The 144,179-nt window shown below is 33.0% G+C and overlaps 1 protein-coding gene across 1 annotated transcript; it reads left to right on the top strand.

Moving 5' to 3' along the window:
* The first annotated feature begins 38,086 nt into the window (after positions 1–38,086).
* LOC137388341 (sushi, von Willebrand factor type A, EGF and pentraxin domain-containing protein 1-like) lies at positions 38,087–137,393 on the top strand. The gene is made up of 34 exons (XM_068074828.1): positions 38,087–38,196; positions 38,304–38,377; positions 40,955–41,137; positions 42,020–42,199; positions 43,544–43,714; positions 44,429–44,620; positions 46,210–46,380; positions 47,097–47,288; positions 49,485–49,565; positions 73,734–73,915; positions 74,711–74,846; positions 76,774–76,902; positions 80,386–80,568; positions 80,845–81,027; positions 81,894–82,073; positions 83,317–83,487; positions 84,819–85,010; positions 85,209–85,403; positions 86,744–86,938; positions 87,495–87,665; positions 88,373–88,564; positions 88,767–88,961; positions 118,538–118,719; positions 119,836–119,971; positions 125,789–125,971; positions 127,535–127,714; positions 129,508–129,678; positions 130,360–130,551; positions 133,043–133,123; positions 133,689–133,859; positions 135,513–135,704; positions 135,902–136,096; positions 136,812–136,986; positions 137,297–137,393. Exons 1-34 carry the CDS (start codon positions 38,087–38,089, stop codon positions 137,391–137,393), a joined length of 5,613 nt encoding a protein of 1,870 aa, XP_067930929.1.
* Positions 137,394–144,179: the final 6,786 nt, after the last annotated feature.

The following is a 144,179-nucleotide window of genomic DNA, read 5'->3' as shown; positions in this document are numbered from 1 at the left end:
GTTTCAGCATGCACTGGCAAAGTGAGGCATTAGGCCTCCGGGTGCGCTTTCTATTGTGACATACTTGTGATGGTGTTATATATTGTATTTTGTTGTAGCTTTAAACTACATAGCTAAGAAACAGACTTGCTTGAGTTTTTATGCATAGGGATACTTTAAAATGTTTTTTTTGTGTTTGTAATCAATAGAATTTGGTTACCCTATTAATTACTCAAACAAAATTGTGAAGAGTACTCAAGTTTAACTATCTAGTACAGGAGAGATCCTTAATTTCAGCTGCAAATGCTATTAGCTTTTAGAAAAGGTCTAATCCTGAATAATACGTGTTATAATCAATATATCTTGATGATCGATGTCAGCAGAATATAATGTTTAACTTTTACTTAACTAAGCAATGGCTTCTCAAGTTGTCCAAGAGAATTGCTAAAGATTGTTTTGAGAAATCTCCCAACATCTTATGTTTATTTTTTGGACAAAAAAATAGATGTAGCGGTTACAACTCTAGACTCCAAAACATAAAAATAGAAGAGTAACTGACTGATACCTAATACATAGTACCTGATACATAATTACCCCTTTTGTGATCTGGGAATATGATCCTTTTGCTTGTTCAGTTGACACGTCTGTCTGCCATGATGAAACTGCAATCAATGAGTGAGAAATATGAGTAAATCTTCCTTCTACTTTTACTGAATAAGTATTAGCTTTAGTGTCCAGGACTGAAATTATATGTCTCAGGCCTTCAACTGCGAATCTTGTAGTTTTAGGGATTCCTGGCTACCTTCTTGCGTCTAACGCCAGCAAAGATTCCAATGTATGGAATCTTTAATAATAAATAATTGACCTGCAGTACCAAATGTAGATCTCATACTTTGGTCAAACAACATGATGCAAGTTGTTATCATCTGGGTTCTGTTGTTGATAGGGAGGCCAGTTGAGCGTGCATCTGAAATCAAACTTTCAAGGATGTTTTTTGCTAATCCATTATTTTGTTTGGAGATATAATTGCAGGCTCTGACGGTCATCTAAGGCTAAGTACCTCATGCTGATTCAATACTGTGAGTGGGTTAAAGCCTTGGAGCTGGCTTTTAATAATTCATTCTCCCTTCTCCTTAGTTTTGTGGGTGCTGTTAGCGTGGGAATGTTCTCCCATTAAATCAGTTATGACAGTTGAAATGGGGTGTAACTTGTAGATGTGTCATCTTATTCTTTTCTTTATGTCTAGCTGTAGATTATTGATATATGATATAACAATGTCATTTTAAATCAGAATTTGATTTTTTTTTAAATTAAAATTTTACCTATCCTTACTTGATTGCGCAGAGTTAATTTTTAGGCAGTCTCAGCCCAATCAGCTACAACAAGGTGATTATGTATTTAGAAGTAATACTAATGTAAAGTGTAAAACAGTGATCGACAAAAGTACATATTTATCTACTTGCTAGCTCAACAGTTACAACTAAAGTAAACCATACAGATATATGTATTTGTTACAGAGCATCCTCAGGATATGATTTTAATCTATTCCAGGTTTGGCATCATTTGGGGAGAAAATTGTATGAAGGAGTATAGAAAAAATAGTAATTGTATAATGCAAAATTCCCTTGGTAAAAATCATCAAATTTTTATATGAATACTGTACAGATTCAAAATTAATAACAAAATAATATGTTTACCTTAGTAACTGTAATTAACTATGTGCAGTAAATTTAGTATATTTGGTGTATTTATTGGTTATGGTCTGCATTGAAATATAATGCTGCAACCTGCTATGTGCAGTACGTATTATAGAGAGTTCTTACCTTCAAGACAGACGTACGTTTAACATGAATTTTGAATTTACTTTAAACAAGTTTAGCTTACTAAACACACTACTAATTTAACTAAATTACTGAGTTTCAATTTTTATTTCCAAAATTGCATCACTTATCGATAGTAGTTATCCCTATTACCTGTAGTTTCTGGCCCTGTTTTGAATATAATTTTAGCCAATCTCATTAAAACCTTTTTTAACTTAATTTGGCAATAAAGCCTAAACGATGCTGTTTTTGTAATGATGGCAGTTTTTGTTAGCGGGTTAAAGAAAGTTGTCTGACTATTGCCCTTCTATTTGAAGGGATTGCAACTTAAAATTTGGTTTTCAATGGAAAATGTTGCCGCTCTACACACAAGCATTGTTGGACTGAGAGAAATCAGTCATCATGTCTTTTTCAGGCAATGTGAAAATGATTTTGGCTAACAGCTTTTTGGCAACTTTGTCAGTTTGTTGTACATTATAAGCACACTGACTGCCAAATTTGAACTTGAACTAAAACAATTTTTGAATTCATATGGGAAATAAAACTTGTACGTTGAGATGAAAAAGTCATCATGTTCCAGTTTGTAAGGCGAAACAATTGTATAACAGGGTAATCACATCCTGAAGGTTCACTGTATTTTAAATTTTCACTTCTCAATATGTTCTAGCCCACTTTCTCAACAATTACAATTACTGTAGCTAATAAATTAATTCAAAACTCTTTAGCTCCTAGTTACTGGTAAATCTTTGTTAAATATGCTTTTGATGTATATTCATAATTACATGTACCTTCAGTATAACTTGAACACAAATTCTAAGATGAAAATATCAAACACTTTTTATGTTATAACTATTATTATGGAATCAGAAATAATTTTGTTTATTAAACACATTAACAGCAATTTTCAAAAGAAACAAAAATTAAAATGCTAAAAATGAAGCTCAATTGCCAAAAAACAATTTTGAATTAAAAAATTGTCCAGCCGTTTAAAGTATAGATTTCAGTTGTTAATTTAATATGGAATTAATAAACCAAACAATTTTTTTAAAGAAGATAATCTTAAAACCAATTGCAAAATAGTTCCTTTTTAAAGGTTCCAAAACTGACATCATTAATTTTTTTGTGAGTGTTCTTTGCCTTAATATAAATAGTGTTTGCGTGTGACGCAAGGCAAACATCTTATTTACAAATTATTGTCAGCTTGTTTGTTAGCTTGCTACAATAAATCGATAAAAAAAAATTCAGCTCATCCACACATTCGGTTTTATAGCAGAAACTTACTGTTTCTGTATAGTTAATAAACAAAGTAAAGCCATTTATTATTTGCAATGTTATGATTCAGGTATAAGAACACATATTATATTTGTATATAAATATGTATCAGGTGATAAATGCTTAATTTTTATCTAAAAAAAGTACAAATTACTTCTAGTAGATACTACTATAGGATGGTAAATTTTGCATATATTAAATAATAATCAATGTTCTGTGCAAAAAAACCTTTTGTTCACTCGTGAAATGATGCGTATTCTGCACTCTTTCGTTTTTCAGCTATTTCCATTAGGCGTCGCCGCTGCAGACATTCTTTCTATTTTTATAGTATTTGATTATATAGTAATCCCAGCGCAAGCGACCCAACCACTGAAACACAGCTGCTCCCCAAGATGGACATTCAACTAGCAAACAAATATCAGTTGCAAGAACATGTATTGCTACAACAACTGAAGCTTTAAAAAATTCAAACATTCTATAAAATGTTGAGTATGCTACAGACAGGAAGTGATTGCATGGTGCAAATATTTTGCTATAAAGGAACAATTACACTATCAGGTACATTAGAAACTGTTCTACTTCAAGTAGATTAGAAACTGCTACAAACACTACTATAGTGCAGCAACATCTTTATCATTCAAGCTAAAAGCTAGTAAAAAGTTTTATCCTATGCTAGTGCAACCAAAAGCAAATTTTTAGTTGGGTTCCATTATTTGTGTCTACGTATTAAATAACTTATTGTAAAGGTTTTGTGTGACCTTCACTTTCCTTCACTGATACAAGACTTGGGGCATGAGTTTATACATATACTTTCTGCTTAGTTCATAAGTTGTCCAAGAATGCTGAAGTAACAGGCAATGAACATGCCCACAACAGCTTTGTTCCTCTACACAAATGTTTGAGCTTATATAGCTAGTAAGCTCCGCCTCCGTTCTACTCAGCTGGACTCAGTACGGCTTGCCAGCTCGGCTTGGCCCGGTTTGGCCTTGACCCGGTACAGCTCTGACTTAGCTTACCTTGGCTTTAGGCTTGGCTTGGCTAATTGTAAAGGGACGCCATCCATCACACACTCCCCTCCAATGGTGACTAAGGTCTCTAATTTATGTACTGAGGGAGCACTAGTTGGGCCGGGGCCTAATGTTGGCGGGCTCCATAGCCGAGGCACTCCACCTCCTCCAGCAGTAGCTGGCGCTTCTGACCCTCCAATTGTCCCTGCTGTAAGACCGTCTGCATTGTCTCGGCAGCCATCGTCTACTCCTGGGCGTCTTGTGCCAATAACCGGGTCCGGCTGCGCTGCGTCTGCAGGATGGTCTGGCTAGCTGGAGTCCGTCCCACTATCTCGACCAGCGTGCGTGACCAGGCGGAATCCAAGGCCATCCAGCTCCTTTTGGTTGAGGCTGGGTGGGCCCAGACAGGGGGCACAGCTAAGTCCTAGCCTGCTGGACTCCTTTTTGCGAGCTACTGTGCTTCTTTCCTGCAGTAGTGGGAGTGCATCGTCAGAAATCCCCGCTTGTTCTCCTGACAGAACTGCTCCCTTAGCCCCTGGTCGACCAGATACACCACTGGCTTTACTCCTCCCTGTTGGTGAGTAGCGTGGTGTAATAGCATTTGGTCTCTCAACCTGTGCTGCCAGTCACAGTGGCACACAAACACGGTGTGGTGTTGCAGAATATGAAAGTGGACCCACCAGGTGCTGGTTGTAAACTGGCATATCCGGCAACTACCGTCATTCACCTGCTCTTCTGCTCATGAGACAGTCCAGGAAGACAGTCATTTAATAGTCCTTACTATCATCTTCTTTTGCAGCTGGTTTCCTCTTGCTCCGGATCTCTTACGGGCATGCTTTCCCTAACGGTAACAGCCAGCGGAGAAGAGGATAACTCCAGTGAGGAAAGGCTGACTCGTCTCCTCTTAGTGCGCACACCAGCCACCCAGCACTCTTCTTCTACCTCTTCTCGCATAGCCTCGTTGAGCAGATCATCCACTCTCTCCTCGGTTAGGGTTCCATCTAACAATGCTCTGCTCCTTTTTTGATAACTTTTAATACGACAGAGTCTGGTTGTCGTGTCATATCCAGCTTTATGTCGTCCCCCTGTAGGGCACCACATTTGCCAGTGTTGGCATCTCCATTCCTTTTCCAGCTTATTTCAAGGTAATTGTGACCGAAGTCAGTAAGTCCTGTAGTGATGTGTTGCCTTCGCTATCCATCTTTTCCAGCGCTTCGATGTCGTCCAGAGAAAATGAATGCTTTAAAAGGAAAACCTTGGTTGCGTACGTGAGAAGCGTTTTACATATAGGTTAATAAAAGTTATTTTTTCCTCTGCCTTCCTGATTATTACCGAGAATTTTTTTGCTTTGTCTTTTAGTTCTCCTTTTTTATCATCGACTGATCTCTAACTTTACCTGTTTATTGTTCCGTGTCCTGTCTTCATTCTCTCACCAGATATTTCTACGCTTCGAATATCTATACACCTCATCTCCCTTTTATATTTTTTTGGTTCCATTTTATTTATATTGCCTAACCATTTCACAGTTCTATCATTGAGCTGTTGGTGCTCATTCTGCATGTTTCAAGACTTATACAGCAAATTTGTGACTTTATCCTGTCACATGATATTCATGGTGTCTCCTAGTTGTCCCGTTATCACAGTATGTAATTTCTTCACTTGAGTTTGATATACCTTGGTCTGTACCCCTTATAAGAGCATTGACAGAACCACTGCTTGTTACACTTTACACTGCCCTGCACGTTTGGTTTTTTCTATTCTCTGTTAGAGCTTGCCAAAAGCAACACTGAGTATGCCAATTATAGCTAAGAGCTCGGATGTTATTCCAGAACTGCTAGAAACAGCGCTTTCTAGCTAGATAAACTTTGTTGCTTTAACCAGTAGTTTTGGATTGATGAACAGAGCAGCGGGGGCAAAAATTTGTATAATTGATTGATATACCAATTTTAAAATTTTGATTTTATTATTTAAGCTAAACAGATATGCAGTCATGTCAGAGTGCATCAGTATTGACCGTATGGCAGAAGCAGCTTGAGCAACTATTGCCCTTTTATCAGTCAATAGCATCTCTTGAACCAGATGTTTGATGGGATGGGAGCTGACTTTAAAATGGGGGAGTTTGAAGATATCTGCACCATGTTTTTTTCTGCGTGTACACACCCTGAGGTAATTTCTTAAAGGCTGTATGAAACATAGCAGTCACGTAGAGGAATAGCAATGTAGTAGTTAGAAAATATCTATGCTAAACGCTAGTCCTTATCACAAAATCAGTTTTTGTTGTAAAGAATCCGCTACAACCTATTACTGCTTCACAATAAACCATACATTTGGGAATAAAAAGCAGTATACATATATTTGTATATATATATATATATAATTAAATACAGTAAATGTGCGTTCAACAAGTAACTGCATATAACAAGGTTTTCTTGTGATCTGCCAACCTCTACTTGAAGGGCTCGATATATTTTTTGCAAGAGCAGGCTGTGTCTCTTTTCTAGGAAGACTCACTCAACTGTGAGTCGGTCATTTTTTCTATTGATTCGATAAGTCAGTAATTTATTTGCAGTTCTGTAGCAGGTCGATCATCTATCTGTTGACTCATTAGCAAATCAGTCCTTTATCTGCAGCCTTGATAGCAGGTCAGTTATTCATTTCCCGACATGGCGGTCAGCCTGGCTGCCTTCCTCTGCCAACGGCTGGTCAGAAATACATGTACTTTCAGCATGGCTCCGTGCCAGCTCAGTCTTCTCTTGTCTAAAAAAAAAACTAAGTTTTGTTGGTCCTTTGCTTACTTTTGAATCTACCTTGTGTCACTACATAGTAGGACTTGGTAAAAAATACTATCTATTTGATTAAAAATGATATCAGCTAAACCTTTTCTTGCAATGAACAATGCAATAATTTCCCTCTGTATTGCCGCATTTCTTTCTGTTGCTTGTTTCCTCAAGATAGGAACCGTTGAAAAGGATTTTGCCACTGGATTACCTTTTGAAGTTTTTTCTAAACTTGATATATTGTCTAGCTCTTTATCTGCAGTGATCACGGAGAGTTGTTCTACTAAATTTTATCTATAGTTCTATGCACAGTTAACAGTTTGTTTGTTTTATTTCATTGAAAAAAGTACATAGTCGAAAGCAGGTGCAATGAGAACCCGCATAGGCAGTAGCGTAGCTTGTCGTGGCGCTGGGCAGCTGTTTAGCAATTACTTTATTTAGATGAAATAAATACACAGAGACTATTTTAGTGAATCAAAGAGATGTAGCTTTAGACTTGCTTTGAAAGCATTAAAATTGCTCATTTGATGTTTGTTGACAAAGAGTTCCATACTGTCGGCGCTTGAAATGTGGCGCCCTTTGTCCCAAGGCAAAAGAGGAAAGTGGAAGCGATAGAGCCATCAAGGAATGATGTGTGTTATAGGTAATCAATGGAACAGTGTTTTCACAAATGTGAAAGATTAAAAGAGAAATATGAAACATTCAAAGTGTACAAATGGGTAGAATTTTTTATATTTTACATAGTGTAAGACAGTTTGTCAAAGTGTTGAGCAAGGCGCGCCAATGGCTTTTTTATGTCTTTCAGCACTGTAGTTCCTTCATAAGGAAGGAGTTGACGTAATCCTTTTAAATCCGGGTCTGCATAATTATATCAGCAGGTTGTGAAATGACTTCATGTCATGTGTCTACAGCTTATTAAAGTGCTTCAATTTTTCCTCCAACCATTGAAATTTTGAATTTTAGGTGTATGCGGCATGCAATTTTTAGATTTTTTTAAAAGAGTGTAAGGATGGGTCTTTTATTATAGTTTACTGGTTTAAACCTTGTATAATTCATCACTCAACTTGCACTAGCGTTGTTCTGTCTTATAAACACACTATAAACTGACTATTCTTGGATGAGTATAGTGAGGCTCTCATACTAAGCTTTATTATGTTTAAACAGGCACAACGCTCTGAGCTTTGCTCGACTGGTAAATTGGTGAACCATTTACTGGTCAATTTATCCATGACTACATAGATAACTTGTTAAACAAGCTGTTCATACTTCTATAATGGTTACACAGCAGGAGCTCCTTGTGATTTTTGAAAGGAGGTCTAAGTTTGAAGTATTTAATTGGCCACATAATTCACTTAGTTGAGCTGTTGTTTAGTTGTCATGAAAGTGTCTGTTAATTGTTATTTGTGGCAGTAATAGAACTAACCGTATAGTAAGACAGAATGATTATGTTATAATATAGCAACATCAAACAAGCTTCAATCACCAATAAAAGCTTCAAATTAAGAACAAAACATTCAGTTTCGAGTCTGAATTACAACAGGAAAGTAATTATAAAAACACAAGAATTTGCTGATGTCAAGGTCAGTTGTGTGAGTTGATATTGTTTTAATAAGATGAATGATTACAAACACACTGTGGATAGACTTGAGTGAAATTTCTCTAAATAATAGCAGTTGACATTTTATGCCTTTATAGTATTCTAAAGCTAGTAATTGTCATGGTTAGAAGGATAGTATTATTAGCTGTAAAAAAAACAAAAACTGTAACAGCTTTCATGTAACACATTAACTTTTACTGCTTGGTAAACATTTTTCATTTTTAATGGCAAGTTTGTTCAAAAATAATATAGTAGACATACAGCTTGTGGGTTTTTATAAACTTGGTTTAACATTATCTGTATTTTGTTATGTTATGCTGGTAGTCTTTAATTGAAGTGTTTTATTACTAACTATAAAATTGTAAACTTCTGATGCGAAACGCTTTTGTTCAAAAATAATATAGTAGGCATACAGCTTGTGTGTGTTTTTAACTGAGTACAATATTATCAGAAGTTTTTTATGTTACGTTTGTAATCTTTAGTTGAAATGCTTTTAACACAATTTATAAAAATGTAAACTTTGGATGCTAAATGGTTTTTGATTAGTATGATGGGTAAAATATTTTAAATATCTATTTAAAATATAAATCATAAGTTTTAATGATACTAAGCTTATTGTAGATAAAATGCTTCTAAAAATATAAACATAGAGTAAATTTATGAAATAAGCAGTTGTGTGTTCAATAAAAAGGGCCATCTTTAATAAATCTGCTAATGGTTTTGATATAGAGATTTGTGTCAAGTTGTTATGAAATATCATATTTGTCATTGGGTAATGTAAAAACATAGAAGAGTGAAGCCAAACAAATAAAGAGTTATGTGTTTAATGAAAATTTGTTTATAACATATTATCAAACCTTTATGATGAAAAGCATGTGCTTGGTTTACTCTTACTTATAATTTAATCCAGTAAAACTCCAGTATAGTTCATATGTTTAACTGACCTATAATTTTTATACACTACTAGCAATCATAATTTCTGCTATTTTCTGTTCTCGTTTGGTGTCAAACAAAACCTATTAGATTAAACTACTAGCTAAGTGCCCCACATTGCCCAGATAACAAACATGTTTTTGCACAAAAAGTTTGTTTTTAATCCTTATACATAACATTTTTATCATTCAAACTTTTTAATAAATTTCTTTGATTATTTTTATGTGTGCTATATGTTCAATTAGGTTATGTGCTATTTATGAATATATTTATAGTGTTTTGAAGAAATCTGAGCACATATAGTTTTTCTAGCAGTTCAAACTCGTTTGTTAAAGCGCGAAAACTGCATATTTTAGAGACTCGCCATTAAAGATTGGCAGGAGTAATAAGTATGTGTCAAATTAATCTGCAATATGGCAAGTAGGTTGTGTGGTGTAGTTGATAGCATGCCTATCTCCAGAACTAGGGTTTTGTAAGTTCAATTCTATTGCAAAATTGTTTTTTGTTCCCAAAACTTTTTTGCTGTAACCATATGTATAGATGGATACATCCATGCGTATGGATAGATACATCCATACATATGGATGTATGTATGAAACTCATATACAAAAGACAAGATGGCAGTAATATTGCAGATAAACACCAGTATCTCAACTGGTAGCTTCTCACTTCACATATGAGCCTTAGGTATTGGAACCTGTAGCAGCCTATATATAACACATACTAGATCCTGCGAGACACATCCAGTCCATCATCATATAATCAAGCTATTGAGTGCCTGGACTCTTGCATTAAAAGTTCTTGAATAATAAAGCATGATATAATACTTTAAGCTAAATCTCTGTTGGCTTGATTTGGTGTTATTCAGTGATTACTACTGGCTATAAAATATTTACATGTTATAGCTAGTAGTCTATAGTTTAGTAGTTATAGCTAGAACATATCTAAATGTTCCAGGGGTGCTAAACACCCCTCCGGAACATTTAACTTTTCTGCTAAAACTTTGTTAAAGATATGCATCATTTGAAAAAAAATTCACATTAGGCAATTCTTACTAGAACTGTACTTGTTAAGCATTAGCCTATAGGCTTTGTGTAAATCCAGCATTAGTGGTTCTACAGGAAAGTGTCACAGAAATGGCAGCCTTTGAAACTCGATGCAAGTTAAAGATCCTAACTCTCTGATGTTGGTGAAATTGTTAAATTGTGATAAAATTAGGTTAAAATGACTGAATACTACATATATGATAACTCTAACTGGTCTAGTTTTTTTATGCTGAAGTTTTATTTATCTTTGTAAATAATGTAATTGAACGGTTAAATAATATAATAAATCTCTACACAGTTTGATTTTTATTGTAGGTTGAAATATGTAAACTTGTTATATCAAGTTAAGCCTCTGGTTATACCAACATTTAAAATCATGTAGTGAGTTATTATACATATTTCTCTTTTGTAAATGCCTAAAGTCATTTAGTAACTGGTTAATTCTGTCAACGATATTCAGAACTTTACCTAATTTTTAATTAGTTGTAAACCTGTGTTCAAACCTGTCGGTGCTTTATGGCAAAGCTTGACCAGAGTACTACTTATCAATAATATTAGGCTGCTAAAATAAATTGCTGCTTGTTCCTATATATTATTCTAAATTAAACACTAAGTTGTGTTTTGATTTTTAAAAGCATTGTGAGCTACATTTTTAAATAAAGGTAAACTACAGTATTATAGTTTATCTGTACTTAAAAAATGTGGCTCAAAATTTGTAAGTTACTAAGTAAAAATAGCGCAGTACCAGACTTCCAGCCGTGACACTCCAAAACCTCCCCTTATGTCACCCTTACTCCACCTGCACGTTTTACCAGAAAATACCGTAGTACCAGACTACACCAGTAGGGTTACTCACGAGTCACCAAGACTCAGAAAGACTCTTAACAATCCTTTCTCAAATATGACAAGCACAGAGTCACAAGCTACGCGAACGGAGCTTAAATTCCCAATGACAACATGGCCGTTTTTGTTCGTTCGGTGGCGCATGCCCACGAACCCTTCCGAGCTATCGGCGGGCACCGCACACCGTGTGACTCTTGACAAACGCGTTCAGCTCACGGTAGTCCATGACTGGTCGCACTTTGTCCTTCGTTGGTTGGAACACAGCCAAAAGAGGGGTAATACCCTCAATGGGCCGACTCCACCTTTTCAACCAACCTTTTGAGATCCAGCTCTCAATTTCAGCACAGTACCGCTCATGCAGGTTAGGTGCCCGAGTACACTTGTACTCCGCGACCCGGGTCTGCAATCCTGTCGGAGATTCTCCGGACCACCGCCAGCTAACGGTCCATTGGCCTTGGGCAAAAATGGCAACAAAATCGGGGTCGTCGACTCGCAGTGACACCAGATCACCACCCAACCCCGACAACGGTGCCACCCTTGCCACCCCGCATGCGCAGCCAGCCCCAGTATCCTGCCCAGCAGGTACTCCACAGCATCCATTCTGATAGGGTTTCCCCCACCTGACCGAATATTTTGCATCACTTCCTCTACGGACAGTGACGCCTCCCATGGGGTCAATGACGTCGCCACCCAGCAAGCAGTCAACCCCAAGATTGCACAGCTTGCCCATAACGAGTGCCGTAACGCCGAAACAGTGTCCCTGTACACCGACGACCACCCGACACTGACCCTTCACATGAGACGCCTTACCATTTGCTGTCAACAGCGGGTGGCTCGGCCTAAGTCGGGTTGAGCCTGTCAACACCTGCGGACTTACCAGAGTCCTCTCGCTTCCAGTGTCAACCAGTCACTGAAAACCGCAACCATTCAGAATTGCTCGAACGACCGGCATACGACTGCTCGTCGTAGGCTCGCCAGTCGCCCCGGACAGCCAAGGACTGTCCCGCAGTACACTCTTACTGCTTGCATGTGACCTCCAGCCTTCCCCTGTCACGCCAACGCCACCTCGGGTCCCCCTGATGTTATTGGACCACTCGTAAGCCTGGCTTACACGGTGTCCATATGAGAGGATGTGGCGCCCCGAGTTGCATCTTCCTGATGAAAACCCGGCTCATCCTCCGTGAGCCCTGCCGCCGCCCTGGGCGGTGGCCGTACAGGACAATCCTGTACAAATTGCTCTGTGCTGCCGCATCGGAAACACCCGACCCTCTTGCCATAAGAGGTCTTTTTCGCCCTCGTACCAGATGAAGGCCGCTTAATACGTGGGCAGTCCTTCACCCGGTGTGGACCCCCACATCGAAAGCAACTGTCTTTGCTTCCCAGCTGCTTGCTAGAAGCAGCCCCCAACTGCTTGCCAGAAGCAGTCGCCGGCCGGTTACCAGAGCTGGCCGCTGAGCTAATTGTTGAGGGGCGACCCTCAACAGCTTTCCGGGAAACCAACTTTCCCCTCACTCGGTTCAGCACTGAACCAAAGTCAGCAGTATACGCCTGATCGTGCGTAACTGCCAACTCGTAGACTGACTCGAGCAGCCCTTCATAGAACTTGGTCCTAAAAACCATGTTCTCCAGCGTCACCCCCAGTCTACCGCCGAGCCGCTCCAAGCAGTCCAGGTACACGTCAACTGTCTCCCCGGATTCGAGTCGACAGCTGACAAAGCATCACCATGCCTCCTGTCGAGGCATGGCATACTCGGCAGTCAAAACTGCCTTCATGACATCCCACTGGGATGCGTCGCCCACCCCCCTGCGTTCATGCACTCTGGCAGCCGTGCCATCGAGCATGTACGCAATCATCGTGCACGGAGCAATGTGTTCCAACTCACACAGTTGCTCGTACTGCGAGAGCCATGCGGTTACCTCAACCGCACCATCACCGGCAAATGGCTGCATCTGCCGGCTCAGCCTTTCTAAAATAGGCCCTCGTGCCTGGTTCATCAGATTCGCTAAAAAAGCGGCATCTAAAACCAGCGGCACTGTTACAGCGCTCGCGGCGCCCTCGGGTGGCTGACCACCTCCGCCGTCGGTAGATGGCTCAGCCTTTTGGCTGCTCCTGGGCTCGCTCATTGCCCGCTCGTGCTCACCTCAGCCCAGCTGAGTGGCACCACCTAACAACAAGGCAAAGTAAATACAAATATATAAGCCGAAATAGCTTGTAAGTTACTAAGTAAAAAAAACGCAGTACCAGACTGCCAGCCGTGACACTCCAAAACCTCCCCTTATGTCACCCTTACTCCACCTGCACGTTTTACCAGAAAACACCATAGTGCCAGACTACACCAGTAGGGTTACTCACGAGTCACCAAGACTCAGAAAGACTCTTAACAATCCTTTCTCAAATACGACAAGCACAGAGTCACAAGCTACGCGAACGGAGCTTGGATTCCCAATGACAACATGGCCGTTTTTGCTCGTCCGGTGGCGCATGCCCTCGAACCCTTCCGAGCTATCGGCGGCCCCACATGACTACTAACTCACAAAATTTTTAGTGCTTCATTTTTAAAATTAAGTTCAGTTTAGTTCTGATATATGATATATGGAACTATACCTGATTTTAATAACATGTAAACCTAATAGTATAGCGACAATGAGACCACCCAAAAGAAAGCAATGGCAAACCACAGTTGAAACCTTTTAGCAAAAGTAATGCTCATAGAAGGTGAGGAGAACCATGATTGCCTGGTTCATAACAGGACATAATATTTAGAAAGAGATAGTATTTTAATGATGTCAGTTTTCGTATCAATAGTTTTGTTGCAATTAATAAGGATAGCAATCGATTCAGCTAAACTTCAAGGTATCAAATTATTTTACAATCGCTGGTGTTTTGTTGGCATCATTAAAATTCATGTCAAGAAACAAGCAAGTGTCAGTCACTTTTGCCATCTCTATTATAAAGTCATCAAGTTGGCTAAACTTGGCTTAAACAGAGTAGGTGATTATATGAGTCACAAATTTTATAATCTTCTACAAAAATGAACAAGATAAAATGTGTAAGATAAAAAAGATAAAAAATGCTCTCTGTTAGTAGCTAATACATATGAAACTGCTTCTAAATATTAGAAGCTTGGAATTTTTTGGTTTGTTTTCTTTTTTAACTATCTAATCCGATCTTAATCCGATAAATAAATTTGATGGATTTGAAAAATTTAGAAAAAAGATTTGTAAGTTCTGAAAGTTCAAACCTTTCATAACCAAAGTTTCAGTTATGAAAGTTGTGAGGAAGTGTTAAACAAAAACTTTCGTACTAAAATCGATTGGCAAAGCGCAGAAAATTTGAAGATTTTGTTGTGAATAGAAGCACAACACGGCAATAAGCTTAATTTTTATGCAAAAGACATAATAATAATCTACCTACACTCCCTATGTCTATTTAACTTCTAATTTACCTAGATTATAAACATTACTTGAAGGATGAGAGTTAGACTTATTCCATGTTATACTTAAGACTAGTAAAACACCTGGTGTTTTAAATAATACATGTATATTGCAAAAAAGTAACTTTTTTAAGTTTGTAAAAAGCAACAACTTTTATAAATGATTCTTCACCATATAAGTTATATAATTTTAACACATTTTAACAGTTGATTGACATAATTATAGAAGTTCCAGCCTTCTACCATAGTTTCATGAAGTGTGCAAAGTATGTTACTTGAATTTTGTTGTAAGATAAATATACATATTTTATGATAAACAATGACAGTAAGAGAGCAGTGCAGGAACCTGTTGCTACTTTATGAATGCTGTACTTTAACACTGTGTATTGCATTGCTGATTTGTTCTTGGAAGTTTGATCCTGCCCATGTTTCTAAGTCGTCACACCCTTGATATTTTATAGCTGGTTTGACTCTGCGTTGTTACCTGTTTTGTTATTAAACATGCTTTATATAATTTCCTAGACATTGTAGCCATATATTATAATCTATCATAAAAAGTTTGTATATGTTATACTTTGCAGACTAAAAGGTAGTATTTGTACATGACAGGCTTTTGATACTTGCGTAATAAACTTTTAATTGTTATTTTAATAATAAATCAAACATCCTTGTAGTATCACTGGTATAATAAAGCTTTGTTATTGTATAACTGAGTTTCAAAATTATGGACACATTAACAATATTATAATTAGTTGTTATCACATCAAGTGCTAAAAAGTAAGTTAAATATTGAAGACTCATCAAATTATGTCTTACTGAAACAGGAACAAAGCTAGACTCAAAAATGACTAATTAGTTTGCTGTGAAAAGTGCATGACTATAAATGAAGTACATAACTTACCACTTAATTTAGTTAGTTAGCAATTTTGTACGATTTACCAACGTACTAGAGATGTTCAGAACTGCTGGTAAAAGTATCATAATTCTAAAATAAATTTGTTAGTTCATTAATTCTTAGACTTTCATATCTCACTTATTGTCTACCGGGTGAATGCCTGGCGTTGCAGGAGTAATAAAAAGGTTTTTGTACAAATAGTTTACTTTTAATCTGCAAATACAACTTTTAACATTCTAAATTTCAAATTAAGGGATTTGTTTATCTCTGTATACTCTGCTCATTTCTATGTATTATTTCTTTGTAATTCTTATTGTACCGGCTGCAGTGCCTACCGCATCTATATACTGATTGCAATAGTCTTGGAATAGTTTAGGCTTTTTTCTTGACTAATGGGCACATGTTTTTCGTTTGGTGTGCCTTCATGCATCCCGCAAGCTAAATAGTAAACATGAAACCATGAAAGATTGACAGGTGTAATACGGGTGTGCTCAAGTTATTCCATAGTGTAACCAGTTGAGCAGGGTAGTTTAATGGATAAATGTTTTTAAAGAGAACTGGATATGGTGAATTTAAACTTTGCACTGTTCAGCGGCTGTTTCATTCCTAACCCTTTGTTGCTATAACTGGACAGACAAATAGATGAATGAACAGACTGATAAATGCTAAGATTTATACCTATAAATAACATTTGACTTTTCAATGTTTTAGCTATATGAATAAGAATATTACACATATTACCATTTGTATTGTTAGTATCAAAATACTCATTTCAATTGAAGTATGACTATCATTGCATATTTTAGCCAGTAGTTAGTGTTGACACTTATGTAGACATCGTCGTAAAAGTCATGCTTTTACAAAACACAAAAAGTGTGCTTTTACATGTACATTTTGCAACATGTACACATCCATGCAGCATGTTTTTTGGTTAGATCTTGACTACTTGGTTTTTATGCGGCACATGAACATACCGATGCATAAACTTTAGACACCCCATTGCATTTATTTATGCATAATAATGTTTATGACAAATACACACAGACACCTACAAAAGCACATGTATACACACATAAACACACATACATATGCAAACATGCGCTCTCGCACTCACACACACACACACGCACACACACGCACGCACACGCACACACCCGCACACACATGCACACACACATACACGCACGCACACACACGCACACACACGCACAAACACACACACTCACACCCCAACCCACATGCGTGTGCAAATGCATCTGAATCTGCATATGCAAAAGTATACTAATGCATATTATCATACAAACACAACCACACCTGAAAACACACATGCATAGACACACATACACTCACATGAGCACTAGCTCTTGCACACACATGTGTGCACCGACACACAGACATACAAAACACATGCTTGTACACACTTGCTCGCAGGCACATGCAAGTAAACAAGCATGCATAAAATTACTTACACATGCCCATTCCTTCACACACGCACACACGCACGCACACACACACACACAGACACACACACAAACACACACACACAAACACACACACACACCAACACACACAAACACACACACAAAATACATACACAAACACACACAAAAATGCATACACAAACACACACAAAAATGCTTATACACATATACCGACGCAAGTTTGCAAACGCGCACACACGCACGGGCATGCACACACACACGCGCACACACGCACACACGCACACACGCACACACGCACACACGCACACACGCACACACGCATTCACGCATTCACGCATTCACACATTCACTAACACACTACTGAGTGAAAATCTGTTCACCTTTTCGAATTGTAAATAATTAATATTTCTGTGGTACTAAGCTCGTGATCATTAGTTGCAACTGAATATGATATCTATGATGCTTTGTTTGTGTTGACATGTCTGTATGTGGCTTAGCATTTGTTGAATAAAGTTAAGTAGACATTTGACTGGTTGCAGAAACAGTCTACATGTTCATTTTTGCTATTTCTCCATATAAGATGCTTAGCGGGGGTGTTTGATCGACTTTTCCAGAATGTAAGATACTAATTAGAAAAAGTGACACTCATGGCCTGCTCTCTGATGAGACCAAGTTGCTCATTTGCGGAATAATCCGGCTCCATGTAAGGCTCTGCAAAGTGAAGACCAAAGATATTTTTGTAGTCAGCCAGATTAGTAAAGATCCTATTCTTGGCATGCCCTTTTTTATTGCACACCAATGCTCGGTGGAGTTCAAATGACCCATGGTGAAGGTGGATGGTAAGCCATTGGCTGGTACCGACCAAACAGAAAAGGTCCTGCAGAACAAAGTCGCGGTAATTAGGGACCTAGCGGTGCCAGCTAAAACAGATGTTGCGGTTCGGTGTACATTGAGTACACAAACTTTCTGTCTGTTAGGGCTAATAAAAAGATACCCCGAAGACCCAGCACTAGCCACAAGCCTGAATGAGCCTGGAACAGATGGGAATGTGCTGGTTAGGTGTCTCAACCCAAACCCTCAGCCCCTGACTTTTTTTTTAGGAACCACTGTAGGCACATACTCTAGTGTGGAAGCTTCTCCTCCCATAACCGGCCTCCCTCCTTTCAAGGGAAGCGCTGCCATGGTAATCACGTGAGTCGTGCCCAACCGCAGATTTTCCAACATCTTCGGAAACTGTATCATTCTGCAAGACCATTGTGCTAGAACGCAGAGCAGGCTGGGTAGCTGTTTACCTTAGTGACCAAGTATGTGGAAAGGTTTAGCACTGGAGACGATGATATAGGCATAATGTTGCCCATTGAGCGTTTCATACCTGTGAAAGACGGGACCCGATTGATCTGTCACTTTCCTCAATGTGTAGGCCTTAAAAAGTAGGTGAAGACCAAAAGACTGGTACAGGACCTGTTGGTTAAAGGGTTGATTTAGACGTTGGAGAAGTGTGGAGCTCACCTATTGTGGTAGTAAAGAAGAAGAAAAAGTGCAGTTTTGAGTGAATTACTCTAGGCTCAATACGGTAACAGAACAAGACACATATTCCCTTCCCAGAATAGACGAAATTCTGGACATTCTAGCTTGTAGCTGATATGTCAGTACCTTGATATTGTCAGCATCTTGATACTGGCCAGTTCTGCTGGACAAAGAAGCCAGGAAAAAATTGGCCTTCATCAATCGCTCTAGATTATAGAAATAGAGAGTATTTCCTTTCAGACGGACCTCCGCCCCCACAACCCTTTAGCAATTGATGGAGAGAGTGTTGCACGGGCTCCACTGGCAGACCTTAATGTTGTGCCCGAATGACGTGATCATTTTTGCACATGATTTTGAGACCAACTTCCAGCGGCTAGAGGAAGTGTTCTAGCGGCTACAGCAAACTGGACTTAAGCTCAAGCTGACAAAATGCAAACTACCACAGTCCCAAGTGTAGTCCTTGGGCAAGGTGATAAATAGCAAAGGGGTCCTCACAGATGTAGCTTAAATAGAGATTGTCAAGCAGTTGCATACCCGCTTAGAGTCCGGGAACTAAAACGCTTCTTGGGTACTGACGGGTACTACCGGCAATACATCCTGCAATTTGCTACCATTGCAAAGTCCATCTACCGGCTGCTGAAGAAGAGGGAGCCTTGGCGGTGGACAGGCGAAGAGAAACAGCGTTTGACACCCTACACCACAGCCGCACCACAGCACCTATACTGGGTCCCCGGATCTAGGAAATACCTATATCCTGAACACGGATGCCAGCGGATGCGGCATGGGAGCTGTGCTGTCAAAGCAGAAGAGCAACCAAAAAGGAGCAAGTGCTTACTAGAGCAAAACACTTACCCCCTAGAGCGAAATTACTGCGTGACATGCAGAATGCTGTAAGCAGTGGTCAAATCAGTAGAACACGTCTGCTCGTACTTATACAGCAAGAGTTTTTGCTTTGCACAGATCATACTTTTCCGTGATTGCTCTTCTGCAGGATAGAGCTCTCCTACTCGATAGCACATTTGCTATAAGTGCTAGCCAAGTTTGAATACGTTCTAGAACAACGTTCAGGTGTGAAGCACGGCAACCCAGATGGCTTAAGCCGACAAGCTTGCAAAAATTGTCGCCAGTGCACGCAAATAGAGCACTAGGATAGGAGCTTAACCTGGCTGGAGTTGAACTGAGAATACCAGGAGAACGCTAGAGTGATTTTGGGAACCACCTCTTTCAGGGATCGCAAGGCCTATGCGATGCGACAGTTAAACAGGTGCGACCTCATGTATCCACTGACACAGCCAAGGTCAACCCGGCACCGATCGAGGCTATCCTGGAATTACCTGACATCAGGCAGGTGATGACCAAAACACTACTAGTTGCCACCAGGAGCCACGTAAGAGCTGGGCTGATGTCGCCAAAATCGCACGCAAGATGACCGCACACAAGAGCCGGCACCCTGCCTCTGTTGGGACAAGGTGCCAGCTTGGCTGGCTGGTTCTGAGGCTTTGTTCTGAGGCACAGGTCAGCCAGGGGTTGGTTGATGCCACCATGGGATTGAAGGCATTGACTCAGCTAACCAAAGAGTTGGCTCCTCTGCAGAGTGAGGGCAAAAGTGACATGACCGTAATGTACCGAGCTATTCAAGGCCACACCGAAGTGCCTTCAAAACAACTGGGTTTGAGGAGCCAGGAGATCAGGATTCTATAAGGCAGGAGGGAATCTTTGAGAAACACTCAGGATGGCATGATAGAAGCCAAAGTGGCTCCTCATGGTCAAACCTGGTGGAGTGTCATATGCCCAACAGCTAGGAAGAAACCAGTTACCTGGCAGACAAACGTTATGACTCGCTAGGCGGTGGGAAGGACGATAGGTTGCTTCCAGCCTGAATGGTACTGGCTTGGACTGACAGCTGCTGTCTGCAGGTTGGTACAGTGTAGTATTCTGTTACAGTTAGTAGGCCGTCAGGTGTGCCAGGCCGCCACGAACGGAAGGGCTAAATCTGCAGGAAGCCGGCAGGAGTTATACACTCGCCGGCCCTGGCAGAAAATTGTCATTGACTTGGTGGGAACCTAATTCACCATTCCGAAGGGCAATAAGTGGATCTTAGGGCTCTTTGCCCATTTTGCCCGATGGCAAGATGCTATTGTCATACAAGAAGCCATGGCCCCAGTGATTGCTAGTACTTTGATGAAAAAGTGTTTTGCTACCTGAGGCTTCCAGAGTAAATCTATACAGACCAAAGCGTTCAATTTGAGAGCCAACTGATGAAGGAGTTCTGCCAGCTCTGGAATGTGAGCGAGACCCAAACTACTATCTACCATCTCCAGGCAAATGGAATCATAGAGAGTAGCAATTGAGGCAACTCTCTGAGAGCCATGTTGTTGGCACTGGTACAGGAAGAATGGAATGAGTTTTTCCCCAAATAATTCAGGCGTACCAAGGCACCCTTACACCGTGACAGGCGAGATGCCAAAATCCATGATGTTTGGCAGGGAATTACATCTGTCTGAGCTGATGGCATATCCCACATCTCACGGAAATGCAATTACTAGTAAATATGTGCTGCAGAGACAGCAGAGGCTGGAACAAGCACGCAAAGCTCCCAGAGAGGCGCAGGTGGATACCAGACAGGAAGACCCAAAAAATGCAGCACTGTTTGCATTTGGGGATTAGGTGTGATCGATGAAGAAGACACACCAAGGACACACCACTAGTTATTCACTAAAGATTAAAGATTGGTTAGTCAAGAAATCACCCGCCTCAAAAATTTGGGTGGTTACTCGAACCGGCTAGTTACTCCACCCTCGTTGTTTAATTATATAACATCTCCAATGGAGGGGAGTGTGTGGTGGACGCTAGGCCATGAGTTCCAAATTCTGTTAAATATTTCTATATGTACATGTATATATCTTGCATGTTGTATGGCTCTTTTTATTATGTCATTAATAACTTGTTTGTAATACTTTATCGTTATCATGTTCTGCCTTCGTTAAAGTTGTATCGCTGTTGTGATGTATTATAACCATGCCAACGCATTAGTGATTCTATTCATTTTCGTATTTAGTCAAGTTTTTTACTTGGTTTCACTATCCGAAGCGTGTAAATAATTGTATGTAAAGGTAGCATGCTCAATATCAAAGAAAAGCTGTAGCCGCAAGCTCCTTGACTAATGGCTTTTCTTTCCCAAATAAAATCGAATGAGAACTATATTTATTCTTTCTTCTTCATGCAACATTTTACATTGTGCCGAAGTATAGGCCGGCAAACTCCTGTGCACTAGCTTATTTTACTCAAATTAACAAATTTGCTGCTACTACTTTTTCACTTGAAAAAAGTTTAAGTTAATCCCAGTAAAAATATGTTTCTTTAATAATAGTTTGCTGTCCAAAATACTAATCTCCTCAACTTTAACAAATAAGAAACTGTACAGCGGTGGGCCGTACTATTGTACCGTGTATGTATATACTAGCATTAGATTATTTCTTGTTCGGCCTATAAACATTCTGACTCTAACAATATTGATAGTCAACTAAAATAAATTTAGATGATTTACAGCCTCTGGTATAAGTTAATAGGACGCCTGATTAAAAATACTTCTTACACAAAGGCGCCCCACGGCCATTACAAAACAATCTAGTGAAAATGTCAATTATTGCTGTTTTTTTGCAACTTACATATCGTTTGTGCTGAAAAAAAATTCTCAATTGTTTCAAATAAAAAATTCAAAAATCCCCATTTCGATAAATTTCCTAGTTTGTTTTGCAATTAATTTCAACAGTATTTTTAGCTTTTTTTTTCATCGTCTAAAATTATGTTAGTTATTTCTGTTAAAACTTGGTTTCGACAGTTTCTAAACATAAAAAATTTTAACACACAGAATGAATTCTGTCATAAAGTACAAGTTTAGTTCTTATTAAAGTTTTGTTTAAATTGTTATATTATTTTTAACTTGGCTCTTTTAGAAATAAGTTTCTTCAGTAAGAAAATCAGAAACAAATTTTGCAAGAGGCTCTATAAAGAAATATTATTTGCAAAAACACAGATCACAGCGGAAACTCAAACTGAAAAAAGTTCAAAGCATTCTAAAAATTTTGAAAATGCTACAGACAGAAACTGGGTGCATTGTAAAAATATTTTATTGTAAATGATCTTTAACATTTTAATAGATTAAAAACTGGTCCACCTCAGTTAGATAATGCGTTATTACAAAAGCAAGTATGGGCAGTATAAAACCTTCAACATCCAAGCAGGAAGCTAACGAAAAAAGTAACCTATAGCAATGTAGCAAAAAAAACTTTTGTTTCACTTTATATTTTGTGTTTATGTACACCACCAAATCATGTATTAATTTTTTACAATAATGGCAAAAGAACAACAATAAATTAATACAGATATATAACATCCAAAAGTTTTGATTATCAGTATTGAGTACTAAAAAAATGTAAATTGATTAAAAATTATTGTTATCAGAATTTCACGTGAATGTTACAATTATTTATAGATAAACACACTTTATGACTATTTTTAAAAAACTTTTATCATCAAGAACATGTGAACTCATGTCATTTTGATTGTTTAAAAGTGTGAAAAGAGAATCATGATTGTTAACAGTAGAATTTGCTTCATTCATTACTCTCATAGTGCAATTATGAATGATAACAGGTAGTTTTATTTTTTTGTTATTAGGTAATTATAGTTCCTGCAGACATGAAACAGATGACTGTGACGAAAATGCAATTTGCACTGACCCATATGACTCTAACAAATGTATATGCAACAATGCGTATAAAATGGAAAAGAGAAACTGCACAGGTATGTAATATCTTACATTTTTACCTACCTGTTGGTGTTATTTTATTCCGACTTTAGGGCTGTCATTTGTGCTCTAGTTTTACATTACCAAAAAGATGCAAAGAGAGTGATTCTGTTATTATCTTACTTTTAGTAGTGTTAGCTAGATTAGCTGTGAACTATACTAGATAAAAAATTTAGAGAACATGAAAGTATAGATCTATATTTGTCTTTCAAATTCCAAGTGGTTGTGACAATAACATACTACAAGAAGTTCACAATAGAAAAGTTGTTGGAAAGACAAAGTTATTTTATTCTTTGTTAATTTTCTTATGAAAAAGTTCATGTTCATTGTGCACATTTGCATGCAAGCAGCACCACAGGTCAGTAGTAGCACAATTTCGCCGTTATAATACTGTAGTCGACTATAATAAAATTTTGTTTAAACCATTTGTACCTACATAATTTACCTGCATAATATTTTTTATTCTTACATAGGTACAGTATGTATATGACGCAGCCATGCATCCCCAAACCATTACGGAAGTCGGATGTTTTATTGTTGGTACGATGCATTGTGGTTTCCATTCTTCACTTACCCTTCTCCGAACAAAGTTGTTCCCAGCATGATTTTGTATAGTAAAGGTTGATTCATCACTGAACATCACTCTTTGCCACTGAGCACGGGTCCAGTATTTGTGTTCTTTAGCCCATTCGAGTCTCTTCTTTCGGTGATTTTCCGCGAGCAGGGGTTTGCGTCTGGCCTTGCAGCCTCTCAGCCCATACTTGATCAATATCCATCTCAAAGTAGATGGATGAACCTGAACACCAGCAGAATTTTTCCATTCCTTAGTCAATTGTTGGCTGGTGAGGTGACGGTCGTGTAAGGACACGCGGACAAGGGTTCTCTCACTTCTCTCAGTAAACTTTCTTGGTCTCCCTGATCTTGGCTTCTCAGCAAGACTTCCGTTTTCCTTCCAGTTAGCAATGGGTGTCCTGACACTTTTCCTGGAGTGTCCTGTCTCTTTAACAATCTCTCTTTGTGATTTGTGACTTTTGTGGAGGTGAACAATGACAGCTTTTTCCTCAGTAGTCAGATGCTTGGTCATGATGCTTAGTCAATGACAAAATTGCGAATGCCTGAAGTCCCGTTTTCGCTGCTTTATATACACAAATTCTAAATTTTGCAGAGTGCTAAAATTTTAATATCATCTCAAAAATGAGTTGAGTGAAAAAGTGAGTGAACATCTCACTTCAATCAGAAGCTAGAGCCAATTAAAAATTGGCCATTGTTTGACGGGATTAGCAAAAATAGAGTAGGAGCAAAGGAGGCTAATTAGTACTTGCTCATTCATTGCTAATCTATTAACACTAAAATTACTTACATCAAAAGAAAGCTGAGTAAATGCTGAGTCTATTGATATATAGTTTAGGTAGATTTCAACAAGTTGGCACAATTTTATGAGCATTTGAAATTTGGTATCCATGTACGTACATATATTTGCAATGAGAATCAGAGGTGGGCTCTTTTTTTGCACATGATTGTATATGTATTTGTAATGAGTAAAATGGCAAAGAATTAATCCAAAATGTTCCTCATGAGATATGTACTATTTGCTAACATAATGATATTAGATATTTTTTCCATTAAATAATTAAAATGGTGAAATATGTTTTAGAGGTATCATGTGGCCTTCCACCACTAATTGAGAAATCATATGCTCAGGCTATAGTTATAACAGGGACTAAGTATATGGACACAGCAAACTATACTTGTCTTCCTGGGTATGAGATTAAAAGTGAATGGACCACTATCTCCTGTCAAAGCAATAGTTTATGGACAATTCCACCAACATGTGATGGTAAGACAACTTCATTTCTTCTATAAAATAAGTAGAACTTGTTTTTTTCATCAATGAGTGAAACATGAGGTGTTTTGTAGTTAGTAGTAACTATAATTTGTTTCAATATGGCAACCTATTAACTAGGACAGCAGTTAGGCACCATCTAAAATGATACTCCATCTCTGCAACTAAATGCAATGATTACTCTTATGTAAAAGACTAGACCAGATTATATTTAAATAATCTGTGCATATAGCTTCATAATTAATTGATGGATATAAAAATTCAGAATATCTACTTACAAATACATTGTACATGTGTGTTATGTGCTGCAGTACTCTTAGTTGCAACATGTTACACAAATAGTTTATTCACCAATAGTTAGTCATTTCAAGCTGGCCTGTGGTTAGCAATAAAATAATACAGTGCCAACAATTTTTAAAGTTTGACTTTGAAATTAATAATTTAGGACATACATGTAGATTGCCTATCATTGACATTTAATCAACATGTACATTTGACCTGTTACTTATGACCTGTATTTTATGATCTGCTGGGTATGACTTTTTTCTTATAGCCTTCGTTGGTCTTCTACATGTAGTCAGCTACATAAGGCTTGCTGCTCATAACCTGTCGCCTGCAACCTGTTTTTTATGACTAACTAAATTTTACTTGCTGCTTGTAATTTACTACTGATGACCTATCAGTTGCAACGAGCCATTTATGATTTTTCACCTGTTAGCCGCTACTTTTAATGCTTTAATTGAAACAAACACACATGCACATCAACACACATCAACATGTGTGCGCACAAGCGTGTACACACTCATGTACATTTGCATGCGCACACGGTTTTGGCTATCAATTCAAAATGATTTGTTTTAATAATAAACAAGTTGATTATAAGTACTTGATTTTATTTAAGCCATAGACTGCGGGAAGCCACCAGAAGTAGCAAATGGACAGCTCCTTAATTTCTATGGCAACACCACTTTTGAGTCGATTGTTACCTATATGTGCATTGGTCTAAAGTACCGAATGCTTGGCTCTGAGCTTGTACGATGTACTGAGGATGGATCATGGTCAGCCCTACCAATTTGCTACAGTAAGACTTGCCTCTATGTTTTGTTTACAATAATATTTTACTTTGATATGTTTTTTTTAATTAACATACTAAAAAATCTGGAATACATGTTCACCTGGTGCATAAGTTGAGACCTAAAGTATGGTTAAAAAATTCTGGTTCACACATGTACTTGCAATATAAGATGGCTTCCTTTGCTGGTTCAAATCATTCAAAAGCTAATAGTTTGGTTGACATTAAATGCGGCGATGCGTAGTTGAAAAAATTATATTCTCTGACAACACAGCGCCGTACTAGGGCGGGCAAAGCCGATTGCGCAACAGATGTCACAGCCTGGCTGAGTCTCATTATCACAGTAGGCGACTTGAGCATTAGTGAGCTTGCATGACACGCTGAGCCACACAAAAGAATATTGCGGAAAAAATTAGGAAAGAAACGGAGCAGAGGCGGAACAGAGGCGGTGCAGAGGCGGAGGAGAGGTGAAGCAGAAGCGGAGTGGAGGAGGAGCAGAGGCGGAGCGGAAACAGAGCGGAGGTAGAGCGAAGGCGGAGTGGAGGGAAAGCGGAGGCGGAGCAGAGACTCCCACTGTGATATGCTCCTACTGTGGTAGTAGCCTATCGCACACAGTAGATATAAAAGGTGCTCATTAACATCGACTCAGCAGAGCTAGCACAGTCTTTTTGCATGATTGTTTTCTGTTGCATACATCGAGTTCATGTGTGCCGGGAATACATGTGTATCGGGAATATATATTATTGTTTTTAACAGATTTGATGTATTTACTTTTGCATTTTTGTTGAGAATGAACATATTTGGCAGTTTTCTTTCCGATTCAAAAATGCTAGCAGCAAATTTGCCCATGAACTTTTCTGCCATTGGCAAAATGTAAAACCATTGATAAAAAGCAAGAGACGACAGTTCTATAAATTACAACAAATCATGACAAACAAAACATCATCGTTGTATTGGTCTGCCTAACCAATAGCACGAAACTGTAACCTGTGATAATTTGTAAGTTTTTAACAAAAGATCTATGTTGCGACACAGATTTTAGTCAGAATTTGATTCATGTACAAGAAAAAAACCAGAGGGACAATAGTAGAAATGGATTGCCAGAATATTGTATTGTGGGCAGGCACTACTTTATTTTGATAATTAAAAAAAATTACATTATTCCAGGAGAAAATCCTTGTGATGACAATTTGAATGGTTAAGAAGGAGACTTTGTGTTTTTCCATTTCTTGTTGTGTAGGATTACTGGTATTTTACTACTTATAAATATAATAATAATAAATCTTATAAATCGTTATATCCATGTATTATACCATGTAATTTCGATTTGCAATGAATGTTTGAAATGGAAATTTACTACAATTTGGATCATAAAAATGTGATTGCCGTACAAGCCAAGGATAGGTTTTTAAGCTTGAAATTTGAGGTCAAATCTTTAACCTGTTTATTGGAATCTAAAGTATCCCGTTATCAATAAACTGATTCCGCAATGATAACACTCGATACCCTACAGGAAGAATTTTATTCGCGGAGATATATTTCGCGAAAATTGAGATTTCATGCATATTCGCGGATTAATTTATTCGCGGCTGAACAGTGTCACTTTCTAGGAAGAGTTAACTCTATTGCAATAGAGTTAACCCTACGCATGCGCACATTGCGTGTTTCGGTTTCTATTTAGCTTACAACTACGGGTCGATCGTGCTAAGCTATAAATTTTTTTGCTGCGTTCAGAAGTTTTCACGAATATTCATCGATTTTGAGGCCTTTGATGAACCGACAAATTGTGGTAAGTGATGAGTTTTTTCAAAACCTTTTACTAAATTAGTGGAATTTTACTTTGGTTCTTCCGTAAAACGCCATATTTATTTTTTTCCATCTCTACTGCTTCGTTATTTGTTTTAGTGTGAGAGAGAGAGAGATCTTTCATCATACACAGAACCACAATGACTGCAAGGGTGGTAGATGTCATTCTTACAAGACCACCAATCATTTAGGGAGATCTTGAAAATGAGGTAGAAGTGACTGCAGCTGCTAACGAGGAGAATATATCTGTTTTAAAAAATGAACAAAAACGCTTTTACAAGCACAAATCTTTGGCCAACCGGCAGAACTTTGCAATAGTAAGCATCGAGGAGAGTTCTGATGATAACTTCCTTACCAGTCATGTATTAGCGAGAGAATCGCCTTTAACATCTACCCAAGACAGCCACAGAGCTGTTATTACCAAAACAATTAGTCAGAAAGCACCATTGCACGCTAGTATTCACTTATCAAAACTACCAGTTTAATTTTATTGCTAGACAACCGCCATTTGGACTAAACTGTTTATATTTAATCCATTCATTGTTAGTAAACTTTTATTTGTATTTTAAGTATTTTATTTGTACACTCAAGTTTGTAATAAGTTATAATATATCTATACATGGAATAAAATATATGATTTAATCATGTTTGCTGCAGCGATATCAAGGAGTTGTTGTCGATGAAGGTGTTTAGGTTGACTGGTTGCTTCTCTGCCAATATTCCTGCCTTGAAGAATATTACTACTAGTCTCTAGTTTTAGTAATTGGAGTAGGTTGTTTTATTCTCAATCTGCAGTAAAAAATGAAAAATATTAATAGGTGTTAAGGAAGTACAAAAACAATAGCTGAAGTATTTGATGAAAGCGATCAGTTTTTAAACAAAAGAATTAACTAATGCAGTCAAATATGGAATAAGCGTATCTTCACTGCAAATCAAATACATACCATGATGTCCAGATCAGAATCATGATCCTCCTCAATTTTGGTATTAGAGATTGTAGGAGTTGATTTTAATGTAAAAAGACTAGGAGAGATTTTTTTGTGATGACGAAGCCATGCCGAATAACTTATGAAAGCCTTGAACAATTTTGTAAAATTTGATGCAATGGCAATACAACTCAATGCCCGGCGGTGATTTTAAAGAAGTTTTGGAATTCGGCTACGTTTAGTACTTCTATCTAGCGGCTATTTTTGCAATGACGCCATTCTGCATATCTTGTGACAACCTTGAATAATTTTGTAAAAACATGTGATGCATTGCCAATGGTGTTAGCTCAAAGCCCAGGCAATGATTTTAAAAATGCTTTGGAACTCAACTACGTTTAGTATTTATATTAAAAACTAGTCTGGCGGCTAGTTTTTAATTTGATGCAGTAGTTATTCTCCCTTGTGATTAAAAATAGAACTAATTATTTCACGGAATTTAATAATTAGCAGAATTGACCGCTCGCGAAATCGTGAATTTTCATAACCAACAAATATTTTTATCCTGCAGGGTATGTTGATGAAATAGGTACGAAATGTTGTTGTCAGATACAAACTGATGATTTGTTGATTGTTAGGCAAAACAAAAAATCTAAATAATAATTCTAGTAATTTAATGTTATAAAATTTAGTCATTTTAGTAAGGTGCAGTTGATTCATCAATGTTTTGTACTGTGAACTGAAGAACTGAAAATTTCAATAAATAATGCCACGCGGCAACTAGGTTGTTATTAAAGTTAATGCTACGGCAAAAATTGCCATGAAATTATTAATTATTTGGTAGTTTAAATGTGCATTAATAAATACTTTAATTAATTTTTTGTGTGTGAAATTGCACCAACATTTGAATTACCAAATTATTTTTTTAAATAAACTCAATTAGGCATTAGATTTAAAAATTAGTTTGAAGTTTATATACATTTCTCAGTGCAACTTATTGTCTTTTTTTTTTATTTTTGTTGTTCTTTGAAGTTATCTGCTTGCAAGCATGATTCAAGATTGAAATGGAATATGTCAGTTAAAGTTATCGGAAAAAAAATACATGCCAAAATGACATCACTAGTAGCTATCATTGAGATAGAAGATATCAGCTGTTGTGTTTAAGTCGCAGCGTTACACATCTCTATTCTGTTGGTCGCATTGCAACTACACATCATAACTTCACTTTCACTTAATCTGAGCACTTTAACCATGATCGCGTCATGAATGATCATATTTGAAAAGGTTTTAAAAGGTTAGGCTAGAGGTGAATGGTTAGGTCAGCAAAAAACAATTCGAAAACAGCCAAGCCAAAAGAAAAAAGTAACCAAACTGAAAATGATTAGCGAGTTTAAATTAAGTTTAGTGTAACTTGAAAATTAAAAGTAAAACCTATTTCAAGTGTCTATAGTACCCTAAGTTTATTTAAGTTAAATCTAAAGTCTATGTTATGTTACATGGTGGCACAAAAATGTAGGAAACCAAATGAGTTTTGGTGGACCTTCTCTGACTCCGTTTTAAGCCAATATCATTTGCTTCAAAGTTAAGAGCTTCATAGATTATAGTACATAGTAGTGTTACATTTCATTGAAAATGATATCTACTAGTTAGAAAGATTTTAAACTGTGGGCATAGGTTGTTAATTGGAACATATAAAAATCCACTTTTCCCCTGTAATATCACGTTTTTTATGAATTTTAGGAATGAGGAATGAGGATAGGAATGAATTAATATTTATTTAGTAATTTTATAAAAAAATTGGTTTGAGATAACAAATAATTCGCATAGAATCTCAGTCCCAAAACGAATTTAGCTTGTATGTCGAATATGACTGTACTCAACATAATTAAGAAACTGCCATGAACTTTTTTACGTTTGCATTATAATAGTTAAAATTTATATTACTATCTCTTTTAGCATCAGCCTACACGTGTGGTCAGTCAATAGCGGGCTTATCAGGAAATTTGACATCCCCTAATTATCCAGCTGAATACAGAAACAATGAAAACTGTGAGACAGATATTGCTATGCCTGGGGCCATCAGTATTACGCTTACAGTAGATGATATTTATTTAGAGTCCTGCTGTGACTATCTACGTGTAAGTCCTTTAATATTCTATTTAAACACTACTTTTTAGTTTTTGTATAATTTACATGTGTGTAAGTTATTTATTAAGCATAAAATTTTGATGAAAATATTTTCCTGTCATATGTTATCTGCAGCTTTAAAATCTCTTTTGACTGAAAGTTTGTTGCCGGAGATTCTTTATTTGTTAATTTCTATAAAAATCTTTACTATGAGAAGAGCTGCATATATTCATTTGTCTGCCTGTCTGTTCAAACTCATATTATTGGCGTTAGAAAAAACTTGCATAGCATAAGATTTGAATTTGGGTGTTTTCTTTTTGACCTACCCACTGCACCACTTAGCAAAATTGCTACAACATAAAATAATTTCGCCCGCACTCATTACTCATAATGATCTCTGACTGTGTACATAATTGCAAACCATTTTAGCTTACTATAATATCAAAGTTTCATGAAATGTCAAAAGTTTAAGCAAATGTGCCACAATTATACTAAATGGATTTTAAATCACATTCAGTAAAACTTCCCTACCGTATTTGAAGATGTTTACGGGTATATTTCTTTAAAAAAAAAGCAAATACATTGTATGTGATGTAAAAACATTTACTATATCAGATAAATATAAAAACCATTGATACCTAAATAATTAATAAAAAAAGTATGATCAGAAATCACAAAACTCAAAAACATTTTTCTCAATTGAAAAATTTGATTCCATATAATATTATCACGAAAGTTTTATTCTAGAGAGTTCTTATTACTTCGGCGTTTTTAGCAGTTTTCCTCTACTCAGAAAAACAAAAAAGTGGTTATAAAGAAGCTTACACTGCTTTAGTTTTAACAGGAACTAGTTCTATTAGTTCTATTTAGTTTCAGAATTTAGTTCTATTCATAACTAAAATATATTTACTGTGCGAAAAGTGATCAATAGTTTAAAAAGAGTTTCTACTATAAATTTTTTAACAATATAAGATATGGTTTTTTCCATATTTGATTAACAAAAAAGTTGATAATTTATACTTTTTTGCTAAGTATATTAAATATATTATATTTAACAATTCATAATGATTAGATGTAACAGAAGGAACTAGTTGAAATTCAAAGTCAGTATTTCCTTTAGGTTTACACAAGAAATGACACGCTTTTGCAACAGTTTATAACCCAAGAAACTATAGAGATACCGGGAGACTTTGTCAAGGTTGCTTTTACTACAAATGGTTCAACAGTATGGAAAGGTTTCAGCATGCGCTGGCAAGGTGAGTCATTAGGTTTCCAAGTGTTTTGTTATATTGTGACATTCCGGTGATTGTGTTATATAATGCATTTAGTTTGTAGCTTTAGGCTTCAATTTAGCTCGGAAGCAGACTTGCTTGAGTTACTGTGCATATGAATTTTTTGACATGTTGTGTTTGTAATCAATATAATTGGGTTACCCTATCAATTACTCAAACATAATAGGCAGTGCGCAAGTTTTATTATCTAATGCAGAAGAAATCCTTTACTTTCAGTTGCTAACGCTAATAGTTTTTGAACAGGGTTTATTTTTGAGTAATAAATTTTTAAAAAACTAGTCTACAAAATAAAAAAATAAAAATGTAATTATCTGATATTTAAAATATACCGGTAGTCACTCTCTTGTTCTCTCGGAAATTGACTACTTGGTGTGTTTGGTTGATACATCTATTCGCCATGATGAAACTGTAATCAAGCAGTAAAGAATATGAGTAAATCTTCCTTCTACCTTTACTGAATAACCATTCGCTTTAGTGCCCAAGAGGGAAACTATGTCTCAAGTCTTCAATGGTGAATCTTGTAGTTTTAGGGGTCTTTAGTTCTTACGTTTTAGGTTAGGGCAGATTTCATCGTATGGATTCTCTAATAATAAATAACGGTCTTGCATTATCAAATGCAGGTCTTATACCTTGATCAAACAGGATCATCCAAGTGTTTTGTTTTCCTGGTGCTCTTGTTAATATAGTGGTTTGTGAGGGGTAGATCTTCAACTGCTTACTTTTGGCGTTATTTCATTGTTTCGTTCTGTGATTTATTTGCAAGCTCAGACGATTCTCTAATATTTCTATAGCAAAAGATTCAATGCTGCTACTCTAACATGAGTGTGTAAAAGTTTGGGAGTTGACCTGCAATGACTATTCTCTCTTCTCTAAAATTTGAGGGTATTGTAAGCTCAATCAAATAAGGGATACATGTATCATCTTATTATTTTTATGTTGAACTGTAGATGGTTGATATCGAATATAACAATGGGATTATTAGTCAGGTTCTGATTTTTTTTTAATTTAATTATTACATGGCACCCTTTGATTATAGAAAGTTAACTTTTACTATCAAAAATTAAAAACATTAAAACATTATACGTTAATGTACTTCAAGTGCCTTGATGGTATTTAAAAAAACTTTATATGCTGCATGGGCTACTTTACATGTGATGTTTCTTGTATAATGCCGAAGATAAACCGGAAATTTATTAGTAAGTGAAGCATGCCTCAGCCAAATCAATTATAAAAAGACAAATACATTTTCAGAGGTAAAAAATTGGTTATCATGCGGTTTTGCTTTTCAGTGAGTTGTAGGCTAGTTCTAAACAATAACAAGTAGCTAATAAAATAATTAAGAAGTCATTAGTTCTCAGTTACTGTGAAAATATTTTTAAATGTATTTAGATAAGCGTGTTCATAATAAGCTTTATTATGGCTTGAACAAAAACTATAAATTTATACGTTTATTTATAATAAACTTTAGTATACATGTAGTTAGAACAAAATTTATAAATTGAACTTATTAGACAGTTTTTATGTCATACACTGTTATTATGTATTCAGAGTTGAGTCTGGCTAATAAACAAATTGGAAACAATTTTCATGAAAAACTAAAACCTCAAATGCTAAAAATGAAGCTCAACTTTCAGAAAAACAGTTTGGAAAAATTTTATGTGACCATAAGATAACTTCTGTTTAGCTTCATGAAGGGTATTTGCTCATCAATACATATAGCTTCATTATCAATTTTGTTTGTAAGAGTTTGTAAAACAATGTAAGACCAGTTCTTGTTGGTAGCAGTGCTATGGTTCAGGAATAGCAAGAATGCCTATATTTGTACATGTATATAGTTAACAGGCATTTTATCGATTCCACTTTTTTACTTGGACAAAACTGGAAGATACTTATAGCAGATGGTAAAGTGTAGAATGGTAATTTTTTGTAAGTTAAATAAAAATAAAAGTTTTGTTCAAAAACTTGTTTATTACTCATGAAACTATGTGCTAATTTATTCAGCTACCTTCTGTTACTTTTGGTTTTTCCCATTAGAGGTTGCTACTGCAAATGGATTTTCTCTTTATATAGGAGTTGATTACTTGTTGATCCATAAAGAGTGTCAGCGCCCTAACCACTGAGCCAAGGCTGCTCCCTAATTTAAATATAGTAAATAAATAAATCCCAGTAGCAAGAACAAGCATTGCTAGAGAAACTAATGCTTCAGATTAGCGCTTTATAAACGGTGAAAATGTTACAGGCGGAAACTGGCTGCACTGCACAAATATTTTACTATTAAAGATCTTTTACACTTTTGAGTATGTTAGAAATTGTTTTACTTCAAGTAGATTAAAAGCTGCTGCAACCACTACTATAGTACAACACATTTATCATTCAAGCTAGAAAATATGAAAACGTTTTATATTATACCATTACCTCTGAAAGCAATTTTTTGATTGGTTTATAGCATATGTGTACAAATCAATTAAAATATTCTCTGTTACCAAAAAGTGGAGAAAAAACAAAAATAAGTTAATAAAGCTATTTACGAGCATGCCTAAATTATAATTATCCTATTAAAAACAAAAGCTTGTAATATGATGAAAAAGTGAACGTATTTAAAATATCACTTATTTGTGAAAGATATTAATGCTTAAATATTCTGGTGGACCCCGGGCCATGACATTACATTTCTTATTCTATTGTATGTGTTGTCCTTTTTATTTTATTGTGGTTTTATTCTTTGTGCTGTCACTTGTCATCGCTCATGTTGTTGTCTTATTTTATTGTATGTGATTTTTATTTTTATTGTATGTGCTTTTTATTATATCGTTGTTTTACTTGTTATGCTATCATTTACCGTCACTTAAAGTGTTGTCAAACCAACACACTAGCGATCCTTTTTATTCACCTTGTTAGTCGGTATTCTTACCATTTGCCATTAGCCGGAACGAGTGATGTTATTATATATAAAGGAGCGCGCTCACTTAGGTGAGCAGAGCAAACGGTCATACTCTCCTTGGCCTGTGGAACTCTTTCTCTAATAAAAAGTTGAACAAAACCATGCGCAACTTATTTCTGTATGAAATAGTCTAAATTGTGCTAAGTAAAGGTTGGCAAATTCCTTTACACTGGTGGCAACAGTGGAATTGCACCGAACCCGGCAGGCACCATCTACAAATTTGGAAATCAAACTCCAGAAGAGCTCCTGTCCTGCTTGCAAAAGCAGCCTCAGTAGAGCAAACCGGAATAATACAGCAAACACTGGGGATTCCGAATCTGGGCAAGATAGCTGTATGGCTATCCCCTACATTTTTAGAAAAACCTGGTGTTTTAGAATAAGCAAGTTATCCAGCACTCCAGAAACGGATTGATGACTGGCACTACGCCAACCACGCCCACTCTGTAAGGCGCTCAATACTTCTAGAAAAAGGCTTAAGCACTCCAAGTCAAGCCACAATCGTCTATAACGATCCCCCTCACTAAGAGCAAATCTCAAGCCATGTCTCAAAGGAGGGCAAGGAGTGTAGACCGGGACACGGACCAATTAGCTGACACCATTGGGCAACTTGTTAGATTAAGTTGGAACCCAGAACTGGCCTCCCAGTTCAAAACGCCCGAGTATAATGTCGTCGGAAACCCAGATTATTTCATTAACAGATTTAGAGAAATTGCAGCTGCAAACAGGTGGGCTGAGGAGGCCAACACACTGCACCTCAGAGAGGCTTTAAAGGAAGAGGCAGAGTCCTGTAGAAGGGCGGTCAGCATGGCAGCCATCTTTGAAGCCATCCGAGCCAAATTTGACTATCTCTCCGACAAGCCAGAGCAGAGTTGAGCAGTTTGAAAAAAAGAAACCCAAACTTCTTTGCAGGAACACGCAAGGGAAGTTGAACTGCTAGTCCAAATAGCCTACGATGAACTGTTCAAACCATTCAGAAGTAACATGGCAAAGGAGTACTTTCAAACTCCCTAAACCATCCCACCCTACGGAGGCACCTTCTAGCGGTACCCATGGAGACTCTCGCAAAGGCAGTATGAGCTGGAGGAGAATTTCTCCAGATGATATCTAGAGAATCGAATCTGGACAGAGCCCTCCGGGCTGTAGAAAACTTGAAGGCCAATACAGGACCTAGTGCGGTATGCAGTGTCAACCAAGACACTTTGAATATACTGCTATCCACAAATGGTCGAGGCCATCCTGGGATCCTCTGACACTGAGCAGGTGATGACCCAAGGCACTACTAGTGGCCACCAGGAACCACGTAAGAGCTTGGCAGAGGTCGCCCGGACCTAGCGCGAGACGATCGGCCATACGGGCTGGCACCCTGCCCACACAGGGGCACAGGCCAGCTCAAGGTCGGTCGAGGCCACCCTGGGACCCGAGACATTGGCTCAGCTAACTAACCAGTTAGCTCGGCTCTAGAGCGAGAGCAAGAGTGATGTAGCCATAGTGTACTGAGCACTTCGGAGTCACACCGAAGTGTGTTCAGAACAGTTGGAGTTGGGGAGCCAGGAGCTCAGGGTTCTGAATAGCAGAAAGGAATCCTTGAGAATCAGGCAGGATAGCGTGCTGGAAGCTCAAGTGGCCCCTCATAGTCAAATCCGGTGGTGTGCTGTGTGCCCCCGGCTATGAGTGAGCCAGTTATCTGGCAGATGCATAGCATGACCCACTCCAAAGTGGGGAGGACAGTAAGCCGCCTCCAGCTTACATGGTACTGGCTCGGACTGACAGCCACTTTCCGCAGGTTAATACAAGTCTGGGAGGTGTGCCAGGCCGCCAAGCATAGAGTGACCAAGTCTGCAGGAAGCTGGCAGCAATTACACGCTGGCCGACCCTGGCAGAAGGTCGTCGTTGATCTGGTAGGCTCCTTCCCGACCACCCCAAGAAACAATAAGTGGATCTTAGTGCCTTCATACTACTTTACCCAATGGCAGAAAGCCATTGCCATTCCGGAAGCCACAGCTCATGTGGTGGTCAGTGCCTCGATAAAAGAGTGTTCTGCTACCTGGGGCTTCCAGAACAAATCCATACAGACCAAGGCGCTCAATTTGAAAGCCAACTGATGGAAGCACCCCCACACTGTGACAGGCGAGACAGCCAACTTCATGATGTTCGGCAGGGAGTGGCGTCTGCCTGACCAGTTAGAATGTCACCCCCCTTCCATGGAGATGCAATCAGCCAGCGACTACGTGCTGCGAAGGCAGCAGAGGCTTGAAGAATCGCATGAAGGCCTCAGAGAGGCGCATATGGAGACTGGGCAGGCAGATCAAGAAGAGCCACCGCTCTTCCCATGTGGCGATTGGATGTGTTTGGTAAACAGGCGGGGGCGAAGAGGGGCAAGCGCTAAGCCACAAGCTAAATTTGTGGGCCCTTACCAAGCCATAACGGCCTGTTCCAACCACACATATGTTGTGAAAAGACAGGGCCAAACCTCGACTCAACACGAGTTCAGGTTGAAACCCTATAATGCCTGCCCAGGGAGCTCTTGCCGCGCTCCAGCAACGCTTGAGCTTCGAAGGGGCCAAATATGAAAGAAGCCAGCAGGGTTCGACCCTCACGAAGAAGCTGGCCGCAACCTGATAAAGGATTAATGGAGTTTCCTTCCTAAATGATTTCAGCTGATAAACGTTGATGAAACGGGAAACGCGACTCTAAAGACCAATGCCGGAAAAAAGAAAACTTGCACGAGGATTTGAACCCCGGACCTCCTGCAGCACTTCCCCAAAGCGAAGTTGGAGAGGAAATAAACTCTTTTCCTCTAGAAAGCCCCGGTGAGTTAGCTGCGGACCTAGACTCCGTACACCTAGCAATGTCTCCCAGGCTGCGGTAAACCCCAATACCGCTTCAACAGATCTAAATCATATTTCGTCCATACTAGAAAAAAGCCGGAACGGTACGGTGATTGGGCCTATCAGACAACAAAAGGATATGACAACCCTGAAACAGACCACAGTAATTATCCTATTAAAATGAAAGCTTGTATTATGATGAAAAATTTAACATATTTAAAATATCACTTATATGTGAAAGATGGTAATGCTTCAATATTGTGGTGAACTCCAGGCCAAGACGTTACATTTCTTATTCTATTGTATGTATTGTCCTTTTTATTTTATTGTTGTTTTATTTGTTGTGCTGTCACTTATCGCCACTCATGTTGTTGTCTTATTTTATTGTATGTCCATTTTATTATATCGTTGTTTTACTCGTTATGTTATCATTTATCATCACTTAAATTGTTGTCATAACAACGCGCTAGCGATCCTGTTTATTCACCTTGTTAGCCGATGTTCTTACCGTTTGCCGTTAGCCAGCACGGGTGATGTTATTATATATAAAGGAGCGTGCTCACTTAGTTCAGCAGAGAAAATGGCCGTACGCTCTTCGTGTAGTGGATTTCTTTCTCTAATAAAAAGTTGAACGAAACCACGCGCAATTTATTTCTGTATGAAATAGTCTAGATCGTGCCAAGTAAAGGCTGGCAAATTCCTTTACAATATTGAACAAAGGTATGAACTGAAAATAGTAAACTGTAGTGTCTCCTAGTAATCCCACATATGCAACCCTTACTGTAGCTCATTACATTCAATCATTAATTATGAGTTACAAGTATTTTATTGCTAGTAATTAGTGTTTATAGGCTTCATAATTGCTACGAAAATATTAGTCATTCAGAAGTTCAAACATATTTATTGCTAATAATAGTTAAACTTTAACTTCATGGCTATTTTAAAACGTGGGTATCATCAAGAATATGTGAACTCATGTTATTTTGTGTGTTATAGAATTGTGAGAAGAGAATCATGAATATTAACAGTAGAATTTGATTTTCTCATTTTGCTCAGACTGCGTTTATAAATGATGCCAGGTTGTTTTATTTCTTTTCCATAGGCAACTATAATTCCTGCAGACATGAAACAGATGATTGTGATGAAAATTCAATTTGTGCTGACCCATATGACTCCAATAAATGTATATGCAACAGTGGTTATGAAATGGATGAGAAAAACTGCACATGTATGTAAAATCATACACTTCTAGCTACCTGTTGGTGTTATCTTATTTTGACTTTAGCATTTCAGAATGTCCTAAAGTTTTACAATACCAAAGAAGTAGCAAAGTGAGCTTATTATTTGCTTCATTACGATGCTGTTATCTATGTTAAGAACTACACAAAATATAACTTATTAACTAGATGGAAATATTAATCTATATTTGTCTATCAAAATAAAAGTCGATGCGACATTTACAGACTACAATGATTTCACAAAAGAAAAATAGTAAAGAAAACTAATTTAGTTCCTTAATCTGATTATATTACTATACTGTGTACTGTGTACTTTCAATATACGTTTTCCCCGATATACAATTTTTCACCCTACAATGTTGACCATGATGACTTTTTTCTCTTCACCATATAAATCTTTTCTTACCATTCGAATTCAACAAATTTTTTGCCTGCGCTTAACTTTGACAGTTGGTATGCAGTACGTATATAAAAATAACAAAGATGCAGAAATGTTGTTGGCCGAAAACATTTTCAGAATGCCTGACAAAGACATGATAACCAATTTTTTTGATTTCAGCAATCCTCATGTGTAAAACAATAATACTTTCCTTTTTGAAACTACCAACAAAATTGGAGTGGCAGCCTCTTCAAATAGAAGGCCAGGCAACTTCTCTTTACCTGCCACAAAAACTTCTTTGTCACGAAAACAGCATCGGTCGGGCTTTCTTGCCGTATTGGGCTGAAAAAAAGTTTTAAACAGTTCCGCTAAAAGTTGCAGTGAAAGCAAAGACTAAAACTGATAATAGTCATTTAGAAAAACTAAATTGAGTCCTGCTAAAGTAGGATTTGCCTCTGCATGCTCTTCTCATTCAATCAGACAAATTACATCCGTGCTCTTCACTGATGCATTTAAGTTCAATATCTTACCTTTACAAGTATTCCTGTATTGAGAAGAATCAGTATCGTCTTATTCAAACTTTTGATGGATAAATTTTGCTAAACAGCAACTTTTTTATACACACACTTCTATGTAATAATTATATTTGGTATTATTAATTTGGTATTCATAATTTTTATTTTATTTATCTTAGTTTGTATCCATTGTATCAGTACCAAATCATTTTTTCTTGCAGTAATTATAGCAATACATTATCTAGAAATAAATTTTTTAATCACTTCACATTTGAACCCCTTTACCGTTGTTTTATTTTTTAATTCATTTATTCTTTTAATTTGATTTAATTTAACAAAACGCTTTACTCATGATATGAAAGTTAAAAATTAAAATGGTAAACGCTGCATATGCTAAATAAAAATAAACATGCTGTGAAAATACTTTTTCTTACTCGAGCAATGTCGGACTATGATATATAGTATATAGACTTTGATATTATATATATATATATATATATATATACATATATATATATATATATATATATATATATATATGTATATATATATGTATATATATATATATATATAAAAGTCAATAACTAAACTGATGAAACCTCTTTTAGTGGTATCTTGTGGCCCTCCACCACTTATTGAGAAATCAGATGCTCAGGCTACAGTTATAACAGGAACTAAGTATTTGGATACAGCGAACTATACTTGTCTTCCTGGTTATGAGTTTAGAGATCGAAGGGACACTATCACCTGTCAAAGCAATCGGTCATGGTCAAATCTTTTAGCGTGTGATGGTAAGACAACTTTTGTTCTTTGATACAATAATTAGAAGGTTTGTAATCGAGGTGGTAGAACACGAGGTTTTCTACAGTTAGTATCAATTTTAGCATAGATTAACCGATTAATCTATTAACCAAAACAGCAGTAGCACAATCTTTGTAACTCATTGCAATAAATTGTATCATGTAAGTGACCTGCTAACTTTGCGTGTAAATAATCTGTGCATTTAGTTTCAGAATTAATTGATTCATATAAACATTCAGAAAACCTATTTGCAAATACATGTGCGTTATGTGCTGCAGTGCACTCAGCTACAATTTATTTCACAAGTAGTTTATTTACCAGTAGTCATTTTAAGCTGGTCTGTAGTTAGCAATAAATTAAAACAGGACCAACCATTTTTAAAGTTTTATAACAAAACTGACAACTTAGGAATTAGCATTCCTTTCATTTGTATTTGACATTTGGCTTGTTCCTTGGGACCTGCTTTTTATGGCCTGATAGTTATGACTTTGTATTAATAGCCTACTATGATCATAGTACACACTACGCATAGTCTGTTACTTTAGACCTATTGCTTATAACCTGCATCATGCAACCTGTTACCTTTGACTAACTACATTTGATTCACTGCTTATAACCTACTGCCTATGACTTACTAGTTATGGTATACAACTAGTGACCTTCTACCTTTGAACTGCTACTTCTGATGCGCTATTTATGACAAACAGACAGAAGCATTCACAAACCAACACATGTGCACACATGCATGAAAACACACATGCACACACACACATGCACGCACTCACTCGCTCGCATACATTTTTCACCATCAATTCACAATGATCTGGTTTGGTGATAAACAAGTGGTTTATAAATACTTTATTTATTGGAAGCCGTAGATTGTGGGCTGCCACCAGAATTAGAAAATGGACACCCACTCAACCACTATGGTGACACGACATTTGGGTCTACTGTTACCTACATGTGCATTGGTCTAGAGTACCGAATGCTTGGCTCTGAGCTTGTACAATGTACTGAGGATGGATCATGGTCAGCCCTACCACTTTGTTACAGTAAGACATGCTTCTTTGTTTTGTCTAACAAGATCTTATTTCGTAGATATTTTTGTTTATTTCATTAAAAAATACTTATCAGGGAGAAATAGAAAAATTAGCATAGCTAGTCATGGCACTGAGCAGCGGTTTAGCAATTAATTAATTTAGATGAAATAAATACATATAGACTATTAGAGTGGATCAAAAAGGTGTTGGTTGATACTTGATATGAATTGATTAAAAATGATTATTTGTTGGAGGAGATTTGACAAAGAGTTTCATACTGCTGAAACTAGTACTTCATACTACTGTAGTTTAGGAAGCAAGTGCAAGTAGTAGAGGCATCAAGGAATGATAGGTGTTATACAATGTATGTAATCAGCTGTCTAGGGAATTTAAATGTAGTTAATTTGTTATTTAATTTAACATACCCTATAATTCAGAAACTTCTCAAATAAAGGTAATAATTCAAAAATCTTGTTACATGTAAATACTGTCTCATCATGCAATGAAGATATAAAATATTCCGATGAGTCGCTTGGTAAAATACTAATAAAGTTTTATTCTATATGCAACAGTAAAATACCAACATGAATTTAGACCAAACTTGGTCTTTCAAAGAGGTTTTTAAGTAAAAAATAAGCAAAATGAATTATTAATATTTTTAAAAATTTATGTTATTGTTTCAATGACAACCTCAAACTGAAATTGAATAGACTACACTCAGGATTATTTTCTAGACAATCATCTCTGTGTAGTGTGATTTTTAGATCTATTTACTGACTGAAGCTATATAGTTTGATTTTACTGTTGTGTCACAGCTCAACACTACTGAATAAGAGCAATATTTATTTAAATACTGAGTATTTATTAGATACTATAATAAAACTGGTTTAGCCGTATAGATTTGAGATGTTTAATTCAACATTAAAACCTGATCGATGCTACATTTTTCGCTATTAATTCTAGCATATAGTTTTGCATGTACTTTTATGAGATGGATATCCATATTAATATATACTTAGGTAAAATTAAAATTGGAATAAGTCTTGGTATTAATTAAATCAATGCCTTTTGATTTGTATGTGCAGTTTTTGACTTTGATTTTTATTTTTAAGTTCAATTACCAACTTTGTTCAAATCAGAAAACAGACTAAATGCACTAAATGCGTCATCATGTAATAAATTAGGGTACAATTTTCATTTAATTTTGATTTAGTTGTTGCCAGGGTAATAATAGTGATTTTATTGTCTGTTTGGTCATACAATGATCTCATTAACAATCAGATTCAAAAATTTAGAACTCAAGTTCTTCAATTTATGAGTAATTTTTAAAACCCAATTGTCTTTCGTTAATTACAGAGGTAAATTGTGGACCTCCACCAGTGGTGCTAAACTCGAAGAGACATGTATCAGGACATGAACACAATGATACAGTTGATTATGTTTGCCATGATGGATATACGATAGAAGGAGATAACTCTGTGAGCTGCCAAATCACAGGGCACTGGACAGTACCACCAGAGTGCAAAGGTAAAAGTCTATAAAAAAATGTTTGCCAGAACTTTCTTTCAGAACAAATTATATGATCGCGATTTTGTTTTTATTCTCCAGTTTCTATATAGTCCATCTGATATTCCTTTATAAACCATGTTCAATGAATTTCCAACAAGGTGTTACAGGTATTTAGTTTTAACTGAGTAAAAACATTCTTTAGCGATTTATAATAAAATTTTATAATAAAGATTTTTATTATTTTGCATTTTTTCTAACATTCAGCATACAAAGAGTTGTCTATTTTTTCGATATCTATACTCAAACAGAATTTATCCCTTTATGATAGTTTGAGCCAGCTGAAAATCTTGTTTTACTTGAAATTTTAGTGAATATTTGTTTACTATAAAAATTCATTTTTAATGGTTTGTGTGATTGAGCATTTATAGAAATTTCGATTGTTTATGTTGTACTGTCTCCAGGTATCAAGTCTCTGTTAGCTGTATTCAGATGATCTCACTTTTAATTATGACCTTTTTCTTATGATTTAAAGTCGTTGTAAAGTTGTGAAACCTCTGGCAAGAAATGTTTTGCTAAAATCTCTATTCAATCATTAAACACGGCTAAATTAATTTAAAGTAAGAAAGACTCTTAACTCATGTGCCAACAAATAATAATTTCGAGTTATCTTATAAATATTACAGATGCCGGTAATTATATGTTTTACTAATGCTGTATGTTCCATTATTGTAGCAATATCTTGTGATTGGCCTGAAATCCCAGAAAAAGCAGAATTAGAATTCATTGCTGGGACAAAGTTTGGTCAAATAGCCTCGTTTGAATGTTTACCTGGTTACATCACATATGACTCTAAATACATAACCTGTCAGCTGAATGGAGAATGGAGTCCTGCTCCAAACTGCACAACAGACGGAATAGCTGAAAGTAGGTAGTATGTTGAAGTGTATGACTCACATGATAACTGGTAATAACAAAACATTCTTCCAAATGTATGTGAATTTTTTAGCCTCATCTGGAAATTCTGTTGCTGAGGTAGATAATGGAACATTAACATTAATCCACTTTCACTTATTTGATGAATAGCAGATGTTAAAGAGTTATATTAATGCTACAATTTTAGCAGAAACTTTCTGTCAGCCTCCTTCAACACCAGAACATGCTAGACTGCTTTTAATTACTGGAACAAGAGTTGAACAGACAGCTCTTTATGAATGTCTGCCTGGTTACACAACTGATGATCCTAAATACATAATATGTCAACTAAATGGGGAATGGAGTTCTGCTCTTAACTGTACTTTAGATCAAAAAATTAAGGGTAATGAAACTTTTAATTATTTACATTTACCATATTTACCATGTATACTGAAATACCGAGTAGCTCTATGGAGACTATAGTAAAACTGACTGCTCTGTCTAAATTTTAAATGTTTAATTTAACATTAAAATGCAATTGATTCAACATTAGCTTTTGCCAGTAACTCATGCATATAGATTTTTTTATTTAATTTTATAGAATAAATATTAAACATGCCAGCTAAATAGATAGTAAAGTTCTGTTACTAACTGCACTTCAGATCCAATATTTGAGAGTAAGTGATATGCTGATATATTCAGCTAGCATGATAAATAGGGTTAAATAAGCCTTCATTCAAGTTTGTTTATCTTTAGGTAGCGAAACGAAGAGTGTTGGTTCACAATCAATCTTTTTTAAACTATTTGTTAGATAGCAGATGTTAACGAGTCATATCAATGCTACAATTTTAGCAGCAACTTTCTGTCAGCCTCCTTCAACACCAGAACATACTAGACTGATTTCAATCACTGGAACAAGAGTTGGTGAGACAGCTGTTTATGAATGTCTACAAGGTTACACCACTGATGATCCTAAATACACAATATGTCAGCTGAATGGAGAGTGGAGTCCTGTCCTCAACTGTACTTTAAACCAAGAAGTGAAAAGTATTGAAACTTTTTTATTATCATCATTTACCATATTTACCAAGTTTATTAAAATGCTGAGTAGCTAATACAGAATACAATAAAACTTACTGCTCTGTTTAGATTGAAAAATTTAAATCAAACATTAAAGCGTAGTTGGTACTAAATTTTCATTTGCTATCAACTCATGCATATAGTTTTTTATGTAGTTTTATATAATAGCTGTTTATATTATTATATTTTTGCTTCAAAATAATATTGGATGACTACTGGTAGCATTTGAATTAAGACCTTATGGGCTATATTTAAATTTTTATTTCAGTGTTTTGACACTTCACTAAGACTCTTGGTTCAAATCACATTTTAGACTAAATGTGTCTCCTTGTAAAAGTTTGAGGCATATTTTTTATTTAATTTCACTTCAGTTATACTTGCCCGGGTAACAATATGTTTTTTTATTGCCTACATTTGATCAGGGAATAGCCTCCTCACAAATCAGATTTAATGCTTGAGCATTTATCTTATACAATGTCTGGGTTAGTATTGGAAATTTAATTGCCTATCTTTATTTACAGAAGTAAATTGTGGACCTCCACCTGTGGTGCTAAACTCGGAGAAACGTGCATCAGAACATGAACACAACAATACAATCGATTATGTTTGCCATGATGGATATATGATGGAAGGAGATAACTCCGTGAGCTGCCAAAACACAGGGCACTGGACAGTACCACCCAAATGCAAAGGTAACAGTCTGAACAAAATAAAACTCATGCCATAATATTTTTTAGAAGAAATCATAATGTTTTAGATTTATCTTTTTTTTGCACTTTGCGCATGAACTATCTGATTTTTTTAAACCCTTATCGAAAAATTCCAAAAATGTTGCAGATTATTATTTTTGAATGGTTGAAAGCATTTTTTAGCATTCTGGCAGGAAAGGATTACAATAAAAATTTTGATTATTCTACAATTTTTTAAATATTCAGCATACACATAGTTTTTTAGCTTTCGTTTCGACTCTTTGCGAAAATTATTCACGTCATGATGGTTTGAGCAAACCGAAAACAGTTTTCACTTGAAAATTCAGTAGATATTTTTTGGCTGTAAAACTGCAGTTTTATTGGTATGTATGTATCAACGCTCATGTAGATTTAAATTGTTTATTTTGCACATTGTAATATTTCCAGATATCAAGTTTTTCTTAGCAGTATTTAACTTTTCATCATTTTAATAGTTTTTTGTCTTATGATTTAAATTTGTTGTAAAGTTGTGAAACCTGCTGTGATTTAATGTTCTGTTGAACTCTCTACTTTAGCAGTAAACACTGCTAAATTAGTCCAAAGTAAGAAAGATTCTTGACTTGTGTAAACACAATTAATGATTTAAACCTTTTAAATATTACAGATTCGGATAACTGTATTTTTCACTGATGTTGTACATATATGTTTTACTGTTGTAGCAATATCTTGTGATTGGCCTACAGTTCCAGAAAAAGCTGAATTAGTTTTCATTGCTGAGACAAGGTTTGGTCAGATAGCCTCTTTTGAATGTCTACCTGGTTACACTACTAACGATTCTAAATACATAACATGTCAGTCGAACCAAGAATGGAGTCCTACTCCTAACTGTACTTTGGATCAAGAAATTCAAGGTAATGAAACTTTTTATTAGTGAAGTGATTTCCTTATTCTACATTGAAAAAAGCTGAATATCCTGTAAATGTGTTGTATTGTAAATCGTTGAGGACTTTCTCATCTCTGTAGGTCCAATTTCCAGTGAGCAAAAGGTTAACCAATAATTTTAATTAGTGTGCTACACTTTTTTAAGGCTTTTCAACGAATTTTTGTTCATTTGATATGAGATTCATTTTGATTGGTTTTGCCAGAGTTATTTTGCGACTTCAAGCTGTATCAACTTGCACAACTTTGTGTTTAGTATAATCCATCTCTCCAATAACATTTGGTATGTGGTCTTCTTCTATTGGTCTATATTAATCTGATATCTATGGTTGCTTAGTTAACATTTATGGCTATTACTCAACTGATCATACAATATATTTGTGGTGAGGATTTTGACTCACAAGTGTTGGTTTGATTTAGTGTGCACAGATACTGTTCAGGAAATGCTGCTAAAGCCTCTGGTTTACTCATCAATTGACAACTTTTAGTTCTGCTCGCATTAAAAGCGTCATGTTTATGAAAATGTTAAAATTGACGAAAGCTTATAATTATTTTCGATTAACTGGACTTACTAGGTCTATATCAAACATTTTTTTGTATTGTTTATGTACTCATAGTTGAACTAAACGGTATTCCAAGAAAATTTGTGAGCAAACATGTCTATTGTAGCGAAATTGGCTTCCATTTTTTTAGTTTATCAATGAATTGCAAGTAATTAGCTAAAGCTTTCAAAACAATAAGTATTTTCAGCAGCCAGATATAAAACATAAATTTTGAACGTTTTTGTCATAAATTACAGTAATTAATGAGTGCTCAGTAGTTGTTGCTGTATATCAGCATACTGTACATTAATGCTAGTAAAACTAACAAATGTAACAAAATATGTTTAATTTGCTCAATTTGCTTGTAGTTGTGAACCAACTGAGCATGCCAACATCAGAAACTAATGTTTTTAAAAAAGTAAGATCAGAGAGTCAATCAACTCAACCTACTAACCTGATGGTTCTGATAATCTGCATATCTGGTGTGTTGTTGGTTTGCATCATCATCATCATGGCCTTACTGTACTTAATCTTTAGAAAGAGGTAAATACTTTCTATAGTATATTAAGTTTTTTTGGCAATACAACATTGTCTAGAGACTATTGACCTTTATTACTGCAAATAATGCCAAACCCAATTTAAGAATACAAACACAAGTTGGCTGTGATCTAATTATTATTATATGATTGCACAAAAGCAGCATAGTAGGTGTTGCATAAATTTACTCAGTTGGTTTTAGTCATAAAATGTCTAATTGTACTTTATTTGTACTAAATTTTTAATATATTTAGACTGATAAATAAATTATTATCTAGCATTACCACGTAATGTAGTATTTTTCTTGAAAAATTACTGAAAATTTTCAGGTTCCTTGAAATGCATTATTTATGCTTCAGGACAAGAATGGAACCTAACACAACTACAGTACACAATGCCCTTTATGATCCAGTTGTACAGGAGGAAACCACTCCTTCTCTTCAAAACATCTGTGAATAGTTTATGTTGCGTGAATAAGTAGCAGGTAGAGAAGAAATAGAGAGACAATATGAACAGCTCACTTCATCTTAGTTTTATTAGAGATTGCTATAGTTTATTATCCTTATCGTTGCTTATTTGAACCAAAAAAATATTAATTTGAGTTGTACAAAAGTTTGTTATAACTTTCAGGGTAATAGAGAAATTATTCTAGACCAGGGAGTAATAAATCACATTTATATTTTAGCAGGAAGGACATGTTCATACATGATAATTAGATCATTCTTTGTTCTATGTCTGCTTACTCTTATAATATCCACATACTGTTGGTTCTTAGTTGTGATTATGTATTATTACAGAGTCATTTTTACATATCATTGTACAATGACAACAAATATTCCAGCTTTGTATGAGTTTGTTTGTTTCATATACATTAAACCATAACATAACAAGATGAAAGCAGTAAGGTGCAATGAAGGCCAATAAGAGTAGTAGCATGGCTATGCGAGGCGGAGAGCCCGAGTTAACAAATGTGATTGTTAATGAAGAAAACATTGTTGTCTAAGCAAAAAAATCAGAACAAATCTACTCAAGGGAGTTCAGCAATTACTTATTCTAAGCAGCTCTAAAACCACCAAAGATTTTCTTTAGCCAAATTAACAAAGAATTCCATGCTGATGACACACGATAGGCAACCTGTCTATGGCCCCGTACAGGAGGAGGATGGAAGAGGTAATGAAAATAAGGAATGAACAGTGTTGTAATGAGTTGACAAGTTAGTTTGAGATTTAAATCGCATACAAACTAAAAGACATATTCTTAGTAATCATATTCTCAGTTCTCTGTTGGTGTGGTTGTTGTATAAGCAAAACATGAAATCCTTTAAACAAATAAGTTGATGGAAAATAAGAGTTTTTATGATATATTATTCTAAGCAATTGTTTCTAAATGACCAAAAATTTGTTTAAGTAGCTCATTAGACAATTCCTCCATTATTCTATGCAATAAAATATTTTACTGTTCATTAGAGTATTTTATGAAAGCAAAAAAGGCTTTTATGGTAAGATCAATGAGGCCTGGTAAATAAGGCCCAAGCATTGTCGCAGTTGTTTTTTTCAATAGTCCTATGTGTCTGGACAAGTTTAGTATACTATCATTGGTATGTTTTTTCCATTCATGGAAATGTTTTTTGTTAATCGAAATTTGTTTTGAGGTTTTTAAATAACTATTAAATTATTTTTTAACTAATTAGATAACTAAAATCCAAGTTTAGTTTGTTTTGGTCACACCAATTGGTTATCAGTCTAACTCTTTGTTTATTATAGTTATATATTTATTGCAAGTTTTAGCGGTATAAAATAAGTTAGTATCATCAGCAAACAAAATAGTTTTCAATTTGTCAGCAGTTTGAGGAAACATATTTATATCAGCAAGTGTATTTTGATTGTTCAATGCCCCTTTTACAACACTCAGTAAAATACTATAGAGTCAGCTGTGAACCAGCTAAGTTTAAAAAAGTAATGAAGTAATATATGTACAATAAGGAAATGGAAAACAATTCCCAAAAATTGTGTAATTGTCTTAGTTAAGTTTTGTCTGTTCAAAATTAAATTGTGAGTACATCTCAAGGATATACTGTAGATATACAAATACACTTTTTCATATGGTTAATAGCTATAGGCATATATATACAAGATGATGGAAAAGAGTCACCATTTTAAACTTTAGTAGCAGCCAGACAGTCATGACAAGCACAGTAGCAGCAAAGGTGAGTGTAACTATTTTCCATAACTATTACTGTTAGCTCTAAGTTTTTGTAAAACCCAATTTTTTTTGTAAAAAAATTTTAGTATAACTTTACTGTATTAGCTTATAATACGGTAGTACTCTAGTTGTAATTAATCATATATATTTAATAAGTGTAATATTTAGTTTTACAAACTACAGTATATATTGTATATTATATAGTATGTATAATTAATATTATACATGTAGTATGTACAATATCATAAATATACATAGAGTATATTTTATATTGTATTTATCATAGTTTAATATATACAATGCATTATACTATAATTCACTCTACGCTATGTGTAGCGCGAATTATAGTATAATGTACAAGATGTACAATGTATAAGAATTTAGTTGTTAGTAATTATAACCAATCTGTTTTGAACAGTCATCTTTTAAAGTATATTTGTAGACTAAAAAATTAAATGGCAGCACATACTGCTAAATTACAAAAAAGTTAAGCTATGTAAAGCCTATTCAAACACGAGCAAAAAATTTAACTTTTGCGTTTTCTAAAAGTTTATGATTGTCTGTAAACAAGACTCATGCACGTTAAATAAAAAAAATGAATTTGCAACATTATGAAGGCTTTCTAAGAGTTATCTGCTTAGTCATTTGAACGAGGGAACAACTTGGGCATTTTCGTCGGTTGATGGCGATTACCCATTATCCAATGAGATTCGATTGATTAGTCACTTCTACATTTACTAGTAGCCATTTCGCGGTGCAGATTTTAACTTACCATCTAATGAGAGCAAAACCATGTCTGCTTAAAACAGATCAGTCATGATTACTAACAGCTAAGTACTCTTCATATTGTAAATTATACTATAGTTCACTCTACACAGAGTGTATTGAGTACTGTTTCTTCATAATGTTTTTAAAACTAGCGCTTTTATCTATCATAATTACATATATATATATACATGTATATATATCTATATATATATATATATATATATATATATATGTATATATATATATATATATATATATATATATGTATATATATATATATTTATATATATATACATATATATATATATTGATATATCTATATATATATATATATTTATATATATATAGACATATATAGATATATATATGTAATTATGTATATACATGTATATGTAATGTATATATGTTTGCATTTATATATACATACATGTACATGTATATAAATAGAAAAAATAGAAAAATATTTAGCAATAGTTTATGACTCGGTTATGACTAGTTTATACAGGCTCGGTGAACAACTTTGAGCACTATATCAGTAAAGTCTCAACTAGTAATTGTATATACATATTTATAGTAATATACATGTATTACTCTATGTATTACATGTGTACACCCAAACCCACATTCACATGTATTAAATGTGGGTGTGGGTGTTATAGAAAATAGGGTTATGGACCGATGGCTGGCTGTCACTTCTCTTGTCTACTTCATGTTTATACCTATAGTAAAACTCTGCTATATGCCTATTAGTTGAGTGACCAGAGCGGACAACTTCTGTTACATTTGTGGTAAAGTTACTTTTTTGCGCAGAAGATGAACATGGCAGTGTTAAAATATATGCAATATAAATTTTTTAATGTAGTGTAAGGGAACAAGACATGAACTAGGTTTTTCGCATATGTTGGGTACATGGGCTACCAATCTTTGCCAGAGGCTGTGCAAGAACGTTTCAACAGACGAACTTTCTTGAAGCAAATGAGTCAAGGTCTAGTCTCTACACCAGGCAAGAAGATATTCATTCATTTGTTAATAAGATAGGGAACATAGTATTTTACTACCGTATGTCTGATTTGATATAAGCTTTTGACCTTGCCTATAATCATAAGGAGTGGCGTCTGTTGATCAAATCAAACACAGTGAGTTTTGAAACCGTTTGGCTCACCATATGCAATATTTTATTTTCTGGTCCTGTTGGTCATTGTCTAAGTCCACTTTGGCTATATTTTTTTGTATTTTCTGTTTGTTAAGTTATGCCTTGCCTCTCTGGATAAAAATCAAGTATAAAAACATTTTCCCGAGCATTATGAACAAAAGTTGTGTAGACAAATCCAAAATTGCTTTGTCATCCCAGTCTACAGAAATGCACCTGGAAATCAATGCAATTTATTTACAATTACATTGAACAGTGTAAAGGTTGACAATTAAATATATGTATTTAGCAAAATGATGCTATATGAATATATTTTAAGATTGAATTATATGATAAAGTAATATAACTTATATTCTCACAAGGTGACATTTACTCAGAACAGTTTTACACCAAATAATGACCATGGGTCAGTTGTGTTAATAATACATTGAGTCTTACTACAAGCTGTCTTGGTGTTTACTGTAAATAACTAATCATTTGGATTTAGAGAGTTAAATGATGTGATAAATAATTTACAATCAAGTGAATTTTAGTCAGCTTAAAAATTATACAATAGTATTAGATGCCAATGCGTTAGGAAAATTGCTGTTACGGAATGTGTAAGGACTGCTTTGTTAATATTTGCTATTTTCTAAAAACTAATAGCACAAATAATGATGGTGAAGCAAATGCCTGGTTTACACACAATTCTAAAGAAGTTATAATGTCATCTAATTGCATCAGAAAGTTATTATGGCCGTGTACAACATGTCCAATATGATTTTAGTAGTTTTAGGTAATTAAAGAAAGATAAAAACTAAATTTTATTATTAAACTATTATACATTGTCAGTAAAAATACATTGCAATATCAAATGTTAATCAAACCTCAGTCTCCACATAAGTTATGTTCGTGTCATCGGCAAGCTGTCTAAAAGGTGTTTGCATTAAAGTAGATCAGAATTCTGAATATCTTTACCTAAATATTGGCTTCACTCAGTAATGATGTCACAGATACACAGAGCATACATAACTTTGTTACACAGGTTTTAAGAAATACTGAGAAATCTTCTTACCTTGTAAAAAGAAAGCAACTGCTAAAAGCCTATTAATCATGGCTTTTATAGTATAAACACTACTTGGTTAGAAATTGTTGGCAACAGTAAGTGACCTTAAGGCTCCAAAATGCTGTACGTAATTATTGCCTCTCTATGCAAATGTAATAGCTTTGATTTGCCACCCTTGTTAATGATGAAGTACATATATTATATATTACTCAGTTACAAGGATTTGTTACTATCAGAGCTAGAGTTATCTACTACATTTACAATTGAATATACCTTAAAGCTTGTGCTCAGGGTATTTGTGTAGCCTTACTGGTGGCTGATACACCGAGTTGTACTATATTGCTCATAAGCTTGGGCTCAGGCTATATCAAGTTGTAATATATTGCTCACAAGTTATGAGTTGTGTAGGAATACCAGTGAAATACTAGTTGTAAAGTTTGTAAACCTGTGTTTATAGGTATACTAGAGTGTATTCCTAACACTGATGGTATAAATAATATTATTAGGAGCTGACACTGCGCTGCAGCTGCTTTTACTTGCTGATGCTCTATATTGTAGTGAAAGGAGATGAAAATGAGCATACAGCAGTGCTTTGTTTACCAAAGTGTAATAGTGAACTGTCGCTATATTAGTGTGGCAATAGATTTTCACTCAGGTGTGCTTCAAGCGGTCATTTGCTACGAGTTTGTATTGACCTGACTGTAATTTAAGTCAATCTGAGGTACACCTTTATAATGTATTCAGGCTTTTCATGATTTTATGTATCTTCACATAGTTGCGAGTATACGTTAGTTTCTGTAAGTTACTTCTTTTTCTATTTTTTCCTGATTATCATCAAATATTTTCACCCTCTCTCTTGGTCATTGTTTCTCATCATTGATTGATCACTCATTGAGCCTTTGTTTGTGCTGAGTCCTGGCGTCTTTATCTACCCTCTATTTCTACACCCCTTATCTCCATACACCTCATCTCTTTGTTTACTTTTTCCACTTTTTGTATATTGTCTAACTATCTCCGACTTCTTTCAAAAACTGATGTCAGCCATTAATGTTTGCTTTGCCTGCTTCAAGACTTGTACAGAGCAGCTGTGATTTTGTCATTTGTCATTTGATGCTCATGATGTATTTCATGTGTCTCAATACACAACATGCAGTTTTTTTACTTGAACTTAATGTATTGTCTAAGTTTCTATAGCATATAAGAGCATTGACAGAACCACTGCTCATTGCACTTCACACTTCACTTTGACTAATACCCGCTTGTTTTCTTTTAAACTTTTGTTGGAGCTTGCCAAAAGCAGAGCTGACTCTGCCAATCTTTGCTTAGAGCTCTCGTTTTATTACATTCTTATTTTTACTACTGCTCTTGAACAACTGGTGGAGTATTCCAGCATTTCTGGAATACTCCACTGAGTATTCCAGAAACCTGGAGTTCTGTATTGACAAAGAAGGCTGTTGGAAGACAAAAAGATGTATAGCTGATTGATAAATTCACTTTAGTTTCTTGATATTATTCTTTAAGATAAACAGGTATGCAGTCATGTCAAAGTGGTACAGTATAGACTGTATGTCCGAAGAAGTGCGAGCAACCAATGCTCTGTCATCAGCAACTATCATCTCTCAAACCAGATAATGGGTGGGATGGGAGCTGGCTTTTAAATGGGAGAGCTTAAATATATATGCGCTATATTTGCCTGTGTGTACACACCTTGATGTATATTCTCAAAAGCTGCATCAAGTACAGCAACCAGGGAGATGAAAAAAGTGTAAGAGTTAGGATACAACCCTGCTTGACACTTGTCATTACTACAAACTCAGTTGATCTTGTAAAGCATTCGCCGCAACATGTTACCGCTTCACAATAAACCAAACCACATTGAGTATATAAAGAGTTTATAAACTGCATGTAAAAAGACTTTTTCGTTTGCCACCAACTTCTGCTTGAAGAGCTCTGTATATATCGTTTACGTTATCAGTCTATGCATCTTTTTGCTGGAAGTTCTAGTCGATGGCAGTAAGGTATTTTTTTACTGGCTCAGTAACGGGACGGTATATAATCTGCCGGCTTAGTAGCAAGTCAGTTCTTTATCTGCCAGCCTAATAGCAGGTCAACTTTTTACCTGCTGGCTTGGTAGTCGGCTCGGCTGCCCTTAGCAACCAACGACCAGCCGACCGTGCTCCTGGCCAAGTTTTGGGCTGGCTCAGTGTTTTCTTGTCTTGGTCTGGATGGTCCTGTCTAAGTGCGTAGTAACTCAGAGAGGTCGATCATCTTTTTGGCTTAAGCACAGCTAACCGATTGTGATGGTTTTCTTTCGCCTAGGGCCCAGCTACCTTCTGTCATCACAATGTATCTATCATAAACCACATGTGTGTGCATCCCATTGTATGGTGCTCTGATCAACCTACATAGTTACTTTTACCAGGTATCTTGACTTTTGCAGTACATTTCAGAGAGTTTCTGATGATCCAGTATAAAAGGCTTTTATAAAAGCAGTACTATGTAGAGCTCCATGCTATGCCCAATACAAATCTCTTGAATTTTATAAAAAATGAAAATCATGTCTATAGAACTTCAATTTCTTCGGAATTCATTTTAGCTCTCTCGTAGAACCTAATGAAATTTATTACCTAGTTGTTTCAGAAGGGTACGAGCTAAGCTCATTCTTGCAATGAACAGAAGAGAGAACCCTCTGCAATTGCCACATTTCTTCATGGTGCCTTTTTAAGGATGGGGACTGTTGACAAATCATGTTGCCAATGGGTTTCCTTTTTGAGTTCCACTAAATTTGAGATAATATCTAGCTCCTTGTATGCAGTGATCACTGGAAGTGGTTTTAATGAATTTTGATCTATAGTTTTAGGCACTTGAACAACAGTTTGTTTGTTTGTTTTTTATTTTGAAAACAATACATAACAATGTGAAATAGACCAAAATAGGTGCAATGAGGACTCTGATGAGCAGTATCATAGCTAGCCAGGGTGCTGGGCCCTGGTTAGTAGATAGTTCATTCATTTAGATAAAAACAAAGTGCTGTTTTGAGGGAATCAATAAAGTTTTTATTGAGACTGTGTTTACAAAGATTAAAATCGCTTTCTTGTAGAAGATTAGTTAACAAAGAGTTTTATACTGCTGACATCTAAAACGTGAACCCTTTTTGACCCGATGCAGAGTAGGGAAGTAGAAGTAGTAGAGCCATCAAGGAATGGTGTGTTATACACAATTATTGAAGTAGTCCTTTTAAAAGTATGAACGGCTAAGAGAGCAATGCGAAGTTATGCAAGTATATAAGTGTGTGGAATTCCAGACACATTAAATAATGAAAGACACTTGGTCAAATTGTTGTGCAAAGCATGCCAATATCTCATTTTTGTCTTTTAGCATGGTAGTTTGTTCATAAGGAAAAAGTTGACCTGTTTTTCTTATCCAACGTCTGCATACCACCTTCCGCAAGTTGTAAAATACTTTCACATAATTTGGCTTACTGGAGGGCCTTTAATTTTTCCTTCCATGGTAGAAGTTTTTCTTTTAGGTGTATGTTACATGTAGTATTTAGCTTTTACTAGGAGAGTGTAAGCATTAGTCTTGTATTATAGTTTACTGGTTTTAGCCTTGTATCCTTCGTCCGTCAGGGAGTTTTGCACTAGGGTGATTCTGTGCTATAAACACAGTAGACTGACAGTTCATATAAGTTAGTATGGTGGAGCGCTCACAACCTTGAATGTAAGTATAAAGTTGTTTTAATGATGATGTCTGCTTAGCTAAAACATATCGAGCATGCAACATACTCAGCTTTATACTGGTGAAACAAGCTCAACGCTTTGAGCTTTGCTTTACCAGTAGGTTGGTGCACCGCCATGTTTGCATAGATGAACCGCTAAACACGGCTTTCATATTTCCATAGTAATGATGCAGCAGGCACTCTTTTGTGACTTTAGAAAGGAAGCGTAAATTTGGTGTATTTTATCAGCCACATCATTCACCTTGTTCAGCTGTTGTTTAATGCTCATGAAGCTGTTTAATGATTTGTGGTGCCATGTTGATGTCAAGGTCAGTTGTAAGAGTTGGAACTGTTGTAATAAGATCAATTACTACAGATACAACGTTATTAGACTTGAGTGAAATTTTATATTATTTTATGGCTAGTATTTGTCATGACCGGCAGGATAGCTTTGTTGACTACTTGAACAAAAAAAATTCTGAAAAGCTAATGTAACACATTAACTTTTATTAGTTAATAAACATATTCCTTTTTTTAAACTATTATATTAGACATAGAGATTGTGTATTCTTTGTAAACGTAGTACAATATCATCTCAGTAGCTTGTTATGTTAAGCTGGTAATTTTTAGGTGATGTGTTTCGACAACTAAATTTCTGCAGTGAAATTGGTACAAAATTCTTATATATTTATGTAGAATACAAATCATAACTTTCAATTATAACAGGCTTTTTGTAAATAAAAACACTTCCAAAATATAAAAAATAGACCAATCAAACTTATGGGATAAGGAATTTTGTTTTCAAGAAAAAGAGTCATAATCAACAAATCTGCTAAAATTTGTGATATTTAGGTTGTTAAAGTTGTTAAAGTATGTGATAGTAAGCGAATCAGTAGTCATCATGAGAGTCAGATCACCTCAATCATCAAACAATTTTGCCTATGGTAGAATAACGCCGATACTTTCTGATAGCATTTACTAAGATTTTGTGCAAATTCACTTTAAGAGGTATAGCTCAAGTTCGTTAAATATAGGTGTGATGTCTTTCAAGGCAGCAAACATAGATCAGATATTTCCACTAATAATAAAATAATAGAAATAATAGTTTATAGTATCATAGTCTAGCTAGAAATTAACCATAAAAACCCAGCTGAATGTTTAGTTACAGTTTTACACAGGCATTTAAAGTTCAGGCAACCGCTTAGAAGTGCTGTTTATGCTCCAATTACCATAAAATTAATAGCAGATTATCTCATATTTTCCACTAATTTTTTTACATTTGTTTCCTACTGTAGGAGCAATACCAAACCATAGTACTTCTAATCATACACATACACACATACACACATATACACATACACACATACACTCATACACAATCACACAATCACACACTCACACACTCCCTCAAACACAAGCATTTGTGAAAGCTTTGACATGAGCATGTTCAAACGCAGAATTGTATTCATACACATTAGCATTAGTGCACATGCACACACTCACACACACACACACATTCAAATGCATGTACACAAGTATACACACACACACATGCACATGCACATGCACACACACACACGCACACACACACACACACACACACGCACACGCACACCTAAACACACACATACACACACACCTAAACACACCTAAACACGCATGCATACACTTACAGATATGCATGCATGCACACACTCACACCCTGGAATAAACGTGCACAATCATACACACACAAAAGCACTCGTACACGCAAGCTTGCACCTACCCACACACAGGTACACACATGCTCACAGGCCCATTCGTACACATACACACAAACACGCATGCACAAACACGCATACAAACATTCTTAAACGCACGCATACATACATGCATGCACAAACAAGCATAGACAAAAAATGCCTGTGTACAAATATGAATGTGTGCATGCATGTACGCACAAGGAAAAACTAACACGCACGGACACACTACTGTGCAAACATCTGTTTACTTTTTAAATTTGTAGACAGCTAATATTTCTGTGGTACTGAGCTAGTAGTCATATGTTGCAAGTGAATACAATATCTATGATGCTTTGTTTGTGTTAACATCTCTGTATCTGCCTTAGCTTTTGTTGACTAAAGTTAAGTTAACATTTAATTGGTTGTAGAAAGAGTCTACAGGTTTATTTTGAATATTTTATATAGCAGCTTCTCGGAAGAATTTTTTAATTGTGCCATTTGAGCAGAACATATTGGTGTCGGTATCCAGAGTGCAAAACACTTGAGTGCAACGCAGCAAATGCACATGGAGTTCTTTGGAAATTGTTTGTGCTTGTTGAGAGGTTAGCAAATATGTAGCAACGTTGGCAGGCTAAGAACCGTTGGTTTACAATTATTCTTGTATCATTGCATTATCCAGTAACAAATTTACCTGACTTAGTCCAAACAGTGAGGACACTTGTATATTCAATCTAAACAATGTTATTTTTTACGTCACGTTTTTTGAGTTATGCGTAGACCTAGCCATCTGATCAGATGACCTTGTGACACATTCACTTCTAACTCTACTGAAGTTAAAGGTAAAGGCAGCAAATCATATATACACGACTAGAGTCTCCCTTTAGACTCATATTCACTGCCTAGATTAGTAAGTATACTAATTAAAAGTTTATTCAAAATTTAAGACTACATGTACATTATGTTTTGTGAAAGTTCAACGGTTAATTCCCTTATGCTTTTATTATTTTACTTTACTTATATTTTAGTAAAATTTACCACCAGTTTTTTTTGTATCAGCTTTTAGGACTTTCACAAAATATTTTTGATTGCTTATACTCATTTTAGATAGCATAGATCATGTGTAATTAGTAGTTTAATATAGTCATACTTCATGTGCAATTAGTAGTTTAATATAGTCATACTTCATGTGTAATTAGTAGTTTAATATAGTCATACTTCATGTGTAATTAGTAGTTTAATATAGTCATACTTCATGTGTAATTAGTAGTTTAATATAGTCATGCTTCATGTGTAATTAGTAGTTTAATATAGCCATACTTTATGTGTATTCAGTAGTTTAATATAGTTTTACTTCATGTGTAATTAGTAGTTTAATATATACATACTTCATGTGTAATTATTAGTTTAATATAGTCATACTTCACGTGTAATTAGTAGTTTAATATAGTCATACTTCATGTGTAGTTAGTAGTTTAATATAGTCATACTTCATGTGTAATTATTAGTTTAATATAGTCATATTTCATGTGTAATTAGTAGTTTAACATAGTCATACTTCATGTGTAATTAGTAGTTTAATATAGACATACTTCATGTGTAATTAGTAGTTTAATATAGCCATATTTTATGTGTAATTGGTAGTTTAATATAGTCATACATCAAGTGTAGTTAGTAGTTTAATATAGTCATACTTCATGTGTAATTATTAGTTTAATATAGTCATATTTCATGTGTAATTAGTAGTTTAACATAGTCATACTTCATTGTAATTAGTAGTTTAATATAGCCATACTTTATGTGTAATTAGTAGTTTAATATAGCCATATTTTATGTGTAATTAGTAGTTTAATATAGTCATACATCATGTGTAGTTAGTAGTTTAATATAGTCATACTTCATGTGTAATTATTAGTTTAATATAGTCATATTTCATGTGTAATTAGTAGTTTAACATAGTCATACTTCATTGTAATTAGTAGTTTAATATAGCCGTACTTTATGTGTAATTAGTAGTTTAATATAGTCATACTTCATGTGTAATTAGTAGTTTAATATAACCGTACTTTATGTGTAATTAGTAGTTTAATATGGTCATACATCATGTGTAGTTAGTAGTTTAATATAGTCATACTTCATGTGTAATTATTAGTTTAATATAGTCATATTTCATGTGTAATTAGTAGTTTAACATAGTCATACTTCATTGTAATTAGTAGTTTAATATAGCCATACTTTATGTGTAATTAGTAGTTTAATATAGCCATATTTTATGTGTAATTAGTAGTTTAATATAGTCATACATCATGTGTAGTTAGTAGTTTAATATAGTCATACTTCATGTGTAATTATTAGTTTAATATAGTCATATTTCATGTGTAATTAGTAGTTTAACATAGTCATACTTCATTGTAATTAGTAGTTTAATATAGCCATACTTTATGTGTAATTAGTAGTTTAATATAGCCATATTTTATGTGTAATTAGTAGTTTAATATAGTCATACATCATGTGTAGTTAGTAGTTTAATATAGTCATACTTCATGTGTAATTATTAGTTTAATATAGTCATATTTCATGTGTAATTAGTAGTTTAACATAGTCATACTTCATTGTAATTAGTAGTTTAATATAGCCGTACTTTATGTGTAATTAGTAGTTTAATATAGTCATACTTCATGTGTAATTAGTAGTTTAATATAACCGTACTTTATGTGTAATTAGTAGTTTAATATAGTCATACATCATGTGTAGTTAGTAGTTTAATATAGTCATACTTCATGTGTAATTATTAGTTTAATATAGTCATATTTCATGTGTAATTAGTAGTTTAACATAGTCATACTTCATTGTAATTAGTAGTTTAATATAGCCATACTTTATGTGTAATTAGTAGTTTAATATAGCCATATTTTATGTGTAATTAGTAGTTTAATATAGTCATACATCATGTGTAGTTAGTAGTTTAATATAGTCATACTTCATGTGTAATTATTAGTTTAATATAGTCATATTTCATGTGTAATTAGTAGTTTAACATAGTCATACTTCATTGTAATTAGTAGTTTAATATAGCCGTACTTTATGTGTAATTAGTAGTTTAATATAGTCATACTTCATGTGTAATTAGTAGTTTAATATAACCGTACTTTATGTGTAATTAGTAGTTTAATATAGTCATACTTCATGTGTAATTAGTAGTTTAATATAACCATACTTTATGTGTAATTAGTAGTTTAATATAGTCATACTTCATGTGTAATTAGTAGTTTAATATAACCATACTTCATGTGTAATTAGTAGTTTAATAAAGTCATACTTCATGTGTAATTATTAGTTTAATATAGCCATACTTCATGTGTAATTAGTAGTTTAATATAGTCATACTTCATGTGTAACTAGTAATTTAATATAGCCATACTTCATGTGTAATTAATAGTTTAATATAGTCATACTTCATGTGTAATTAGCAGTTTAATATAACCATACTTTATGTGTATTTAGTAGTTTAATATAGTCATACTTCATGTGTAATTAGTAGTTTAATATAGTCATACTTCATGTGTAATTAGTAGTTTAATATAGTCATACTTCATGTGTAATTAGTAGTTTAATATAACCATACTTTATGTGTAATTTGTATTTTAATATAGTCATACTTCATGTGTAATTAGTAGTTTAATATAGACATACTTTATGTGTAATTTGTAGTTTAATATAGTCCTACTTCATGTGTAATTAGTAGTTTAATATAGTCATACTTCATGTGCGATTAGTAGTTTAATATAGACATACTTCATGTGTAATTAGTAGCTTAATATAGATATACTTCATGTGTAATTATTAGTTTAATATAGTCATACTTCATGTGTAATTAGTAGTTTAATATAGTCATACTTCATGTGTAATTAGTAGTTTAATATAGTCATACTTCATGTGTAATTAGTAGTTTAATATAACCATACTTTATGTGTAATTAGTAGTTTAATATAACCATACTTTATGTGTAATTTGTAATTTAATATAGTCATACTTCATGTGTAATTAGTAGTTTAATATAGTCATACTTCATGTGTGATTAGTAGTTTAATATAGTCATACTTCATGTGTAATTAGTAGTTTAATATAGCCATACTAAATGTGTAATTAGTAGTTTAATATAGTCATACTTCATGTGTAACTAGTAATTTAATATAGCCATACTTCATGTGTAATTAATAGTTTAATATAGTCATACTTCATGTGTAATTAGCAGTTTAATATAACCATACTTTATGTGTATTTAGTAGTTTAATATAGTCATACTTCATGTGTAATTAGTAGTTTAATATAGTCATACTTCATGTGTAATTAGTAGTTTAATATAGTCATACTTCATGTGTAATTAGTAGTTTAATATAACCATACTTTATGTGTAATTTGTATTTTAATATAGTCATACTTCATGTGTAATTAGTAGTTTAATATAGACATACTTTATGTGTAATTTGTAGTTTAATATAGTCCTACTTCATGTGTAATTAGTAGTTTAATAGAGTCATACTTCATGTGCGATTAGTAGTTTAATATAGCCATACTTCATGTGTAATTAGTAGCTTAATATAGATATACTTCATGTGTAATTATTAGTTTAATATAGTCATACTTCATGTGTAATTAGTAGTTTAATATAGTCATACTTCATGTGTAATTAGTAGTTTAATATAGTCATACTTCATGTGTAATTAGTAGTTTAATATAACCATACTTTATGTGTAATTAGTAGTTTAATATAACCATACTTTATGTGTAATTTGTAGTTTAATATAGTCATACTTCATGTGTAATTAGTAGTTTAATATAGTCATACTTCATGTGTGATTAGTAGTTTAATATAGTCATACTTCATGTGTAATTAGTAGTTTAATATAGCCATACTAAATGTGTAATTAGTAGTTTAATATAGCCATAGTTCATGTGTAATTAGTAGTTTAATATAGCCATACTTCATGTGTAATTAATAGTTTAATATAGTCATACTTCATGTGTAATTAGTAGTTTAATATAACCATACTTTATGTGTATTTAGTAGTTTAATATAGTCATACTTCATGTGTAATTAGTAGTTTAATATAACCATACTTTATGTGTAATTAGTAGTTTAATATAGTCATACTTCATTTGTAATTAGTAGTTTAATATAACCATACTTTATGTGTAATTAGTAGTTTAATATAGTCATACTTCATGTGTAATTAGTAGTTTAATATAGTCATACATCATGTGTAATTAGTCGTTTAATATAACCATACTTTATGTGTAATCTGTAGTTTAATATAGTCATACTTCATGTGTAATTAGTAGTTTAATATAGACATACTTCATGTGTAATTATTAGGTTAATATAGTCATACTTCATGTGTAATTAGTAGTTTAATATAGTCATACTTCATGTGTAATTAGTAGTTTAATATAGTCATACTTCATGTGTAATTAGTAGTTTAATATAACCATACTTTATGTGTAATTTGTAGTTTAATATAGTCATACTTCATGTGTAATTAGTAGTTTAATATAGACATACTTCATGTGTAATTATTAGTTTAATATAGTCATACTTCATGTGTAATTAGTAGTTTAATATAGTCGTACCTCATGTGTAATTAGTAATTTAATATAGCCATACTTTATGTGTAATTTGTAGTTTAATATAGTCATACTTCATGTGTAATTAGTAGTTTAATATAGTCATACTTCATGTGTAATTAGTAGTTTAATATAGACACACTTTATGTGTTATTTGTAGTTTAATATAGTCATACTTCATGTGTAATTAGTAGTTTAATATAGTCATACTTCATGTGCGATTAGTAGTTTAATATAGCCATACTTCATGTGTAATTAGTAGTTTAATATAGCCATACTTAATGTGTAATTAGTAGTTTAATATAGCCATACTTCATGTGTAATTAGTAGTTTAATATAGATATACTTCATGTGTAATTTGTAGTTTAATATAGTCATACTTCATGTGTAATTAGTAGTTTAATATAGTCATACTTCATGTGTGATTAGTAATTTAATATAGTCATACTTCATGTGTAATTAGTAGTTTAATATAACCATACTTTATGCGTAATTAGTAGTTTAATATAACCATACTTTATGTGTAATTTGTAGTTTAATATAGTCATACTTCATGTGTAATTAGTAGTTTAATATAGTCATACTTCATGTGTGATTAGTAGTTTAATATAGCCATACTTCATGTGTATTTAGTAGTTTAATATAGCCATACTTCATGTGTAATTATTAGTTTAATATAGTCATACTTCATGTGTAATTAGTAGTTTAATATAGACATACTTCATGTGTAATTATTAGTTTAATATAGTCATACTTCATGTGTAATTAGTAGTTTAATATAGTCATACTTCATGTGTAATTAGTAGTTTAATATAGTCATACTTCATGTGTAATTAGTAGTTTAATATAGTCATACTTCATGTGTAATTAGTAGTTTAATATAGTCATACTTTATGTGTAATTTGTAGTTTAATATAGTCATACTTAATGTGTAATTAGTAGTTTAATATAGACATACTTCATGTGTAATTAGTACTTTAATATAGCCATACTTCATGTGTAATTAGTAGTTTAATATAGTCATACTTCATGTGCAATTAGTAGTTTAATATAGCCATATTTCATGTGTATTTAGTAGTTTAATATAGACATACTTCATGTGTAATTATTAGTTTAATATAGTCATACTTCATGTGTAATTAGTAGTTTAATATAGTCATACTTCATGTGTAATTAGTAGTTTAATATAGTCATACTTCATGTGTAATTAGTAGTTTAATATAACCATACTTTATGTGTAATTTGTAGTTTAATATAGTCATACTTCATGTGTAATTAGTAGTTTAATATAGACATACTTTATGTGTAATGTGTAGTTTAATATAGTCATACTTCATGTGTAATTAGTAGTTTAATATAGACATACTTCATGTGTAATTAGTAGTTTAATATAGTCATACTTCATGTGTAATTAGTAGTTTAATATAACCATACTTTATGTGTAATTAGTAGTTTAATATAACCATACTTTATGTGTAATTTGTAGTTTAATATAGTCAAACTTCATGTGTAATTAGTAGTTTAATATAGTCATACTTCATGTGTGATTAGTAGTTTAATATAGCCATACTTCATGTGTAATTAGTAGTTTAATATAGCCATACTTAATGTGTAATTAGTAGTTTAATATAGCCATACTTCATGTGTAATTAGTAGTTTAATATAGACATACTTCATGTGTAATTATTAGTTTAATATAGTCATACTTCATGTGTAATTAGTAGTTTAATATAGTCATACTTCATGTGTAATTAGTAGTTTAATATAGTCATACTTCATGTTTAATTAGTAGTTTAATATAACCATACTTTATGTGTAATTTGTAGTTTAATATAGTCATACTTCATGTGTAATTATTAGTTTAATATAGACATACTTCATGTGTAATTATTAGTTTAATATAGTCATACTTCATGTGTAATTAGTAGTTTAATATAGTCATACTTCATGTGTAATTAGTAGTTTAATATAGTCATACTTCATGTGTAATTAGTAGTTTAATATAGACATACTTCATGTGTAATTATTAGTTTAATATAGTCATACTTCATGTGTAATTAGTAGTTTAATATAGTCATACTTCATGTGTAATTAGTAGTTTAATATAGCCATACTTCATGTTTAATTAGTAGTTTAATATAGACATACTTCATGTGTAATTAGTAGTTTAATATAGCCATACTTCATGTGTAATTAGTAGTTTAATATAACCATACTTTATGTGTATTTAGTAGTTTAATATAGTCATACTTCATGTGTAATTAGTAGTTTAATATAACCATACTTTATGTGTAATTAGTAGTTTAATATAGTCATACTTCATTTGTAATTAGTAGTTTAATATAACCATACTTTCTGTGTAATTAGTAGTTTAATATAGTCATACTTCATGTGTAATTAGTAGTTTAATATAGTCATACATCATGTGTAATTAGTCGTTTAATATAACCATACTTTATGTGTAATCTGTAGTTTAATATAGTCATACTTCATGTGTAATTAGTAGTTTAATATAGACATACTTCATGTGTAATTATTAGGTTAATATAGTCATACTTCATGTGTAATTAGTAGTTTAATATAGTCATACTTCATGTGTAATTAGTAGTTTAATATAGTCATACTTCATGTGTAATTAGTAGTTTAATATAACCATACTTTATGTGTAATTTGTAGTTTAATATAGTCATACTTCATGTGTAATTAGTAGTTTAATATAGACATACTTCATGTGTAATTATTAGTTTAATATAGTCATACTTCATGTGTAATTAGTAGTTTAATATAGTCGTACCTCATGTGTAATTAGTAATTTAATATAGCCATACTTTATGTGTAATTTGTAGTTTAATATAGTCATACTTCATGTGTAATTAGTAGTTTAATATAGTCATACTTCATGTGTAATTAGTAGTTTAATATAGACACACTTTATGTGTTATTTGTAGTTTAATATAGTCATACTTCATGTGTAATTAGTAGTTTAATATAGTCATACTTCATGTGCGATTAGTAGTTTAATATAGCCATACTTCATGTGTAATTAGTAGTTTAATATAGCCATACTTAATGTGTAATTAGTAGTTTAATATAGCCATACTTCATGTGTAATTAGTAGTTTAATATAGATATACTTCATGTGTAATTTGTAGTTTAATATAGTCATACTTCATGTGTAATTAGTAGTTTAATATAGTCATACTTCATGTGCGATTAGTAAGTTAATATAGTCATACTTCATGTGTAATTAGTAGTTTAATATAACCATACTTTATGTGTAATTAGTAGTTTAATATAACCATACTTTATGTGTAATTTGTAGTTTAATATAGTCATACTTCATGTGTAATTAGTAGTTTAATATAGTCATACTTCATGTGTGATTAGTAGTTTAATATAGCCATACTTCATGTGTAATTAGTAGTTTAATATAGCCATACTTAATGTGTAATTAGTAGTTTAATATAGCCATACTCCATGTGTAATTAGTAGTTTAATATAGACATACTTCATGTGTAATTATTAGTTTAATATAGTCATACTTCATGTGTAATTAGTAGTTTAATATAGCCATACTTCATGTGTAATTAGTAGTTTAATATAGTCATACTTCATGTGCAATTAGTAGTTTAATATAGCCATATTTCATGTGTAATTAGTAGTTTAATATAGACATACTTCATGTGTAATTATTAGTTTAATATAGTCATACTTCATGTGTAATTAGTAGTTTAATATAGTCATACTTCATGTGTAATTAGTAGTTTAATATAGTCATACTTCATGTGTAATTAGTAGTTTCATATAACCATACTTTACGTGTAATTTGTAGTGTAATATAGTCATACTTCATGTGTAATTAGTAGTTTAATATAGACTTACTTTATGTGTAATTTGTAGTTTAATGTAGTCATACTTCATGTGTAATTAGTAGTTTAATATAGTCATACTTCATGTGCGATTAGTAGTTTAGTATAGCCATACTTCATGTGTAATTAGAAGTTTAATATAGCCATACTTAATGTGTAATTAGTAGTTTAATATAGCCATACTTCATGTGTAATTATTAGTTTAATATAGTCATACTTCATGTGTAATTAGTAGTTTAATATAGACATACTTCATGTGTAATTATTAGTTTAATATAGTCATACTTCATGTGTAATTAGTAGTTTAATATAGTCATACTTCATGTGTAATTAGTAGTTTAATATAGTCATACTTCATGTGTAATTAGTAGTTTAATATAGTCATACTTCATGTGTAATTAGTAGTTTAATATAGTCATACTTTATGTGTAATTTGTAGTTTAATATAGTCATACTTAATGTGTAATTAGTAGTTTAATATAGACATACTTCATGTGTAATTAGTACTTTAATATAGCCATACTTCATGTGTAATTAGTAGTTTAATATAGTCATACTTCATGTGCAATTAGTAGTTTAATATAGCCATATTTCATGTGTATTTAGTAGTTTAATATAGACATACTTCATGTGTAATTATTAGTTTAATATAGTCATACTTCATGTGTAATTAGTAGTTTAATATAGTCATACTTCATGTGTAATTAGTAGTTTAATATAGTCATACTTCATGTGTAATTAGTAGTTTAATATAACCATACTTTATGTGTAATTTGTAGTTTAATATAGTCATACTTCATGTGTAATTAGTAGTTTAATATAGACATACTTTATGTGTAATTTGTAGTTTAATATAGTCATACTTCATGTGTAATTAGTAGTTTAATATAGTCATCATTCATGTGCGATTAGTAGTTTGATATAGCCATATTTCATGTGTAATTAGTAGTTTAATATAGCCATACTTAATGTGTAATTAGTAGTTTAATATAGCCATACTTCATGTGTAATTAGTAGCTTAATATAGATATACTTCATGTGTAATTAGTAGTTTAATATAGACATACTTCATGTGTAATTATTAGTTTAATATAGTCATACTTCATGTGTAATTAGTAGTTTAATATAGTCATACTTCATGTGTAATTATTAGTTTAATATAGTCATACTTCATGTGTAATTAGTAGTTTAATATAGTCATACTTCGTGTGTAATTAGTAGTTTAATATAGTCATACTTCATGTGTAATTAGTAGTTTAATATAACCATACTTTATGTGTAATGTGTAGTTTAATATAGTCATACTTCATGTGTAATTAGTAGTTTAATATAGACATACTTCATGTGTAATTAGTAGTTTAATATAGTCATACTTCATGTGTAATTAGTAGTTTAATATAACCATACTTTATGTGTAATTAGTAGTTTAATATAACCATACTTTATGTGTAATTTGTAGTTTAATATAGTCAAACTTCATGTGTAATTAGTAGTTTAATATAGTCATACTTCATGTGTAATTAGTAGTTTAATATAACCATACTTTATGTGTAATTTGTAGTTTAATATAGTCATACTTCATGTGTAATTAGTAGTTTAATATAGACATACTTCATGTGTAATAAGTAGTTTAATATAGCCATACTTCATGTGTAATTAGTAGTTTAATATAGTCATACTTCATGTGCAATTAGTCGTTTAATATAGCCATATTTCATGTGTAATTAGTAGTTTAACATAGCCATACTTCTTGTGTAATTAGTAGTTTAATATAGTCAAACTTCATGTGTAATTAGGAGTTTAATATAATCATACTTCATGTGTAATTAGTAGTTTAATATAGTTATACTTCATGTGTAATTAGGAGTTTAATATAATCATACTTCATGTGTAATTAATAGTTTATTATAGTTATACTTCATGTGTAATTAGTAGTTTAATATAGTCATACTTGATGTGTACAGATACGTACTGTATCTGTACATATCAGTTTGTATGTCACATGCAGTGGTGTTAATGCAGCTCTATTCCTATGTTTTTGAAAATGAAACACTTTCATTAAAGGGCAGCTGCCCTCTTGTTTACCATATATGTTATACTTGAAATTGAACTTCATCAAACCTCCTGTTTATCATATGTGTTATTTACTTAGAACTGAACCTCATCGAACCTCTGTTTATGATCAAACTCTCTAACTATGTTTCATGTGTTCTTGGAAGTTTTTAATATCTAAACTGGATTAGAGTTACTCTTGTTTCATGTCTAATCTTTCCAAAAGCGTTCAGTAATCAGTTTTACTTTGAGTCAATGAAGTGGTTTATTTTAGTGTTCTACACTTACATGTATGGCAAAAGCCAGTTACATCATACCAACAGTTTCTCATGTACATCAGAACCAAAGGTTACATTTTCTCACAAACCGATGAACTTATTTTTGTCAGCCATTTTACATACAACTTCATGTGTAGAACTTTATGTAACATGCGGAAGTCTTCTGATATGAAAGGTGAATGGACAAAACACATACCCCTTTCTGGATGCATACAAATGTTGCGCCGTATGTGTTGGCCTCTTGAAATCTGTCTACTCTTTTTGTAACCTTTTCTCACACTGTTTTATATCCATAGTTTTTTTTATCTGCTGCTTTTTGCTTTCTGTTTCTTTTCCTTAAAATTTCACTCAATTTTACTTTTATTTGTAATATTTCTCCAATACACCACCTCCTTTCTTCTTACTTAAGCTGTATTTTGTTTATCCTCCCGCTTATTACTTTCTTGCTTGCTCTCCATTACTCTCTTTCACTTCCTCCTTTTTCTGTTTGAATCTCTCCCTCTCTTTTCCTTTTTCTTTCCTTCTTTCTCTTTTTTTCTCTCTCTCTCTTTCTCTCTTTCTCTCTCTCTTTCCCTCTCATTTCTCTTTCTCCCTTTTTTTCTCCCTCTCTCCCTCTCTCTTCCTTTCTCTCCATCTCTTTCCCTCTCCCTTTCCCTTCCTCTCTCTCTTTCCTCTCTCTCTCTCTCTCTCTCTCTCTCTCTCTCTTTCTCTCTCCTCTTTTTCCCTCTCTCTCTTTACTTTTCTCTTCCTCTCCCACTTCTTCTCTTTCTCCTTCTCTCTCTGTCTCTCGCTTCTTCCTACTTTCCTCTTTTGCTCTCTTTTTTGCTCTCGATCGGTCATACATTTGTCAGTCTATTGAACAATGTTCCTTTGAACAATTGTTGTACAGAATTACCCTTTAGAATGGTTACACTCAGTATGAAAAAGACCTTTTAAAGCATGATTTAGCTGCAACAACAATGTAACCTAATGCTTAGTATTCATCATAGCACATTGTTACAGTTTATATAACTTTCATAACTACTACCGTAACAGAAAGAAGTTGAGTTCCTTGAAGATGCTGACACAGCTGCTGCTGATATTTCTCATAATTTTGAGCAAAATTTGCTTTGGTGAGTATTTTTCTACCAAACTGAGTATTGTTATACTCATTGTTACTATATGCAGGCTTGTGATTGAAGCATTTTTAGCTGCTGCTCTTAGAAATACTTAAAAGTAGCTATTGAATAGCAGTAATTTAATTTCTAGTTTCTTTCTTCAATTCATCGGTTTTTTTAAATAATTAGCATCTCTTCATTAGTGATGTGAACATCTTCAAATGGTTTTTATGCAAGTTGATTTTTTTTTAAATATGCAGAACTCAATATTATTTCTTCTGATGTGTTGCGAAAATACTCTTTAAGCTTCTAATTTAACAAACACTGTGTGTTAATATATAAAATCTGGTATCAGCTAAGTTAGTAAAATATTTGTAAGTTATATTAACAGAGAAATGCAATATTAGCAGTCAAATGGCACTGCAGTGCAATAGGATAACTGCAATGGTAGCTGTAATGTACTGGGTGTGATTATGTACAACAAACATAACAAACAAACATTTGCCAGTCCTAATTTTGATTAAAAAAAGCTTCTCAATGTTTTAATAGCGATTTTAGGCCAAATTAATCTGTCTATTTATGTATAATCCAATCAGATAGAAAAAGGTTTAGGTTATTTTCTACAAATAATAAAGATTTGGTAACATATTTAAATAGGTTTATATGTGTTTTGTATCATTATTATACTTAAACGACTCCATTGAAAAATGTTTAAGATTGTTGATGATATTTTGGTACAAGGGTTTGCAACGGCCGCTGATGAATAATTTTTGTGAGTTGTGTGCACATATGCATTTATCATAAATCTCCCAAACAATCGCTTCACTCGTGTTTAGTCGTGGAACAAACATTATCTAAAAAATAAATGGGCTAATTTTTTTAGCTTTTTACTAAGTTGTAGAATCAATTGTAGCTCTTTTAAAACAGTACTTCAATTACGATAAGCTAAATGTTTCATAGCAGTTTATCCTTTTATCACAAAAATATTTTAATATACAATTGTCTAACATAAAAAAATTTGAAATAGGCAAACAATTTTACGCAAATCTTTGCCTCAAGACAAGAAGCAACTTGTGATACAAGCATATGAGATGTTTTTGCTATAGTCGCAAGGTGACCAAAAATGGTAGAAGCAACTCATGAGACCAGCATGGCTCAGCCTTTTTCATCGAGTCAGTTTAAAAAATTTTTAAAAAGGTTGGCTAAAAGAGAAGGCCAGTCGAAAAGCGACTCTAAAAGAACCAAAACAGAAGGAAAAAAAACAAAACACTGAAAATGAAATTTAAAATATTTTTAGTGTAACTTAGGATTAAAACTTGTTTTTAGTGTGTTTATAGTAAGTTAAGTTCATTCAACTCAAGTTTAAAGTATATGTCGTCTTATGTAGTCTCAAAAAGTGCAGCGTACCAAATGTGTCACGGTGAAGTCATTTTCAGTAACTCTGAGTCACTCTGAAAGTAAGAACAACTACATGTACATGCAGCATTGTGCATAATAATGTTCTGTTATTTTACAGATTCTAACAAATACATACATACATTTTGTATTGTGGGTGTAACATGTGGATTGGAACAATTTGAAACCGACTTCTGTCTGGTAATATCCTATTTTATCAGGTTTTTCAGAGTTTGGGAATTGAGTAATTTGTACTTTTGTTATTTTGTTTAAAAAAGCGTAGTTGACATACACGCTCGGCCCTGGCACTTATTAGGGTTGTATGTTGAGATATTACTGTAATCGGTATAGCTAGAAATTTGCAATGAGCTTTTCGTGCTTGCATTATAATTGTTTTAAAATACATTACCATTTATTTTAGCATCAACTTACACCTGCGGTCAGTCAGTAACAGGCTTATCAGGTACTTTGACATCTCCAAACTATCCTGGTTACTACAGAAACAATGAAAACTGTGAGACAGTGATTGTTATACCTGGTGCCGTCGGTATCACACTTACAGTAGATTATTTTTCTTTGGAGTCCTGCTGTGACTATCTACGTGTGAGCTTTTTACTATTGTACATAAAACACTATACTTTTAATTTTTGTATAAGCTACATATATGTAAAATATTTATTACTTTTAATATTTTGTCAGAAGTATAATTCTATCAAAAATTATCTAAAGCTTTAAAATCTTTTTTAACCAAAGGTTTATTGCTAGAGACCATTTTGCATCTGTTTTCTATGTTAATCTACTGTACTATAATACTGAAGCGTTATAATATGTCCAAAGTTTAAGCAAATATGTTTAGATTACATGTATATCCTATGGATTTTAAATCACTTTTACTATAAATTAACTTTCGATACTAAAAGATTTATACATGTATTTTTAGCATTAAAGTATGTAATTACGCACTGCATAAAACGATTACTAAATAATTACATAAATATGAAACATGTTGATGCTTAAATAATTAACAAAATCTGAACAGGAATTATAAAACTCCTGCATTTTTCTTTTATATAAAACTTAAAAAACAATAATTTGTTGCAGAATTTCTATTCTATAGATTTATTGCTACTTCTGATTTTTTACAAGTTTTGAATTTACTCCAAAAAACCATCAAATGATTACAAAGAAGCTTGGACGGCTTCATTTCTTTTGATAATCAAAATATTTATATTGAGGTTAGTGTTTAATAATTTAAAAAGTTCTCTACTATAGACTTCTTAACAATACGAAAGATGGTTCTTAAGATCTGTTTGTTTACCAATTGAAAATATTTACCCATGTGATGATTACAAGTTCTTGAAAGGGCCAGTTGAAAGTAGAGATCAGTATTTTCTTTAGGTATACACACAGAATGGCACTCTTCTGCGACAGTTTACAACAGAAGAAACTCTGGTGATAAGAGGAGATTTTGTAAAGGTTACCTTCACTACAGATGGTTCAGCAGTAAAGAAAGGTTTCAGCATGCGCTGGCAAGGTGAGTCATTAAGCTTCAGGATGACCTCTTCTATTGTATAATTCCTGTGATGATGTTAGACAAAGCAGTTTTTATTACCGTTAAGTTTTAATCTAGCTAAGAAGGAGACTTGCGGAAGCTTTTTTATGCATATGGACTTGTTTGACATGTTGTTGTGTTTTTAATTAACTGAATTGGGTTACCTTATCAATTTCTCGAGAAAAATAGTTAGCAGTGCTCAAGTTTTATTGTCTGATGCAGGAAAGAGCCTTTACTTTCAGCTACTAATGCTGTTAGCTCTTAAACAAGGTCTAACCTATTTAGTTATCAGAATAATCATTCGAATTTCTAAGAATTAAATATATGAATAATCGTTCGAATTTACAAGATTGAAGTATATAGTGACCGATGTTGGGCAATATGTTACTGTTATCATTTTTTCTAAATAACTTTGCTAAGTAGATTTTCTAAAAATCTAGATAAATATCACAACTTCTTGATATTTGTTGCTATGACGTTTTGAAATGTAAACAAAATTGTGCATTGGTTTTCTATTATTACTGTATTACTACTGTATATTAATAATATTGGTTATTCTAATACTATCAGCGCTTTTTACTTCTAATTATGTATTTCTCCTATTGCAGGGGAGAGATATAAACATATAACTTTCCCTTTCAATATTGCTGTTTGTTGTACATAATAAAACCGAGTACATTACAACTACCATTGCAGCTACCATTGCAGTTCTCCTATTGCACTGCAGTGACATTTGACTTCTAATATTGCATTTCTCAACCATCAGTACCCTTTCTTTTTTCCAATATCACTTTGGTCATGGGCTGTATAACAGGGGAATTTTTAGTATATATAAGTAATATATATTGAAATATATCATACTTAGAACTAAAATTAAGGTGCTCAACATAGGATGGAACAGTATAAATTAGAAAATTAAATAGTTCACTTATATTTTTAAGTAATATATATACATGTATATATATATATATATTTATATAAGGATATCTTACATTTCCATAGATTACAAACTGTTCTACCTCAATTAGGTATAAAACTATTAATAACACAAGTACAAGCATTATAAACCATTCAAAATCCAACCACGAAGTTATCAAAAAATGTAGCTTATACTAACGTCACCAAGATCAAATTTTTGTTCGACTTTATATTTTGTGTGTACATATCAAATAATATATTTTTAACAAAAACGGCGAAAGAACTGAAAAAAAAATTATGCACTTTAAAATGCAGTAGAGTTATACTTATCATTATTGAAAACAAAAATATGTAAAATGACTGAAACGTTAACATTATCAAATAGTCACTTAAATGTGAAACAGGTTGATGCTTAGATGTTGAGGTATGAGCAGACAGTATTAAACTTTAGCATCTCTCATTTCACATATGGAACACATACAGTAGTTTCTCACAACAGTTGTATTCTAGTCAATTTTTATTAGGAGCTAGCATGCTTGGTAGTCCCGTACACTGTGGGACATTTTCATGAGTAGTCGGGCACAACATAATTATTATGTGGCATGGCAAATCAGCTGAGTCGCATTGTGGTAAGCGCACCAATCAACAAATTAGATAATTTGAGTTCAATCTTTTTGCGAGACGATAATTTCTTCTCTCAGTGTGGCTCTTATTATAGAAAAGATTAGTGTTTAAATGCTTCTCATTTATTTAAAAAAATATTAATTATGCAGAAGTTTAAACATCTTTAGTTTTAGTGATAAGTAAATATAAACTTTATGATCCTGTTTAAAAGATTGTTATTATCAATAACATGTAAACTTATATTGTTTTAGTTGTTGTGGAAATTTTAGAAGAGAATCATAATTATTAACAGTAGTATTTTCATCGCTCGTTACGCTTACACTGCATATATGAATGATGAAAGTTTGTTTTATTTCTTTTCTGATAGGCAACTATAATTCCTGCAGACAGGAAACAGGTGACTGTGATGAAAATACAATTTGCACTGACCCATGTGACTCTAGTAACAAATGTATATGCAACAATGGCTATGAAATGGATGGGAGAAACTGTTCACGTAAGTAATATCTCTCACTTTTACTTAGCATGTTGGTGTTATCTTACTCTGACTTCGGGCTTTTAAATTGTGCTTTAGTTTTACATGTACCAAAAAGATGCACAGCAAATGATTTTAGTAGAATTATTTTAAGATCTTATGAGCCAAGTTAATATTGAACTCTACTAAAAGAACTGGTTGAAAAGATAGCAAACTAATTCATATTTTGTTAAGCTAGTTAGTGGGTGTACAGCTCCAGCCATAATTTAATAAAACATGATTGATAGGTTGTTTTCATGAGTTTTTACTGTGACCTGAACAGGAAGTTAAATACAGTAAAGGGCATCCAAGGAAAAACAAAATAACCAAATAGGTGACAGCTAATTAGCCCTGTTCCATTAATAGTATATGCATGTAATGAATGTAAGCAGAAGTTGTTTGCCCCTGTAATCAAATTTCAAAAGGTTCATAACTATAAAATAGGTAAATTTATGAAGAATGAGTTATTGTGCATGATGCAATACAACCAACCTATGTTTGTAAGTTTGTATCTTAACATGCCCCTCAGACTGAAACAATATTTATCTGTGAGACATGTACGTGATGTTATCAAAAGGTTTAGTGAATGCCAGGCTATTATTATTGTTCATGTAGGTGTACACAACATCGGCGTGTTGCTTTGATTGTGATGTTTGTCTGTGTTCTTGGCTAAGGCGGCTACATTGTGATTGCCTACATATGGGTTTGTTGCATCGCCCTGCTGCATGTCGAGTGAAGCTAGGGGATGAAGCAAGTGTAAAGCTTGTTTATTAGCTTCTGCTATTGTCATGTATTCAGCATAGGTAGATGTAGATGCAAATGCTACAAATGGTTGTTTGAGAGATTTTTAGTTTGTAGTAGCCAAATTGTCAATCATAATTACATAGCCTGTTTTAAAATGACTTTCGTTTAGATTGCCACTCTAGTCAGAGTTCAATTAGCCAAGAAGAGTACAATTTGATGATTAAAGTGGTAGTGGGTTTGGTTTAGTGGTCTTGGTATAACGTAATACTCTTTTGAGTGTGTTACCATGAGCGAGAGTTGGCTTTTCAGAAATCTTTGATAACTTAGACACTATCAGCTTATATCAGGCCGAGTGCCAGTCATTAAGTAGGGGAGGTTCCTAATTGCCTGTCTATATGAAATATTAGTGTTCAACTCATTTTCATCAGTCGCTTTTTTTAAAGCCATAGCCTGATCAGCTGGTGTGTAGACAGGTGTAAAATCTGTCATATTATAACAATGCAGTATTGCTTCGATATAGCATTCCTGGCACATCTGATAGTGGCCATTTCTCAAACGACGCAAATCTATACCTAATAAAGACTGTTATTTACCTACAATACTTTGAATCTCCTATGAAGTGTGTGTATAGTGTTATCTATAAGCTCTTGTCTGTTCCTGATAGCAACGATGTCATAAACTCCAAAGAGTATAATGATTTGAGCATTGGCTATCATGTGCCTGTTATACAAGCTGAAGTCGACGCTATTAGCAGCCTGTCATGTAGCTTTAAGATGTGTATTGTACCAAATGTGTCCACTTTGATTAAACCTGTATAGAGAGTTAAAATGACATGTAAGTTGTGCATCATCAGTTTGCATTATTTCCTACCCGTAAAACTGCTGTACATCTGTCAATTGCTGCATTAAGATATGCATCTTTGATGGCTAGCTGATTTAATTTCAAGTTCTCATTCACGATTTTTTGTAGTAATGAGTCTGTGACAGACCGATAATAGTCTGATGGAGGTGCCAAAGTTTTTCTTTCTCTCTTTGGTCTCTCATCAACTCCTATTTATGATATTGAGTTGACTGTGTATTTAGTGGATCATTGGCAGCTTCATGCATATGTACAGCTTGTATCAGTGGCTCTGCATCTCTGTTATGAGATTTTTAGCCATCAAATTTTACTGTGCATTGGCCGATAGCTCGGTGAGTTGATCCATGAGGTTTGGTTTGTAATCTTCATCATCTTCAGCGTTTGTTATTTTCAAGAGAATGGCTTTGTGAAGACTGTTGTCTATTGTGTATAAGTTGTTTATGAACCTGGTTTTCCATAATTTATAAGAAGCCTAGGTTGTATTAAAGTGGAGTCTGCTCTTGGGCTCTTAATCTGTTGAGGTAGTTGGTGCATGTGTAGCTTGAGCCATAATTTAATAAAGCATGAATGATTTGTTGCTGCCATGAATATTTAATTAGAACCTAACAAAAAATTAAATACAATATGCTGCATGGACAGAAGAACAAAATAACTAACCAAATGACGGTTAATTAGTCCAGTTAACCAATAATAAAATAAGTATGTAATGAATTTAAGCAGGAGTTGTATGTTCCTGTAGCCAAATGTCAAAGAAGGCATAAATCTCAAATTAGCAAATATATATGTAGATTGGGTCCATGCGCATGCCGCTATACTAACAATCTTTGTTTATAGGCTTGCATTTTAACATATTGTTTCAACAAAATTAAAACTGATGTTACACTGACAGATTGTAAAAGCTTCATAAAAGAAAGATTTGTGGAAAAGACAATTTAGTTTGTTCACGGGTAATTTTAGATGAGGGAGTTCATTCTGCACATTTGCATGCAAGCGGTACCACAAGTGACTGGCAGCACAGTTTTAATACCCCAAACTTTTACTTAACTTCTTTGTGGTACCATACTCTGAATTTGAAATTTTAAGTTGTCTTTTAGCTCTACATGTATATATTACGTCTAAGAAAAGACCCATGACCAATTACTTTATTATTACAGTAACACATTTAAAACTCTGTAAGCTGAGTTAGTTGTGGAACATACTAGAAACCACTTGTTAAGATTTAAAAATGCAAATCGGTAGTTGACCATTAAATTTAATGGTGCACCTTCAGATCAAAATTATTTCATAAAAAATGTTGTAGAGGAAATTAATTTAGTTTGTTTATAAGCATGTTTTTATGGCGTAACTTGTAATCATTCAGCACCAAAATATTTTCAAGTTGTTTTGTTACAGTAATGTAGCTGAAATAAAACTGATCAAAAGAAATTAAGTTTCAGTGCAAGTTGGTATTACTAGGACACATAAACTTAAGAACTTCTCTTCCCTTTTCACTTTTAGAATAAATGTATTTTTTTACCAATCATAATATACATATCAATATTTAATATTTTAGTATACTCATTAAGCAACTTTGTTTGTATGTATTAGTGCAGGTGTGAAAATAACACGGTTTTGTAATCATAGTACTTTAGTCAATTACAGACTCAACTAAAATATATACATTTTGTGTGAACCATTATTACCTATGTATTTGTGTAATCTTGTTCAATAGTCTGTTTTAACCTTACACATATATGTGTATTTGTGATTAGTGATAAGGACATGAGTCCATCAAATATTTTACTACAAGATATATATTTTTTTAACAGAATAGTGTTAAACATATTCTCTATTAAACAAATAAAATGGTGAAACCTGTTTTAGGGGTGTCATGTGGCCTTCCATCACTTATTGATAAATCAGATGCTCAGGCCACAGTTATAACAGGGACTAAGTATATGGATACAACACACTATACTTGTCTTCCTGGATATGAGTTTAGATCTAGAAGAAACACTATTACCTGTCAAAGCAATCGATCATGGACAAGTCCTCCAATATGTGATGGTAAGATAACTTCTTCTCCTTTTTAAAAAAACAAGGGGTTTGTAATCAAGTTGGAAAAAGCAAGGTTCTCTTCAGTTAGTAGCAGGTATAACTTTAGCCAACATGGTAATCTATAAACTATGACAGAATAGCTCAATTTCTGCAACCCATTGCAATGGTTTCTCTAATGTAAATGTCTTACCAATTTTATATTTCAATAACCTGTGCATACAGCTTTATATTTAAATGATGGGTCTATACAACTGTTAAATATCTAAATTGGTAAACCTGTTTTAGTGGTAGCCTGTGGCCCTCCACCACTTATTGAGAAATCAAATGCTAAGGCCACAGTTATAACAGGGACTGAGTATATGGATACAGCAAACTATACTTGTCTTCTTGGGTATGAGTTTAGAGCTGGAAGAGATACTATTACCTGTCAAAGCAATCGGTCATGGACAAATCCTCCAACTTGTGATGGTAAGACAACTTCTCTTCAATAAAATAAGTAGAAGGTTTGTGATCAAGTTAGTAAGACTCAAGGCTATCTACAGTTAGTAGCAGCTATAAATTTAGCCTAGATAGTAATCTATTAACTATGACAGCAGTAGCCTAATCTATGCAACTCCTTGCAAGGAATTTTATCATGTAAATGACCTGGCGAGTCTACAGTTAAGTAATCTATGCATTCAGATTCATAATGAAACAGTAGACCCAGAACAATCAGAGTATCTACTTACAAATACATGTTTGTGATGTGCTGCAGTACTTGTTATGTTGCAGTACTCTCAGTTGCAACATCTTACACAAAAGGTTTATTCACCAATAGTCAGTCATTGTAAGCTGGGCTGTAGTAAGCAATTAATTAATACTTTACCAACAATTTTTAAAGCTTTACAGTGAAATTAATAATTTAGCAATTAGAATGCCCTTCATTCACATTTGAATTTCACGTCTGTGTCACATGTTATTTGTGATCTGCTTTTCATGGCCTGCTAGTTTTGATTTTCTACTTTGGTCTTTCACAACTAGTCTGCTACCAAAGACCTGTTGCTCATAACCTGCTACATGTAACCTGTTACCTATATGTAACTACATTTGACTTGCTGCTTGTAACCTACTACCTATGACTACCTATCAGTTGTAGTGGCTTACTTATGACTTTCACCTTATGAACCGCTACTTTTGATGCGCTATTCATGACCAACACACCCCAACCCACACACAAACACATACCCACCAATACGTGTGCACACGCATGCGCACACACACACATTTTTTAGTATTAATTCAAAATGGTTTTTTGGGATAAACAAGTTCGTTATAAATACTTCATTTTGTTTAAGCTGTAGACTGTGGAAGGCTACCAGAAGTAGAAAATGGACAGCCACTCAATCGCTATGGAAACACAACATTTGAGTCCATCATTACTTATATGTGCATTGGTCTAGAGTACCGAATGCTTGGCTCTGAGCTTGTACGATGTACTGAGGATGGATCATGGTCAGCCCCACCACTTTGCTACAGTAAGACATGCCTATATGTTTTGTTTATAATAATTCTATTCCTCATCTCTGTTCGTCTATTTCATTAAAAAGGTTAATAACAGTAAGAAATAGAATAATTACCGTGGCTAGTCACTGCGCTGAGCAGCTGTTATGCAAATAATTTATTTAGATGAAATACATGTTAATATGTATAGACTATTAGAGTGAAACAAAGAGGTATTGGTTGAGATTTGATACGAAGTGATTAAAATTGCTTATTGGTCGAAGGTTAGTAGACGAAGAGTTTCATACTGCTGACACCTAAAGCATGACCTATGATCTGATGCAGAGAATGAAAGTACCAGGTAGTAAAACCATCAAGGAATAACCTGTGTTATGTGTAGTCAACAGCATAGTGGTTTTAGATGTAGTTAATTTGTTAAATTGATTTAACATACACTATAATTAACAAATTGCTAATTCAAGGGTAACAATTCAAAAACCTTGTTAAACACTGTCACATCATGCTAAGAACAAATAAAATATTAAAATAGGTCATCTGGTAAAATGTTAAAAAGTTTTTATTCAATAAGCAACAATAAAATATCAGCATGAAATTAAGCCAAATTTTGCCTTTCAAAAAAGGTTTCTAAGTAGAAAATAACCAAAATTATTTTTAAAAATGTATATAATTGTTACTGTGACAACCTTTCTCTGAACTTCAGTGGGCTACGTTCAGGATTATTTCCCACAATCGTTTACTGAAATGCTGTTTATTTAATACAGCCTATAATAAAACTGACTGCGCTAGATTTAATTCATTTGATGCAACATTTAAACCTAAGTGATGCAACATTTCTTTACTAATAACTCCAACGTATAGTTTTGCATGTAGTTTTATGAAATTGCTATTCATCTTGACATACATGTATATAGTTGGTACAAAATAAAACTGGATTATTTGTTGTAGTAATTGAATTAAGACATTTTGATTTGCATTTAACATTTTTGAAATTTAGTTATTTTGGAAAATCCCTTTACAAACTTGGTTAAAATTACAAAACAGACTAAATGCACTAAATACATCTTCATGTAATAATTTTAGGCATACTTTTTATTTACTTTTGCTTTAGTAGTTGTTGCCAGAGTAACAATAGTGATTTGTATTGCCTACATTTAGTCATATGATAGTCTTATTAACAATAAGATTTAAACCTTCCGACGTAAACTTCTTTAATTATTGGGTAAATTTTGAAACTTAATTCTCTATCCTTAATTACAGAAGTAAATTGTGGACCTCCACCAGTAGTGCTAAACTCAGAGAGACATGTATCAGGACATGAACATAATGATACAGTTGATTATGTTTGTCATGATGGATATCTTATGGAAGGAGAAAACTCCATAAGCTGCCAAAACACAGGGCATTGGACAGTACCACCAGAGTGCAAAGGTAAAGTCTAAACAAGATAAATCTCATGCCACAATTTTCTTTCAGAGCAAATCATATGTTTGCAATTATTCTTTTTTCTAAAAGTTCTGCATGGGCTATCTGATATTGTTTTTTTATAAACCATTTTTAAAACAGTTCGAAAAAAATCTTATGCAGAATTTTACTTTTAACTGGTTAAAAACATTTTTTAGTGTTTTTTTAAGAAAAGATTATAATAATTGTTCTGAAAATTTTACGGTTGTTAAATTTTCAGCATACAAAGAGTTTTTTTAATTTTCAAATTTCTACACTAGACAAAAATTTGTCACCTCATGATGGTTTGAGCCAACCGAAAATGTAGCTGATCCCATGGTTCATAGTTATGATGTCACTTATGGGTGATCAGGCATAGTGTATATTTTATTCCAATTTATTTTTTATGCTCATCAACACCGTGAAACTACAATAAAACAATAACTTGATTGTCGATAAAAGGTTATTGAAAGTACGTTAATTATACAGTTGGTCATCTTCAAAGCCTTTGGTAACATATAAAATAAAACACATAAATACATAAAAGTTACCTTAATAACACATCTGGGAGATTGCTAAATAAAATTTGACTCCTCTTCTGGTTAATTATTAATTATATTATGTATGTATATGACATTAAAGTAATGATGAAACTTAATACAAATAAAAAAAGTAACAGCATTGAAAAACAGCGCTGATAAACTACGTGTTGTTGGCTAAAAGGCTGAGAAAAAATGACTTAAATCACAGCTAATCAAATGTATAACACTATGGGATGTCGCACAGACCACACAAGACCCATAGAGCCCCCAGATCGACAGAATTACTGGAATCTTTCTAGGCATGAGCGGTGAATCATACCTTACATTGTGAAGTGCACTATCAAATTAAGAAAGTTAACAGAGACATGCAGAACCTTACAGAAAACCTTGTATTACATAAAAGTTCATTGAATATTGGTTTGCCATAAAACTACATTTTTATTGATTTGTATGAGTCAGTGTTTATGTAGATTTAAATTGTTTCTTTGCATGTTGTACTATCTCCATGTATCAAGTTTTTAATAGAGGTATTTAGAGTGTCATATTTTAATAGGATCTTTGTCTTATGATTTTAGAATTGTTGTGAAGTTGTAAAATCTGCTAGCATAAAACATCTTGCTGAACTATTTTTTCAGACTTAAGCACTGCTAAATTACTCCAAGGAAAGAAAGATTCTCAACTCATGAAGCAACAGATAATAATTTAAAGCTGTCTTATAAATATTGCAGATTTTGATATTGGTATATTTCACTGATGCTGTATTTTCCACTGTTGTAGCAATATTTTGTGATTGGCCTGAAATCCCACAAAAAGCTGAATTAGATTTCATTGCTGGGAAAAAGTTTGGTCAGACAGCTTCTTTTGAATGTTTACCTGGTTTCACCACTGATGATCCTAAATACATATCATGTCAGTCGAATGGTGAATGGAGTCCTGCTCCTAACTGCACATCAGACCAAATAGCCAAAAGTAAGTAATATGTTGTGGTTTGTGGCTCACAGGATAACTTGTTATAACCCAACAATCTTCCAAATGTATGTGAACTTTGTAGCCTCATTCATAAAGTTTGGTTGCCTAGGTAGACAATTGATGGTTAACATCAATCCACTTTGACTTACTTGATGAATAGCAGAGGGTAAAGACTAATGGCAATTGGTACAATTTTAGCAGCAGCTTTCTGTCAGCCTCCTCCATCACCAGAAAATACTACCCTGATTTTAATCACTAGAAGAAGAGTTGGTGAGACAGCTCTTTATGATTGCCTACCTGGTTATATCACACACGATCCTAAATACATAACTTGTCAGCTGAATGGAGAATGGAGTCCTGCTCCCAACTGCACATTTAATCCAGTAGTTGAAAGTAAGGAATAGAGTATATATATTTCTAATTATTTTTTTCTCATCGCATTTGAGAGACAAAACGACATATGTATAGCGTAATCTTTATTATATACACTTGTAGGACCTATAAAAGTTAATTAACATTCTAGTTTGTCGTGATAGACCATCAGATGTGTCGACAAAACAGACAGAACAAGCAGCTGCACAATTGCTCAAAAATACTTGAAAGCGATCCATCGGTGCAGGCAACGCAGCGTCAATCTACCGATGTGAATGTCAAAATGAATTGAGTAAGATCAAAATATATATTTTGCCTTAGCCTTGACATTCTAGAGACAGATAAATGCTAGAAAGGTACACATGGCTCTTATTGTAATGAAAAAGTATTTTTGTTTCACTTTACTGTAATCGAATAAAATGTATTTTATTACCTTTCCTTTGCAAAACAAAACTCACTGTTTAGAAAATTGAAAACAAACCTTTTTAAATGATTTTGAAAATGTTCCTAAATGATTGTAAAGTTTATCTAATCATTAACCATGAATCGAGTGAAAGTGATAAGATAAAGGAGGTTTTTCAATGCAAACCAATAATACTGCAGTTATAGCACAGCCAACCAATAGATAAGCCAAGTCTAGTTTGTCTTCTGTATTAGACCTAAAGGGGCGAGCTTAGAAAGATCTTGGAACGGATTAGGCAAATCACCTGTACTGTACTTTTACTGTTCAAATAACGTACAATTTGCATAACGTAAATTTTCATGGAATACATACTTACATTGTAGGAGCACCTACTGTATGCTGGTAAAAGTTACTAACATGATTAGACATATAAGATGAATATACATTGTATATTAACAGTTATCAGCACTATTTAGCAACAAGCTACAAGACTTCATAGCCAAGGCAAAAAAATGGATGGTTACCTTCAACTCACTGTACTAGACATGATGAATATCAGATACTAAAAATAATCATATAATTAACACTGTTACAGCAACATCAATTCAGGATCTATAATCACTCAAATACTAGATGCATTCAATCAATGGTTCCATAGTCAGTCAGGGGACTTTTTTGAATGCCTAGTTGGTTCCACTACTGATGTTCCTAAAGACTTAACACACCAGCTAAATATAGAATAAAGTTCTGTTACTAACTGCACATAAGATCCAATAGTTCAAAATAAGTAACATGCCTATATGCCCAATCATCATGATAAATTGCATTAAAAAAACCTTCATTCAAGTTTAATTACCTTAAGTTACCAAACAGGAGGGTGTTGGTTCACCATCAACCATTTTTAATGTATTTGTTAGATAGTAGATATTAAAGAGTAACATCAAAGCTATCATTTTAGCAGCAACTTTCTGTCAGCCCCCTTCCACACCTGAAAATACTAGACTGCTTTCAATCACTGGAACAAGAGTTGGTCAGACAGCACTTTATGATTGTCTACCTGGTTATACTACAGATGATCCCAAATACATAATATGCCAAACGAATGGGGAGTGGAGTCCTGCCCTTAACTGTACTTTAGATCAAGAAGTCAAAGGTAATGAAACTTTTTATTATCATCATTTACCCTATTTACCATGTATATTGAAAGACTGACTACCTAATAGAGACTATAGTTAAACTAACCGTTCTGTCTAAATTTGAAATGTTTAATTTTACATTAAAATGAAATTGATGCAACAATTTATTTTGTTACTAACTAGTGCATATAATTTTGTTTTTTAGTTTTATGAAATAGATATTCATATTAATATGTACTGATTTCAAAATAAAACTGCAATAATTTTGATGGTGTTTAAATTAAAGCTTTTTGATATGTATTTATATTGTTTGAACTTTGTTTTGTTTTGGAATTTCACTTAGAAGCTTGGTTTAAATCACAAAATAAACTAAATACACCTTTATGTAAAAGTAGTGAAGCATATTTTTCATTTAATTTTACTTTAGTTGTTGTTGCTAGGGTAACAATTTTGATTTTATAGCTTATTTTTAGTCATTAAATAGTCTCATTGCAAATCAAATTTAAAGTTTCAAAACTTCTTTAACTTTTAAAAATAAATTTAAAAAATTGAATTTTTTATCCTTAACTGTAGAAGTGAATTGTGGACCTCCACCAGTGGTGCTAAATTCGGAGAGACATGTATCAGGACATGAACACGACGATACAGTTGATTATGTTTGCCATGATGGATATATGATGGAAGGAGACAACTCCATTAGCTGTCAAAATACAGGGTACTGGACAGTGCCGCCGGAGTGCAAGGGTAACAGTCAAAACAATATAAAAAAGTTTTAAATGGTAATTTTTTAAATTACCATTTAAAAAATAATTTTTTTTAAATGGTAGTTTTGGGGTTTTGACTTGTCTTGCAATTTTTACATGGTATATCTGATATTATTTTTCATCAACCATTTTTACAGCAGTTCCAAAAAATTTGAAAATTGTTATTTTCACCTGGTTGAAAATTGAAAGCGTTTGTAGTATTTTTTTTAGAAAATTTTATAATAAAAATTTTGATTATTTTATGTCTTTACAAATGTTCAGCACACTGTGAGACTTATTTATCCCATTTCTATGCCTGACCAAAGTGTGTTGTCTAATATGAGCCATCTAAAAACCTTGTTTTTATTGGTTCGAATGAGTCAGTGTTTTTGGAGACTTAAATTGTTTGTTTTGCGTGTTGTACAATGTCCACGAATCAAGTGACTATTAGCAGTATTTAGAATATCCCATTTTAATAGGTGTTTTATCCTATGATTTAAAGTTGCAGTCATGTTGTAAAACCTCTTGCAATTGAGGTTGTACTAAACTATCTGCAAGCTGTAGCCGCTGCTAAATTTATTCAAAGAAAGGGGATTTTTCACTTCATAGCAACAAACAATATCTTAAGGTCTTAATTTAAATATTCATATAACATAAGTACATATATCAATAGCTGTCTATCACTGAAGCTGTGTTTGATTATTGTAGCAATATCTTGTGATTGGCCTGACATCCCAAAAAAAGCTCAATTAGATTTCATTGCTGGGACAAAGTTTGGTCAGATAGCCTCTTTTGAATGTCTATCTGGTTACACCACTGACGATTCTAAATACATAACATGTCAGTTGAATGGAAAATGGAGTCCTGCTCCTAACTGCACATCAGACCAAATACCGGAAAGTAGGTATTATGTTGAGATTTACGGTTCACATGGTGACCTGTTACTACTCAACATTCATCCAAATGTATATGAATTTTGTAGCCTCATTTCTAAAAGTCTGTTGCCTAGGTAAATAATGGTTTGTTAACATCAATCCACTTTGACTTACATGCATTTGATGAATAGCATATGGTAAAGACTAATGGCAATGATACAATTTAGCAGCAGCTTTCTGTCAGCCGCCATCAACACCAATCAATAGTAAACTGATTTCAATCACTGGAACAAGAGTTGGTGAGACAGCTCTTTATGAATGCCTACCTGGTTATGCCACGGATGATCCTATATACATAACATGTCAGCTGAATGGAGAATGGAGTCCTGCCCCCAACTGCACATTATATCCAATAGTTGAAAGTAGGTGATACAGTAGATGCTCATATAACTTATACCCTTCATAACATAAATTTCACAGAACATAGAAAGTTAATGTACAGATTTTGATTAACGATAATCTTTTAGTTAAAGCGTTGTTCTATTTTTCTCCTTGCACTTGTGAGACAAAACGACATACACGTACAAATAACGGAATCTCTATTATACATACACTTATATGCAAATTCTATGACACTCTAGTTTGTCGTCAAAGATTGCAAGGTGTGTCGATAAAACAGAAATAATAAGTAGCTGCAAAATTGCTCAGAAAAACTTGAAAGTGACCGATTCGTGCAGGTGTTACAGCCTCGGTCTACCAATCTAAATTTCAAAATGATTTGGAGATTGGTCAAAGATATATTTTATCTTAGCTTGCCACCCTAGAGCCAGATAGACTCCGGAAAGGTATGCATGGTTTTTATTGTGGTCAATAAATATTTTTGTTTTACTGTATTTTAACCGATTAAAATATTTTTTATTATTTCTCCCTTGCAGAACAAAACTTGCTGCTTAAAAAATTGGAAACGAACAATTTTAAATGAATTTAAAAATTTTCTTAAATTATTATGAAATTCATGGAATCATGAACCTTTAATCAAGTAAAAGTGATAAGATAAATGAGAAAGTTTTTTAATGCAAATAAATAATACTGCAGTTACAGTACAGCCAACCAATTAAAAAGCTATGTTTAGTTTGTCTTTTATATATAGCCGAAAGAGGTGAGTTTAAAAAGATCTTGGAACGGATTAGGCAGATCACATGTATTTTACTGTTCGTATAACGTAAACTTCCTGGAACGAATACTTATATTGTGGGAGCGCCTACATGCTGGTAATAATATCTAACATGATTAAACATATAAGATGAATATGCATTGTATATTAAAAATTATCTGCACTATTTAGCAAAAAAATCACAAGATTTCACAGCCAAAATAGAACATGGAAGGTTAACTTCATTTCATTGAGACAGACATGATAAATAGTATATGCAAAAAAGAATTGCATAATTACCACTGTTGCAGCAATTTTGCTTAAAGACCCGTAAAAACTAAGATACTAGATTGCATTCAGTCAATGGCTCCATGTTGAGTTAAAGAACTTTTTTGAATGCCTAGTTAGTTCCACTACAGCAGATGTTCCTAAATATTTAACTTGTCAGCTAAATAGAGAGTAAATTTATGTTACTAACCATACATTAGATCCAAAACTTAAGAGTAAGTACTATGCTGATATATCCAGCCATCATGATAACTTGTCTATAAGAAACCTTTCACGCAAATTTATTGAGTTTCAGTTACCAAAATGGAGAGTGTTGGTCCACCATCAGCCCTTTTTAATGTATTTGTTAGCGAATGATGAAGAGTAAAATTAATCACACAATTTTAGAAGCAACTTTCTGTCAGCCTCCGGCGACACCAGAACATACTAGACTGCTTTTTATCACCGGAACAAGAGTTGGCCAGACAGCTGTTTATGAATGTCTACCTGGTTATACTACTGATGATCCTATATACATAATATGTCAGCTGAATGGTGAATGGAGTCCTGCCCCAAATTGTACTTTTGATAAAGACTTCAAAGGTAACAAAACTTTTTATTAGTGCAGTAATTATTTTATTGTACATTAAAAAGGAGCTAACTCTCTTTAAAGTGTGTTTCATTGTAAACTGTTTGAGACTTTTTCATATTTCAGGTCAAATTTCTATGTGAGCAAAACATTAATTAGTTGTTTTTAGTAGCCTGCTACACTTTCTGAAAGTTTTTTAACTAGTAATTTGGTTTTTCAAATGACGTGAGATTCAACTTTATTAGCTTTGGTACCCAGTTATTTCACAATTTGAAAGTAAATTATTAATCCACAAAACTTTGTCTTTGTCTTTGGTATTCCCCATCCTTTAAATAACAACTGTTATGAAGTTTGCTTCTGTTGACCTATATTAATCTGATATCTACTGTTGCTTAGCTCACATCTATGGCTGTTACTCAGTTGTGACATAGTGCTATTTAGTGATTCTTGCTATTTTGACTATTACTAGGCTGAAACATGGAGCTCTATACCAAGTTTTAGTGAGTCTCTTGACTCACAAGTTGTAGTTTTATTTAGTGTGCACAGCGACTGTTCAGAAAATGTTGCCAATGCTCCTGGTTGACTCCTCATTAATTGCCAATTGTTTTGCCTGCTTGCATTTGAAAGGTAATATTTTAAATAATGCTACGATTGTTTAAAAAGTTTTTTTTCGAGTAACGGTACTCACTACGTTTGAATTTAACTTTATTCAACAAAGTGTATTTCATGCCAGGAAACCTGTAAGCAAACAGGTCTATTGTAGTAAATTAGGTTTCCATTTTTTTGTTATATTACTATTCAATTATAAATAACTAGCTAGAGCTTACTAGGCAAAAAGCATTTTTAGCAGACAGTTCAAAAAGCTTTGCAAAATTTTTTGTTAGAAATTATAAGAGCTACTAAGGGCTCAGTCTGTGTTGACGCAACACATGTTTTGCTAAAATCTCTTTAAGCAGTAAACAGAGCTAAATTACTCCAAAGTACAATGTAAGAGGAATTATTTACTCAGGAAACAAATAATAATTTTGACAGCTTCATATTATTCATAAAGTTGTAGTACATTTTTAAATAGTAGTAGATTTAACTGATGTTGTATGTATCATTGTAGCAACATCTTGTAATTAGCCTCAAATCCTTGCAAACGTTAAATTGCGAAATCTGCTACAATTATTGTTTTGTTGAAATTTCTTTTTAAGCAGTAACTACTGCTAAATTACTTCAATGAAAAAATAGTGATTTTTCACATATGAAGTAAAAAAAATTTTTAATTTGTTCTCTAAATATTTATATGGTAGTAGTACATATGCCTATTTACTAGCTGTGTATGAATGGTTCCAAAACTAGTTATTTCCATTTTTATTGATATTCAGGACTTTTGCTCTGATAAGATGGTCGAACCACAAATTTTAGCAAGAAACACTTCTTTTAGCTCAAAATAACTTGATCCCATTATTAAATGAATAGATTTGCTTCCAGAATTATGTGTATCTATAGTGAGTTTTAATGCAAAGCCAATAATTTCCAGCCAATCATACCATGGGTTAAAAATTAATAAATTGCAATTCTTATAGTTAACTTTTTTGTTAGGGACTTTTGCTCATTCTGACAGAATTACTTAACTACAAAACTTTTTTTAAAGAGTTTTAATTCAAACTAATTTTAAATCTGCATCAAACTAATTATAATTGGCGGATTTTTCCTTTTTTTACCATTTTAACAGGATCTATCTGATATTATTTTTTTTAAAACAATTATAAAACAATTTCAAAAAATGTTGCAAATTTTTATCTTTAACTAATGAAAAGCATTTTTAGGAAAAGTTTATAATACAATTTTCGATTATTTCAAGTTTTTTTCCAACTTGCACCATACAAAGAGTTTGTTATTTTTCAAATTTTACCACAAGACAAAAATATATCACCTAATAGTAGTTTAAGACAGCTTAAGTCATTCTTTTACTTAAAACTTTAGTGAATATTTTTTTGATGTAAAAATGGATTTTTATAGTTCGTAGGAGTCAGTGTGTATAGAGACTTAAATTTTTTATTTTGCATTTTTCACTATCTCCGTGTATCAAGCTTCTATTATCAGTATTTAGATTGTCTTGTTTCAACTATCTTCTTTTTCTTATGAATCAAAGTCACAATAAAGTTGTGAAACTGACCAGCAAAAAATGTTTGAATTAGATTTTATTGCCGGGACAAAGTTTGGTGAGATAGCCTCTTTTGAATGTATACCTGGTTACACCACTGTCGATTCTAAATGTATAACATGTCAGTTAAATTGAAAATGGATTCCTGCTCCTAACTGCACCTCAGACCACATAGTTATTAGTAGGTACATGTACTATGTTGATGCATTTTACCTCACATGACAAATTGAGATAAAACATCATTTTATCGAATGTATGTTAATTTTTTAGCTTCATTCCTAAAATTATGTAGCCGAGGAAGATATTGGTGGGTTAATATCAATTGTTGTGACTTACTTGATGAATGGCAGATCGTAAAGATTAATGGCAATGCTACCATTTTAGCAGCAATTTTCTGTCAACCTCCTCCAACACCAATCAATACTAAACTGATTTCAATCACTGGAACAAGAGTTGGTGAGACAGCTCTTTATGATTGTCTACCTGGTTACACCACAGATGATCCTATATACATAATATGTCGGATAAATGGGAAATGGAGTTCTGACCCCAACTGTAGTTTGAATCAAGAGCTCAAAGGTAATGAAAATTAGTTTTAGTGTAGTGAATCCTTCATTCTAAACTGAAAAAGAGCTAAATACCATGTACACGTGTTCTGTTGTAAAATGTTTAGGATTTTCTCATTTTGTAGGTCCAATTTCTATGTGAGAAAACATAGTAATCTTTGAATAGTCTGCTACACCTTTTTTTTAACTAATAATTTTAGGTTTCATATGACATGAGATTAAACTTGATTAGTTTTTGTACCCAGTTATTTGACAGTTTAAAGCTGTTTGACTATTCTGCAAATTTTTGTTTTTGAGTTTGGTATACTCCATCTCACAAATAACAACTGTTATCTGGTCTTCTTCTGTTTATCTATATTAATCTGATATCCACTGTTGCTTAGCTATAACTTACGGCTATTACTCAGCTGTGAAACTATTGCCCCTAACTGTACTTTGGATCAAAAAATCAAAGTTAATGAAACTTTTTATTAGTTCAGTTATTTTCTTATTCTACATTGAAAAATAGTTAGGTATCCTTAACACATGTTTTATTGTAAACTTTTCAGAAATTTCTCAATTTTTGGTTAGTTTTGTTTGGGAACATTAATTAATAATATTTGTGTAGTCTTCGACATTTTTTAATAGTTTGTTAACTAATAACTTTGTTTCATGATTTCGTGACATTCAACTCGATTAATTTTTGTATACACTTAACTTGCAGTTTCAAGCTGTGTTATTAATCTACACAACTCTGTTTTTAGTGTACTCCATCTGTCTAATAACAACTGGTATCTGGTCCCCTTCTATTAGTCTATATTAATTTGGTATCTATCGTTGCTCAGTTCAAATTTATGGCTATTACTCAGTGGTGACAAAGAGCTATGAAGTGATTTTTTGTATATAGCTCATAAGTGTTGGTTTACTTGAAACAGAAACTGTTCAGGAAATTATGCTATGGCCTACAGTCTGATCCTCAATTATCGTCAAGTTTTAGTTCTGCTTGCTTTCTAACAAATACATTTTAAATAATGTCACAATTGTTGAATTTTGTTTAATTTGTTTGGTAGCTGTACCGGCTATGTCTGTATTAAATGGTGTTTACTTGAGTCTTTTTTTAAATTTAAACAAAGGTCTCCCATGCCACAAAGTTTGTGAGCAAACATGTTTATTGTGGTAAATTAGGTTACCGGCTCTTATTATTTTACCAATCAATTGTTTGTAATTCGCTAAAGCTTTCTAAGCAAAAACAGTATTTTTGTAGACAGTTATAAAAAGAGAATGTTTGATCTTTGTTAGCAGAAATTACAAAAACTAATTGGGGCTCAGTATTTGCTGATTTTTTTAACATAAATTAATCCTGGTATAACTTACTACATGTAAACAAACATGTTTAATTTGCTCATTTACTTGTAGTTCCGTACCACCTGAGCATGTCAACACCAGTGACTTATGCTTTTAAAGAAGTCAAATCAGAAGACGAATCAACTCAAATTCTCAACCTACTAGTTCTGATCTTCTGCACATCAGCAATGCTGTTGGTTTGCTTCATCATTATCATGGCCGTACGGTGCTTAGTCTTTAGAAAAAGGTGAACACTTTTCACAGTAGATTAAAATTGTTTGACAATGCGGTACTTCTAGGAGACTTTACATCTTTGTTACTGAAAGCTATGAAAACCCTAATTAAAGAATAGAAAACAAAGTGACTGCGATTTAAATATCATTATATTATTGCCAAGAGCAACAAAGCAGGTGTTACTTTGATTAACTCAGTTTGTTGTAACTATAAAATGTCTAATTGCACTTTTTGTTTAATCTATCAAATTTGGGTCGCAGTCACAGAAACCATAGTTAAGTCGCAAATCATAAAGTTGAGTTATCCAACTTTAAAGTTACACTAACGGAATTTATAATATTGGTAACGATTTTTGTAACACGTGCTTCTGAACAAATAAAGAGTGATCTTTATGAATCTGAAGTCAGTTTAGATAATAAATGTATTTAACCTTCGGAAAAAAAAAACTTAAAACAGTTGCTATGCTAAACAAGAAATACTGAAAAATTGCGTCCGACAAACCTAATCAGTTCTTTTTTGCCAATTTGAAAGATAATTCTGACATTTTTGACAATTATAATGAGTACTTTGGTAATCCAACTGATGTCAAAAGCAGTGAAAATAAAGAAAATGACGATGATATATTCCTAAAGATTCTTATAAGATTATTACAATATTTAATTATAAGAATAATTATTCGATTTTTTAAGAATATTATAAGATTTAATTATAAAAATAATTATTCGAATTTACTAAATCAAAGTATGTAGTGACTGATGGTGTGCAATTATATGTTACTGTTATTTTTTTTAGGTTTTGTTGATCATACTATGGTTGCGCTCAATATCGTGGTACTGCCAAGCCGTTTTTAATATCTGCAAAATTAAGTAATGTGTTTTTTATAGATATACAGCTCTTTCTATGATAACCAGCTAAAATCCGTTTAGATTTTTAAATTCAACCTAGTGTTTGGATTATAAAGATAGAAATCTAGATAAATATCACAACCTCTTGATATCGGTTGCTATGACGCTTTTAAATGTAAACAAAATTGTGCATTGGTTTCCATTTCTCAAACTTTAACACCAGTTTTCTCAAAACTATGTTTTTGCACTAATGGTAAACGCACATTCAGTTTATTGACCAAAAAATTTGCTGTAATTAAGCTAGAATCAAAAAAATTTTTGCCTTAAAAAATTTGAGAATTTTCTCCTTCTTATAATGTAGATAACTCTAAATCTTATAATCTCAACTTAACAATAGTTTCTGTGATCATGACACTTTTAGGCTGATAAGCAAATGTCTAGGTAATAAATCACTTAGCAAAGTATTTCTCTTGAGTAAAGGACTGAAAGTAATCAATACCGTTGAATTGTGTTATTTATGTTATAGGAAGAGAATGGATCACAACACAACTACAGTACACAACGCCCTTTATGATCCAGTTGTACAGGAGGAGACCACTCCTTCTCTCCAAAACATCTGTGAATAGTTCATGCTGTTTAAACAGATAAAAATGGAGAAAAACTAAACATACAATATTAGCAGCTTAAATGTTTTAGCTTTATCCAAAATTTTAATAAGTTATTCTCCTTGGCGTTGCGCGATCGAACAAGAAAAAAGATCAATTTAAGCTTTACAAAAGTTTATAATAACATTCAGAATGATGGAGATAATATTCCGGAGCAGTTTGTACTAAATTCCAATGGTATTTCCACAAAAAGGGCATGTTTATACATCATAATAATCTGGACTTTTGATCTGTACCTGCTTACTCTGACAATAACCACTTGCTGTTGGTTTTTAATTATGATTACCTGTAATCTGTATGCGTAATTTATATGTATGCACATATTGTTTTGCAGTCACAGTAAATATTCGAAGATTGCACTAGTTAGAACTTTGAGCAAGCTTATCTATATGTGAGAGTATTTTTATGGTTCAATGGCATTCTCACAACTCTCAGTAAAGCACCATAGGTGCAGCTGTGAACCAACTACCAATGAGAAAGCAAAGATGTAAGATAAAATAATGAACTACAAAACATTTGCCAAAAATTTTGTAATTCTTTTAATTCATTACTGTCTGTTAACAATGTAATGAGTACGGGTCACTGACTAAACATAGACACATGATACTAAATGTAGATATCGGCGTTTTTTTATTCCAGAGAAAAACACCAATCCAGAAGAAAGATAAGTAACATTAACCTACTCCAACAATTTAGTTAGTTATAACAATCCACACTTTTTAGATCATAGAGTGATGTTAGCGTTAGGCCTGACTACTTATCTATTATACCTGCTCCGTTTATCGTTGAGCGCTTTAACAGTCCAACCATGGAACAGATCAACTTTAGTTACTCAAACTCCAGAAAGAACACCAATCTAGAAAAAAGATAAGTAATTTTAACCTATTCCAACAAACTAATGATAGGTGTTGCCTAGGTATATCTGTGTATATATAGGTTGCCCAGATGTTCACATATGAACACCGAGGCAACTACTTAACTGAAGAAAATCTGACAAACCAACGAGGAGCAAGGCCAAAAGGAGAAAGTGTGTGCAAGAGACAACAACTCAGAGAACAACATGAAAAGGCAGCAGAAGAGCTATTGCTGTAGTGTATAAAATAGCGCTCAACTATGAAGAAACAGGAAATTGTTGGTTGTTAGAAGCAAAATGTATACTTCATTAATCAAAAGGGAAAGCTATGGTCTTGAATAGGAAGTAAAGGGAAATGTAAAAAGTGATAACTGAAAGTACTTTAATACAAACTGTTACATGTGGTATAAACAAAAAGGTCCTTAAAATTTAGTCCTTGCCACAATCATCAAGTGTGTGTTCACTAAAGGAAAAAGCTTGTTAGTGAACACACGCACCAGACGATTGTAGTGATAAACTAATTTTTAGCAACCCTTTCATTCATACCACAAGAAACAATTTGTAGTGAAGCTGTCATCTTTAATATTTTTCGCTTACCTTCATATTATTTAAGAACACAGCTTTGTCTTTTTTTAATAAAACATATAGAATATTATAAAGAATATGATACAATACAGAGTTTATATTTTTATAACTATAGTATTAAACGTGTTATAATTTTTATTACAATAAAGACATACATTTTATTATAATATATGATAAAATATGTATGTAATATGTATATTTCATATATATCATGTATATTATACAGATTACTATTTATACAATATGTGTAGTTTCACAAAAGCTTATGATGAAAGAACCTTGCTTAATAATTGTGTTCTAAAGCGCTGTGTAAGGGGTTGAATCTACGCTCTTCAAGTACAAAATCAACAAATAAAATATTGTTCAAATCGGTAAACGGGTTTTGCATGAGGTACTGTTTAAAAGCTTACTAATTTAGCCAACTGAATAGAGTAAAAGAGACTGCCTACATGAAACTGCCAACTTATAAAAAAGGGTTATTTTCCCAGGGCTGGCTGTCACTTCTCTTGTCTACTTGATTGTGTGTACACCTATGGTAAACCCCTCATATATGCTTCGTAGTTGTGTGACCAGTGCGGACAACTTCTGTTACATTTGTGCTGGAGTTACTTTTTGCGCAGAAGATGAACATGGCAATGTTAAAGGAATATGCTATCTAAGTTTTAGCTGTTGTGTAAGGGACCAAAACATAACCTACTTGTACGTTCCTCACATATGTTGTGATACACAGGCTACCAATCTTTGCCAGTGGCTGTGCAAGAAGGTTTCAACTGAGCAACCTCTTGGCAGCAATTAAATTAAGTTCAAATTTTTGCGACAGGCAACAAGATATTCATTCGTTCTCTAACAAGATAGGCCACCTAGTATTTTGCTACAATATAGCTAAATTGCTAGAAGCTCTTGACATTGCCTATAATCATAAGGAGGAGTGTCTCTTGATTGACTCATATGAGCGAGTTTTGAAATGGTTTTTCTCACCATATGCATTATTTAACCGCCTGGTCCTGATTCCCATCGTCTTAGTCCAATCTGGTATCTCTGTTGCTGTTTTTTTTAGTTTATTCAGTTATACCTTGCCGCTTTGGATGGAAAATAAGTATAAAAACATTATCCTGAGCATTATGAACAAAATTTCTGTAGTCAACTTAAAAATTGCTTGGTCACCCCATTGTAGGCTACAGCAATGCACTTGGAAATCAATGGAAATTGGTTATTTTGGTTAAATTTGGAAATTGGTTATTAAATATATGTGCGTATTTAGCAGAAATATGCTATATGATTATATTATAGGATTATATTATATGATAAAGTAATATAATCTTTTTTCCTACAATGTGACATTCACTTGGAACAGTTTTAAATCAGATAACAATTGTTGGTCAGTTATGTTAATAATACACTGAGTCTTATTACAAGTTGTTTTGGTGTTTGCTGTAAACAGGCAAATGTTTGCTTTTAGAGAGTACAATGGTGTTATAGATAATTTACTGTTTGATTAATTTCAACTAGCTGAAAAGTTATGCGATAGCATTAGATGCCATTGCGTTAGACAAAATGCTGGTGCAAAATGTGAAAGGACTGTCTTGGTAATATCTGCAATCTTCTGACAGCTAATAGCATGGCTAATAATTGTAAAGCAAACACCAGGTTTACCCCCAATTCTAAATAAATTATAATGTGATCTTATGAAATCAGAAAGTTATTATGGTTATATACAAAAAAGCCAAAATGATTCTAGTAGCTTTAGGGTATTAAAGAAAGATACAAAGGAAAATTTATTTTTTAACGATTATACATGCCCAGAACAATTATTAGCTGTATTAAATATTAACAAAACCTTCTGATGGTTTCCACGTATGTTATTTTCTTGTCATCTCCAAGCTATCTAGTAGCTGTTTTCATTAAGATGAAATATAATTCTGAATACCGTTAGCAAAATATAGGCTTCATTTAGTGATGATGCCACAGGTACACTTAGCATACATCACCTTTGTAGAGTTTTAATGAAATAGTGAGAAATATTGCTTTGCAAAGAGAAAACGACTGCTAAAAGCCTATTGGTCATGAATCCGGTCGTATGAATACTACTTGGATAGATATTGGCTGCAATAATAGGTGACTTTAAAGTTCTAAACAGCTGTAAGTAATTATTACCTCTCTATGCAAAAGTGAGCAGCTTTGATTTGCCACTCTTGTTTATGATGAAGTATACTAGACTGACAGCAGTAAGGATTTGTTAATAGCAGAACTGGAGTTTTCTACTACATTTACAATTGAAGATGCCTTAAAGCTTGTGCTCAGGCTATTTGTGCAGTCTTACTGATGGCTGATATACAATGTTGTGCTATATTGCTCATAAGCTTGTGCTCAGGCTATACCAAGATGTGCTATATTGCTCATAAGCTTGTGCTCAGGTTTTACCAAGTTGTGCTACATTGCTCATAAGCTTGTGCTTAGGCTATACCAAGTTATGCTATATTGCTCATAAGCTTGTGCTCAGGCTATACCAAGTTGTGCTATATTGCTCATAAGTTATGAGTTGAATAGGTATGCTAGAAATAAAATAGCTGTAAGCTTTGTAAACTTGTGTTTATTGATCATAATTACAGTTAAGTGTATTCTTATTGCTGATCCCACTACCAGACACGAGCGAAGCGATTGGTTGGGAGATTTATGATAAATGCACATGTGCACACAACTCACAAAAATTATTCATTAACGGCCATCGAAAACCCTCGTACCGAAATCTCATCAACAAATTTAATCATTTTTCAATGGAGTCGTTTAAGTATAAAAATGATAAAAAAAACACATATAAACCTATTTAAATATTTTAACAGGTCTTTGAAAAGTTTAGACAATATCTTAAACTTTACCCATCTGATCGGATTATACACAAATACACAGATTAATTTGGCCTGAAATTGCAACAAAACACTTGAAAAGCTTTTTTTAATCATTATTAAGACTGGTCAATGATACGTCATTCAAACCCTGCAACAGATAGTAGAACTATTAAGCAGTGCACCGTTAACAGAAAACCGTACTCATTTCTCCAGTCTATGGCATTGTTTACTTGTCGAAGGTTTGTAATAATTTTTCGTTTTTAATATCTTGAAAAAGTATTTAATTATAAGAATAATTCTTTGATTTTTTAAAAATGTTGTAAGATTGAATTATAAGAATAATTATTGAAATTTATCCGAAGGTTTCTGTAATAAACGTAGACCGTTTGAGGTGTAGACCGATTTACAGGTAACCAAAATTTACGTTAGCCAAAATTCTTTACATCTGAAGTACAAGCTAGGGCCAAACTACAATGCCCCATTATGACGAGAACATTTTTTTATTTTGCTATAGTTTGCAGAAAACTTCCAGACGCATGAACGCTCATACTTGCTTTCTGTTAATGATCCCTATCAAAACCATTTTACATTCAAACCAACCAACCTTCAAACTGTGTATATTACACTCAGTTTGCCATTTTACTTCTAATATTCCATTTAGAGTTATAATAAACATAATTATTTCTTTATTGCCGTTGCTAAATTACATACATTACAGTAGGTTAGGCCTACAGCTTTAATTAATATTTATTTTATTGTTGTAAAACATAGGTTGGAGATAGTAGTAGATTAGGTGGGATTGTTTTACAACCTTTTGGTTTTGCATAATATCACAGCAACCATCAACATCAAATGCTAATGTTCAACAACACGCTACTCAAATTAATAACAACAACTCATCTGATTCACACAATTCTCATTCAGTGAATTATTTAGTAGATGTTGTAGGCGATATAAATGACACGGACTTGGCAGCCCTTTTGTTTCCAGATAATGATCATGATTTTACGGAAATCATTGACCTTGAAAATATTGCACAAAACAATATTGCTGCTCCCATCGCTGCCCCCTTCATCACATTCCTCAATTTCAATAATTAGATTTTCCTGATTTTCAAGAACTGCGTAACAACTTTCTAGTCAGACTTGATAACAACATATCACAGCTCACATGTACTGGATGTAATGAGCAAAACTTCATCATATACAATGCTCAAATACAACTATGTCATACATGTTAACAAGTTAGACCTGACACTGTTAATAAATTCAGTGCAGCCAACAGTATGCACCCAGGTCCATCTGTTGAATTTTTATCTTCTCTTACCTTTAGACAACAGTTACTCATTGCTCAGGTTAATTCTACAATGTCAATATTCCGTCTTCCACGGGAGTGGCCAATTTAAATTCAAAGGCCATGTCGGAAAATTTCATGTCAGACAGAAGACATTTTCAGAGGTCATGTCAGGTCGTGGGCTGTATGACAGAGGAATTTCTAGTAATATAAATATTTTGATTAGGAAGCTGACATTGAGCTGCAAGAGCCCTTACCCGCTGAAAAATTATATCGTAATAAAATTAAAGACAATTGGGCACACAACAGTGCACTGCTGACCAAAGTGTTGCAAGTGCACTGCTGACCAAAGTGTTGCAGTTAGCTGTGGCTATATTAGTGCAGCAATAATTTTATTAATAACAATATCATCAGTAACAGTAACAATGCTGATATTAATAAATAAAGCAATAACAAAACATAAATAATTTTATTGGCGACATTATTTACAAAAATCTCTCCGTTGTGCCTAAGACTGTCTGTTTTTCCTTGAGTACAATAGAAGATTTTCACTCCACTCTGCTACAAGCATCTGTCTGCCACAAGTTTTGATTGAGCTGACTCCGTTATTAGTTCCTCTCAGGTACATCTTTATAGTGTAGTCTCAGCTTGGCATGATTTTGGGCATCTTCATGTAGCTACGGGACTATTTTAGTTTATGTAAGTTACTTTTTTCTCTACCTTTCCTGATTTATATTGAGTTTTTTTATATCTCTCTCTTTTTAAGTCATCATTTCTCATCATTGACAGATCACTAACCTGACCTCTTTTTTGTTCCGGAGCTTCGCCTCTTTCTCCACCCAGATATTTCTACACCTCGCATATCCAGACACTTCACTTCTTTTTTTGTTTATATCCTTCTTTTCATTCTGTGTATATTGCCTAACCATTCCAAGCATCGCTCAAGGACTGATGACAGCCATTGAAGCTCGTTCTGCCCGCCTCAAAACATATACAGTATATGTGTGATATTGTTCTATCACTTGATGTTCATGATGTTTCTAGGTGTCTCATTATCACAGCATGTAATTTCTCTACTTGAGTTTGATAAACACCATGTGAGGGCATTGAAAGAACTCATGCTTGTTACACTTTAAACTGCACTCTGACCGATACATGCTTGTTTTTCTAAAATCTCTGTTAGAGCTTGCCAAAAGCAGCACTGATTTTGCCAGTCTTTGCTTAAAGCTTTATTCCAGATTTAATTGAGACCGCCGTTTCTAGGTAGATAAACTGTATGGATTTAACCAACAGTTTTTGATAAATAAAAAAAGCTATGGGAGGGAAAAATGTGTATAATTGATTTATTTTACCTTTTTAGTATTATTATTTAAACTAAACAGGTAAGCAGACATGTCAACGTGGTAGAGTAGTGGCTGTATGGCAGAAGCAGGCTGATTAACCGATGCCCTGTCATCAGCAAATAGCATCTCTTGTACCAGGTGTTAGTTGGGATGGGAGCTGGCTGTAAAATGGAAAAGGTTAAAAATATCTGCAGCGTGTTCTGTATAAATGTACGCATCCTGATGTACATCTTAAAGGCTGTATGAAGCATAGCAACCATATAGATCAAAAGCAATATAGTAGTTAGCACACAGCTCTGCAAGACACCAGTTGTTACCACAGACTCAGTTGATGTTGTAAGGGGTGCTGTAACCCATTACTGCTTCACAATAAACTAGACCACAATGGGTATAAATCAGCAAAAGTATTTGTATAAATATATAATGAAATACAGTAATTGCTTGCACTACAAGTAAAAGCATCCAACGAGTATACTTACATAGACCCTAGAATACACCGTAAAACATGCAGTGTCTCAAATGTACATATACAGTATACATATCCCAGTATAATCTAAAGTCTATCTCAAGAAACAATCAATTTTTTGTACTCTGTACTTTGTAAAGTACTGAGCAGAGCTCCATCTTTTGCTCAATTAAATTATTCTAGAGTTGACGAAACCTGACAATCATGTTTATGATGTTTTGTTTCTTCAAATTCTACTTTGGGTCTTTGTTACAACCTGATGACATTTTTTTTAGTTGATTGAAGATGATACAGGCTAAGGTCTCTCTTGAAATGGACAGAAGAGAGAACTTTCTGTAATGGCCACATTTTTTTCTGGTGCCTTTTTTAAAGATGTGGACCATTGACAAAGAATGTTGTTGCTGGGTTGCTGTTTGGAGCTACTCTAAACTTGAGTGATTGTCTAACTTTTGTCTCTGCCCTGATTATTAGGAGTTGTTTTTGTTTTAATCTATAGTTCTGGGCACAGTTAACAGTTCTTCCGTTGGTTTTATTTGGTTTAAAAAGTACATGACAGTGAGAAATAGATCAAAGTAGGTGCAATGAGAACCGGCATAGGCAGTAGCATATTTAGTCATGATGCTGGGCAGCTGTTTGGCAATTATTAATTTATTTAGATGAAAAATTACACAGAGACTATTTGAGTAAATCACAGAGGTGTTGCTTTAAACTTGCTTTGAAGGGGTTTTAAAATTGCTTATCTTTTGAAGGATGTTGATAAAAAGTTCCATACTGTCAACACCTGAAACATGACCCGCCTATGACCCGATGCAAAAAAGGAAGGTAAATGTAGTAAAGACAAAAATGAATAAGATGTGTTATATGTAATTAATGAAGTAGTGTTTTTCAAAGTATGGAAGGCTAAGGTAGAAATACAAAAAATTTCAAATATGCAAATTGGTAGAATACTAGATATTTCAAATAGTGTAAGACAGTTGGTAAAAGTGTTGTGCAAAGCATGCTAACTTCTGATCTTTCTCTTTCAACACCACAGTGTTTTAATGAGAAACAAAAGTTGACTTGTTCCTATGAAACTCGAGGCGTGAATAATTTTATGAGCCTGTTGTAAAATGCCCTTTATGTCATGTGATTACGGCTTATTGGAGTGGCTCCAATTTTTTCCCGCTGTTAAAGGTTAATTTTCCAGGTGTGTGTTGCATTCAGTTTTTAGCTTTTGCTAGGAGAAATTAGGAATGAGTCTTGTATTTTAGTTCACTGGCTTTAGTCTGGTATCCTTTGTCAATCAGGGCTGTTTGAGCTAGTGTTATTCTGTGCTATGAACACTATAGATTGACAGTTCATATGAGTAAATATAATGAGGCTTTCACTACCTCGAATGTCAGTGTAGAGTTGTTGTAATCACAGTGTCGGCTTGGCTACATCACGTCAAAGGATATATTTACATGTAGCTTCATTCAGTTTAAACTGCCACTAAGCTTTGAGATTTGCTTGACCCATAGATTAGTGCACTATAAGGCTTGAGCCAGTAAATTGTTATGCAAGTTGTTCATATTTCCATAGTACCTATTCAGCAGGAAATTGTTGTGATTTTAGAAATGAAGCGTAAGTTTAATGCATTTCATTGGCCTCATCATATTGTATAAGGCTCACAAGACTGTCTGTTGATTATTATTTGGGCCTGCAACAGAACCAATGGTATCGTTAATAAGACAGGTTAGTTATATAATAATTTAGCAACACTAAATAAGAGCTTCAATCAGCAACAAAAAGTTCAGTTTCCAATTTGAACTATAACAGGAGGATCAACAGAAACAAACAAGACTTTGCCCATGTCAAGGTTCGTTGTGCGAGTTAGTACTTTTTTAATGAAAATAATGGCTACAGACACACTGTTTTTAGGCTTAAGCATTTTTTTTCCAACAATAGTAGTTGGTATCTTTTGCTTTTGTAATTTTTTGTGGCTAGTACTTTTCATGTCTAAAAGGATAGTTTTGTTAGTTATTTTTTTAAAAATCGGAAGAGCTACCAAGTAAAACATTAACCTTTATTGATTAACCAACATTTTTCTTCTTTAATGGCAGGTTTATTCAAAAATCATATAGTAGACATAGGGCATGTTTATTTGGTGTTAACTTAGTGCAATATCATCTGTAGTTTCTTATGTTAAGCTTGTAATCTTTAGTTGATGTGCTTCTAAAACTATTTATAAAATTGTAAACTTCTGATGCTAAATGGTTTAGATTGCAGCGAGATAGCTAAAACATTTCAATTATTTATTCAGAATATAGTTCATAACTTGTGATGATAGTAAGCTTCTTGTAGATGAAATAATTTTAAAACATTGAGATATGAAAACATAAAGAAAAAAAGCTTATGGAATATGAACTTTTGCTTCCAATAAATAGTGCCATATTTCGAAAATCTGCTAAAATCTGTGATAAGTATATTTGCCAAGTTGTTAAAATAAAATAAATTATTAATAGAAGAATATACAAACATAAAAAAATGGAACCTAGCAAGTAAAGAGTTGGGCTCTCAATGAAAAGGCAATTTCCACAAAATAATTTGTTTTCAAACTTACGAAATAAAGAGTATGTGATTGATTTAGTCCTACTTATGATTTAATCCAGTGAAAATCCAGTATAGTTTATATACATGTGTTACTGGCCTCTAATTTTATACACCACTAAAGATCATATGTTTTCTATTGTTACTCCTCTTGAATGTTGATCCCATGCATGGCCTCTAATTCCATTAAAACGTCAGTCGTAAGCTCTTCCTTGTGCTTGTTTTGCTTGCTTTAATAAATGTCATGTTTTTAATAATAGCTGCAATTGTTGGTTGCTTGCAACCATTTTGCTGGGCAATATTAACAATACAAGTGCCTTCTTCCTATTTATTCATGATCTTCAACTTCGTTGTCATAGAAATAATTATTTTCTCTGACCTGTAACATTTGTATCAGTCTCAGATTTTATAGCTAACAAATTAAATAAATATACTTGTGGTTATATACATATGCTGAATAAAGGTTAATAGCAAATATGAGTATAACGCTAAAAATGAATTTTTTCTCTCGTTTATGTACTTTTCACAAAATGTCCCATGTAAATTGCTGACCTCAGAGAAATCAGTCATTGTGCCTCGTCCAAACATTCTGAAAATGTTTTCGGCAAACCGCATTTTGGCATCTTTGTTAGTTCGACGTACACAAAAAGCACACTAACCTCGGTATTTTAATCAAAACTCAAGCGAAAAGTTTCTTGAATTTGTAATAAAATTGTAAATAAAATTCGTATAATGATGTGAAAATCTCACCATATTCAACTCCTTAAGGTGAAAAAACAGTGTATCAGGGTAATCGTATTACTGTACTTCAACCACGACTGTCTCAGCAATATTAGCTTTCTCAACAGTCTAACAAAGGTCATCGAACCATGGCAACTCAAGCATAGTTTTGTCTTTAACATTCGCAAAACGTGTAGTTTTGTACTAAGGTTCTATTTCATCTTTACCATTCTCTTTAATTTGTTAATTTTGAACTCTATTGTAGGCTGAAACATACAAACTTGTTATATCAAGTTTAGTATCTGGTTTCACCAACATTTACAGTCATGTTGTGAGTCATTATACTTATATCTTTTTCTTGCTGCCTTGAAACATACAAGAACCACTTACCTCTGTCCCTGATACTCATAACTTGACTCAATTTTAGTGATATTGATACCTGTGCCGAAACCTATCAGTTTTCTATGACCTGAGATGTCCTGGTTACTACTTATCAATAATAATAAGCTGCTAAAATAGATTTCTGCTTGTTCCTGTACTTATTTTACAAAAAATGTGCGTAAAAGCCTTTTACTTGCTGATCATGACGGTTTTTTTGCTTGATTTACTTGATTACAGGCAGGCTCTGTCACATGTTTGATAAAATCAAAAGTTTGCAAAAGATAAACGACTGGAAAAGTAGAATGTTGGTGATAGATATTTGTAGTACTTGGTTAACCAGGAAGTGTGAACTGTATGTTACACACTTGTGGTGTATGTGTCATGATACAGTCACACTAGGACACTTGCAAACACATAAAAGCATACATAACAGTTTTTGTTGTTATGAAAAAACAGGAGAAAGTAAGAACTACAGTTAAGCATTCATGTTTTCACCTAGATGTAAAATAATTGTGTTTTGAAGTACTGTAAGAGGTGGTGTAGACCACTATCACTTGAGTCTAAAGTGATAACTTTTTAAATATTTACTTCAGGTCTTGAAAAGTAAGAACTTAACTATCAGGTCTGGCTGGCTTTGTCTCAAAAAGTTTTAAACAGGAATTTACACAAAATTTTAGGAGCTTTTAGCAAAAGGTATTGGTATTTTTATAACTTGTGATTGTTGTTGATGTTGGAGTTGATTTGACATTTTACAAACATATTTATGAAATGGCATCACTACTTGCTATTGTTCTTTTCTATAGTTAATACCTGGTTCAATCTGCATTGTTACGCATCTCTATTCTATTAGTTTCTTTAGAACTATTGACATCGTAATCGAGCTTTAGCTTGATTTGAGGATTTTAACCGCGTTCTAATTTTGTTCTAATTTTCATCTTTAAACAATGTATCAATGTATCAATGTACCTGTATGTGTCAGTCAGATCACCTCAAACATCCAAAACAATTGTAAAACATAAAAAGTTACTGATACATTCTGATAAAATATTCTAAAGTGTTTTGCAAATTCATCTCTAGGAGTAGCATCTCAAGCTGATTAAATGCGGGTAGGACGTCTTTCAAGGCTACAAACAGACAGCAGATATTTGTAATTAAAAATAGACTAAAGCAAACAATAGTCTACAGTATCATAGTTTAGCTTAAATTTTAAAACAAAACCTCAACTGAGTGTTTGCTCACAGTTTTACACAAGAATTTAAAGCTCAGGCAACAGCTTAGAATAGTGTTCTTATATAAAACATCTCAGCAGATTCTGTTTCAATAAACCTAAAAGTAATAACAGACTTCTTCACATTTACTACAACCATTTTTCACTCATCTCAGGCAGTAGAAACAATTTGATATCACAGTGTTTAATGGTAGGGTTATTGGCTCTGTCATCTGTACTCAATTGCGGATGGAAAGGGTGGCTAGCAACCCTCCAAGACTAAAAACAAAATTTGACAAATGATGGAGAAGTTTCTCTGGGAGCCAAAAGTCAGCTAGCTAAAGTTAGGAACTCAATAAAAACACCCAACAGAAGGCGATGGCAAACCACTGATAAAACCTGCCTAGAAAAGTCACAGTTGTAGGAAGTGAGGAGAACCATTATTGCCTGGGCCATTCCAGGACATGATACTTTGGGAGAAATTGTATCTCTAATCAAGTCAGTTTTTGTATCAATAATTTTGATGTTATTAATATTGACGGTGACTCTTACAGCCAGACTAGCTAATTATTTACAGTCGCTGGTGCTTTGTTGGCATCATTAAAATTCATGTCAATAAACAAGCAAGTGTCAGTCACTTTTACCTATCTTTATTATAAAGTCATCAAGTTTTGCTAAACTTGGCTTAAACACTGTGAGTTGGTGATTATATGTGTCGCAACATCTATACTCTTCTACAGCAGTCAACAACATAGCATGTGTAGGATGAAAAAGATAAAAAGGCTTTCTGTTGGCAGCTAATACTTATAAAACTGCTAATAAATATTTAAAGCTAAGAATTGTTTGGTTTGTTTTCTTTTCTAACTGATTAATCTGGTATTAAAACAATAAATAAGTTTGATTGATTTCTTAAAACTCTGAAAAGATTTTGGTAGATTCTGAAAGTTACAACATTTCAGAACCAAAGTCTCAGTTATGAAAGGTATGAAGAAGTGGGAGTCAAAAAAACTTTTGTACTAAAATCAATTTAAAAAGCGCAAAAACTGTTTAACTTTGTTGTAAATAGAAGCGCAATAAGGCAAAAAGGTTAATATTTATTCAAATGGAACATTAATAATCTACTTTCACTTTCTATGTCTATTTCACTTCCAATATTCTTAGAATTTAAACATTATTGGGTGATGAGAATTAGCCTTATTCCATGTTATTTGTATAAATAGTAAAACACTTGGTCTCTTAGATAATATACTGCGAGAAGGTAACTTTCTAAAGTTGGTAAAAGGAAGCAGCATATATAAAGGTTTCTTCACCAGATAAGTTATCTATTTGCAACAAAACGTGTAAAAATTGATTGGCAAAATCATAGCAGTACCAGCTTTCTAGTCATAATTTCATGAAGTGTTCAAAGTATGTTACATGAAGGTTTTTGTGAGATAAATTTGTCTACTCTATGATAAGGAATAGTAGTGAGAGAGTAGTGCAGTTAACTGCTGCTACTGTATAAATGCTGTACTTTAAAACTGCGTGTTACACTGGTGTTTGTTCTTAGAAGAATGCAACTGGCCATGGTTCAAAGTTTATATACTCACGATATTTTATAGCTATTATGATTTTGTGTCGTTTTCTGTTTTGTTATTAAACTTGCTTTATATTTTTTTCTAGACATAGTAGCCATTTATTATAATATATTATAAGAACTTTATATATGTTATATTTTGTAGACTAAAAGGTAGTATTTGTGCACTACAGGCTTTTGATAAGTGAGTGGTAAACTATTAACTGTTGTTTTATTAATAAGTCAAATATCCTTGGGGTACCGTTGGTATAATAAAGCTTTATTATTGTAAAACTGAGTTTCATAACTATGGACCCAAACAATATTGGATATAATAGTTATTTGTTTTTTTACAGTAAGGGCTAAAAAAGTGAGTCAAATATCCAAGATTCATCAAATTTTGTCTTACTGAAACAGAAACAAAAGTTAGAATAAAAAACGACAGTTTAGTTTGCTGTGAAAGGAGCAGGACTAATATGAAGTACATAGCTTCCCACTTACTTTAGTTATTGAGCAGTTTTGTCCTGTTGACCAACATTATAGTAAAGTTAAAAACTGCTGATGAAACTCTCATAAATCGAAAAAATGTTGTTCGTTTATTAATTCTCAGACTTTCATGTATCATTTATTGTCTACTAGGTGAATGTCTGGCATTGCAGGTAAAACACAAAAGTTTTTGCACAGAAAGTTTACTTTTAATCAGCATATACAGCAATCACTATTCTAACTTTTAAATTAAGGGATTTAACTTATTTCTGCGTACTCTGCTTATTTCTATGTATTATTTCTGCGTAATTCATACTGTACTGGCTGCAGTGCCTACTACAGCTCTATACCGATTGCAATAGTCTTACAATAGTTTAGGCATTTGTTTCACTAATGAGCACTTTTTTCGTGTGCCTTCACACATTCTGCAAGCTGTATGTAAACATAAAGTCATAAAAGATGGACAAGTGTAATAAGTATGTGCACATTTTAATTCATAGTACATCCAGGTGGTCAAAGTAGTATATTAGGAAAATGCTTGCATGCAGAACTAAATGTTGTGAATTTAAATCCACTGTTACGCTGATGTTTCATTCCTAAAACTTTGTCACTATAACTGGTTAGACAAATAGATGAACAAAAAGACAGACAAATGCTAAGATTTATATTTATAGATAACATTTGATTTTTTATTTTTTTATTTTCATGAAACATAGTATTATACATATTACCATTTGTATTGTTAGTATCAAAATACTAACTACAAGTGAAGTATGACTATTACTGCATATTTTAGCCAGTAGTTAGTGTTGACACCTAGATACCTTCACAGAAAGTCATGCTTTTACAAAACACAAAAAATGTGCTTGTGCATGTAAAATTTGCAACATGTACATGTACACTTCCATGCTGCATGTTTGGCTGGTTAGATTTTGATGAGTTTGTTTGTATGTGTCATGTGAACATACCAGTAAATAAACTTTGGACATCCCAGTGTATTTGTTTATGCATGCAGACAGATACACACAGACAACCCACAAACAAATTTGCATGCACACACACACACATACACACACAAATGCATGCCAACATGTGCTCATGCACTCATACACACGCGCACACACAGCCACTAACCAACAGATCGAGACAAACACACACTCACCCCCACCCCCAAGCGTGTTCAAATGCATCTGAATCTGCATATGCAAAAGTATACTTATGGATATTACCACATGCACACAAACACACACATTTGCAAATGTGCATGCACACACTCACACACTTTTTTTACACCCACATGGGCACAAACACTTGCACAAACATGCGTGCACCCACATAAAGACATACAAAAACACATGTATGTGCACACACACTCATAGGCACATGTCTTTACATGCATGCACACATGCATTAAAAAAAACTTATGCATGCCTATGCTTTCACAAAAAAACGCACACGCATGTACGCATGCACATGCTGACACACATACACAAAAACACACATAAACCCATACACACCTATACAAATGCAAGTTCACACACACACGCACACACACACGCACGCACGCACACACGCACACATTTATTAACATGCACTAACACACTACTGTGCCAAAATTGGTTCACTATTTTAAACTGTACACAAGTAATATTTCTTCTGTAATAAGTTAGTAGTCATTAGTTGCAGCTGATTGCAATATTATTTTGCTTTGCTTGTGTTAACATGTCTGTATTTAGCTGAATTTGTGTTAACTTAAATTAAGTAGACATGTAACTGGTTGTAGAAACACTCTTCAGGGTCACTTTTGCTATTTTTCCATATCAGCTGCTTAACAGGTTTTTTCATATTACCATTTAGCCAAAGTAGCAGTGTGAGTGTCCAAAGTGGCCAATTATTGGGTAATTGTTCATGCAACGCTTTGGAAAAGGTTTGTGCTTGTTGAAAGGTTTGCAAATATAAAGGAACATCCGCAAGCTAAGGAGTGCTGGTTTACAATTATTTTTGTATCAACACATTCTCCAGTAACACGTTTACCAGACTACAATAAACAGTCATGACACTTGTATATTTAAACTAAGCAATATTATTTCTTACGTCACTGAGTAATTACATAGACGTTATGTGTAGACGAAGACATCTGAGCAAAGAACCATGTGTCACATTCACTTTGAACTCTACTCGCATTACTACAGTAGTTCTACTGAGTGTATTTACATGACTAGAGTCTCACGTTAGACTCACTTCCACCGCCTGGATTTGTAAGTTTATAAATTAAATGTTTATTCAGTTTTATATATGTTATTTATATTTTTTATTACATTTTGCAAAAGTTGATTTAAAGAAATCATTAAGAAATGCAGTAAATCTATAAACTATATTGACGGAATGACAGTAAGGCAAATAGAACTATTAGGTTTAGGACTTTCAAAATTACTCTTACTAAACTTGAAAGCCTTTAAAATGTAGACCAATAGATAGGATTAGTGATAAAGAAACTTTGAAAATTGAATATTTGGTAGTTCAGTTACGTTTCATACACACTAGTACACTGGCGATGCTATGCACTGCACAAGATTGTTCTGTGTATTAAACATGCACATAATTATTTTTTGGTAATTATAATAAAAATTACCACCAGTATTTTTGTGTCATTGTTTAGGACTTTCACAGTATATCTTTTCATTGTTTATATACATTTGATTTAGCATACACCATGAGTGATTGATTGTTTAATAAAGTCATATTACATATTTACCTGGTTTTAAAGACAGACTACCGGTTCATTTTTGCTATTTCTCAAAATACGTTACTCAGCAGGGCTTTTATTGATTATATCAGTTAAACTAAAATATCTGTGTCAGGATCCAAAGTGGCAAATATTTGGGTAAGTGTACATATAAACTTTAAAAAATAATATGGGTTTGGGGAAAGGTCTGCAAATAAATAGGAACATTGACAGGCTAAGATGTGTTAGTTTACTCTTCTCGTATCAACACATTCTCCTGTAGGACTTTTACTAGACTAATAATAAACAGTAGTGACACTTGTGTATTTAGTCTAAGTATTGCTATTTCTTTTGCCAAACTTCTTGAGTTATGTGTAGACAGAGCCATCTAAGCAGAGAACCTTGTGTCACATTTTACTTCTAACTCTACCGATGCTAACAGCGGAAGCTACATGTAGTAGCATATGTACACAACTAGTTTCTCACATTAGACTAACATTCCACATAAAAATTTTTTGGGGAAAGCTGATGTAAAAATGTTTATAAAAGTTTTTTTATAAATTAAATTGAAAGAATGAGAGAGAAAGAAAAACATGAGTTTTATGCTTGGAGTTTTTTAAATTGCTCTCACTAATTTTGCAAACTATTAAAAAATCAAATAAATGAAGATGCGATTAGACATAAGGAATTTTTTGAAAATTAAAGATTTGGTAGTTCAATCCAAATATTTTATACATACAAGTTCCTTAGCAATGTTGTGTGTAATAAGTATGTACATATTTATTCTCCAATGTGGTAAGGTTGCTTAGTGGTGCAGTGGCTAGCAAGCCTGTATGCAAAATGAAACAAGTGGATAGAACTCCTGTGTGAGAAAGTTTTTTTTCAAAATGTTTTAAAATGGATTTGGACACACGGACAGATTTCACTTTTATTATTAATAGTAAATATTACCGCCAGTATTTTTGTATCATTTTTAAGGCTTACACAATATATTTTTTAATCGTTTATTTACACTTGATATAGAATACATCTTGGGTAATTGGTTGCTTAATATAATTATATTGCACATATGTAATTATTAGTTTAAATTAGTAGTTTAAATACTTTGTTTGTACTTATTAGTTTGAGACCATCATAGTTCAATTATAAATAGTGGTTTATACAGTCATATTTTTTTGTATTCAGTAGAATAATAAGGTCAAACATCATGCGCAATTACCATTTTTATATAGCCATACTTCATGCGTAATTAGTAGTTTTGTATACTCATGCTGTATCTGTACATAGCTGTTTGAATATCATATGTGATGGTGTTAATGCAGGCTATATTCATAGGTTTTTAGAAATATAAATCTGCCTTTTAAGAGCAGCTACTCTTCGTGTTTACCATCAGGGTTATTTAGTTTGAATTGAACTGAAACCAACTGCTTACAGATCAGATTCTCTAACTTTGTTTCATAAGTTGTTGGTAATGTCGGATGTCCACACTTGATTAGAGTTATTCTTGTTTGATGTTTTTCTTAATAAAAAGTTTTCAGTAAACAATTTTACTATGAATCTATGCAGTAGTCTCTTCAGTGTTTAACACCTAAGTGTACGGCACAATCCAGCAGCAGCGCATCAAGATTTTGTGAAATTCATCAAATACTCAATGATGTATCTTCTGACAACCCAATTCATTTATTTTAGTAGCAACTTTGCTTCAACTTCCTGTCAAGAACTTTATGTAATGTGCAAAGACTATTTTGACAAGGACAGTGGAGCCCTAAAACAAATATCTTTTTTATGAGTACGAATATTGTGCTCTATTTGTTGTCTCATTTAATCTGTTTACTCTTTCTGTAACTCCTTTTCACAGTTTTATATTCATAGCTATTATTTTTTGCTGTCTCTCTCACTCCGTCTTTCTCATAGTCTCATTCAATTTTGCTCTTAAGTTTAGCCTTTCTACAATACATCTTCTCTTTCTCCTTTATTTAGGCTATCCTTCGTTTTTTCTCTTTTAATCCTTTTCAATTTCTCTTTTTTTCACTCATGCTCTCTCTCCATCTCTTTCCCTTTTTCTCCCTTTCTCCCTTTTTCTCTCTTTTCTTCTCTTTTTCTCTCAATTTCTTAGGCTACTATTTCTTTAACTTACTCTCAATTAGTCTCTGGCTTGTTTCTTTTAGTTCTACTTACTGTATGCTCTATCTGACTCTCCTTCTCCTTCTTTTTCTGTTTATTTTATCTCTAATTCTCTCTCAGTCTCTCTCTCTTACACTCTCCTTCTCTTTTTTGTTTCTTCACCGTCTCCCTCTATCTCTATCTTTCTCTCTCTCTCTCTTTCACTCTCCTTTTCTCTTTTGTTCTTTCTCCCACTCTCTCTCTCTCTCTTTCACTTTTCTCTTTTATGCTCATTTTCTCCATTTTTTTCCTTTTATCTCTCACTTTGTTTTCCTTCTTTCTCACTTTGTTATGCTTTTTCCTCCTGCTCCTAAGTTTGCTCCTAATCAATTTTACCTAATTCAAGCTATTTTATAATGTTTTGCCTAACAAGGGCTGCACAGAATTTCCCTTTAGGATGGTTACACTCAGCATAAAAACAGTTTTTCTAATATCTGATTAAGCTGCAACAATAATTTAACCTAATGATCAGTACTTCTCCATGACATATTACTACAGTTTTTATAGTTTGTATAACTACTACAGCGACATATGGAAAATGAGTTCATTGAAGATGCTGACACAACTGCTGATGATGCTTCTTACAATTTTGAGTCAAAATTGCTTTGGTGAGTATTTTACTACTCAATATTACAACATGTATCTGCTTCTATTCACAAAATTATAAAAGATTTATAGGTTGCTGCTTTAAAGATTACTTGAAAGTAAAAAACTTGTGAATATCAGCAGTTTCATTTCTAGTTTTTTCTTTAACTAATAGATTAACAGTGTTATACTTAATTATTTAATGAATTATAATTAGGTAATAGTTTGGCTAAACATTATTTCTCCTAAACACTGAATTAACTCAGCAGTTGGAAAGTTTTAAATTTGGAAAAAAAGCAGTTTGAGCACTTTTAAGAAAGTAGCAATAAACTAATGTTACTGTGAAACTTATAGTATGATTATAGTATCCTGATGTATAGCATAAAGAAAAATGGTTTTTCATCTGCAGTTTCAACCAAATTTTAACAATTTTTTGACCTTTGAAATTTTATTATTTCTTCTCAACCAAATTTATCATGTGTGAAATATTTTGCCTATGAAATCTCCAAATCAGATAGCAATACAGCAAAACATATACTCACTTAATTTTTTTTCAATAATTTTTGAATTAATTTTGTCCTTTTTCATATTTACTGATTTTAGTCTCAGACTTTTTTGATAGAGATTCTACTTACTCCTTTTAATAGCATATTGGTAACATACCTTCTAAAATTTAACGTAAACTAACGATTACGTTAAATCCTAACCTAGGAATTAACGGTAACGTACCTTTAAAAATTGCTCCTGTTTGCCTTGTACCTCTATCATTTTTGTGACACCAATTTATAGATAGGCTGTGAAAAATATCATTTTTTTACTGATTTGAAATCGATAAAAAAAGATTTGTTCAAAGTGGCATTAAAATATGCATACCGTCACATTAATGTAGTAACATTTTAGTAGGCTTCGTTTCACATTGCTTTAGCGACTGAAATATTTCAATTGAGAAATTTTTGTGAATTTTTAAAGGACTTTAGTAAAAGACAAATTAACTGCTAAATTTTAGCACTATTTGCAGAAGAAGACTTAATAGCTTAATCTCTAAATTTCTGCATTAGAAAAAAACTGAAAGTTATGTATTGAAATAAAGAAGTAAGCTGGCAAGCAAAAAGAGTATCTAAATTAATGTTTATATGTGATTTACTTTTCACTTTTCTTAAAAAGATTTTCTTTTCAAAGTAATTCTTTAGGAAAAGCAAAAAACCATCAAATTTTATTGTGATGGAAAGTTATCTTTGAGCTTCTGTGTTAACACAACATTGTATGTCAATATAAAAGTTTTGTAAGGTGTTAAAACAGTTTTGGGATTTTGTATGTTTTAATTTTAATATTGCACTTACAAGTTTTTGAAAAAGAAAAAACGAATTAAAATACGTGTAAATTCTCTATAATTTATATGAGAAAAAGTGTTTTGTTGTTATTTATATGTACATCTACGTACTTAAGCAGACAGAAATAGAGTTAAAATGTTTTCTAAAAACTAGTATAGCCTACTTTATAAGACTGGTCGAAAAAAAAGAGATTATTTTTTGCTTTATGAAAGCATTTTATCATCCTTTTTTTCTCTTTAAAAGCAACATTTTAATTACCTTAACTTTAAATTTTGTATAGCAGATTATCTGCTTAGTACAGTAAAACCTCAAAATATGAGGGTACCGACATGTGATAATTTTGATATTTAAAGAAAAGGCTGAGCAAATGTTTGCCTCGAGATACAAAACCAATGTGAGATACAAACGTGAGTGACCGAGTATGCAAGAGGCTACCTCAACAACAAAATTTCTGAGTCTTTCTCATTAGATCAATTTGACAAAATTTAAAAAGGTCGACTATAAGTACGTACTTTACCACTTTAGGTAAGTCAAAAAATGAGGCTAAAAAGGCCAAACTAGAAAGAGAAAAGTGAAAAACTAAAATTGAATACCAATTTAGAATTACATTTTGGCTAGCTTTTAACTTTTAAAACTAACTTTTGAATGTCTTTATAGCAAAATAAATTCATATAAATAAATATCAAATTTTATGTCAAATAGTGTCACAAAAGCGTAGTGTACTGAACGTGTTGCTGTGAAGTCACTCTCACTCCGTCGTTAGCCTTTAGCGCTGTTTGTCTGTTATGTTACATTCTGTTGCAGATCAAAACCATTTGATAGGTTTTTGTCACATTGAACAATACAAAACATTTTTTCCTAGTAACATTCTGTTTTAGGAGTTTTTTTTAAGAACAGGAATAGTTTAATTTTATTTTTGTTAGTTTTTATAAAAAAAATTAGTTTGAGATACGAAATAATTGATACACAAGCTTCGTCCCTGAGCTCATTACTCTCATATGTCAGGAAATGACTGTACTTGAGATGGCTCAAAAGCTGCACTGAGCTTTCAATATTTTCATAATATATCTTATAAAATATGTTACCATGTGTTTTAGCATCAGCCTACGCCTGTGGTCAGTCAGTAACTGATTTATCTGGAACTCTGATATCACCAAACTATCCATATAACTACAGAAACAATGAAAACTGTGAGACTGAGATTGCGATACCTGGGGTCATCAGTATCACACTTACAGTAGATGATATTTCTTTGGAGTCCTGTTGTGACTATCTACGCGTGAGTCCTTCACGATTCCATACAAAATATTGCTTATCGATGCTTTTGTCAAAGTATTGTAACTTACCAGTTGTTCAGTATTTGGAATGACTTACCAGTATCGATAAGGTACATTGAAAATTCAAATAGTTTTAGGATTGCTATAAAGTGGCATCTGCTTGACTCATTGGGGTGGCTTTAGGTCTTAATATGTGAACATTATTATATTAAGAAAACTATCAACTCGAGCCCTGCACCTTGATTAGCCTTGCTACTGTGCACGTGGGCCTTCATCACTCCCTATTGCATGATGATTGCTTATTCATATATGTAGACTTATTTAGTTTATGACTCCGTGTGCATCCACTTTTTATGATAAAAATAAACTCAAATCAAATCATTCAAAAATTCTGGAAAAAGGTATTAAGTATAACTTTTTTATGAAAGTATTTTAATGTCATAAACTATTCAAAGCTTTATAATCTTTTTTAACCAAACGTTTATTGCTAGAAATTATTACTTTGCTACTTTCTATGTTAATCTATCAGAATACTGAAGCTTCTTAAAATGCTAAACTTTTTAGCAAATATTTTTCAATTATTTGAAATGAATTTTAAATCACTTTCACTAGAAATTAACTACCATTCCTGAAAGTTTTATACGCGTATCTTTAGCATTAAAACATACCAATTCGCATTGTGAAAAAAGTAAAGTATATGTATTATTTAACTAAGAAATAAGTTGACGTGTGAACCATTACAAAATATGATCAGCAATTACTAAACTTTAGCATTCTCTTTGCAAACAAAACATTCAACACAGACAGTAAATTATCCCAAAACTTTTATACATGTGACGTATTATCAGTATTTGCTAATTACAAGTGTATAATTTACTTAGAAAAATTTAAAGTTGTTTTAAAAGATTTAAACTTTTTCAGCTTTATTACTATATAAAACATTTTTTCTTAAATAAAAGTTGTCAATCATTTAAAAATATATCCACTATAGATTCCTTAACAATATAAGAGATGATTCTTTAGAGTTTTTTGTTTAACAAAAAATTAACAATTATTTATAATGACTAGATATATAACTGAAGGAACCAGTTGAAAATAAAAGCCAGCATTTCCTTTAGGTATACGCACAGAATGGCACTCTTTTGCAACAGTTTACAACTCAAGAAACTAAAGAGGTACCAGGAGACTTTGTAAAGGTTACCTTCACTACAGACAGCTCAGTTACCGCAAGAGGTTTCAGCATGCGCTGGCAAAGTGCGTTTTCTTTATTGTAACATCCATGTGATGATGTTATATAATGTACTTTGTTTGTAGGCTTAAGCTTTAATCTAGCTAGCGAGCAGACATACTTGAGTTGTTGTGTATGCAGATTCTGAACATGTTATGTTTGTAATCAATAATACTGGGTTACCCTATCAATTTACTCAAACAACATAGTGGGTAGAGCTCAGGTTTTATTATCTAATGCAGAGGAGATCCCTTACTTTCAGTTGCTAATAGTATTAACGGTTAGACCAGGTCTAATACTGATTAATAACTGATTAATATGCATTAGCTTTAGTGTTCAAGAGTAGAACTATATGTCTGAGATCTTTGACTGTAAATCTTGTAGTTTTGGGGTGTCTGGCTACTTCCTATGTTTTACGTCAGCAAATATTGACTTTGGGCTGTACCAAATGTAGATAATGTAGATCCCTTAGCTTGGTCAAACAGCATGATGCAAGCTGTTATCATCTGGTCGCCTTTGTTGATAGGGCGGGCAGTTACATGTAGATATGAAATTGAACTGAGTGGGATATTTTTTTGGAATCCATTACTTTGTTCTGTAATTTAATTACAAGCTCTGATGATATCTACCATTATCTAAGGTCAAGGACCCCATGCTGCTGTCATAGTATAAGTGGGTTAAAAACTTGGAACTGGCTTTTAGTGATTCATTCTCTCTTCTCAGAATTTTTATGGGTGCTGAAAGCGTTAGAATTTTCTCCCATCAAATCAGCTGAGTTGCAATGAGGGTGTAACTTGTACATGTAGCATTGTATTCTTTTTCATGTTCAACTGTAGATGGTTGATATGTTATATAACAATGTCACTTTGAGTCAGGTTTAGATTTTTTTTAAATATAAATTTATATATTGCTACTTGATTACACGAAGTTAACTTTCAGGCTGTCTCAGCTAAGTCAATTGTAGAAAGGCAATTAATTTTTTGAGGTATTTTTAATATAATACATAAAATATTGTCCTAATCAAAGTACATATTAATTTACTCACTAGCCCAACAGTTACAACTTAAAAGAATACAAATATGAAAAAAAATTGAATCAGCTCAAAAGTTGATGTGTACAAAAATAACTAAAGTAAACCGTACAGATATATGTTTTGCTAAAGTGCACCCTCAGGATATGATTTTAGTCCGTTCCAGGTTTGGCATCGTATAGTAATAAAATCGTATAGAAAGGTATGAAAACAATAGGAATTATATAATGCAATCATTCACTGGTAAAAATTGTTAAGATTTTATACAATGATTCTACGTATTAAAAATTAGTAACAAATAGTATGTTTACTTTGAGTAACTATAATTACCTACAGTAATTTTAGTATATTTAGTATATCTAATGGTTATGATCTGCATTAAAATTTAAGGCTACAACGTGCTATGTGCTATATGTATCGAAAAGAGTTTTTATCGTTAAGACAGACATATGTATATACCATAAACTTTGAATTTTTGTGAAGAAGTTTAGCTTACTAAATAAACACGTAAAGCTAAGTTTTAGTATGTATTTTTACCTATTTTACTGAACTTCAACTTTTATTTTAAAATTTGTATCACCTATTCCTTGCTGGCTTTGTTTTCAATATTATTTTATTTCATTAAGACTTTTCTCAATATAATTCAGCAAACAGTGTTGTTTTCATAATGATGGGGATCTTTGTTAGTGGGTTAAAAGAATTAGTTCAACCATTGACCTTCTCTTTGATGGGATCACAACTCCAACTTTGCTACTGGTTTTAAAGGGAAGATGTTTCCGTTTTACACACAAGAATTGCTAATGGAGAGAAATTGGTCATCATGTCTTTTTCAGGCACAATGAAAATGTTTTCTACAAACAGCATTTTGGCGACTTCGTTATTTTGACGTACGTTATGAGAATAACGACTGCCAAATTTCAACTCGACCTAAAAAATTATTTGCATTCATATGATGCAATGACATTTGTATGATGAGGGGAAAAAATCATAATCTTCTACTTCGTAAGGTGAAATACTGTATATCAGGGTAATCGCATCTTAAGGGCACCCTATATTTAAAAGTTCCAATTCCCAGTAAGTTCTAGCCCACTATTTTAACAATTACAGTTACCTAATAAAATGATTAAGAACTTTTTAGCTTCCAGTTACTGTTAAATCTTTGTTAAACAAGTTTTTGATGTTTATTCATAATGAACTTTAGTATAAGTTGAACACAAACTATAAACTGAACATATTAGACAATTTTTATCTTATAACTGTTATTATGCATTCAGAGTTAAATTTGTTCCATGACCAAACACGAGCGGAGCGATTGGTTTGGGAGAATTATGATAAATGCACATGTGCACACAACTCACACAAAAATTCATTAATGGCCGTTGCTAACCCTTGTAACGAAATCTTATCAACAAATTTAACTATTTTTTTCTGTAAAGTTGTTTAAGTATACTGATGATACAAAACGCATATAAACCTATTTAAATATGTTACCAAGCCTTTGAAATGTTACCACAAATTCTTAAAACTTACCCATCTGAACAGATCATACACAAATAGACAGATTTATTTGTCCAAAAATCGTTATTAAAACTTGCTAAGCCTCACTTTTTATCAAAGTTGAGACCGGAAATTGAAACGCCAAGCGACAGAGAATAGAACGATTAAGTCGTGTGCATTTCACGAAAAAATGTCGTGCACATTTCACCAGTCTATAGCATTGTCAAATTTTCGAAAGTTTCTGTAAATAAAGTAGGAGTACTGAAATCATTTCATTTTTAGACTGACATTTTAGACACTTTTGAGTACTTGGGTATTCTAACTGAGGTCCAACGCAGTGTAAGTAAAGGAAATGATGATGATATTTTTTCTAACAATTCTTATGAGATTATTAAAATATTTAATTATAAGTTTGGATGACTACAGAACAATGACTATGTAGTACAGGTTTTATGAAAATCAATATAAACATCACAACTTCTTGATATTGCTAGCTATGACGTTTTGAAATGTAAACAAAATTGTGCATTGGTTTTAAAGTATTACTATATTAATAATATTGGTTATGCTAATAATATCAGTGCATTTTACTGCTAATATTAGCCAATATTGCATTTCTCCTATTGCAGGGGAGAGATATAAACATATAATATTTTCGTTTCATTATTGCTATTTGTTGTATATAATAACACCCACACCCGGTACATTACAGCTACCATTGCAGTTATCCTATTGCACTGCAGTGTCATTTGACTGCTAATATTGCATTTCTCAACCATCTGTACCCTTTTTTTTAATATCTCTTTGGTTGTGGGCTGTATGACAGTAGAATTTCTAGTTTAATAAGCATAATAAAAGCAATTTGCAAAAGAAACTAGAACTTAAAATGCTAAAAATTAAGCTCAATTGTGAGAAAACGGTTTTGAATAAAACAATTGACTGTTCACGGTTCATAGATTCCGGCCATTATTTTAATCTGGAATTATCAACCAGACAAATTTTGTAAAGAAAATTATCGTATTTCAAATTTACAATGCTTGTGCAAAAATAAAAAATAACAAAATAGTTCATTTTTTAAAGGTTCCTAAACTGATATTATTAAATTTGTGATAAGTCCATTTATAGCTCCACTATAAATGGTGTTTTCATGTGATACAAAGCAAAAAACTTATTTACAAATTACTGTTAACTTTTTTGTTAGCCTGTTACAAGAAATCAATAAAAAAAGTTCTGCTCATCAATACATTTATTTTATAAAAGAAATTTACTGTTCGTGAAGAGCTAATAAGCAAAGTAGAGCCGGTTCCTATTATTAGCAGTGCTACGATTCAAGTATAAGAAATAATATTATCTTTGCATGAAAGTATGCATCAGGTGGTTTATCTATTCTTAATTCTTTACTTGGAAGAAGTAAAAATTACTCATAGTAGACTTTACTGTAAATTATGTAAATAAAAATTAATTTTCTGTGGAAAAAAATTTCTTACTCGTGAAATAGCGGGCATGCTGTTGTCTTTTTTTTCCGCTTTTCCCCTTAGGCTTCGTCCCTGCAAATATTCTTCCTCCTTGTATAAGAGTTTATTACCTATTGATTCCTTGATCAATAACCAACATCAGCCCTTCAACCAATGAACCACAGCTGCTCCCTGAGCCGGAAATTCACTTAGCAGATAAATGTCAGTTGCAAGAACACTCATTGCTACAGCAAATAAAATTTTGAAGAAATTAAAACATTCTAGAAAATGTTGAGAATGCTAAAGACAAGATGAGGTTGCGTTGTGGAAATATTTTATTTAAAGAAATTTTTTAACTTTTGAGTATGTTAGAAACTGTTCTACTTCAAGTAGATTAGGAGCTGCTACAAACACTATTATAGCTACAAACACTATATTATATTATTTTATTATTTATTTATTTCTGTTAGGTAACTATAATTTCTGCAGACAGGAAACAGACGATTGTGATTGGAATGCAATTTGCACTGACCCATATGACTCTAGCAACAAATGTATATGCAACAGTGGTTATGAAATGGATGGAAGCAACTGCACACGTATGTAATATTTCACACTCTTACAAAACATGCTGATGTTATTTTATTCTGACTTTAGGGTTTTAGTTTGGTCTGCAGTTTTACATATATCAGAAAAGCAGCAAAGAAAGGGATTTTACTATTATCTTCTTTACGATGATGTTAGCTAAGATAATAGTAAATTATACTAGAGAGAATTTGTTGAGAACGCAGAAATATGAACCCATATTTGTTAATCAAAATTCAAATCGATGTGGCACAGGCAAACTACAGGCATTTCACAGAAAAAATTTGTTCAAAAGACTAATTTAATTAGTTCATGTAATAATAATATTATAATTTATTATTCTACTTTTTACTACAAAGAAGTGTATACACATTATGTTCATTTGCATGAAAGCAGTACCATAGCGTAGCACAGTTTTAAAACCCCAAACTTTAGCTTTACCTGTTCATGGTACCTTACTCGGAATTTTATATTTTAAGATATGTGTCAGGAAAGACTCATTACAAATTATTATATTATTACAGTACTACGTTTAATATTTTTGCAAGGTAAGTTAGTTGTGGATTATACTAAGAACCACTTAGTATGTTAAATTTTAAGGTGGTATTACACTTGCAGATGACTAACGTTTTACAAGCCCTTGTAGAGGAAAGTAAATTAATTCATTTATGAGCATATTCTTATGGCAGAATTTGTAATAAGTTAGCCTTACACAGGCAAATTACTACTCTGTTGTAATTTGCCTGGGCTAACGCTAAATTCTGTAATCTTGTTACAGAAATTTTGCTAGATTGAAACTGAACAAAAGAATTTATCTTTTGGTCCAAGCTGTTATTACTGGCTCTCATAAGATTGCAAATTACTCCTTCTTTTGGACTTTTAATAGAAATGCATTTTTTGTCTTAAAATACATAATACATCACTATCTAATATCTTAGTATACGTACTCATTCAAGCTTGAAATTAATACTTGTACTCATTTTCATGCAAATATGAGTGCATATGAATAACTTACCCACATTTTGTACTTATAGTACTTTTGTCAGCTATAGACTCAACTAAAAATTATACACTTTGTGTGAACCATTATTACATACATACTTCCATAACCTCATAAAATAATGTGTTTCAACCTTACATAGAGATATAAATTTGTATGGAATAATATGGCATTTGGTTCAGCAAAGATTTTTCTAGTGAGATATGTACCATTTGCTAACATTTTAATATTGGAAATATTCTATAGTAAATCATTGAAATGGTCAAATCTGTTTTAGGGGTTTCTTGTGGCTCTCCACCACATATTGAGAAATCAGATGCTCAGGCCTCAGTTATAACAGGGACTAAGTATATGGATACAGCTAATTATACTTGTCTCCCTGGGTATGAGCTTAGATCTAGAAGAAACACTATCACCTGTCAAAGCAACAAGTCATGGACAATTCGTCCAATTTGTGATGGTAAGACAACTTCTCTTGTATCAAATATGTAGGTTTGTCATCAATGTGGCAAAACAAAAAGTTCTCTAATGTTAGTAGCAGCTAACATTACATTACATAACTTTAGATTAGACGGTGATCTATTAACTGAGACAGCAGTAGCTTAATCTCTGCAATTTTTATGTAGTTTTTTTCTGGAAGGTTTTTTTGTATAGTTGGTAGTAGCTATAATTTTGGTCAAAGTGGTAATCTATTAACTAGGACAGCAGTTAGACATCACCAAAAGTGATACTCAATCTCTGCAACTCGATGCAAGGATTATTATTATTTAAAAGACTAGAGAAGATTATATTTAAATAATCTGTGCATATAGCTTCATACTTAAAATTATCACTATAAGAAATAAAAAACCATTTCTTTATGTGCTGCCAGGCCTGTATTCACTGGTTGCAAGTTGGGGCGGCTAATGTTAAACCACTAGTTATGAACACCTGGGGGTGTTGAGGGGCGGTGTAAGCCCCCCCCCCAACAGGTTTCTTTCATGTAGGGCCTCTCATGTAAAGTCTTAAGAAAAATTATCGGAAAGTATCAACATTTTTCTATTTTTTTGAGATTTGTTTTGGGTGATGTGACTGCTGCGACGTTTTTAGATTTAAATAGGCAAAACTTGATCACAGTTAAAACGCTCAGAAAAAAGACATTTTTCTTTTGAGCTCTTTGAGATCAATTTTGATGATTTTATTTTAAGTTCATCCGTAGGTTTCCACATTTTCGATGGGACATGGTTGAGGGAATATTTGGTAAAACTTGATCTTTTACAAACCTTTATAAAAATTGTTATTAAGAATATTTTGCCACTGATCATGATAATAATGACGCCTAAAAACTACTAAAAGTTTATGTTTGTCTCTATGGCTTGGAATAAAGTGACATTCTACAATGATGAAAACCGTCTCCATAGCCTTTTGGTGAATAACTGTTTGAGTAAATTATGTTGAGGTCGAGTTATCTGAAGCAGTTCATCATTGCAAGGGAACGAACCAAACAAGTCTGTTTGTGTTAACCTCGTGTTCGAGATGAAATGTTAAATTTTATCTGAGGGCGAGTTATCCGAGTGTGACTGTACTTAGCCGCGGAAAATTCCTAAAAAGTTGGGGCGGCTCAGCCGGCCAGCCGCCCCAGGGAATACGGGCCTGTGTGCTGCAGTAATCTCTGTTGGAATTCATTACGCAAATAGTTTGCTTACTGACAGCCAGTTATTTCAAGCTGGGTTGTGATTAGCAAGGAACTAGAATTGCAATAACCATTGTTTAAGGTTTGAAACTAAATGGTAATTTGGGAATCAGTTTGCCTCTCATTTACTTTTGACCTTTATGTACATATAATCTGTTACTAAGAGCCTGCTGTTTATAAACAGTGTAATTACATGTGTAAGCACATGTGTAAACACACATTTAAGCACATGCACGCACTTGCATGCACACACACACATACTTACACAAACGCATGCATATGCAAGTGCAATTCAAAACAATTTGTTTTGGTGATAAACAAGTTGATTATAAGTAGTTGGTTTGGTTTAAGCCGTAGACTGTGGGAAGCCACCAGAAGTAGAAAATGGACAGCCACTTAACCGCTACAGCAACACAACATTTGAGTCTACTGTTACCTATATGTGCATCGGTCTAGAGTACCGAATGCTTGGATCTGAGCTTGTACGATGTACTGATGATGGATCATGGTCAGCCCCACCAGTTTGCTACAGTAAGACCTGTATTTATGTTTTGTCTATAATAATCCTATCCCTCATATATGTTTGTTTGTTTTGACTGTGTTATAAAAGTACATAATATAGAGAAATAGAAAAAATTAGCTTAGCTAGTCACACGGCTGAGCAGTTGTTTAGGAATTAGTTAATTTATTGCGATGAACTAAATACACAGATACTATTAGAGGGGATTAAAGAGGTGTTGGTTAGGAGTTAATATGAATTGATTAAAAATGCTTATTGGTTGGACGTTAGTAGACAAAGATTTTCATACTGCTGACACCTAAAACATGACCAATGACCTGATGCAGAGAATGAAAGTGCCAGTAGAAGAACCATTAAGGAATAATCTGTGTTATATTTAGTCAACGGCATAATGGTTTTAATTGTAGTTAATTAGTTAGATTGATGTAGCATACACTATAATTAATAAATGCTAATACAATGGTAATAATTCAAAAACTTACATTGACTATTAGAGTGATTCAACGAGGTGCCGGTTAAGAGTTGATATGAATTGATTAAAAATACTTATTTGTTGGAGGTTAGTTGACAAAGAGTTTCATACTGTTGACACCTAAAACATGTGACCTATGACTAAATGCAGAGAAAGAAAGTGCAACTATTATAGCCATCAAGAAACAATCGTGTTTTATACATGTATGTAATTGATGAAGTAGTTCTTCAAGTGTAGTTAATTTGTTTTATTAATTTAACATATCCTGTAATTAATAAATTGACGGTACAAAGGTAACAATTCATACAATTGTTAAAGCAGGAATCCAATTTTGTGGTCTCATACAAGTTGATGCTTTGCTGATTTTTGAACGGAAAAATGTGAAAACAATATATTTTGTAATTCACAAGTAAAACCTGTAGAAATTTTGTTGAATGAAAGAAAAAGATGTTAAATACTTTAAACAGTCATTTAGTAAATTACTAGTAGAGTTTTAAGCTTTTAGCAATTGGCAATAAGTCTATAAGCAACAGTAAAAAATCGACATAAATTTAAATCAAAATTTATGCCTTTCAAACAAAATTTTCTAATCAAAAATTTAAAAAACTTTAAAAATACTGTTAAAAAATAAAATAAATGTTACTATGACAGCCTCCTCCTGAAATTCCTTAAACTACAGTCAGGATAATTTTCTAAACAATCATATCTGTATGGTGTGATTATTAGATCTATTTACTGACTGATGTTGAACGGTTTACTTACTGTTATGTCATAGCCCAACACTGCTGAATTAGAGCAATGTTTAGTGTAACACTGAGGACAGTGTAGCTATTAGAGACTATGGCAAAAATGACTGATCTGTTTAGATTTGAAATATTTAATTCAATTTTAAAACAAGTTGGTGCAATGTCCTTTTGCTACTAACTTGTGAATATAGTTATTTTCATGTACTTTTATAGAATGGCTAATCATATTAATATATGCTTTGTTCAATATAAAATTAGAATAGTTTTAAAATATGTTTGAATTAAGACCTTTGGGTGTGTATTTAGCATATTATTATTTCGATTCCTTCTTAAAGTTCATTTAGAAGCTTCACTCAAATACCAAAATAAACTAAATGCACTAAATGTGTCTTCATGTAATAATTTGAAGCATATTTTCCATTTAATTTTGCTTTAATAGTGGTTCCTCTAGGGTAACAATAGTAATTTTATTGCATATATTTGGTCATATAATAGTCTCATTAACCATCAGATTTAAAACTTTAGAACTTAACTTTAATAATTTCTGGGTAAATTTTTAAACTTAATCGTCTATCCCTAATTACAGAAGTAAATTGTGGACCTCCACCAGTAGTGCTAAACTCAGAGAGACATGTATCAGGACATGAACACAATGATACGGTTGATTATGTTTGTCATGATGGATATATGATGGAAGGAGAAAACTTCATAAGCTGCCAAAACACAGGGCACTGGACAGTACCACCGGAGTGCAAAGGTAAAAGTCTAAACGAAATAAAATTTATGCATTAATCTTTTTTTAGAATTAATTGTAGTTTTGAGGTTTTGCTTCTTCTTTCAAGTTCTACATGATATATCTGATATTTTTCATAAACCATTTTTATAACAATTCCAAAAAAAACTTGCTGATATTTACTTTTCACTGATTAAAAGTTTTCTTTAGCTGTTTTTAAAAAAAACTTATATTAGAAATTTTGTTTATTTTATGTATTTTCAAATTTTTAGCATATATAGAAAAAAAAATTTCCCAATTTCTAAACCAGACAAAAATATATATCGCCTTATGATGGTTTGAGCCAAATGAAAACCTTGCTTTACGTGAAACATTAATGAAAAGCTGTTTGCTGTAAAAATGCATTTTTATTTATTTGTATGCATGAGTCAGAGTTAATGGAGAAAAATTGTTTATTTTGCATGTTTTACTATTTCGATGTATCAGGTTTTTATTGCCAGTATTTAGAATATATCATTTTTAATAGGATCTTTTTTTTATGATTCGAAGTAGCAGCAAGTTGGTGAAACTAAATTAATTAATTATTTTACCGTTAATGATTTAATAATTAATAAAGCACCAAATTGCAGTTTAAAGCTATTTTCAAATTATTACAGATTTTGATAATGGTTTACCTCAAAAATGTTGCATGCTTCACTGTTGTAGCTATATCTTGTGATTGGCCCGAAGTTCCGGAAAAAGCTGAATTAGATTTCATTGCTGGAACAAAGTTTGGTCAGATAGCCTCTTTTGAATGTTTTCCTGGTTTCACCACTGATGATCCTAAATACATAACATGTCAGTTGAATGGAGAATGGAGTCCTGCTCCTAACTGCACAACAGACCAAATAGCTGAAAGTAGGTAATATGTTGAAGCGCATGGCTCACATGCTAACTTGTGATAACGCAACATTATTTCAAATGTTTGTGAATTTTGATCAACATTCACAAAATTCCATTGCCGAGGAAGACAATGGTTAGTTAACATCAATCCACTTTGACTTACTTGATGAATAGCAGATGGTAAAAACTAATGGAAATGGTACCATTTTAGCAGAAACTTTTTGTCCGCCTCCTTCAACACCAGAACATGCTAGACTGATTTCAATCACTGGAACAAGAGTTGGTCAGACAGTTCTTTATGATTGCCTACCTGGTTACGCCACAGATGATCCTGTATACATAACATGTCAGCTGAATGGAGAATGGAGTCCTGCCCCCAACTGCACATTATATCCAATAGTTGAAAGTAGGTGATACAGTAGATGCTCATATAACTTATACCCTTCATAACATAAATTTCACAGAACATAGAAAGTTGATGTAAAGATTTTGATTTGTACTACGTAAAAAATAATATAATAATTTTTTTAATTTAATAAAAGTTCTCAAACTTGATTTGAATAACAAAAGTTTTGTAGTTGGCATTAAAACCATGATTAATTTTTTTCACTGCACTTGTGGGACAACACGAAATATGAATAGTTTAATCTCTGTTATATACAATACGCTTGTATAAAAGTTTCATGACATAATTTTCATAGAGTAATGTGTAAGCTGAATAGAAAATGGATTCCTGCTCTTAACTGTGCTGTACATGAAGAAGTATCTGAAAGTGTACCATTTGGTCAGACAGATGTTTATGAATGTCTACCTGGTTACACTACTAACTATCCTAAATACATATTATGTCAGTTTCAGTTGAATGAAGAGTTTAGTTCTGCTTCTAACTGCTCATTAAATCAATTAGCTGAAAGTAGGCAATACATCAGATGCCTTTATAATGTATACTTCTTATACCGTAAATTTCAGATAACGTAAAAAAATTCATGTAAATTTTTTGCTTTGTACTATGTTAAAAACTCCATATAACGTGCAATTCCAAATTTATGCAATTTTCTGATTTTATTTGAATAACGATAATTTTGCAGTTAGCATTAAAGCATTGTTTTTTTTCTCTTCGCACTTTTGAGACAAAACGACATATGTATAGCATAATCTATATTATCTGTACACTTGTATACAAATTCCATTACATTCTAGTTTGGCGTGATCGATTGTCAGATGTGTCAACAAAACAGAGAGCAAAGTAGCTGCGCAATTGCTCAGAAATACTTAAAAGTGATCGATTGGTGCAGGCAATACAGCGTCGGTCTGCCGATTTGAATGCCAAAATGATTTGGAGTATGGTTAAAGGATATTTCTTACCTTAGCTTTGACAACACAGAAACAGAGAGGCACTGAATAAGTACACACTGCTCTTGTAGTAGTGAAAAATATTTTTGTTTTGCTTCATTGTAGCCGAATAATATAATTTTATTAGTTTTCCTTTGAAGAACAAAACTTGTCTTTTAAAGAAATAGAAACAATCCTTTATAAATTATCTTGAAAATGTTTTAAATTATTGTAAAGTTGATTCAACTATAAAGCGAGTGAAAGTGATAAAATAAGGGAAACAGTTTTTCAATGCAAACCAATAATGCTGCAGTTACAGCCAACAAAATAAAAAATCTATGTCTAGTTTGTCTTTTATATATAGCCGAAAGAGGTGAGTTTAAAAAGACTTGGAATGTTTAAAGCACTTTATGTGTATTTTACTGCTCATATAACGTAAAATCTGCATAACTTAAACTTTCCTGAAATAGATACTTACATTGTAGGAGCACCTACTGTATGCTGGTGAAAGTGACTAACATGATTAAACATATAAAATAAATATACATTGTACATTAAAAGGTATTTGCACTATTTAGCAACAAGCTACAAGACTTCATAGCCAAGGCAAAACATGGATGGTTAACTTCAACTCACTGTACTAGAGGTGATGAATATCAGAGACTAAAAATAATTGTATAATTAACACTGTTGCAGCAACTTCAATTCAGGATCTATAATCACTCAAATACTAGATTGCATTCAATCAATGGTTCCATAGTCAGCCAGAGGACCTTTTTAAATGCCTATTTATTTATACTACTGATGTGCCTAAATACTTAACATGCCAGCTAAATATAGAATAAAGTTCTGCTATTTGCTGCACATAATATTTAATAGTTGAGAGTAAGTAATATACTGATATATCCAGCCATCATGATAAGTTGTGTTTAAGAAGAATGCATTCAAATTGATTCCGATTCAGTTACCAAAATGGAGAGTGTTTGTTCATCATCAACTTTTTTTAATATATTTACTAGATAGAAGACGTTAAATAGTAATAGAAATGCTACTATTTTAGAAGCAACTTTCTGTCAGCCTCCTTTGACACCAGAACATACTAGACTACTTTTAATTACCGGAACAAGAGTTGGTCAGACAGCTGTTTATGAATGTTTACCTGGTTACACTACAGATGATCCTAAATACATAGTATGCCAGCTAAATGGGGATTGGAGTCCAGCCCTCAACTGTACTTTAAATGAAAAAGCCAAAGGTAATGAAACTTTTTATTATCATCATTTACCCTATTTATCAAGTTTATTAAAGTACTCAGTAGCCAATAGAGATTATGGTAAAACAGACTGCTCTGTCTAAATTTTAATTGTTAAATTCAACATTAAAATGCAAATGATGCAACACTTTCTTTTATCACTAACTCGTGCATAAAGTTTTTTTCACTTAATTTTATGGAATAAATATTCCTATTAATTTATACTAGGTTCAAAACAAAAATTGTAATACTTTAAGGTGTTTGAATTAAAGCTATTTGATTTGTATTTAGATTGTTTAAAGTTTAGTTCTTTTTGAGAGTTCACTTAGAAGCTTGATTGAAATTGCAAAATAAATTAAATGCACTGAATGTGTCTTTGTGTAACAGTTTGAAGCATATTTTTAATTAAATTTTACTTTAGTTGCTGTTGACAGGGTAAAAATATTAATTTTTATAGCTTATTTTTTGTCATATGATAATCTAATTTCAAATCAAATTTGAGACTTCAAAACTTAACTTTTTGGATTTTCGAAAATTTTAAAACTGAATAGTTTATCATTAATTACAGAAGTAAATTGTGGACCTCCGCCAGTGGTGCTAAATTCGGAGAGACATGTACCAGGACATGAGCACAATGATACAGTTGATTATGTTTGCCATGATGGATATATGATGAAAGGAGAAAACTCCATTAGCTGCCAAAACACAGGGCACTGGACAGTACCACCAGAGTGCAAAGGTAACAATCTGAACAAAATAAAACTTTTGCAACAATCTCTTTTGAATAAATTATAGTTTTTGGGTTTTGCTTTTTCTCGAAATTTCTACCTGATATATCTCATATCTTTTTTCATAAATCATTTTTATACCAATTTCAAAATGTGATGACATTTTTTGGTTTTTAACTTGATGAACCTATAAAGCATTTTTACTATTTTGTTAGAAAAAGTTTATATTTAAAATTTTGATTAGTTCACGTCTTCATAAATATTCAGCAAACAATGAAACTTTAATTTTTTCAATTTCTACGCCTGATAAAAATGTGCTATCTAATGATGGTTTGAGCCAACTCAAAACCTGGTTTTATTTGAAAGTTCAGTGAATATCTGTTTGCTGTAAAAATTTATTTTAATGGCTTGTATGATTCAGTGTTTATGGAGACTTAAATTGTTTATTTTGCTTGTTTCACTATCTCCACGTATCAGGTTTTTATTAGCAGTATTTAGATTTTTCCATTTTTAAGAGTTGGCTTGAAGCAAAACTCGCGTTACAGTTATTTGGTATCAAAAGGTTTACCATGTCTTGCTCTGCTGCTTTGTAGATTCAAAATATGTGGAAATGTGTTTACAAGCTCTTAAAAGCTCAAAAATGAACAGTTAATAGCAGCCATCGCAAAAACGGCCAGAGGTAGGAATACCTCTCAAAACAGTTTAAATGTGACGCAGTTGAACACTACATGCTTCTGTTTACACTTTCATGCAATCTCATTTGTTGAAATAATTTCACAAATAAACTTCATGCATTCAATAAAACCATGTCTATTATCCTTACACGTCTATGTCATTATTATTGTAATGTTGTTACGTTAAGCACTGATATCTCAAAACCTAGCCTAAAAATCAGTTTAGTTTTTAAACCTTACCTCGAAGGGGTGCAAATCTTTCTCTGGCAAACATAAGGAGCTAGTTGAGCACCTGTAATGATCGAAAAATGCGGTAAAAGTTGTTCTCGCTATTTGGCGGGGAAATCTGCATCCCTGGTGAGATTATGAATAAAAGATTAGACCAAGCCGATAAAAAATTGCAAAGTGGCGAGCATCTATATTTGATGAGGGCTTTCCGGTGAAACCCGAAGTGTTTGTCATAAATTAGTACTATGCAACTTTTCATATTGAGCCTTTTATTGGCTTTTTATTTCATGTGACAACATCACTCCCAAAAACAATAACCATGTCAAGTTAAATACATCATCAAAATAAGGAATTCTAACCTACGGTTGTTTTGGCGATGGCTGAGATTAACTGTTGGTTTTTGAACTTTAAGTGCTTGTAACTACATTTCTACACATTTTGAACCTGCAACACAGCAGAGTATAACATGGTGAATCTTTCAATAAGAAATATGTAATATGGAGTTTTTTGCTTCAAGTCAACTTTTAATAGGTTTTCTGTCTTATGATTAAAAGTTGCAGTAAAGTTGTTAAACCTGATGCAAGAAATGTTTTGCTAAAATCTCTTTAAGCTTTAGCCGCTGCTGACTTACCTCAAAAGAAAGAGGGATTTTTTTTCTTCCCAACAGCAAATTATAACTTGAGGTCTTTTTCAAATATTCATATAACAGAAGTATATGTTTCAATGGCTGTATACCACTGAGGCTGTGTTTGATTATTGTAGCGATATCTTGTGATTGGCCTAAAATCCCTGCAAATTCTGAATTAGATTTCATTGCTGGGACAAGATTTGGGCAGATTGCTTCTTTTGAATGTTTACCTGGTTACACGACCAACGATTCTAAATACATAACATGCCAGTTGAATGGTGACTGGAGTTCTGCTCCTAACTGCACATCAGACCACATCGATGAAAGTAGGTCATATGTTGATGCATGTAGCTCACATGATGATTTGAAATAAACCACCATTTTTTTCAAATGTATTTAATTTGTGAGCATCATTCAAAAAATTTGGTAGCCAAGGTAGATAATAGTTGGTTAACATCAATTCACTTTGGCTTACTTGATGAATAGCAGGTGGTAAAGACTAATGGCAATGGTACCATTTTAGCAGCAACTTCCTGTCAGCCTCCTCCCACACCAGAAAATACTAGACTGCTTTTAATTACTGGAACACAAGTTGGTGAAACCGCTGTTTTTGAATGTCTACCTGGTTACACAACTGATGATCCTAAATACATAATATGTCAACTAAATGGGGAATGGAGTTCCGCCCCCAACTGTACTCTGTATCACGAATTTAAAGGTAATTAAGCTTTTTATTATTGTAGTGATTTTTTACTCTACATTGAAAGAGAGCCGTGCATCCATAACATGTGTTTTGTTGTAAACTGTTTGAGACTTTTTCATCCCGTAGGTCAGATTTCTATAGGAGCAAAATGTTAACTAGTAACTTTGGAGTAGCTTGCTACACTTTCTAAAAGTTCTTCATCTAAAATTGCTGTTTCCCATATTACATGAGATTCAACCTTATTGATTTTGGTACCCAGTTATTTGACAATTTCTAACTTCTTCATTTTTTCGCAAAAGTTTGCTCTCACGTTTAGTATACTCCATTCCTCAAATAACAACTGTTATCTGGTTTGCTTGCATTGGTCTATATTAATCTGATATCTATTGTTACTTAGCTTACATTAATGGCTATTACTCAGCTGAAACATTGAGCTATGTAATAATTATTTGGTGAGCATCTTGACTCATTAGTATCATCTGCATATAATAATACCTATTGTTACTTAGCTTACATTAATGGCTATTACTCAGCTGAGACATTGAGCTATGTAATAATTATTTGGTGAGCATCTTGACTCACAAGTGTTAATTTTATTAAGGCTGTGCAAACACTGTTTAAGAATTATTGCTAAGGTATTTGGTTTGCTCCTCATCAAGTGACAACTTTTAGTTTTGCTTGTATTAAATGTGTCATATTTTAGAGTTAAAGTTATTCAATTTGCTTGTAGTTCCGTACCACCTGAGCACGCCAACATCAGCAACTTATGCTTTTAAAGAAGTCAAATCAAAAGATCAATTAAGTCAGCCTAACAACCTGGCTGTTCTGATCTTCTGCGTATCTGTGGTTCTGCTGGTTTGCATCATCATCATCGTTGTCCTATTGCACTTGATCTTTAGGAAAAGGTGAATGTTTTCTATAGTAGATTAGGTTTTTCTCGCAATGCAGTATTGTTAAAAACTATTGATCTTAGTTGCTGCAATCAGCCCTAATTCAAAAACACAAACACAAGCTGGCTGTTATATAATTATTATGATATTCTTGCACAAGAGCAGCAAAGTGGGGGTTACTTAAAATTACTCAGTTTGTTCAAACTATAAAACATTTATTTGTAATTTTTGTTTAATTTATTTATATTGATAAATAAATTATTCTCTAGCATTACCCCATAGCATAATATTTGTCTGAAAAATAAGTGCATTATTTATGTTTTAGGAAGAGAATGGATCACAACATAACTACAGTACACAATGCCCTTTATGATCCGGTTGTTCAAGAGGATTCCACTTCACTCCAACAAATGTGTGAATAGTTTATGCTGTTTGAATAAGCAGCAGAGAGAAAAAACTAGAGACAACATGAACAGCTTATATAATTTTGGTTTTATCCAAAATTTCCATAAGTTACTCGTATTAGTGTTGCACGGTTGAACAAAAAAACTCGAGTTATACAAAAGTTTATAATAACTTTCAGGGTGATGAAAAAAATATTTCAGAGCAGTGAGTAATAAATCACACTTTTATTTTAACAGGAAAGCCATGTTCATCCATCATAATAAGCCTATTCTTTGCTCTGTATCTGCTTACTTTGGCAATAACCACATACTGTTGGTTCTTAGTTATGCATACCTACATGTATCAGTACAGAGTCAATTGTGTGTATTATTGTACAATGACAATAAATATTCCAGCTTTGTATTAGTGAGCTGTTTGAGCAAACTTGTCTATATTTGTGAGTGTATTTGGATGGTTCAGTGACACATTTCCTACTCTCAGTAATATAGGTTGAGCCCTAAACTAACTAATTTTGAGATAGTAAAATTCTGTTTGTTCAAAAATTTTTGATTAGTACAGCTCAACAATTGTTATTATGTTTATGCAGCGGTTACAGGAATAATATTGCCGCCATACAATCATTTATTTTTTTAGATTGCGGAGAAAAATTATTTGAGGTAACTATATTAGTTTTTTTTCAGCACGTCATTTTTTTATAATTGTTTCTCTCCCAGATTTATTATAGTTGTTGAGTAAGAGATAATTTTGTACGACTCGCTACGCAATTCGAAATATCAGTTTTGTTTTTATTTCTAGCCTTAAATCTTTTCACCCACACAACAGATAAATTATTCATTTCATAGATGCACTTGAAAATTATGCTTGTATATAGTGTGGCTCTCTATCTATTGAATAATCTACATATGAACTATTCATCTGTTAGATGCATGCTTAAAATGTCCTGCTTACATGTAGTTCTGTATTTACTGACTTATTATTTGTAATAGTCCTATATGTGTAAGTCTTATTTAATTCTTGTTTAGCATTTTACAAACCTTCTGCCTATCAATAGTTGGGGTAGCCTAACATTTAACAACAAAATTTTTCAGTTTTTTCCTGTTTTTCAACCAAAGCAATTTTTTAAAGCTTTTCCTATGTTTGATACTAATTTTCAAACACACGGAAAGTTTTTTATTTAAATTAAACCATGCCTTACATTTATACCACTAATGGAAATGCAAAATATCTAGTAAATTTTCATAACCAGAATTGCCTTTTTCAATGAATAACTTTGCGTAATCTAAAAACGTTGAGAGTGTTTTAATTATTGATGTCAGAACCTAGAGCCTAGACAAATGTCTACTACCTAGTGTACCGAACTGACTTTCAACTAACTTTCTGACACTCACCTCTTTATTCAAAAGTTAGAGTTGTCCTCTATTTCCACACAAGACTGTATATGAAATTGGCTGAGCCTATACTTTTAAGGGAGTTGGCCAGCCCCAGTATTTTATTAAAAAAAATTGTGAATTTGTTATATAGAGAGTCAAAGTGTAACATTTGTTAAAAACTTGTAACATTTTTCTATGAAATTTATATTAAAAACTCACATTAAAAACCTAACGTGATGGCATTATTTCCAAAACAAATAAATGTATTAAATGGTCTCATCAAGTTTGTGAAGTCAAACTCTAGTCTAGACTTGTGCTCAACAAGTGTCCATGAGTGTTTCCAAACTGCATATTATGAGATAAGCTTTAGACACCAAATTAAAATTTTAACCCCATTAGTACAACTTATCAAATTTATATATATATATCTAGATAAATTATTTTATTGGCAATAATTTCATGTCAAATAGGCATGTTTTTTTCAAATTATGCCATGAAAAATAATAAGAAATCAAAGCAAAGAGTAAATTTGGCAACCTACTATAATTTATTAAATATGTAATATCAATATCAGTAATTTATTACTTTACAACTAGAAAAATAATCTGTTAAAAATGGGCTAACAGTGCCAGACTACGTTAAAAGTACATAAAGATTTTTAAAATATCGATAGCAGAATCTTGCATTCAGAATAATTACATAGCCACCTCACTACTAGTTTCTAAGGACTGCAATTCTAGTGAACTAAGATTAAAACCATGTATTTGCTTCAGCTATAGCACATATGATCACCAGACATAAATTTATGTCTGGTGATAAATCAGACATAAATCAGATATACACTGATTTATCACCAGCAGGTGATAAATCAGTGTATCCCCACGTTAATACCACTTATAAAGCTGTATGAATAATGTGGCTTATCCAGTGGTATGAGAGTGATCATTTTATAACCACTCATCCAGTGTATTAATTAGCACCACTGGTAGTGTGATATTAGCTAATACCACAGTCTGAGTGGTAGGAAATATTTGTCTTTTGGACAAATACCACTATTGGCACACAGATATTTATATTGGCCAATATTAATAAGTTGTGTTACCATGAAATGACAGGCCTATTAAATTGCTATAGCCATAGAATATCCACGGTGACTGTCAAGCCAGTAGGGGTTTGACTTGAGCCGGATTGTGCTCAATTGTATGGTGCCACAAGTGCACTACCCTTTCTTTTAATTGCTACCACACTACAAGTGGTACTAAACCAATAACACTGATTGAGCTGTTTTAAACAATGCTATAACTATGTTGCTGCATTCTAGATATTTTATAATAAATCATCAAGATAAATATATATGAATGAGTGATGCTAATAAAACCACATTACGATTGGTACTAATAACACCTGCTAATAAGTTGTATTAGTGATTTCATCTAAACCACTCCCTTAGTGATACTAAGGTGCGGGGATGGGCGAGATTAAATAATCAACAATGTACCTGCTTAAGATTTTTGAGCATCCCATCAAAGGCCATTGATATAAAAATATATCAGAAGTTGCTTTCTCAAGCAAACCCATCATCATTCATTCTGTTAGACTATTTTAGAACCATCTGAATTCTTTACCTCTCAATTTATTTGTTCAAGATAAAACAACATGTAGGGCACCATTGCAGATCCACAGTCCTATAATACATAATTATCTACTATTACTAGATGAGGTGAGACAATGTGAAAAAAGCAAGAACTACTTTACTCTAATGCTTTGATAGGAATATCTGAAGTTGTATAAAAGAGGCAAGGCTAGTATTAATTGAATTTGAGAGGAAAAGGGAAAAAAATAGTGGCTGTTGCCTTGACAATTGCAAATATTATAATGTCCAAGCTAGGCATTTAGTAGAGTGATCAGATGTGTTATTAGTGTATTTCTACATATCAATACGCAACCAGTTTACCTCATTGGTTTTTTTGTGAAAGTTCATCAACAGATTGGCACTATCAATATCAGCACCAGATAATCATCATTATTGCCAAAGTTGACTAACTTGGTTGTGAGTTTACTTCAGTGTCAATTTATGCTATTACTAAGCAACTGATGTCTGATTCTGTGAACAAAGTAATCTTTTTATTAAATCTGAAATCATTTCTTTTTTAATCTAGTGCTCGGCTAACATAAGTAACATGATTAATCTTTGTAGTATAGATTTATAGATTTATACATGTGATGAAGCAGATGATCTATATTCATGAGTGTGAATATGCAGGAAGCAATCAATCATAAAACATCTAATCAGCAAAATACATTTATCTTTCATTATATTTTAGTTCATTCCTGATAACCTCTTTAGGGCAGCATTGTACTATAATATTGATACAGCATATGCTGCATGATTTTTTGAGTTTTATTATAAACTGTTAAAAGATAGAAAAACAGAAAAACTTGAGTTAAATAAGAGCAACTTCAACCATTAAAATTAAAGATTACAATTTTTCAGAGACTTGCACTGCAAGGTAACTCTTAATGCACTAAGATTTGATCAAGTAGTACTCCTAATTAAGTTACCTTTATTAAAAATATGTTACTTCTATTAATTGTATATTAAATTGATTAATTGTGTGCTATTACTATTAAGTGCATGTTACTTCTATTAACTGTATAATTGGATTAATTGTATGTTACTTGCATTAATTTTAGGATATTCATATTAATTGTGTATTACTTCTATAAACTTTATGTTACTTCTGTTAACTGTATGTTATTTCTATTAATGGTATGTTACTTCTGTAAACTGTATGTTATTTCTATAAACTGTATGTTGCTTCTATTAATTCTATGTTACTTCTATAAACTGTATGTTACTTCTATTAATTGTATGTTACTTCTATAAACTGTATGCTACTTTTAATAATTGTATGTTACTTCTATAAGCTGTATGTTACTTCTAATAATTTCATTTTACTTCTAATAATTGCATGTTATTTCTAGTAATTGTTTGTACAAATCCACAAGTTCCAATTCTGTATCTAGTTGATGAAGTATTTCTATTAAGACATAGTTTTGAGTTGACACTGAAAGTAGCTATTTCAAATTATTCGCAGTTCAAGAAAGCAAGGAGTTTACAAAAAAGCAATTAATTGTTAATAAGAGCGTAAGACATTAGTTAGACCTCAGTTTAAATTGTACCTCCTACTTTCCTTTTCTCAAAAGACAAAATACCAAAAGCCTACTCAGAACTTATACACAAGTAGCAAAAAATCATTTCTGACTAGATTTTATGATAAGAAACCTACAATTGTAGTCCTGCTACTTTCTTTTATAACCTTGTTCAACAAAAATGCATTCTACTATGCATAAAAGATATGTTCAGTGTAAGTTATAGTGAAAGCAAATATAAAACATATACTTGTCGTTAATAAAATTTTAGCTGACAAATTAAATGTTTAGTTTTGTTAAATACATACTAAACCTTAGCTTTAAGCATGTGTTTATAAGCTAAATCCATTTAGGTGAATTTCAACTTTTACGTTATACATTAAACTTCTGTCTTAAAGGTAAAAACCCCCTGATGCATACTGCACGTAACATATAGCCATGTTAAATTTTTTTGCTGATCATAACCACTAAATAAACGAAAATTACTGTACAGTGACTTTGTTATGCATACACTTCTATACACTAATTGTTATTATTGAATCAGCGAGTTCACAATTTTTATTTAGTTTTTTTCAACTTATATTAATTGTATCATCACCAAATCATCTGTTTTGTAGTTTCACACTTGCTATTTATTTCACACTCACATTTATTTGCTCTCCTAATTTATTTTATCCGTTAAGAAGACTTTTTAGCAACATTAAATTTTCCTTGATTCTAATTGTAGCACATTAATTGATAGAGATTTCTTGGCGCTTACCTTCCATTCAATAATCATTAAACACAAACAAAATCTGCTTCTTTTCTTTATATAGATTACCTTTTGAATCTGTCTTTCTTTTAAAATTTTGTTTTAAGCACTAATCATTACCTTTTATAATTTGCAATTTTCAAACCTGCTATTTCAATTTCATGACTATTACGGCACAATTTTCCACTTTTCAGTTTTTCCAAAAAATCTCCGCTAGAAATTGCAAATCTAAAAGCTATTCACATGCAAACCTTTGAGTTGGATTTGCCTCTGAATTTTCTTTCTGTTTAGTCAGAAAAGGTACCTTTCTACTTAGCATTTATTGTAGTATTGGTAGGTATATAGAGCTTTAGAGACTTATGAACAGCGTGCACAAAGACAAACGCGTGATCAAGAAAGGATTGCAACTGCAAAAGCTTTGAATACTGACAAACAACATGAACAGAAACAGGTGTGTGAGCAAGATAGGATTACTGCAAGAGGATTTCCATCTTAGCCAGAAAAGTTTAATGCTGCATTTTTATGACTGCTCCGTTAACTGTGGGAGTGGTTCATCTTGCTCAATTGGAAATTTGGAAAAAGTTTGTGGTCATTGTCAAGCACTAAAGTAGATAGACGAAGCTCCAGGCATGTGTTGTGCCATTGGAAAAGTCAAATACAAGCAATTGCTAAACCCCTAAACCATTGAGCAGTTGAATGTATAGAGATGGTGCATATTCTCGGCACTTTCTAGTATTCACAAACAACAAGTGTTTCCATATGACATATTTTAGAGCTTCGAGAGAAACTCATAAGCAAGGTTTTATTAGCAGTTTCATTTAACAAAAACAAATTTATCATTTGCATGGATTCCTTTTGCCGGCTGAAAACAAAAGCAAAAAGTTTTCGCAAATTTTCTTCATGGAAGGTTTTGAAGTGTCCATGAAGTTAATCAAAGATATCAATGTGTCTCAGGTATCGGGCGTAGTACTGTCCAAATTTTGCAAAACTTTTTTACCACTGCACCAACTACATTTAGGAAATTGAAACATCAATAGAAAATCTAATAGATGGCAGTTTAAAGATTGTACTTTGTGCAGATAGGCAACCAGCTTGAGGACATGAACGGAGAAATAAAGGATAAGAATTAGGTGTATCAGCAATTGTTATTGTATGACAGAACTTTGAGAAGAGAGAGATATTGTGTTACACAAGCGACAGTCATGACTTACAAAAGGTTTTGAAATGAATATATTCTATGATGCGCTACAGTACTCAATCATATACTGGCAAAGACAAGATGTGTATCACATTACAACTAGGAAGGTGGACCCAAAAACAGGTAATTAAGTACAAAGGAAGAAAGTGTCTGCTATGGATTTTTAAGCTTTTAGGTTAATGATACAAAAGACAACCTCAAACCACTTACACAGATGAAACACTTGCTCTATCGATTTCTGACAGACATGTATGCAATAACTGAAAGCGAAATTCGTTTTTATATCAGACATAACCAAAGATGATTTACAGCTAACAGTTACATTCTCCTA

Source organism: Watersipora subatra, chromosome 2 (genome assembly GCF_963576615.1).
Source record: "Watersipora subatra chromosome 2, tzWatSuba1.1, whole genome shotgun sequence".
NCBI classification, from domain to species: Eukaryota; Metazoa; Bryozoa; class Gymnolaemata; order Cheilostomatida; family Watersiporidae; genus Watersipora; species Watersipora subatra.
Note: the sequence above shows the minus strand (reverse complement) of the source record. Positions and strands in the feature narration are given on the sequence as shown.

Excerpts from the sequence above, each read along its gene's own strand:
- LOC137388341 (XM_068074828.1), top strand. The coding sequence starts at position 38,087 with ATGCCGGAAAAAAGAAAACTTGCACGAGGATTTGAACCCCGGACCTCC. Across the intron at positions 88,962-118,537 it reads ATTATATCCAATAGTTGAAA|CATCAGCCTACGCCTGTGGT; the intron begins GTAGGTGATACA and ends CATGTGTTTTAG. Across the intron at positions 119,972-125,788 it reads TTTCAGCATGCGCTGGCAAA|GGGTTTCTTGTGGCTCTCCA; the intron begins GTGCGTTTTCTT and ends AATCTGTTTTAG.